Here is a 126,536-nt window from a genome sequence, read left to right on the forward strand (position 1 = left end):
CAGGCCGTGGCACTCACCAGAAGCAGCAGTAGAAGCTAAGTTCTATACTTATGGTCCTCTTCCTTAGTGCCCATGTCTCTCACACACACACCATACCAGTCATGCCCCCATGACCAGTTTCTGTCTCTCACACACCAATCATCTCCCAAACAGTCTTTGGCACACACACACACCAGTCACCTTCCTGAACAGTTTCTCTCATGCCATACACACATACACACAGGCTTCCCACTCCCGTGTTCTACTTACATATATGGGCTTCTCACTCTCATAATCACTTTCTCTGTCTCTCACACACACACTCACTCACCAGTCTCTCACTCCCATGCTTGTTCTCTCCACATGCACAGGCTTCTCATTCCCATAATCACTTTCTTTCTCTCTCTCTCACACACACACACACCAGTCACCTGATCTCACTCATGCATACACACACACAGGCTTCCCACTCCCAAGTTCTCTTTCAGATATACAGGCTTCTCCCTCCCATGCTGTGTCTCACACACACCCAGGTTTCTCACTCTCATGCTCACTCTCTTCACATCAGTGGTGTAGCCAGAATTTATTTTTTGGGTGGGCACAAGGTTAACATGGGTGGGCTGTAGGCATGCAGGTCTACTAGTTGTTTTTTTACTGATAAATAATGCCAAATTATGCAGCATAGCATTCACATCTACGCCTAAGTATGAGGTTTACTTAATGATACAAACATAATTCACGGTGATTTGTGGTACATTAGCCTTCTTATTATTACGATTTTATACACGGCTCCTACCTGTCCATAAATTTTGAGAGAGCGGTTGTGTTGCTTATATTTAAATTGCTAACATCTCAAAATATAGATATATATTTTTACCTTTGTTGTCTGATCTTTGTATTTTTCTAATCAGTTGGTCCTGGTCTCTTTTTCCCATTTTTTTCCCTTATAGCTCATTTCCTAATTCCTTTTCAGTGTCTTTCTTCTATTACTGTCTTCTTCCCTTCCACACACACACACACACACACACACACACACACACTTTCTCTCACAGACTCCCTCTCACACACTCAAGCTCTCACTCTCATATGCTCTCCCCCCCCCCCCCAAGCTCACATTCTCTGCAGAAATACATACAAGTTCTCACTTTCTCACCCCTCCCCAGGCTTATATTCTTATGCACACACAGACGCACATCCAGGCACCCATTCTCACCCACACACATAAACCCAGACTCCCATTCTCACCCACAAACCCATGCTCCCAGTCTCACCCACACATATTCAAGCTCCCATTCTCATCCATACATATACACATTTAAGGTCCTATTCTCACCCACACATACACACATTCAAGCACCCATTCTTATCCACATATTCAAGCTTCCATTCTCACCCACCCACACAAACCCAGGCTCTCATTCTCACCCACACATACACACATTCAAGCTCCCATTCACCCACATATTCAAGCTTCCATTCTCACCCACATACACACCCAGGCTCCAGTTTTCACCCACACACACGCCCATTCTCATCCACACATACACATTCAAGCACGTGCACAGCTTCCGCTTCCTCCCCCCAAAGCAGGAAGATCAGTTGCCTCTCCTGCTGCCACCGGCCTCCTGCTATCTTCGGGCGTCAGGCGGTATGGCCCGCCGAACTTCCTGTCGGGGGGGGGGGGGGGAGCGGAAGCACAGCGCACAACGTCCGCTTCCTCCCTCCCCCCCAAGCAGGAAGATCGGCGGCCATAGGGCCCGACGCCCGAAGATAGCAGGAGGCCGGTGGCAGCAGGAGAGGCAGCTGATCTTCCTGTTTTGGGGGAGAAAGCGGAAGCTGTGCGCGGCGCTTCCGCTCCCCACCCCCAAACAGGAAGTTCGGCGGGCCCGAAGATAGCAGGAGAACGGGTGGCAGCAGGAGAGGCAGCTGATCTTCCTGCATTGGGGGGAGGAAGCGGAAGCTGCACGCGGCGCTTCCGCTCCCCCTCCCCCCCCCCCCCACCGAACAGGAAGACTGGTTGGCTATACTGCCGCAGCAGCGTTTCCCCATGTGTGCCGTGATGGCGCGCAAGGCGTGGGTTCTCTTGTTCGCTGTCGCGGGGATGGGATCCCGTGACAGCCTTGCAGTTCCGGTGCCAGTTGGGTGGGCCTGGGTCTAAGTTGGGTGGGCACCTGCCCACCCAGGCCCACCCGTGGCTACGCCGTCTTCTAACACCACTGCCGTTACCACTGGGCTTGAACGTGCTGACAGCCCAGCGGGAGAGACCGGGAGCGCGCGCCGCGGACCGGTGGTTGGGGACCCCTGAAAAAAGACCACGAAAGGCGGAACTGTGACATATGTAGGAAAGAAACTCGAGCGAAGGCACGCTGTCCGATTGGCCGGTGCTGGGCAAGCCTTGCCCAGCACCGGCCAATCGGGCAGCGTGCCTTCTCTTGAGTCACTCCCTCCCCCCCACCGGACGCTGTAAAAAAAAAAACCAGTTCATTCTCCGCTCCCTCGCTCCCCGATTGGCCGGCCAATCGGGGAGCGAGGGAGCGGAGAATGAACTGCTGCCTTCCCTCTGCAAGGGAAGGCAGAGTGCCTCATTCCCCGTCTGCTCTCAGCAGTGGGCGGGCCGGTCACAGACCGTAGGCGGGCCGGATTCAGCCCGCGGGCCGCCCCTTGCCCAGGTCTGCACTAGGGGAAATTGTGTGCCCCTAGCACCTCCTCAGCAGCGGGCGCCTGGGAGAGGTGGCTGTCAGCAGGTTAGGAAAATGGACGCTCAATTTTAGATCATCCCTAACCTGTGACATTAAGTCAGAGGAAGTACAAAAAAGCAGTATTTTCTGCTTTTCTGTACACTTTTTTGGCTTCTCCAAAATTAACGCCTTTTATACTTTATATTTCCTCTTGTATATCCATGGTGGTGTAATCCTTTATCATAGCTTCAAAAACTTCCTTTGATTTTTCTTTTAATATATTCCTCTTCCCAACAAGAGACTCCTGTTTCACCAACTGGTTTCATCAGGGGATATAACAATCAATTCACACCGGATCACTTCACACCGAATCACTACTGCTGTTTCAGGGGATCACGCATTTCAAATGTTCACTTCTCTGAACAAAAGCTTTTACCGGCTTATCGCTAATTACCATCAACATTTAATCCGGAATTTTCATAGCAGCAACCCCAATATTTTTCTCAGCCTTTAACATTTCCACGGCAAACAATAACCTCCAAGAGTTTTTAACAGCTTCTTTCCATGTAATCAGCTCTCATCAGCCGCGGCGTCTTTGGTCTATTTGAATAACGTTGATGAGAACTGGTTACATAAAATAAATTTTAAAAAAAATTAATTAAATATAAATAATAATTAAAAAGAATTAAACCACTTTTCCACTCCCATGACTACAGAACAGTCTTGCAATCAATAATCTTCTCTAAGTTAGATTATTGCAACTCCATTCTATTAGGTCTCCCATCTTCTCACACTAAACCCCTCCAGATGGTTCAGAACACGGCGGCCAGAATATTGACAAACACAAGAAGAAGAGACCACATATCGCCTATCCTCAAAGACTTGCACTGGCTGCCAGTTCACTATAGAATCTTATATAAGTCCATTACCACCATCTACAAAGTTATCCATCAACTCTCTCCACTTAACCTTCAAATCCCATTTAAAAAACATACCTCCGCCAGACCGATCAGAGAGTCCTACAGAGATTCACTACAGGTTCCTCCGGCCAAAACCTTTCACCACATAACTCTCAGAGACAGGGCTTTCTCCACGGCAGGACCTACTCTATGGAACTCCATCCCACCAGAACTGAGACAGGAACCCTGCCTTCCAACATTTAGGAAAAGACTTAAAACCTGGTTATTTATGAAAGCCTTTCCAGACGCCAACTGAACCTTTATTCACCTTTAAACAACTCTGATCACCCAACAGGGTAATCAACAACTTTGCCAATTGGCAATTTTTTTCTCTTTGTTAAATTACTATCGCCTCTTCACCGATCCAAGTTGTATTTTGTCCCTGTTTTATTGTAACTGCTACTTTTCTTTCAGCACCTGTTAATGTTCTTATTATATTCCTTTTGTCACAACTTGTTAATTGTAAACCGGCATGATGCGATTCCCATCGCGAATGCCGGTATAGAAAAACTCAAAATAAATAAATAAAATAAAAATTTGATAAACATAATGGGCCAGATTTTCAAAAGCATTTACTCGAGCAAAACTGGTTTTTGCTCGAGTAAATACACTTTACTCAAGTAAGTGGGCTTTTCAAAATTGCTACAATATATGCCATTGAATTGTCCATAGGATTTACTCAAGTAAGTGCACTTTACTTGAGTAAATAGCTTTTGAAAATTGCTACGATAGTATGTCACATTTACATGCGTAACTCCTTTGAAAATGACCCCAATATACACGGGTTTTGTTTACGTATTGGGCCAGATTTTAAAAACTACGCATGGGCGTAAATTTGTGCACACAACCCGGTGCACACAAATCTATGCCTGATTTTATAACATGCGTGCGCAGCTGCGCGCATGTTATAAAATCCAGGGTTGGCGCGTACAAGGAGGTGCACAATTGTACAACTCGCGTGCGCCGAGCCACATAGCCTTCCTCCGTTCCACCCCCCCACCTTCCCCTACCTACCCGTGTAACCAGGTTTAGATAAAACTGGGAAAGCATGAGAAGGGAGGACAATGTATTTCACAGATTTGTAGAAGACCCGTTTGAAAAGGATCACACTTCTCATTCGAATGCTCGTGATTCCTATACTCATCCAGACATGTTCTTGGGGAATGTTAATTGGGTTTCAGGAATTAGTAACGCCACTGTAGGATCTATAACCTGGTCCGATCACGCTCCGTCAGTGATCGAGTGCTGTTTATACCCTACCTCCTGTGCTCAGAGGACTCTCGACTCCATGCTTCTTAGCGATTCAGAGATTGTGGATAACGTACAAGATTTGTTGGTATCTTTCCTTATTAAGGAAACTCCAGGGCTGTCTAGACATATTATATGGACACAATGAAGGCATTTATCAGAGGAACATTTATTTCTCTAAAACATCCACCTAAAAAAAGGTTTCGGGGGTAGAAATGTGCTTACCAGACAGTTTGAGGGAGGTGGAGAACTGGAATAGGCAGCATCTATCTTGCAAGCTCCTTCAACTTTGTGAGTAATTGTGTCATCCTGAAGAGAAAAAGGTCACTTCCAGCTTGGCACGAACTCGGCAAAGGTTTTACGCTGTGGGGAAGGAAGCTGAAAACTGATTGGCTCATAGCGTATTGGGCCTAGTTTGCAATAATGAGGGAATATGTGAATCATTTGCTACTTTTTATAACTCTCTTTACACATCGGAAATATTTTTCCCACAGCAGCTGGTTGAGGAGTTTTGCGAGGGGGCGCCTATGGGGATAGGAATAATCTCAAGAGCCAAAGGAAGCAATCAAAGTGCGTAGGACGGTTTCACGATGCCCTGTAATATGCTATACGTATCCATCACATCCTCCAAGCTGGCTGCTATATTTACTGCTCTGCTTTACCAAAATCTATGCAGTTGCCTAATATCAGAGCACTTCCGCTTTGTTCATCTTACAGACCTTTATCCTTATTGAATAATGCCATAAAGATACTGGCAAACAGAATCAAGGACATTGTGCCTTTGGTGATACGCCCAGGTCAAACGGGCTTTATATCAAATAGATAAGGGTTAGATGGTGAGGTGACGTGAAGGATACTTCCCAGACTTTAGATAGAGGTGTTTAAAATCATGAGAGGTCTAGAACGGGTAGATGTGAATCGGTTATTTACTCTTTCAGATAGTAGAAAGACTAGGGGACACTCCATGAAGTTAGCATGGGGCACATTTAAAACTAATCGGAGAAAGTTCTTTTTTACTCAACGCACAATTAAACTCTGGAATTTGTTGCCAGAGAATGTGGTTCGTGCAGTAAGTATAGCTGTGTTTAAAAAAGGATTGGATAAGTTCTTGGAGGAGAAGTCCATTACCTGCTATTAAGTTCACTTAGGGGTAGATTTTCAGAGCCCTGCTCGCCTAAATCCGCCCAAAACCGGGCGGATTTACGCGAGCAGGGCCCTGCGCGCCGGTGAGCCTATTTTACATAGGCTCACCGGCGCGCGCACAACCCCGGGACTCGCGTAAGTCCCGGGGTTTTCGGAGTGGGCGTGTCGGGAGGCGTGTCGGGGGGCGGGGCCGGATTGCGCGGCGTTTCGGGGGCGTGCCGGCAGCGTTTTGGGGGCGGGTACGGGGGCGTGGCTACGCCCCGGGGCGGTCCGGGGGCGTGGCCTCGCCCTCCGTACCCGCCCCCAGGTCGCGGCCCGGCGCGCAGGGGTCCCGCTCGCGCGCGGGGATTTACGCCTCCCTCTGGGAGGCGTAAATCCCCCGACAAAGGTAGGATCGGGGTTTAGACAGGGCCGGGCGGGTGGGTTAGGTAGGGGAAGGGAGGGGAAGGTGAGGGGAGGGCAAAGGAAAGTTCCCTTCTAGGCCGCTCCGATTTCGGAGCGGCCTAGGAGGGAACGGGGGTAGGCTGCGCGGCTCGGCGCGCGCAGGCTATACGAAATCGATAGCCTTGCGCGCGCCGATCCAGGATTTTAGCCGATACGCGCGACTATGCGCGTATCTACTAAAATCCAGCGTACTTTTGTTTGCGCCTGGAGCGCAAACAAAAGTAGGCTGTTCGCGCTCGTTTGAAAATCTACCCCTTAGAGAATAGCCACTGCCATTAGCAATGGTTACATGGAATAGACTTAGTTTTTGGGTACTTGCCAGGTTTTTATGGCCTGGATTGGCCACTGTTGGAAACAGGATGCTGGGCTTGATGGACCCTTGGTCTGACCCAGTATGGCATTTTCTTATGTTCTTATGTTCTTATGAAAAGCCTTTGATCATGTGGAACGGGTGAACCTGTCTTATATTTTAACTTAATTTTTGATTGGGGAATCATTTTATATCCTGGGATAAATGTTTGCATTTCCAGATGGAAGCACAAGTAAGGGTTAATGGCGGTTCCTCAAAACCCTTTTTCTTAGGCAGAGGAACTAAACAAGACTGTCCGCTCCCCCTTCTTCACTTTGTGCTTTCTCGAGAGCCCTTACCTGCTGAAATTAGCGCTAATGCTGCCATTAGGGGTTTTCTTTCCTGATAATGGATCTCGCTATTCATCGCCTGTTGAGCCCAGAATATACAGAAGAATCCAGCGGTAAATTGGACTTAACACTAAATCCTTAACATTTTTACCACAGGTATAGGCAATCAGCGAAGGGTTTGAAAAATAGGATAAGTTTTTAATACTTCCCAATGTTTAAAAACCAGAGCTGTAATCGCTGAAGGAATATGGGAATAACTTGTTGCACAGACTGGATTGGAATTGGAGTCTCTTCATTATCTAACCAAAGCCAAGAGTGGTCTCCATTAAAGGCCCTTTTGATGATAGAAAGAGAGTATCCTTTAGCTAGGAGCCAGGCACTTAACTCCTTAGCTTGTTGGACAGTCATGTTGTTGAGAACGTACGGGCCGATACAGTAAAAACGCAGGAGAGCGGGCGTGTCTTTTTTGACAGGAGCGGCAGCTGTCAGCGGGTTTGACAGCCGACGCTCAATTTTGCCGGCGTCGGTTCTCAAACCCGCTGACAGCCACAGGTTCGGAAACCGGATGCCGGCAAAATTGAGCATCCGGTTTTCGAGCCGTGGGCCTATTTCAAAAAATTTTTTCTATTTTTTTTTACTTTTTTTAACTTTGGGGACCTCCGACTTAATATCGCCATGATATTAAGTCAGAGGGTGTACAGAAAAGCAGTTTATACTGCTTTTCTGTGCACTTTCCCGGTGCCCGGAGAAATTAGCGCCTACCCGCTAATTTCTGAAAGTAAAATGTGCGGCTTGGCTGCACATTTTACTTTCTGTATTGCGTGGGAATACCTAATAGGGCCATCAACATGCATTTGCATGTTGCGGGCGCTATTAGGTTCTGGGGGTTGGACGCACGTTTTGGACGCGCTATTACCCCTTACTGAATAAGGGGTAAAGCTAGCACGTCCAAAACATGAGTCCAATCGCAGGGTAACAGTGCGATCCGCCGGAGCGCACTGTACTGTATCAGCCCGATAGCAGGCAAATCCAAAGGAACTGGCCCACTGGAATATTCTTCCTAAGATGATAGGAGTGAAAAGCTGAATGTTGCAAAGGTTGTTACGTTCAGAAGGTTTTCGATGAACAGATAACCCAATATTCTGCTGGTTTTTGAAACTTAAATATCCAAAAACAGTACAAAGGGTCCTATTGCATTGTGAACTGTAAATTTGACTCCACAGTATTTTTATACAGGTGATGAATATTTGTATATGTTGTAAAATACATTATCAATGTATTGAGTCCAAAACACAATGTAAATGTAAAAAGGAGATGTATAAAGATGCTCCCAGGGCTGTACCATGCTGAGTTTTATCAAGAAAAAGAAAATAATTATTACACAGTGCAAGTTCTGCAATGTGATGTGGTCATTTGCGGGTGTCCAATATTCGGTTCATAAAATCCAGGGCTGTCTGCTGAGAAATATTAGTATATAAAGCTTGAATAGCTAGACCCCTTGGGTCTTCCCACAAGTTTTCCTTTAAGAGATTCAGCATATATTTTGTATACTTTACAAATGACCGTGGCTTTGAAACTTCAGGTTTGAGAAAAGAATCCACAAGAACAAACAATGATTCCAAGACTGAGGATATGGAAGCAATAACACTGGGGAACACAATTTTCGTTGAGTTAGATCTGACGCTTGTTTTTGAATCCAGTTTTTCTCTATCACGTCAACTTTTTAAGGTACAGGATACCCTCCCTTTGTCCCAAAAATCATACAAAATGTACATACAAAGAAAATAAAAAAATTACCTGAATATACTTTTTTTTTGGAGTTATTTTATTCATACAAAGGCTATATAGTGTTACTGTAAGTCAAATTGTGTACAAGTAGTAAAATTCTGCTACCAAACATACACATTAAGTTAAAAATTTACGTTTATAACTTTTTCGGCAGTGTTTAATCTGTGGACAATCTCGCCTGATGCTCCAACACTAGTCAGCCATCATATGTACATCCCATCTACCCTGATCCCGTGCCTCCATGACCTTCAGATCCTGGTGGAATCGTTCACCTTGCTCATCACTCACTACACCAAGGATTTTCGGGAAGTCAGCAAGATGGCTATGCAGAAAATGCACCTTGAGGCTCGTGTTGCAACGAAGCATTTTGAAGCTCTCCAAGAATTTCTGGACAATTTCAGTGTAATTCTGTGCTCGTGTATTCCCAAGAAAGTCCTTGACAAGGTTTTTGAATGACAACCAAGCATTCTTTTGGAGTTGTCCCGATGAAATGTTCATCTTTAATGAGCTGCCGAATCTGTGGACCATCAAACACACCGGCCGTTATCTTTTCAAATGACAGGCTAGGAAATGCCAAATGAGATACTTGAAAGTCTCCTTCAGTTGGCAAAGCTTTAACAAATTGCTTTTTGAGATCCAGCCTAAGATAGGCTGTAGAGAAAAAACTTGATGTGATAGAAGAAAACTGCAGTTTTGAAATCAGCAGGCCTATTTAAGTCTAAAACAGCTGAAAAATCAAACTCAACAGGAGTTATGTTAAAAACTGTTCCCCAGTGTAATAGTCTCCCTGGAGGGTTGTCCGTATTTTTGTGGATTTTTGGTGTTGCATATAATACTGGAATTGTTGGAGAACCCGAAATAAAAAAACGGAGTTGTCTAGTCTAAAACCCTTGAAGTTCTGCCATTGTATATCATGTGGATTAATTCAGGAGTCTGATCAGCATCTAATCTTTTCATAAAAACCAGATAGTTTGATTGAAGATGGACATCTTGAATATATTGTTCCCGATTACAACTGCTCCATCCTTGTTTATTAACTTAGGATGGGGAATATTTGAACAAGTTTCCCCGCTTCCATAAGGAGGTGAGCGTGAACACAGACAGGATTACAGGGAACAGTATTGGATATTTAATTTAAATACTATTTCACCTCGAGGCCTAAATCTTGAAATCGATTGGTACTCTCTTAGGGGCGGATTTTCAGAGCCCTGCTCGCGTAAATCCGCCCAAAACCGGGCGGATTTACGCGAGCAGGGCCCTGCGCGCTGGGAAGCCTATTTTACATAGGCCTCCCGGCGCGCGCAGAGCCCCGGGACTCGCGTAAGTCCCGGGGTTCTCCGAGGGGGGCGTGTCGGGGGCGGGCCCGGTCGTCGCGGCGTTTCGGGGGCGTGTTGGCAGCGTTTTGGGGGCGGGTATGGGGGCGTGGCTACGGCCCGGGGCGGTCCGGGGGCATGGCCACGCCCTCCATACCCGCCCCCAGGTCGCGGCCCGGCGCGCAGGAGGCCCGCTCGCGCGCGGGGATTTACTTCTCCCTCCGGGAGGCGTAAATCCCCGGAGAAAGGTAAGAGGAGGGGAGGGGAAGGTGAGGGGAGGGCGTTAGAGGATTCCCTCCAAGGCCGCTCCGATTTCGGAGCGGCCTTGGAGGGAACGGGGGTAGGCTGCGCGGCTTGGCGCGCGCCGGCTATACAAAAATCGATAGCCTTGCGCGCGCCGATCCAGGTTTTTAGCAGATACGCACGGCTCCGCGCGTATCTACTAAAATCCAGCGTACTTTTGTTTGCGCCTGGAGCGCAAACAAAAGTAGGCTATTCGCGCGCCTTTTAAAATCCGCCCCAATTATTCTACATTGCACATGCTGGTCATTTTTTTTTATATATAAATGACACTTTCTTTATGTCCATTTCTGGTAAAGAATTTTGGCACCAAACGTTGACAAGAACACTGACAGAGAAAGCACAATTGGTAGAGTCTTGTTATGGGTGATTGACATTATCTCTGTAATATAACTTAATTTGACTGTAGATATTGTGAAAGAAAATGTATTGAATATCGAATCACGGACCCATGTCAGGGTTCCAACAAATTATACAGTAGGGTGTTCAGCATCAAGCACCTTAAAGATAAGTTGGATTTTCTTTGCAAAAACTTGAATAATTTATTACTAACCAATGATTATTTACATGGCTATAAAACCATTTTCAAACTGGTAGAGCCTATTATGAGGTCTTCAATAATTACATTTGGAGGTAATGTCAAGTATCTTTAAAAATGTAAAATATCTTTCTTGAGCTGAGGTTCTCTTACATTGGTTATCTGTCCCTTGGGTTTTGACATTTTCAAATCCCAACTGAAAAACAGTGGGTAACTTTAGAAGTAACTTGGTTTAGGAAACAGGGTCAATTACTATCTCCCTGGATATCCCCTAAAAGTCAGGGGTTATATAGAGGTGCCAGCCGGTGCCCTATTTTAGTGACTTGGCACTAATTAATAGCCAATACCAAAATGTCATCAGTTTTATCTCCATTATGAAGTAATCCATATTTCCCATTACAGTTTAATCTAAAAGAATTCCCTAAGTGGAAAAGCTTGGGATTTAAAAGGGTAGTTCAATAGTTTGATGGAAGGGACATGAAGACTCTTCTTGAACCGCAATGTATTATAAACTGTGAAAATATTCTGGTGAAGGGATTTTTCACCAAATTAAGAATTCTTACAGTGAAAAGCTCACCGCTTTTGAGCAATTGATGCTTTCTCCCTAAAATGATAGAGGTCTTATTTCAAAGCTTTATAGCTTGTTACTATCCAAAATGGGTGATGCATTAAAGAAAATTCAATCAAGCTGGGAAACCACTATTGTCTACACTATTTTTATTTTTTTATTTAAAAACTTTTCTATACCGTCGCTAAGTTATATACCATCGCAACGGTTTACAAATAGGCACATAGACTAAAGTTAGTAAATCTACGATATCGTACATTCTAATAGGTGCCAATAAAGTTCGGTTACAATTTCATAAATAAAATCATTATTTGAGTAATGTTGGTCAAGTGCAGGTATATTATTGAGTTACTATCTCTTTGAGATATTACTTCTTAAAAAAAAATAATCTTAAATAAATAAATAAATAAATAAATGTAGGATTGAGTAAATTCATTCTCATCTGCATTACCCTGTACTTTCATTCTCTACCCTCCACACTCTTTAGTGAAGGCTTTCCGAGGAGATATTTTTTGGTCGGTTAGCAAAGGGTAGGTCGACTTGTGGTACCGCTTAGTTCGATGTAAACCAAGTTGATTTGATTTGTATCAAGAAAGTCGGTATATAAAAGCCTTAAATAAATAAATACATACTAAGTAGGAGTCTGGGTACAAACTTCTATACCAATGGTGCTGTACCCCTTCTCCATTAAAATGGATGCGCGTTCGGGGAGATGACGCTTGTTGGTGAAACTGGAGGAGGGGGGGGGAGGGAAAGGAAAGGAACCTTTTTCCACATTTGGTGGGAATGTCCCGTAATACAGATTTCCCATGGATCTATCAGAACTGCCCTTGGACCCTTTCCTTATTCTTTTAGGTCTCCCACATGGGGATTTTCTTCCTGTTAGAAAGGGGGTACTAGCCTAACTAGTGACTTGTCAGAGATCTCGGTCAGCAAATCCTATGGTGGAGTGATTGCATCTTCTCTGGTGTGTACTCAATGGAGTTCATTACCTATCAGCTGTGTGACTTTTATTCTAATGCTCCTAAACTATGGGAACCTTTTCTTGCAGAAAGCAGACCCCTTATTTGATGCAGTGACATGATCTGTTCATCTGCCATCACAGACTCTTGAAATGCTCTGACCTATCTTGGCGTTTGGTGCCTGATGTGTATTATTTGCAATATTTAATGTTGCTGTTTGATTTGCCTGTGACACTATTATGCCTTGTTTGCTGCTCTATTCTGTGATGCGTGCTTTATAACCTGCTCTATCTGGAAGAGATGGCTTTATTCAATGTTAATTATACTGGCAGTTAGATGGAATTGTGTTGCATTGTATTGAAAACTTTTGTGTTGATAATGTGTAGGTCTTATCAGAGTTTGTAAATTGAAACATTTCAATTAAAAAAAAAATTACCTGAAGGTGTGCAGGAACTTTCTCAGGCGACCAGAAGTAATTATCACCACACCTAAGGCGTTGGGCTAATTGGGAGGTGGAGATCTTGGTGCTGGGATTGGCATTAGATAGATTGCGAGCAGCTTCCTGCAAAAACAGGGGTGGAATGCTCCACCTGGACCGCCCTACGATTCCTCCGTTGCTCATGGGGGCAGGTCAAGGTCAGATATGGCAGAAGGCGATCAGCACTGGTGGCAGGTGGCTCAACGGACCCTTGCTCTGACCCAGTACGGCAATTTCCTATATTCTTAACACAGGAACGAAGTAAGGTAATAAAGTAGATGACAGAAGAAAGACCAGCAGACCCCCATCCCATCTGTCCACACTGCCAAGGATCCATCCCAGCTGCCAGCCATTGAGCATGACCACCTGCAAGCTATCGTTCCTCAGTCAGGACAATCTTAGTCATCTTCTGCCACCCCCCTGGGAAGTAAGGCATAGCAGATCTCCCCTCCCTTCCCACATTCACAACCACAAGGTCGCACAGTAAGTCATACAGCCACCACCTCCACTGCGACTGTTACTTTTGACTTCACCTTTTGGTTTGCCCATGGGTGGAGGGCGACTCATACCATGAGCACTGACATGGGATCGTCAGGAGGATTATATAGCACAAAAAGAGGAAAACCTAATGCAAGCCCCCTGTACCTGTAAAGGCTGCAGTTTGTGCCCCTCAGCTCTCAACCCCCCCCCCCCCCCCTATAATTCTGCAGCTTTAAAGCAAGGCCTACCACAGCAGCACTGTAATTCCTGCATATTCAGGCACTGTAATTCCTACCACAGCAGCACTGTACTTCCTGTATATTCAGGCACTGTAATTCCTACCACAGCAGCACTGTAATTCCTGTATATTCAGGCAATGTAATTCCTGCATATTCAGGCACTGTAATTCCTACCACAGCAGCACTGTAATTCCTGCATATTCAGGCACTGTAATTCCTACCACAGCAGCACTGTAATTCCTGTATATTCAGGCAATGTAATTCCTGCATATTCAGGCACTGTAATTCCTACCACAGCAGCACTGTAATTCCTGTATATTCAGGCACTGTAATTCCTACCACAGCAGCACTGTAATTCCTGTATATTCAGGCAATGTAATTCCTGTATATTCAGGCACTGTAATTCCTACCACAGCAGCACTGTAATTCCTGTATATTCAGGCACTGTAATTCCTGCATATTCAGGCACTGTAATTCCTACCACAGCAGCACTGTAATTCCTGTATCTTCAGGCACTGTAATTCCTACCACAGCAGCACTGTAATTCCTGCATATTCAGGCACTGTAATTCCTACCACAGCAGCACTGTAATTCCTGTATATTCAGGCACTGCCAGCTGTAGCTCATTCTGCTCTTCCTGCTGAAGGGAGCAGAGCTCGCCAAAACCTCTCACCAGTGCATGGAGTTAGCCTCCCTCACTTTTGGCTCAGGTCCCATTTGAGTCTGTCCTTAAAGTTTCAGGAGTCTGAGGGTGCGGAGGCACTGCAATCGCTGCCAGTTGATGACGCGCTACGCCTTTAAGGAGGCTAACTCGAATTGTTAACCCCCTTGGGCTAGACATATAAACGTATGAGGCCATCCAAGCTTTTCTTTCTTTCGGACAAGTTACTATCCCTGCCCCCTCCTCTTAGTCTTTTCAGAGTTCAGAAGGGCCTGGGCTGGGTGGAAGTCTAAGGCAGCCTCAGAGGTGAACACTTATATAAAGCAGTGACCTTAATCACAGCGGGAGAGTGAAAACCAGCAGAGACCAAATGTCCCTATGGAGGGCCAATCCATCCTGGCGTGCTTACTCACATAATGGACTCTATCTAACCTGCACGGGATGGAAAGGGGGGGAAGGAAACTCAGATGCACCCAGGTTAATGGGGTTGATGCTATTTGTTTGTTGTTTGGTACCGTTACAGGATGCTGGTAGCTATTATTATTTGGGGCCTGTGGTACTGGCACTTTGTTTACTGCTATGTTCATTTGGTTATATGCAATAAAAACGTCAATTACAAACAAAAAAAACCCCCAAAACCAGCAGAAACAGGCCAGGGAGACACTGAAGAGGCAGGAGATACGAGGCTGCCTTGAACCCCCACAGCGCACTGGGGCTGACCACAGGGTCCACCCATGTTAACCTTGGGCTTCTCCAAAAATGCAATTCTGGCTGGGACTAACCCGGTGCCCACAGGGCTTTTTTAATGCAGGGACAGTAGCCGAGTGTAAACCTTGTCATTCCTCACTTTGGCTGCCAGATGGGGCTGTAACCTCAGGCATCCATTGGCAGGCACTTGGCCAGTCTCCCCAGCAGTCGGCCTTGATATAACCTCATGCCACGTCAGCACTGGCATCTCTAGCCATGCTGCACTTATAGAGTTAATGCCCTGCCACTTCTGGCTCTATTTAATGTCCCTCTGCCCTGAAGCAGTATTGCATGCTTAGCAGGGTATTGTGGAAGCTGTAATGGTTCGTTTATCTGGTTACAAGATCATTTTTGCCTGGGCTCTGGCAACAGGCTGGGTTAGGGTCACTGCTTGCCTGGACAGGATCAAGCTGCCCTGACAACACAGGGGGCCAGTTCATCACCCTGCTCTCACCTCAGTCCTGCCAGGAGGGTGCAGGATGCCCGTCCCACCGCAGGGCCCTCAGCCACTCACCTCCACCAGTGGAAGAAGCAATGCCACACTCTTCGGCACTAGTTTTGCTTGTTTGCGGGTTTCTCCCACTATTCGTAATTGCTGACTTTTGCAAACTCCTCAGACTCAACCAGGACCCCTCTGGGGCTATGAACCTAAAAGCTGGGGCCCCATCTCCTGGCCCTGAAAGAGTCTGCACCTGATAAGATAGGCCAAGAACAATTATTACTGCTGCAGGAGGAGGATGTGTTATCGTCTGCTGGAGCCAGGGGACTTTCAGAGCTAAGCGGTGATGAAGTTTGTGTGCCCTGTCCCCAGGTGCTGCTGCTGCTAGGAGAAATAACCCACTCGTCTGGACTGCTGGAGTAGGATGATAAGGAATATATATATATATTTTTACCTTTTACACTATCCACTTTATGCAGAATGCACTATGAAGGTGTTATGGGTGAGGAAAAGTGCCACGCTGCTGCTGTCTCCTCTTCTTGTCTTATAAAAGTGAGCAAACCTTTCTCGCTGCAGCCAGGTTATATCCTGACTAAACAAACACACGGAGTACCCTGGGGATTTGTGGCTTAGGGTCAAATTCTTTCGCCAACGACTCAGCTCTTGAAGCAATGACAAGCCTCCAAGCATACAGACACACTGCTACAGACAAACACCTCAGACACAGACACTCCATGGCCAGAAAGACAGACACAGACAGATACACTGCACTCAGAGACAGAGGTACAGCCACAAGACATCACAGCCTGATGTAGATAGACACACAGACACACACAGTGATACAGACAGAATCAGATACCTCACTCTCAGACAGTCAGGCACATTGTACTCAGAGACAGAGATACAAGACAGCACAGCCTGATGCAGACAGACACACAGTAACAGATACTTCACTCTTAGACAGACAGACAAATCTATTTCAATTAATTTGTAACCTATCATTAAAATCATCCATTGTACCTGAAGACTGGAGGGTGGCCAATGTAACCCAAATATTTAAAAAGGGCTCCAGGGGTGATCCCAGAAACTACAGACCAGTGAGCCTGATTTCAGGGCCAGGAAAAATAGTGGAAAGTGTTATAAAGAATAAAATAACAAAACATTTAGATAGACAAGCTTTAATGAGACACAGCCAGCATGGATTTACCCAAGGGAACTCTTGCCTCACAAATGACCTACATTTTTATGAAGGGATGAGTAAACGTGGATAAAGGTGAACTTGTACATGTGGTGTACCTGGATTTTCAGAAGGCGTCTGACAAAGTCCTGCATGAGAGGCGTCTAGGAAAAGTAAAAAGTCATGGGATAGGTGGCGATGTCCTTTCGTGGATTGCAAACTGGCTAAAAGACAGGAAACAGAGAGTAGGATTAAATGGTCAGTTTTCTCAGTGGAAGGGAGTGGGCAGTGGAGTGCCTCAGGGATCTGTATTGGGACCCTTACTGTTCAATATATTTATAAATGATCTGGAAAGAAATACGACGAGTGAGATAATCAAATTTGCAGATGATACAAAATTATTCAGAGTAGTTAAATCACAAGCAGATTGTGATAAATTGCAGGAGGACCTTGTGAGACTGGAAAATTGGGCATCCAAATGGCAGATGAAATTTAATGTGGATAAGTGCAAGGTGTTGCCTATAGGGAAAAATAACCCTTGCTATAGTTACACAATGTTAGGTTCTATATTAGGAGCTACAACCCAGGAAAAAGATCTAGGCATCATAGTGGATTATACTTTAAAATCGTCGGCTCAGTCAAAAAAGCAAACAGAATGTTGGGAATTATTAGGAAGGGAATGGTGAATAAAACAGAGAATGTCATAATGTCTCTGTATCGCTCCATGGTGAGACCGCACCTTGAATACTGTGTACAACTCTGGTTGCCGCATCTCAAAAAAGCTAGAGCTGTACTGGAGAAAGTCGCCATTCTCTGCACCAAAACAAGTGGCATGGAATAGCTCCCCTATGAAGTAAAGCAAAGGAAGTTAGAACTGTTCAGTTTGGAGAAGAGACGATTGAGGGGGGATATGATAGAGGTCCTTAAAATCATGAGAGGTCTTGAACAAGTTAATGTAAATCGGTTATTTACTCTCAGATAATAGAAGGACCAGGGGGCTCTCCATGAAGTTAGCAAGTAGCTCATTTAAAACAAATCAAAGAAAATGCTTTTTCACTTAGTGCATATTTAAGCTCTGGAATTCATTGCCAGAGGATGTGGTTTCAGCAGTTAGTGTAAGAGGGTTTAAAAAAGGGTTGGATAAGTTCCTAGAGGAAAAATCCATAAACTGCTATTAATTAATAAAGAATAGTAGCTTGAGATTTATTTCATGTTTGGGTACTTGCCAGGTTCTTATGGCCTGGATTGGCCTCTGTTGGAAACAGGATGCTGGGCTTGATGGACCCTTGGTCTCACAAGTTATCTGGCTCAATGCCAACTTGTTAAAATTGCCGGTACTTATCCGGCTAACTTTTCGATAAGTTATGGGTGGAGCGGGAGCTTTGTGGGGGCGGGGATCCATCTGGCTCACTCCGATATTCGGAATAAATTTATCGAGTAACTAAGCCTGCCCTGGAGCAGGCGTAAAGTTATCCGGGAACATGCTGCTGGATGACCTCAATTCACAAGAATAGAGCCAGATCGGTGGCGACGAGCACTAGAAATAATAAAAACGGAGTGAGGGTTTGGTGCTGCAGGAAGTGCCGCAATCCTGGCGGCAGATTCTCGTTGCGGGGGGGAAGGTTTGGGGGCACAGGAGGGCTCCTTAGCAGAAGGTTTCCTCAGCACCCAGAGGGGTCTGCTGCCGCCTCTCTAAAGCGGATTCCTATTCGCTACTTCCAGGATTTGGGGAGGGTGGGGGGCGTTGTTTTACTGCTCCTTGCCAGCTAACCAGCGTTAAAGCGAAGGCCATGCAGGGGAACCTTAAACCTAACCAGCGACATTCAGAGGACCAGGTGGATCTGCTGAAAAGTTATTTGGCTACAGGTCAGCAGATAACTTTACTCTGAGATATTCCTTGGGGTAACTTATCTAACTTTAACCAAAAAAGTTATGCGTTAGCTTTTTTACAGATTAGCCAGTCACACGTTTTAGGAGCTGGGAATAAGCTTATTCTACCTGCCCAACATTTACTTTCACTTTTTTTTTTCTTTATTTTTTTTTTTACCATTTTCACCACTTGTTCCCTTTTTCCTCTTTACTTTTCTATTTTTCCTTAGTTTCCTCATCTTTTTAATTTTGCCAGATATTTATTGCCTTCTTTAACTTTTTGCCTTTGGTCTCCCGCCCGGGCTGGGGTCCGAGGGTTGGGTGGAGGCAGCAGGATCTCCTCCCTCAGACCCCAGCCCAGGAGGAGATCCTGCTGCCTCCACCCAACCCTCAGACCCCAGCCCGGGAGGAGATCCTGCTGCCTCCATCCAACCCTCAGACCCCAGCCCGGGAGGAGATCCTGCTGCCTCCACCCAACCCTCAGACCCCAGCCCGGGAGGAGATCCTGCTGCCTCCACCCAACCCTCAGACCCCAGCCCAGGAGGAGATCCTGCTGCCTCCACCCAACCCTCAGACCCCAGCCCGGGAGGAGATCCTGCTGCCTCCATCAAACCCTCAGACCCCAGCCCGGGAGGAGATCCTGCTGCCTCCACCCAACCCTTGGACCCCAGCCCGGGAGGAGAACCTGCTGCCATCCGGGATCAGAGGGTTGGATCCTGCTGCCACCCGGGAGCAGGATCTCCTCCCGGGCTGGGGTCCGAGGGTTGGATGGTGGCAGCAGGATCTCCTCCCGGGCTGGGGTCCGAGCGTTGGATGGTGGCAGCAGGATCTCCTCCCGGGCTGGGGTCAGAGGGTTGGGCGGCAGCAGCAGGATCTCCTCCCGGGCTGGGGTCCGAGGGTTGAGTGGAGGCAGCAGGATCTCCTCGTGGGCTGGGGACAGAGGATTGGACAGTGGCAGCAGGATCTCCTCCCGGGCTGGGGTCCGAGGGTTGGGTAGAGGCAGCAGGATCTCCTCCCGGGCTGGGGTCCGAGGGTTGGATGGTGGCAGCAGGATCTCCTCCCGGGCTGGGGTCCGAGGGTTGGGTGGAGGCAGCAGGCTCTCCTCCCGGACTGGGCTCCGAGGGTTGGGTGGAGGCAGCAGGATTTCCTCCCGGGCTGGGGTCCGAGGGTTGGATGGTGGCAGCAGGATCTCCTCCCGGGCTGGGGTCCGAGGGTTGGGTTGAGACAGCAGGCTCTTCTCCCGGGCTGGGGTCCAAGGGTTGGGTGGAGGCAGCAGGGTCTCCTCCCGGGCTGGGGTCCGAGGGTTGGGTGGAGGCAGCAGGCTCTCCTCCCGGGCTGGGGTCCGAGGGTTGGGTGGAGGCAGCAGGCTCTCCTCCCGGGCTGGGGTCCGGGGGTTGGGTGGAGGCGCAGGCTCTCCTCCCGGGCTGGGGTGCGAGGGTTGGGTGGAGGCAGCAGGCTCTCCTCCCAGGCTGGGGTCCGAGGGTTGGGTGGAGGCAGCAGGCTCTCCTCCCGGGCTGGGGTACGAGGGTTGGGTGGAGGCAGCAGCAGGATCTCCTCCCGGGCTGGGGTCCGAGGGTTGGGTGGAGGCAGCAGGATCTCCTCCCGGGCTGGGGTCCGAGGGTTGGGTGGCGGAAGCAGGCTCTCCTCCCGGGCTGGGGTCCGAGGGTTGGGTGGCGGCAGCAGGCTCTCCTCCCGGGCTGGGGTCCGAGGGTTGGGTGGCGGCAGCAGGATCTCCTCCCTCAGACCCCAGCCCGGGAGGAGATCCTGCTGCCTCCACCCAACCCTCGGACCCCAGCCCGGGAGGAGAACCTGCTGCCACCCGGGATCCGAGGGTTGGATCCTGCTGCCACCCGGGAGCTGGATCTCCTCCCGGGCTGGGGTCCGAGGGTTGGATGGTGGCAGCAGGATCTCCTCCCAGGCTGGGGTCCGAGGGTTGGGCGGCAGCAGCAGGATCTCCTCCCGGGCTGGGGGTCCGAGGGTTGAGTGGAGGCAGCAGGATCTCCTCCCGGGCTGGGGTCAGAGGGTTGGACAGTGGCAGCAGGATCTCCTCCCGGGCTGGGGTCCGAGGGTTGGGTGGAGACAGCAGGATCTCCTCCCGGGCTGGGGTCCGAGGGTTGGGTGGAGGCAGCAGGCTCTCCTCCTGGGCTTGGGTCCGAGGGTTGGATGGAGGCAGCAGGCTCTCCTCCCGGGCTGGGGTCCGAGGGTTGGGTGGAGGCAGCAGGCTCTCCTCCCGGGCTGGGGTCCGAGGGTTGGATGGTGGCAGCAGGATCTCCTCCCGGGCTGGGGTCCGAGGGTTGGGTGGAGGCAGCAGGATCTCCTCCCGGGCTGGGGTCAGAGGGTTGGACAGTGGCAGCAGGATCTCCTCCTGGGCTGGGGTCCGAGGGTTGGGTGGAGGCAGCAGGCTCTCCTCCCGGGCTGGGGTCCGAGGGTTGGGTGGAGGCAGCAGGATCTCCTCCCGGGCTGGGGTCCGAGGGTTGGATGGTGGCAGCAGGATCTCCTCCCTCAGACCCCAGCCCGGGAGGAGATCCTGCTGCCTCCACCCAACCCTCGGACCCCAGCCCGGGAGGAGAACCTGCTGCCACCCGGGATCCGAGGGTTGGATCCTGCTGCCACCCGGGAGCTGGATCTCCTCCCCGGCTGGGGTCCGAGGGTTGGATGGTGGCAGCAGGATCTCCTCCCAGGCTGGGGTCCGAGGGTTGGGCGGCAGCAGCAGGATCTCCTCCCGGGCTGGGGGTCCGAGGGTTGAGTGGAGGCAGCAGGATCTCCTCCCGGGCTGGGGTCAGAGGGTTGGACAGTGGCAGCAGGATCTCCTCCCGGGCTGGGGTCCGAGGGTTGGGTGGAGGCAGCAGGATCTCCTCCCGGGCTGGGGTCCGAGGGTTGGGTGGAGGCAGCAGGATCTCCTCCCGGGCTGGGGTCCGAGGGTTGGGTGGAGGCAGCAGGCTCTCCTCCCGGGCTTGGGTCCGAGGGTTGGATGGAGGCAGCAGGCTCTCCTCCCGGGCTGGGGTCCGAGGGTTGGGTGGAGGCAGCAAGCTCTCCTCCCGGGCTGGGGTCCGAGGGTTGGATGGAGGCAGCAGGCTCTCCTCCCGGGCTGGGGTCCGAGGGTTGGATGATGGCAGCAGGATCTCCTCCCGGGCTGGGGTCCGAGGGTTGGGTGGAGGCAGCAGGATCTCCTCCCGGGCTGGGGTCAGAGGGTTGGACAGTGGCAGCAGGATCTCCTCCCGGGCTGGGGTCCGAGGGTTGGGTGGAGGCAGCAGGCTCTCCTCCCGGGCTGGGGTCCGAGGGTTGGGTGGAGGCAGCAGGATCTCCTCCCGGGCTGGGGTCCGAGGGTTGGATGGTGGCAGCAGGATCTCCTCCCGGGCTGGGGTCCGAGGGTTGGGTGGAGGCAGCAGGATCTCCTCCCGGGCTGGGGTCCGAGGGTTGGGTGGAGGCAGCAGGATCTCCTCCCGGGCTGGGGTCCGAGGGTTGGGTGGAGGCAGCAGGCTCTCCTCCCGGGCTGGGGTCCGAGGGTTGGATGGTGGCAGCAGGATCTCCTCCCGGGCTGGGGTCCGAGGGTTGGGTGGAGGCAGCAGGATCTCCTCCCGGGCTGGGGTCCGAGGGTTGGGTGGAGGCAGCAGGCTCTCCTCCCGGGCTGGGCTCCGAGGGTTGGATGGAGGCAGCAGGATCTCCTCCTGGGCTGGGGTCCGAGGGTTGGATGGAGGCAGCAGGATCTCCTCCCGGGCTGGGGTCCGAGGATTGGATGGAGGCAGCAGGATCTCCTCCCGGGCTGGGGTCTGAGGGTTGGATGGAGGAAGCAGGATCTCCTCCCGGGCTGGGGTCCGAGGGTTGGATGGTGGCAGCAGGATCTCCGCCCGGGCTGGGGTCCGAGGGTTGGGTAGAGGCAGCAGGATCTCCTCACAGGCTGTCTGAGGGTTGGATGGAGGCAGCAGGATCTCCTCCCGGGCTGGGGTCCGAGGGTTGGATGGTGGCAGCAGGATCTCCTCCCGGGCTGGGGTCCGAGGGTTGGGTGGAGGCAGCAGGATCTCCTCCCGGGCTGGGGTCCGAGGGTTGGGTGGAGGCAGCAGGATCTCCTCCCGGGCTGGGGTCCGAGGGTTGGATGGTGGCAGCAGGATCTCCTCCCGGGCTGGGGTCCGAGGGTTGGGTGGAGGCAGCAGGATCTCCTCCCGGGCTGGGGTCCGAGGGTTGGGTGGAGGCAGCAGGCTCTCCTCCCGGGCTGGGGTCCGGGGATTGGGTGGAGGCGCAGGCTCTCCTCCCGGGCTGGGGTCCGAGGGTTGGATGGTGGCAGCAGGCTCTCCTCCCGGGCTGGGGTGCGAGGGTTGGGTGGAGGCAGCAGGCTCTCCTCCCGGGCTGGGGTCCAAGGGTTGGGTGGAGGCAGCAGCAGGATCTCCTCTTGGGCTGGGGTCCGAGGGTTGGGTGGAGGCAGCAGGATCTCCTCCCGGGCTGGGGTCCGAGGGTTGGGTGGAGGCAGCAGGATCTCCTCCCGGGCTGGGGTCCGAGGGTTGGGTGGCGGCAGCAGGCTCTCCTCCCTGGCTGGGGTCCGAGGGTTGGATGGCGGCAGCAGGCTCTCCTCCCGGGCTGGGGTCCGAGGGTTGGGTGGCGGCAGCAGGCTCTCCTCCCGGGCTGGGGTCCGAGGGTTGGGTGGCGGCAGCAGGCTCTCCTCCCGGGGTTGGATGGAGGCAACAGGATCTCCTCCCGGGCTGGGGTCAGAGGGTTGGATGGTGGCAGCAGGATCTCCTCACAGGCTGTCTGAGGGTTGGATGGAGGCAGCAGGATCTCCTCCCAGGCTGGGGTCCGAGCGTTGGATGGAGGCAACAGGATCTCCTCCCAGGCTGGGGTCAGAGGGTTGGATGGTGGCAGCAGGATCTCCTCCCGGGCTGTCTGAGGGTTGGATGGAGGCAGCAGGATCTCCTCCCGGGCTGGGTTCTGAGGGTTGAGTGGAGGCAGCAGGATCTCCTCCCGGGCTGGGGTCCGAGGGTTGGGTGGCGGCAGCAGGCTCTCCTCCCGGGGTTGGATGGAGGCAGCAGGATCTCCTCCCGGGCTGGGGTCAGAGGGTTGGATGGTGGCAGCAGGATCTCCTCACAGGCTGTCTGAGGGTTGGATGGAGGCAGCAGGATCTCCTCCCGGGCTGGGGTCCGAGCGTTGGATGGTGGCAGCAGGATCTCCTCCCGGGCTGGGGTCAGAGGGTTGGGTGGAGGCAGCAGGATCTCCTCCCGGGCTGGGGTTTGAGGGTTGAGTGGAGGCAGCAGGATCTCCTCCCAGGCTGGGGTCCGAGGGTTGGGTGGAGGCAGCAGGATCTCCTCCCGGGCTGGGGTCCGAGGGTTGGATGGAGGCAGCAGGATCTCCTCCCGGGCTGGGGTCTGAGGGTTGGATGGTGGCAGCAGCAGAATCTCCTCACAGGCTGTCTGAGGGTTGGATGGTGGCAGCAGGATCTCCTCCTGGGCTGGGGTCTGAGGGTTGGATGGTGGCAGCAGGATCTCCTCCTGGGCTGGGGTCTGAGGGTTGGATGGTGGCAGCAGGATCTCCTCACAGGCTGTCTGAGGGTTGGATGGTGGCAGCAGGATCTCCTCCCGGGCTGGGGTCTGAGGGTTGGGTGGAGGCAGCAGGATCTCCTCCTGGGCTGGGGTCTGAGGGTTGGATGGTGGCAGCAGGATCTCCTCCTGGGCTGGGGTCTGAGGGTTGGGTGGTGGCAGCAGGATCTCCTCCTGGGCTGAGGTCCCAGGGTTGGATGGTGGCAGCAGGATCTCCTCCTGGGCTGTGGGTTGAGGGCGGCCGCTCTTCCTGGCTAGTGTGATGTTGCAGCATCCCCTTCCACCGTAGCAGGAGCGTACTTTTCTCCTGGGCCTGCTGAGAGAGCCTAAGTCATAGCATGCTTTCTCTCCCTTCCTGAGCATACAGTGACTCTGCTGCACCGAGATTGCATTATGCAATCTGTTTTCTTTTTGTTCCTTGATTAGCCAGCCTGCACGCTCCCCTTCAGGGAGGTCTGTCCCCTGGATTTGCACACCGTTGGTGTCTTAGATGGTCAGTTTCTATCTGTAAGGCCTCAGGCAGGTTATCTAGCTTGATAGTGGATGGGCTGCTGTAAATGGATCAGTAGCTCATTCTTTCCCCTGAGACAACCTGCATACGTAGGCTGGCTAGAAATGTTATAAATAAATATGGAAACTGCACTGGTTTTTCCAGCCACTACAATTGCGCTTGGAGTGGAGAAGTAGCCCAGTTACAGCAGCAGGCCCTGACAAACCCCCGTTCAAATTCCTCCCCAGCTCCTTGTGACCTTTATCGCCTCAGGTACAAATTTTGAATGTAAGCCCTGCGGAAAGGGAATGTAATCCACTTTGAAGTGCTTAAAAAAAGCAGAATAGAAATCAGATTAATAATAGTAGCTAAGATGGTCTATGCCTCCCACTCATTTATGGAGTGGAGCAGCAGCCTGGTAGTTAAGGCTACAAAGTAGGGAAGCCAGGGATCAAATCCTGCTGCTACCCTTTGTGACCTTGGGCAAGTCATTTTACCCTCCACTTCCTCAGGAACAAACTTACAAGCTAATGCAAAGCAGAGTTGCTTACCTGTAACAGGTGTTCTCCTAGGACAGCAGGACGATAGTCCTCCCAGATGGAGCCCGGCAAAGAAAACGTTGACTGGCACGCTGAGTATGCCCAGCGTGCCACTAGCCACACGTCCACGCAGGGTCCCTCCTCAGTCTCGTATTATAAAATTACGAAAAATTAAAATAAACAAGGAGAAAACCCAACTCCGCAGGGTGGTGGGCGGGTTTCGTGAGGACTAACATCCTGCTGTCCTAGGAGAACACCTGTTACAGGTAAGCAACTCTGCTTTCTCACAGGTCAAGCAGGACGGTAGTCCCGAAACAAGGAGACCAAAGGTCACCTAACCAGGTGCCAACGGGCACAATAACAGAGGTGCTGTTGATATCAGAGGGAGACAGCCTGAACCCGAGCAATGGGCCTGAGGGAGGAAGAGTTGGGTTTTACATCTCAAAGAGATTCCGGAGGACAGACTGCCCGAAACTGCCTTCACATCAGCCATCCCTGTCCAGACAGTAGTGCGAGGCAAAGGTGTGGAGGGAACTCCATGTCGCAGCCTTGCATGGGGCCCACTCACATGTGGGCCACCAAAGCTGCCATGGCTTGAACAGAGTGAGCCTTGCCATGGCCCCCCCTCCAAGCTGCAGTCCCCCCTGTGTATAGCAGAAAGAGATACAATCCGCCAGCTAGTTGGACAATGTCTGCTTGGCTACCACATCTCCCAATTGGTTTCTGTTAGAAGAGAGAGTGAGTTGCCTAGATTGCCTATGACCTGTCTTCTGCTCTAGTTAAAAGGCTAAGGCTCTCTTGCAATCCAGGCTATGGAGAGCCCTTTCACCCTGGTGCGAATGAGGCTTTAGAAAAAAGGTGGGTAAGACGATAGACTGGTTCAGGTGGAAATCCATTACCACCTTCGGCAAGAATTTAGGATGTCTATGCAGAACCACCCTATTGTGAAAGAACTTCGTGTAAGTTGGGTACGACCTCAAAGCTTGAAGTTCACTGACTCTGCGCGCTGAGGTGACCGGCGCTAGGAAGACGACCTTCCAGGTCAAGAAGTTTAGGTCACAGGAGCACAGAGGCTCAAAAGGAGCCTTTATAAGCTGAGCCACGACTAAGCTGAGGTCCCAGGAGATCCCAGGACACTGAGGGGGGCCTCAGGGGAGGCTTCAGTTGAATCAGACCCCGCATGAAGCACCTCACAACAGGGTGTACTGAGACGGGTGCACCATCCACCTCCTGGTGGTAATCCCCAATAGCACTAAGATGCACCCTGATTGAGTTGGTTTTTAGGCCAGACTCCAAGTGGTGTAGCAGATAATCCAGCAGTTTAGGGGTGGAGCAAGAGAACAGGTCTAAACCGTGACTCTCACACCAAGCAGAGAACCTCTTCCACTTTAGGCCGTAAAACTTCCTAGTAGACGGCCTCCTGGACTTCATCAAGACCCGGGACACCGCATCCTCTCGCACCTCTCTGTTAACTTCTATAATTTTAAGTTTAAGCTACATTAAGTTATAATGTTTAAGTTTAATTTCAACTAAGTTATCTTGTCTAAGTCCTCAAGCCACCAAGTTACCATGGCACTTTGTAAAAAATAATAGTTCCATGTTAAGGTTCTAAGTTACTCTGTAAAAATAAGCAGCTCATGCCTTATTTGCCCTATCAGTTTCATGTAAACCGATGTGATATCTCGATCGAATGTCAGTATATAAAAACAAACAAATAAATAAATAAAATAAATAAATCCAAGAAGTCCAAGGGCTGTAAAATCAGCCTTTCAACATCCACACCATAAGGGATAAGGCCCGTGGGTTGGGATGATGCAGCCTGACCCGATCCTGTGTGATAAGGTCTAGGGAGGCCCCCAGACTGATCGGCTCCCTCAGGGCGAGATCTTGCAGGAGTGGGAACCAGATCTGCCGCTGCCAATAAGGAGCGATGAGGATCATAGTCCCCTGGTCCTGCTGGAGCTTCAGGAGGGTCTTCGACACTAGTGGAAGCGGAGGATACGCATACAGGAGGCCCTTGTCCCAGTGGTGTGCGAAGGGATCCAATGCCGGCTTGCCATTCTCCCCGATCATGGCGAAGAACCAAACTACCTTCTTGTTGCAGGGGGAGGCGAACAGATCCACGGCTGGGGTTCCCCAAAGATGGAAGATCCGATCTGCAATCTCCTGCTTCATGGACCATTTGCGGGGGCAGAGTGAGCAATTCAGGCCATCCGCCATTGCATTCTCCCCTGGGAGGTACATGGCATGGAGCAGGATGCCTTGGGACAGAGCCCACGACCAGATCTGGACTGTCGCCTGGCATAGGAGGAATGATCTCGTGCCTCCCTGTTTGCTGAGGTACCACACTGCCACCTGGTTGTCGGTCCGGATGAGGACCACCTTGTTGGCTAGGTGATCCTGAAACATTCAAAGCACAAACTGGATCGCCCGGAGCTCCAGGAAGTTTATCTGATGTTGCGCTTCCTGAACGGACCACTGACCTTGGGTGTGAAGACCTTCTACATGGGCACCTCACCCGAGGTGGGAGGCATCTGTGGTGAGCACAACTGGAGTAGAGGAGGTCTGGAAGTGTACCCATCTCCTAGTTGGATAGGGTCTCACACCATGACAAGGAGACCTGGAGCGGTTGAGTAACCTGGATGCGCACTCGAAGGTCCTAGGTAGCCTGGTGCCACTGGGATTGGAGGGTCCACTGAGCCCTGCGTCTGTGCAGATTAGCGTAGGGCATAACATGCATGCTCGCCATGTGTCCCAACAGCCGCAGCATACGGTATGCTGAGACTTGGTGAATCCAAGAGATCGCTCCCGCCAAGGCCACTAAAGTAAGTGCAGTTTCGGGGTAAAAACGTCTAAGCCTGCACCATGTCGAACCTGGTCCCAGTGAAGTCCAACTGCGGGGATGGGACCAGTTGAGACTTCAGATAGTTGACCAGAAAACCCAAGGCCTCCAGTACCCAAATACTGGTGTGCAGAGACCACAGCGCTCCCTCCTGGATGGCACTCTTGATGAGCCAATTATCCAGGTAGGGAAAAACCTGCTCCCGCAGCCTCCTTAAATAAGTGCCCACCACCACTAGGCACTTGGTGAAAACGTGGGGCGCAGAAGCCAGACTGAATGACAACACTCGGTACTGGAAGTGGGTCCTGCCCACCACAAACCGCAGGTACTTCCTGTGGGTACAGGAAATTTCAATGTGGGCGTAGGCATCCTTTAGATCGAGGGAGCATAGCCAGTCCCCTCTCTGCAGGAGAGAGACCATTTTGAACTTTCCCATTTCAGGAATTTGTTCAAGGCCCGCAAATCCAGAATAGGACGGAGGTCTCCTATTCTCTTTGTAATCAGGAAATATCTGGAGTAGAAGTCGTTCCCTCATTGTCCTGGGGGGATGGGTTCGACTGCCCTGGCCATTACAAGGGCAAAGAGATCCTTCAAAAGTATTTCCTAATCCACCGAGAAGCCCCAAGTGGGGCACAGGGAGAGTCTGGCGGGACACCCTGGAAATTTAATCTGCACCCCTGACAAACGATGGATAGGACCCATTGATCAGAGGTGATGGATGGCCCCACGGTCTGCAAACAGTAGCCAACCTCTTACCAGAAGTCCCACCGTTGAGGGCACCAGTGGCTGGCTTACACTCCCTCGCAGCCAGTCAAAACCCCATGGCAGGGGCTTTGCTGGGGGCGCCAGCTGAGGCCTAGGAACTCGTGTTTGCTGAGGGCGAGCTCTAGGGCTTGCCTGTTGAGACCTCACTCTGACTACCAGAGGGTAGCACTTCCTCGGACAGTAAAAAGGGTGCCTAGGCCCTTGGTGTGAGGACTTCTTGCCTGAGTACTGTTGGTCCAAGGTGCTGGCTGAGAGATGCTGAAGAGTCTCATGATGATCTTTCAGCTGCGCTACTGCTTCCTTAATCTTGTCACCATAGAGGTTCTCTCCGGTACAGGGCAGATCCGCAAGCCGTTCCTGATCCTCTGGACGGAGGCAGAGGCACAGAGCCAAGCCATATGGCGGGCACCGAGACTGGTTGCCACCACCCTCACCGCCATCTCAAAGATGACATAAGTGGACCAGACCTCATGCTTGTCACACTCCAAACCCTACTGGACCACCTTCAGGAAGTCTTCCTGCAGTTGCTGAGGCAGGCACTCAACCAGATCCTGTACTTGCTTCCAGAGATTCCTGGAATATTGGCTCATATACAGCTTACAGCATGCAATACGAGCCGCCAGCATGGAGCCCTAGACGACTTTCCTCCCTAAGGCATCCAGGGTCCTGTGTTCTTGGCCTGGAGGAGCCGAGGCATATATTCAAGAATGCTTTGCTTTTTAGAGGGCAGACTTCACCACCACAGACTGGTGTGGGAGCTGACACCTCTCAAACCCCTTGGTGGGCTGAACCAGATACACCACATCGGTCTTTCTGTTCACCAGGGGTAGCAAGATGGGGTGTTCCCAGAACTGGATAAACAAGTCCTTAAAAATGTTATGAACTGGGGCAGTCACCACCTCTTTAGGCGTATCCACAAGCTAGAGGATCTCCAGCATCTTGTGCTAGGAACCCTCTTCCGTCAGGAGCTGAAACGGGATAGACTTTTTCATGGCCCGTACAAAGCCTGCAAATGTCAGGTCCTCGGGAGGGGGATAGACGCTTCTCCTCCAGAAAAGATGGCTCTGAGAGCAGGTCCTCTGAGTCCTCAGACGCATCATCTTCCCATGGGACTTATGGGGCGTCCTCCTCACTCAGGTCGCCCGGGGATACCAGTCGGGGAGCCTGGACTATGCCCTTGGGCCGAGGCACCGAGAGCCCTGGGGACTTCAAGGAACCCAGTAGGGGTTTAGGCAATGTTGGCCGCGGGGTCAGCTGTAAAAGCGGAGCCATCAGTCCTGATAGCCCACCCTTGTCCGAGGAATTGGCAATGGGAATGGACTCCGTAGAGGGCAGCATTAGTACTCCCCGGGGCATTGAGGGCACCTGGGGCACCGGCTGCATCAGTAGCACACCAAAGAGCAAGTCCAAGTGCTCCAGCAATGGTTCCAACATCAACAGAGTAGGGTTTGGCATCAGTGGCAGCCTCGATGCCTTGTAGGGCTCATCAGACTGCCAACCGCACTCTGCGCTTTAACTCCTCCTCAAATGCTGCTGAAGAAAGGAGAACCAGAGGAGCAGGAGAAGGCGTGACTGGACTCTCTCGGAGCCCCGAGTGAGACCAGTGTCTGACACTGAAATCGGTGGGGACCACGCCTCAGGCTTCGATGGAGGGCGATGCCTCCTTGGGCCGGGGCTGCTTCGGGGACATCTCGGTTGGTGCCAGTGCCTTCCCAAGCCTGGTCTCATGCGAGGACAGAGACCGATGTCGGTGCTTCCTCAATTTCCCATGCTGCTCGGCCCAGTCTTTCCCTGGCACCAAGGCAGGTGGAGATGACCTGGACCTCAAACGAAAAGAAATGGAAGTAGGCTGGTCTTCAGTGCCCAATTCAACCAGGGAACCCAGTGAAGAAGCACAGGGCTGGAAGCCACTGGTTCCCCTTTCCCCCGGGGCGTCGATGTCCCCGATGTTGATGCCGAGGGACCAGACATCCTGGGGCCAAACTTCTCCATTTTGTCAAAGCATCCGCGGCAACCCTTGGAGGGCACAAAAGTGACATCCCCTGACATCATGCAATGCCTCCAGGCACAAGATGAGGGTCTGTAATGGACATGGTCCAGGGGTACCGGCAAAACCCTGATGATGCCAGGAGGAGAGAGAAGGGATCCGGCGTTGGAAAAAAAATGGAGAAACTCTCCAACGTGATAGTTTTCTACAAAACCAGCGTGAGCTCCACATTCACAAGACGACAGCTCTGCGGAAAAGAAGAGACTGAAGAGGGACCTCACATGGACAGTGGCATGCTGTTTTCCGTGCCAGGCTCCATCTCATGATGTCACCCACTTGTGAGGACCACCATCCTGCTTGTCCCTAGGAGAAACACTCAAATGTGGTAGTGTTCCTACAAAACCAGCGCGAGCTCCACATCCGCGCGACATCTTTGCAGAGAAGAAGAGACCCCGCGTGGATGCATGAATAGTGCCCATGCTGGGCATGCTCAGTGTGCCAGTCAAAGTTTCTAGAAACTCTGACAAAACCTTTCTGTGCCGGGCTCCATCTGATGATGTCACCCACTTGTGAGGACCACCATCCTGCTTCCTAGGAGAATAAACGCACTTAATATGTGCGCCCCTTTTCCTAATGTGCATGCATCCGCATCCCCTGTGCGCCCGATGCAATATTTAAATGAAAAAGAAGGTGGAGTGGTGTACGAATGGGACGCGCTAAGGAGAAACGTGCGTTTTTGGCACTCAAAAGGTTATTGCATTGAGCACACGGACATATAAATTGTGCCTTCCTAAGAAAAGTGCATCGTTTGCCTGAAATGACAGAAATCTGTAATGCCTGTTTAGGAAAAGCAAAGCAGTCACCCTTGTTTCTTTAAGGTGTCCTTTAGCTAATCATCATGCTCCGCTCCACTACTCCCTATTTATGTCTTTAATTTTTGTTTTAACCCCAACTAACTAAATCTCCTCTCTCTAAACAACCCTAGCCTACAAGAATAGTTTTTATCTTTCTCATGAGGCCTTGACTTGCTCCACCTCCAGAGCTGGAGTTCAGTTTGTGGCATAAAAACTGTGCATGGGGCGCCCTGTCCTGCGTCGGGCATTGATATCTAATGTCTTCATTTAACTGCGATTGGCACGAATATCCTTGCTGCATCGGACACTGTTATTGTAGGCCCGAAACGTACACCCAACTGTGAGTAACCCACGCGCTAGGGTGGACGCCTGTCAGACTGAGCCCCCTGGGGACAGGAAAATACTTGCAATAGCTGAATGTAATCTGCTTTGAAGTGCCTGGAAAGTGAAATATACACCAAATAAACTGAATTTTCTGTCCCAGTGGATTACTGTAATTCACAACTACTTCATATTTCTATAGCACTACTCAACATATGCAGTGCTGCACAAACAAAAAGAGACAGTCCCTGCTCTATAGAGCTTACAATCTAATCAAGACATACAGGTCAACAGACAATTGTTAAAATTAGTTAATGAGGCTGAAGGCAGATTAGGCTTAAAATTTAAAAGCAGCCTCAAAAGGTGGTTCTTTAGATGGGATTTAAACAAGGTTAAGAGAGAGACATGACGCACCAGCTCAGGAAGTCTATTCCATGTACACGGCACAGCCAAGTGGAAACCATGGAGTCAGGAATTGTGGTAGAGAAGGGCACAGATAGGAGTGACTTGTCTGATGAGAGGAGTGCAGGAGGAGAGGGTTAGAAAGAGATAAGAGAGGAGAGGCAGTGAGGAGCTGCAGAGTGAAGGCTCTTATAGCAGGGAGTCAGGAATTGGTGGTAGTGGAGAAGGGCACATATAGGAGGGACTTGTCTGATGTGCGGAGTGCAGGAGGAGAGATAGAGAGAGATAAGAGAGGAGAGGTAGTGAGGAGCTGCAGAGTGAAGGCTCTTGTAGCAGGGAGTCAGGAATTGGTGGCAGATGAGGAGAAGGGCACAGATAGGAGTGACTTGTCTGATGAGGGAGTGCAGGAGGAGATGGTTAGAGAGAGATAAGAGAGGACAGGTAGTGAGGAGTTGCAGAGTGAAGGCTCTTGTAGCAGGGAGTCAGGAATTGGTGGTAGAGGAGAAGGGCACAGATAGGAGGGACTTGTCTGATGAGAGGAGTGCAGGAGGAGGGGGTTAGAGAGAGATAAGAGAGGAGAGGTAGTGAGGAGCTGCAGAGTGAAGGCTCTTGTAGAAGAGAAAGAGGAGCTTCAACTGTATGCAGGATGGGATAGGAAGCCAATGCAGTGACTTCAGAAGAGGGGTTATGTGAGTGTAGTGACTGGGGAAAGATAAGTCGTGCAGCTGAATTTAGGACAGATTGCAGGGAGAGAGATGGATCACTGGGAGACCTGTGAGGAGCAGGATGTAATAGTGTAAGCAGGAGGAGATGAGAGAGAGGAAAGGGTTCTGGTATGGGTGCAGTGACTTTGGTGAAAGATAAGTCATGCAGCTGAATTTAGGACAGATTGCAGGGAGAGAGATGGATCACTGGGAGACCTGTGAGGAGCAGGATGTAATAGTGTAAGGAGGAGATGAGAGAGAGGAAAGGGTTCTGGTATGGGTGCAGTGACTTTGGTGAAAGATAAGTCGTGCAGCTGAATTTAGGACAGATTGCAGGGAGAGAGATGGATCACTGGGAGACCTGTGAGGAGCAGGATGTAATAGTGTAAGAGGAGGAGATGAGAGAGAGGAAAGGGTTCTGGTATGGGTGCAGTGACTTTGGTGAAAGATAAGTCGTGCAGCTGAATTTAGGACAGATTGCAGGGAGAGAGATGGATCACTGGGAGACCTGTGAGGAGCAGGATGTAATAGTGTAAGCAGGAGGAGATGAGAGAGAGGAAAGGGTTCTGGTATGGGTGCAGTGACTTTGGTGAAAGATAAGTCGTGCTGCTGAATTTAGGACAGATTGCAGGGAGAGAGATGGATCACTGGGAGACCTGTGAGGAGCAGGATGTAATAGTGTAAGAGGAGGAGATGAGAGAGAGGAAAGGGTTCTGGTATGGGTGCAGTGACTTTGGTGAAAGATAAGTCATGCAGCTGAATTTAGGACAGATTGCAGGGAGAGAGATGGATCACTGGGAGACCTGTGAGGAGCAGGATGTAATAGTGTAAGAGGAGGAGATGAGAGAGAGGAAAGGGTTCTGGTATGGGTGCAGTGACTTTGGTGAAAGATAAGTCGTGCAGCTGAATTTAGGACAGATTGCAGGGAGAGAGATGGATCACTGGGAGACCTGTGAGGAGCAGGATGTAATAGTGTAAGCAGGAGGAGATGAGAGAGAGGAAAGGGTTCTGGTATGGGTGCAGTGACTTTGGTGAAAGATAAGTCGTGCAGCTGAATTTAGGACAGATTGCAGGGAGAGAGATGGATCATTGGGAGACCTGTGAGGAGCAGGATGTAATAGTGTAAGAGGAGGAGATGAGAGAGTGGAAAGGGTTCTGGTATGGGTGTAGTGACTTTGGTGAAAGATAAGTCGTGCAGCTGAATTTAGGACAGATTGCAGGGAGAGAGATGGATCACTGGGAGACCTGTGAGGAGCAGGATGTAATAGTGTAAGAGGAGGAGATGAGAGAGTGGAAAGGGTTCTGGTATGGGTGCAGTGACTTTGGTGAAAGATAAGTCGTGCAGCTGAATTTAGGACAGATTGCAGGGAGAGAGATGGATCACTGGGAGACCTGTGAGGAGCAGGGTGTAATAGTGTAAGCAGGAGGAGATGAGAGAGAGGAAAGGGTTCTGGTATGGGTGCAGTGACTTTGGTGAAAGATAAGTCGTGCAGCTGAATTTAGGACAGATTGCAGGGAGAGAGATGGATCACTGGGAGACCTGTGAGGAGCAGGATGTAATAGTGTAAGAGGAGGAGATGAGAGAGAGGAAAGGGTTCTGGTATGGGTGCAGTGACTTTGGTGAAAGATAAGTCATGCAGCTGAAGTTAGGACAGATTGCAGGGAGAGAGATGGATCACTGGGAGACCTGTGAGGAGCAGGATGTAATAGTGTAAGAGGAGGAGATGAGAGAGGAAAGGGTTCTGGTATGGGTGCAGTGACTTTGGTGAAAGATAAGTCGTGCAGCTGAATTTAGGACAGACTGCAGGGAGAGAGATGGATCACTGGGAGACCTGTGAGGAGCAGGATGTAATAGTGTAAGCAGGAGGAGATGAGAGAGTGGAAAGGGTTCTGGTATGGGAGCAGTGACTTTGGTGAAAGATAAGTCATGCAGCTGAATTTAGGACAGATTGCAGGGAGAGAGATGGATCACTGGGAGACCTGTGAGGAGCAGGATGTAATAGTGTAAGCAGGAGGAGATGAGAGAGTGGAAAGGGTTCTGGTATGGGTGCAGTGACTTTGGTGAAAGATAAGTCGTGCAGCTGAATTTAGGACAGATTGCAGGGAGAGAGATGGATCACTGGGAGACCTGTGAGGAGCAGGATGTAATAGTGTAAGCAGGAGGAGATGAGAGAGAGGAAAGGGTTCTGGTATGGGTGCAGTGACTTTGGTGGAAGATAAGTCGTGCAGCTGAATTTAGGACAGATTGCAGGGAGAGAGATGGATCACTGGGAGACCTGTGAGGAGCAGGATGTAATAGTGTAAGCAGGAGGAGATGAGAGAGAGGAAAGGGTTCTGGTATGGGTGCAGTGACTTTGGTGAAAGATAAGTCGTGCAGCTGAATTTAGGACAGATTGCAGGGAGAGAGATGGATCACTGGGAGACCTGTGAGGAGCAGGATGTAATAGTGTAAGCAGGAGGAGATGAGAGAGAGGAAAGGGTTCTGGTATGGGTGTAGTGACTTTGGTGAAAGATAAGTCGTGCAGCTGAATTTAGGACAGATTGCAGGGAGAGAGATGGATCACTGGGAGACCTGTGAGGAGCAGGGTGTAATAGTGTAAGCAGGAGGAGATGAGAGAGAGGAAAGGGTTCTGGTATGGGTGCAGTGACTTTGGTGAGAGATAAGTCGTGCAGCTGAATTTAGGACAGATTGCAGGGAGAGAGATGGATCACTGGGAGACCTGTGAGGAGCAGGGTGTAATAGTGTAAGAGGAGGAGATGAGAGAGAGGAAAGGGTTCTGGTATGGGTGCAGTGACTTTGGTGAAAGATAAGTCGTGCAGCTGAATTTAGGACAGATTGCAGGGAGAGAGATGGATCACTGGGAGACCTGTGAGGAGCAGGATGTAATAGTGTAAGAGGAGGAGATGAGAGAGTGGAAAGGGTTCTGGTATGGGTGCAGTGACTTTGGTGAAAGATAAGTCATGCAGCTGAATTTAGGACAGATTGCAGGGAGAGAGATGGATCACTGGGAGACCTGTGAGGAGCAGGATGTAATAGTGTAAGCAGGAGGAGATGAGAGAGAGGAAAGGGTTCTGGTATGGGTGCAGTGACTTTGGTGAGAGATAAGTCGTGCAGCTGAATTTAGGACAGATTGCAGGGAGAGAGATGGATCACTGGGAGACCTGTGAGGAGCAGGGTGTAATAGTGTAAGCGGGAGGAGATGAGAGAGAGGAAAGGGTTCTGGTATGGGTGCAGTGACTTTGGTGAAAGATAAGTCGTGCAGCTGAATTTAGGACAGATTGCAGGGAGAGAGATGGATCACTGGGAGACATGTGAGGAGCAGGATGTAATAGTGTAAGAGGAGGAGATGAGAGAGAGGAAAGGGTTCTGGTATGGGTGCAGTGACTTTGGTGAAAGATAAGTCGTGCAGCTGAATTTAGGACAGATTGCAGGGAGAGAGATGGATCACTGGGAGACCTGTGAGGAGCAGGATGTAATAGTGTAAGAGGAGGAGATGAGAGAGTGGAAAGGGTTCTGGTATGGGTGTAGTGACTTTGGTGAAAGATAAGTCATGCAGCTGAATTTAGGACAGATTGCAGGGAGAGAGATGGATCACTGGGAGACCTGTGAGGAGCAGGATGTAATAGTGTAAGAGGAGGAGATGAGAGAGAGGAAGGGTTCTGGTATGGGTGCAGTGACTTTGGTGAAAGATAAGTCGTGCAGCTGAATTTAGGACAGATTGCAGGGAGAGAGATGGATCACTGGGAGACCTGTGAGGAGCAGGGTGTAATAGTGTAAGAGGAGGAGATGAGAGAGAGGAAAGGGTTCTGGTATGGGTGCAGTGACTTTGGTGAAAGATAAGTCGTGCAGCTGAATTTAGGACAGATTGCAGGGAGAGAGATGGATCACTGGGAGACCTGTGAGGAGCAGGGATGTAATAGTGTAAGCAGGAGGAGATGAGAGAGTAGGAAAGGGATTCTGGTATGGGTGTCAGTGACTTTGGTGAAAGATAAGTCATGCAGCTGAATTTAGGACAGATTGCAGGGAGAGAGATGGATCACTGGGAGACCTGTGAGGAGCAGGATGTAATAGTGTAAGTAGGAGGAGATGAGAGAGAGGAAAGGGTTCTGGTATGGGTGCAGTGACTTTGGTGAAAGATAAGTCATGCAGCTGAATTTAGGACAGATTGCAGGGAGAGAGATGGATCACTGGGAGACCTGTGAGGAGCAGGATGTAATAGTGTAAGCAGGAGGAGATGAGAGAGTGGAAAGGGTTCTGGTATGGGTGCAGTGACTTTGGTGAAAGATAAGTCATGCAGCTGAATTTAGGACAGATTGCAGGGAGAGAGATGGATCACTGGGAGACCTGTGAGGAGCAGGGTGTAATAGTGTAAGCAGGAGGAGATGAGAGAGTAGAAAGGATTCTGGTATGGGTGTAGTGACTTTGGTGAAAGATAAGTCATGCAGCTGAATTTAGGACAGATTGCAGGGAGAGAGATGGATCACTGGGAGACCTGTGAGGAGCAGGATGTAATAGTGTAAGTAGGAGGAGATGAGAGAGAGGAAAGGGTTCTGGTATGGGTGCAGTGACTTTGGTGAAAGATAAGTCATGCAGCTGAATTTAGGACAGATTGCAGGGAGAGAGATGGATCACTGGGAGACCTGTGAGGAGCAGGATGTAATAGTGTAAGCAGGAGGAGATGAGAGAGAGGAAAGGGTTCTGGTAGTGGGTGCAGTGACTTTGGTGAAAGATAAGTCGTGCAGCTGAATTTAGGACAGATTGTAGGGAGAGAGATGGATCACTGGGAGACCTGTGAGGAGCAGGATGTAATAGTGTAAGAGGAGGAGATGAGAGAGAGGAAAGGGTTCTGGTATGGGTGCAGTGACTTTGGTGAAAGATAAGTCGTGCAGCTGAATTTAGGACAGATTGCAGGGAGAGAGATGGATCACTGGGAGACCTGTGAGGAGCAGGATGTAATAGTGTAAGAGGAGGAGATGAGAGAGAGGAAAGGGTTCTGGTGTGGGTGCAGTGACTTTGGTGAAAGATAAGTCGTGCAGCTGAATTTAGGACAGATTGCAGGGAGAGAGATGGATCACTGGGAGACCTGTGAGGAGCAGGATGTAATAGTGTAAGCGGGAGGAGATGAGAGAGAGGAAAGGGTTCTGGTATGGGTGTAGTGACTTTGGTGAAAGATAAGTCATGCAGCTGAATTTAGGACAGATTGCAGGGAGAGAGATGGATCACTGGGAGACCTGTGAGGAGCAGGGATGTAATAGTGTAAGCAGGAGGAGATGAGAGAGAGGAAAGGGTTCTGGTATGGGTGCAGTGACTTTGGTGAAAGATAAGTCCTGCAGCTGAATTTAGGACAGATTGCAGGGAGAGAGATGGATCACTGGGAGACCTGTGAGGAGCAGGATGTAATAGTGTAAGAGGAGGAGATGAGAGAGAGGAAAGGGTTCTGGTATGGGTGCAGTGACTTTGGTGAAAGATAAGTCATGCAGCTGAATTTAGGACAGATTGCAGGGAGAGAGATGGATCACTGGGAGACCTGTGAGGAGCAGGGATGTAATAGTGTAAGCAGGAGGAGATGAGAGAGAGGAAAGGGTTCTGGTATGGGTGCAGTGACTTTGGTGAAAGATAAGTCGTGCAGCTGAATTTAGGACAGATTGCAGGGGGGAGAGATGGATCACGGGAGACCTGTGAGGAGCAGGGATGTAATAGTGTAAGCAGGAGGAGATGAGAGAGAGGAAAGGGTTCTGGTATGGGTGCAGTGACTTTGGTGAAAGATAAGTCGTGCAGCTGAATTTAGGACAGATTGCAGGGAGAGAGATGGATCACTGGGAGACCTGTGAGGAGCAGGATGTAATAGTGTAAGCAGGAGGAGATGAGAGAGAGGAAAGGGTTCTGGTATGGGTGCAGTGACTTTGGTGAAAGATAAGTCGTGCAGCTGAATTTAGGACAGATTGCAGGGAGAGAGATGGATCACTGGGAGACCTGTGAGGAGCAGGATGTAATAGTGTAAGAGGAGGAGATGAGAGAGAGGAAAGGGTTCTGGTATGGGTGCAGTGACTTTGGTGAAAGATAAGTCAGTGCAGCTGAATTTAGGACAGATTGCAGGGAGAGAGATGGATCACTGGGAGACCTGTGAGGAGCAGGGTGTAATAGTGTAAGCAGGAGGAGATGAGAGAGAGGAAAGGGTTCTGGTATGGGTGCAGTGACTTTGGTGAAAGATAAGTCAGTGCAGCTGAATTTAGGACAGATTGCAGGGAGAGAGATGGATCACTGGGAGACCTGTGAGGAGCAGGATGTAATAGTGTAAGCAGGAGGAGATGAGAGAGAGGAAAGGGTTCTGGTATGGGTGCAGTGACTTTGGTGAAAGATAAGTCGTGCAGCTGAATTTAGGACAGATTGCAGGGAGAGAGATGGATCACTGGGAGACCTGTGAGGAGCAGGATGTAATAGTGTAAGAGGAGGAGATGAGAGAGAGGAAAGGGTTCTGGTATGGGTGCAGTGACTTTGGTGAAAGATAAGTCGTGCAGCTGAATTTAGGACAGATTGCAGGGAGAGAGATGGATCACTGGGAGACCTGTGAGGAGCAGGGATGTAATAGTGTAAGAGGAGGAGATGAGAGAGAGGAAAGGGTTCTGGTATGGGTGCAGTGACTTTGGTGAAAGATAAGTCATGCAGCTGAATTTAGGACAGATTGCAGGGAGAGAGATGGATCACTGGGAGACCTGTGAGGAGCAGGGATGTAATAGTGTAAGAGGAGGAGATGAGAGAGAGGAAAGGGTTCTGGTATGGGTGCAGTGACTTTGGTGAAAGATAAGTCATGCAGCTGAATTTAGGACAGATTGCAGGGAGAGAGATGGATCACTGGGAGACCTGTGAGGAGCAGGGTGTAATAGTGTAAGCAGGAGGAGATGAGAGAGAGGAAAGGGTTCTGGTATGGGTGCAGTGACTTTGGTGAAAGATAAGTCAGTGCAGCTGAATTTAGGACAGATTGCAGGGAGAGAGATGGATCACTGGGAGACCTGTGAGGAGCAGGATGTAATAGTGTAAGCAGGAGGAGATGAGAGAGAGGAAAGGGTTCTGGTATGGGTGCAGTGACTTTGGTGAAAGATAAGTCGTGCAGCTGAATTTAGGACAGATTGCAGGGAGAGAGATGGATCACTGGGAGACCTGTGAGGAGCAGGATGTAATAGTGTAAGCAGGGAGGAGATGAGAGAGAGGAAAGGGTTCTGGTATGGGTGCAGTGACTTTGGTGAAAGATAAGTCGTGCAGCTGAATTTAGGACAGATTGCAGGGAGAGAGATGGATCACTGGGAGACCTGTGAGGAGCAGGATGTAATAGTGTAAGCAGGAGGAGATGAGAGAGAGGAAAGGGTTCGGTATGGGTGCAGTGACTTTGGTGAAAGATAAGTCAGTGCAGCTGAATTTAGGACAGATTGCAGGGAGAGAGATGGATCACTGGGAGACCTGTGAGGAGCAGGATGTAATAGTGTAAGCAGGAGGAGATGAGAGAGAGGAAAGGGTTCTGGTATGGGTGCAGTGACTTTGGTGAAAGATAAGTCATGCAGCTGAATTTAGGACAGATTGCAGGGAGAGAGATGGATCACTGGGAGACCTGTGAGGAGCAGGATGTAATAGTGTAAGAGGAGGAGATGAGAGAGAGGAAAGGGTTCTGGTATGGGTGCAGTGACTTTGGTGAAAGATAAGTCATGCAGCTGAATTTAGGACAGATTGCAGGGAGAGAGATGGATCACTGGGAGACCTGTGAGGAGCAGGGATGTAATAGTGTAAGCAGGAGGAGATGAGAGAGAGGAAAGGGTTCTGGTATGGGTGCAGTGACTTTGGTGAAAGATAAGTCAGTGCAGCTGAATTTAGGACAGATTGCAGGGAGAGAGATGGATCACTGGGAGACCTGTGAGGAGCAGGGTGTAATAGTGTAAGCAGGAGGAGATGAGAGAGAGGAAAGGGTTCTGGTATGGGTGCAGTGACTTTGGTGAAAGATAAGTCGTGCAGCTGAATTTAGGACAGATTGCAGGGAGAGAGATGGATCACTGGGAGACCTGTGAGGAGCAGGATGTAATAGTGTAAGCAGGAGGAGATGAGAGAGAGGAAAGGGTTCTGGTATGGGTGCAGTGACTTTGGTGAAAGATAAGTCGTGCAGCTGAATTTAGGACAGATTGCAGGGAGAGAGATGGATCACTGGGAGACCTGTGAGGAGCAGGATGTAATAGTGTAAGAGGAGGAGATGAGAGAGAGGAAAGGGTTCTGGTATGGGTGCAGTGACTTTGGTGAAAGATAAGTCGTGCAGCTGAATTTAGGACAGATTGCAGGGAGAGAGATGGATCACTGGGAGACCTGTGAGGAGCAGGATGTAATAGTGTAAGCAGGAGGAGATGAGAGAGAGGAAAGGGTTCTGGTATGGGTGCAGTGACTTTGGTGAAAGATAAGTCGTGCAGCTGAATTTAGGACAGATTGCAGGGAGAGAGATGGATCACTGGGAGACCTGTGAGGAGCAGGATGTAATAGTGTAAGAGGAGGAGATGAGAGAGAGGAAAGGGTTCTGGTATGGGTGCAGTGACTTTGGTGAAAGATAAGTCGTGCAGCTGAATTTAGGACAGATTGCAGGGAGAGAGATGGATCACTGGGAGACCTGTGAGGAGCAGGATGTAATAGTGTAAGAGGAGGAGATGAGAGAGAGGAAAGGGTTCTGGTATGGGTTCAGTGACTTTGGTGAAAGATAAGTCGTGCAGCTGAATTTAGGACAGATTGCAGGGAGAGAGATGGATCACTGGGAGACCTGTGAGGAGCAGGATGTAATAGTGTAAGAGGAGGAGATGAGAGAGAGGAAAGGGTTCTGGTATGGGTGCAGTGACTTTGGTGAAAGATAAGTCGTGCAGCTGAATTTAGGACAGATTGCAGGGAGAGAGATGGATCACTGGGAGACCTGTGAGGAGCAGGATGTAATAGTGTAAGAGGAGGAGATGAGAGAGAGGAAAGGGTTCTGGTATGGGTGCAGTGACTTTGGTGAAAGATAAGTCGTGCAGCTGAATTTAGGACAGATTGCAGGGAGAGAGATGGATCACTGGGAGACCTGTGAGGAGCAGGATGTAATAGTGTAAGCAGGAGGAGATGAGAGAGAGGAAAGGGTTCTGGTATGGGTGCAGTGACTTTGGTGAAAGATAAGTCATGCAGCTGAATTTAGGACAGATTGCAGGGAGAGAGATGGATCACTGGGAGACCTGTGAGGAGCAGGATGTAATAGTGTAAGAGGAGGAGATGAGAGAGAGGAAAGGGTTCTGGTATGGGTGCAGTGACTTTGGTGAAAGATAAGTCAGTGCAGCTGAATTTAGGACAGATTGCAGGGAGAGAGATGGATCACTGGGAGACCTGTGAGGAGCAGGATGTAATAGTGTAAGAGGAGGAGATGAGAGAGAGGAAAGGGTTCTGGTATGGGTGTAGTGACTTTGGTGAAAGATAAGTCGTGCAGCTGAATTTAGGACAGATTGCAGGGAGAGAGATGGATCACTGGGAGACCTGTGAGGAGCAGGATGTAATAGTGTAAGAGGAGGAGATGAGAGAGAGGAAAGGGTTCTGGTATGGGTGCAGTGACTTTGGTGAAAGATAAGTCGTGCAGCTGAATTTAGGACAGATTGCAGGGAGAGAGATGGATCACTGGGAGACCTGTGAGGAGCAGGATGTAATAGTGTAAGAGGAGGAGATGAGAGAGAGGAAAGGGTTCTGGTATGGGTGCAGTGACTTTGGTGAAAGATAAGTCGTGCAGCTGAATTTAGGACAGATTGCAGGGAGAGAGATGGATCACTGGGAGACCTGTGAGGAGCAGGATGTAATAGTGTAAGCAGGAGGAGATGAGAGAGTGGAAAGGGTTCTGGCAGTCTGTTCAGAGAGAAAGGGATGGATTTTGGTGATGTTATAATGAAAGAAACGGCACATTTTAGCAGAGTTTTGGATATGCGTAGAGATGAATCAAAGAGGACTCCTAGGTTACGGACTGAGGGGACTGAGAGGATGACCGTGTTATCCACAAAAATAAAGGAGGAAAGATAAGGAGCTCTGTTATGGTCGTGAGTTTAAGGTTACAGTGGGACATCCGGGCAGCAAAGTCAGACAAGCAGGCTGAGATCTGGGACTGGATTCCTGATCAAAAAACAAACTTTGAAATGTTTGTATGCTAATGCCAGAAGTCTAAGAAGTAAGATGGGAGAATTAGAATGTATAGCAGTAAATGATGACATAGACTTAATTGGCATCTCAGAGACATGGTGGAAGGAGGATAACCAATGGGACAGTGCTATACCGAGGAACAAATTATATCGCAATGACAGAGAGGAGCAGTCGGGAGGAGGTGTGGCGCTTTATGTCCGGGATGGCATAGAGTCCAACAGGATAAACATCCTGCATGAGACTAAATACAAAATTGAATCTTTATGGGTAGAAATCCCTTGTGTATCAGGGAAGACTACAGTGATAGGGGTATACTACCGTCCACCTGGTCAAGATGGTGAGATGGACAGTGAAATGCTAAGAGAAATTAGGGAAGCTAACCAAATTGGTAGTGCAGTAATAATGGGAGACTTCAATTACCCCAATATAGACTGGGTAAATGTATCATCGGGTCACGCTAGAGAGATAACGTTCCTGGATGGAATAAATGATAGCTTTATGGAGCAATTGGTTCAGGAACCGACGAGAGAGGGAGCAATTTTAGATCTAATTCTCAGTGGAGCACAGGACTTGGTGAGAGAGGTAACGGTGGTGGGGCCACTTGGCAATAGTGATCATAATATGATCAAATTTGATTTAATGACTGGAAAAGGAACAGTGTGCAAATCCAAGGCTCTCGTGCTAAACTTTCAAAAGGGAAACTTTGATAAAATGAGAAAAATTGTTAGAAAAAAACTGAAAGGAGCAGCTACAAAAGTAAAAAATGTCCAAGAGGCGTGGTCATTGTTAAAAAATACCATTCTAGAAGCACAGTCCAGATGTATTCCACACATTAAGAAAGGTGGAAAGAAGGCAAAACGATTACCGGCATGGCTAAAAGGGGAGGTGAAAGAAGCTATTTTAGCCAAAAGATCTTCATTCAAAAATTGGAAGAAGGATCCAACAGAAGAAAATAGGATAAAGCATAAACATTGGCAAGTTAAATGTAAGACATTGATAAGACAGGCTAAGAGAGAATTTGAAAAGAAGTTGGCTGTAGAGGCAAAAACTCACAGTAAAAACATTTTTAAATATATCCGAAGCAGAAAGCCTGTGAGGGAGTCAGTTGGACCGTTAGATGATCGAGGGGTTAAAGGGGCACTTAGAGAAGATAAGGCCATCGCGGAAAGATTAAATGATTTCTTTGCTTCGGTGTTTACTGAAGAGGATGTTGGGGAGGTACCCGTAATGGAGAAGGTTTTCATGGGTAATGATTCAGATGGACTGAATCAAATCACGGTGAACCTAGAAGATGTGGTAGGCCTGATTGACAAACTGAAGAGTAGTAAATCACCTGGACCGGATGGTATACACCCCAGAGTTCTGAAGGAACTAAAAAATGAAATTTCAGACCTATTAGTAAAAATTTGTAACTTATCATTAAAATCATTCATTGTACCTGAAGACTGGAGGATAGCAAATGTAACCCCAATATTTAAAAAGGGCTCCAGGGGCGATCCGGGAAACTACAGACCGGTTAGCCTGACTTCAGTGCCAGGAAAAATAGTGGAAAGTGTTCTAAACCTCAAAATCACAGAACATATAGAAAGACATGGTTTAATGGAACAAAGTCAGCATGGCTTTACCCAGGGCAAGTCTTGCCTCACAAATCTGCTTCACTTTTTTGAAGGAGTTAATAAACATGTGGATAAAGGTGAACCGGTAGATATAGTATACTTGGATTTTCAGAAGGCGTTTGACAAAGTTCCTCATGAGAGGCTTCTAGGAAAAGTAAAAAGTCATGGGATAGGTGGCGATGTCCTTTCGTGGATTGCAAACTGGCTAAAAGACAGGAAACAGAGAGTAGGATTAAATGGGCAATTTTCTCAGTGGAAGGGAGTGGACAGTGGAGTGCCTCAGGGATCTGTATTGGGACCCTTACTGTTCAATATATTTATAAATGATCTGGAAAGAAATACAACGAGTGAGATAATCAAATTTGCAGATGACACAAAATTGTGCAGAGTAGTTAAATCACAAGCAGATTGTGATAAATTGCAGGAAGACCTTGTGAGACTGGAAAATTGGGCATCCAAATGGCAGATGAAATTTAATGTGGATAAGTGCAAGGTGATGCATATAGGGAAAAATAACCCATGCTATAATTACACGATGTTGGGTTCCATATTAGGTGCTACAACCCAAGAAAGATCTGGGTGTCATAGTGGATAACACATTGAAATCGTCGGTTCAGTGTGCTGCGGCAGTCAAAAAAGCAAACAGAATGTTGGGAATTATTAGAAAAGGAATGATGAATAAAACGGAAAATGTCATAATGCCTCTGTTTCGCTCCATGGTGAGACCGCACCTTGAATACTGTGTACAATTCTGGTCGCCGCATCTCAAAAAAGATATAATTGCGATGGAGAAGGTACAGAGAAGGGCTACCAAAATGATAAGGGGAATGGAACAACTCCCCTATGAGGAAAGACTAAAGAGGTTAGGACTTTTCAGCTTGGAGAAGAGACGACTGAGGGGGGATATGATAGAGGTGTTTAAAATCATGAGAGGTCTAGAACGGGTAGATGTGAATCGGTTATTTATTCTTTCGGATAGTAGAAGGACTAGGGGACACTCCATGAAGTTAGCATGGGGCACATTTAAAACTAATCGGAGAAAGTTCTTTTTTACTCAACGCACAATTAAACTCTGGAATTTGTTGCCAGAGAATGTGGTTCGTGCAGTTAGTATAGCTGTGTTTAAAAAAGGATTGGATAAGTTCTTGGAGGAGAAGTCCATTACCTGCTATTAAGTTCACTTAGAGAATAGCCACTGCCATTAGCAATGGTAACATGGAATAGACTTAGTTTTTGGGTACTTGCCAGGTTCTTATGGCCTGGATTGGCCACTGTTGGAAACAGGATGCTGGGCTTGATGGACCCTTGGTCTGACCCAGTATGGCATGTTCTTATGTTCTTATGAAATTTCTAGTGTAAAGAGGTAGATCCGGGAATCATGAACATAAAGATGGTATTGAAAGACATGAAAAGAAATCAGAGCACCAAGGGAATTAGTATACAGGGAGAAGAGAAGAGGGCCCAGGAAGAGCCCTGAGACGCACCAGCTGATAGTGGGATGCCAGGAGAGGAGGATCCACCAGAGGAAACACTAAAAGTGCGATGGGAGAGGTAAGAAGAGAACCAAGACAGGACAGAGACCCGAAATCCAAGAGAGGACAGAGTATCAAGGAGTAGGTGGTGATCAACAGTGTCAAAAGCCACAGATAGGTCAAGGAGGATAAGGACTGAGTAAAGGCCTTTGGCGTCAGCCATAAAAGGATAATTGGAGACTTTGGCAAGGGCTGTTTTGGTTGAATGTAGAGGGTGAAAACCAGACCGGAGTGGATCAAGAGTGGCTTGAGATGCAAGAAAGTCAAAATAGTGGCAGTGAACAGCACATTTGAACAATTTAGAGGCAAAAGGGAGGAAGGAGATGGGATGATAGTCGGTAGGACATGTAGGGTCCAGTGAGGGATTTTTGAGGATTGGTATGATCATAGCATGGTTGAAGGCAGCAGGAATAGTAGCAGTGGAGAGTGATAGATTGAGGATGTGACATGGGAATGTAAATCTCTCTTCTAATTCGATTTTAAATCTTCTTGTTGACCTTCAAAGCTCTAATCTGCAGTATCTGAAGAATCAATCAGAGATATCTCCAGAGCACTTAGGTGAAAAGATGAGACTTCTTTTTCCAGCTTCTGGTGTTAAAAAAGGTAAAACATCAAAGTTGCCGAAGTGTGCTTCTCTCTATATAATATCCCCCCCCCCCCCCCCCCCCCATAGACTCTGATTCCAAGATGCTCATGTCACCACTAACTTCATTTTAGGAACAAAATTAAGACACGGCTGGCTTGCTTGGCTTGTAATCTTAGTGAGTATCTGTATTTCAGGTTATTATTTGATGATATTTAGCTTCTCCACATCAGGCTAACATTTAGTGGATACAATATTAGATTAAATTATTTGAACCTGAGCTGCTATACATAGGACTTGTTTTAAGAAAATATAACTTGGTTTTGACTGTACTGCTTAGGATGGTTTATAATTGTCAGGTGTGGTGTCATAGTTCATTTATGAATCATGGATATTGTCTGTCTATTGCTCTTAACTCTGTAATTGGATTTTTATTGTTTGCATGTAAACTGCTTTGGTTTATAAATGATAAAATAGTATAAATGCAAATAAATACAGAAATAAATGTAAAAATTGGCTGCCAAGAAAGTTTCCTGAATCTGATATACTTTTGTGCTTTGCTCACCTTTTTTTTTTTTTTTTTTTAGCAGATTTTCTAAGATTTTTCTCTCCATCTTCAAATGGTCCCTGTGCTATGGCAGGAAAACATAGCTCAAAGATGGAGTAAGACGTCTACTGAATCAAAGAGAAAAAGTGAGAAAGAACAAGTGATGAAACAGACCCAAGAGAGACACTGGGAGCGGGACCACAGAGACGAAGACGGACAGGAGAGAAGACCAAAATGAAAGACCAGATGAAGAATGTAAGCGAGAAATAAGAGAGGGATCAAATCAATTTACCAAGAATGAAATAAGACATGAAACAGAAGGACCAAAAGAAGACACCAATAATGACACCGAGAGGACTAAAGTGAAAAAGATTTAGACACACACCGAGGGCCAAAGAGAAAAATGGGATGCACATCAGGAGAAGAGCCAAAGAGAGACATGAGATACACGCCAGATGAGAAGCCAAAGAGAGAAATGAGAGGCACGCCAGAAGAGAAGCCAAAGAGAGAAATGAGATGCACGCCAAGAGAAGAGCCAAAGAGAGAAGTGAGATACACGCCAAGAGAGAAGCCAAAGAGAGAAATGAGAGGCACCCCAGGAAAGAAGACGAAGAGAGAAATAAGAGGCATGCCAAGAGAGAAGCCAAAGAGAGAAATGAGAGGCACGCCAGGAGAGAAGCCAAAGAGAGAAATGAGATGCACGCCAAGAGAAGAGCCAAAGAGAGAAGTGAGATACACGCCAAGAGAGAAGCCAAAGAGAGAAATGAGAGGCACGCCAGGAAAGAAGACGAAGAGAGAAATGAGAGGCATACGAAGAGAGAAATGAGAGGCATGCCAAGAGAGAAGCCAAAGAGAGAAATGAGATGCAAGCCAGGAGAGAAGCCAAAGAGAGAAATGAGAGGCACGCCAGGAGAGAAGCCAAAGAGAGAAGTGAGATGCACGCCAAGAGAAGAGCCAAAGAGAGAAGTGAGATGTACGCCAGGAGAGAAGCCAAAGAGAGAAATGAGATGCACGCCAGAAGCCAAAGAGAGAAATGAGAGGCACGCCAGGAGAGAAGCCAAAGAGAGAAATGAGAGGCACGGCAGGAGAGAAGCCAAAAGAGAGAAATAAGATGCACGGCAGGAGAGAAGCCAAAGAGAGACATGAGATACACGCCAGATGAGAAGCCAAAGAGAGAAATGAGAGGCACGCCAGGAGAGAAGCCAAAGAAAGAAATGAGATGCACGCCAAGAGAAGAGCCAAAGAGAGAATTGAGATGCACGTGAAGAGAGAAGCCAAAGAGAGAAATGAGATGTACATCAGAAGAGGAGCCAAAGAGAGAAATAAGACGCATGCCAAGAGAGAAGCCAAAGAGAGAAATGAGATACACGCCAAGAGAGAAGCCAAAGAGAGAAATGAGAGGCACGCCAGGAGAGAAGCCAAAGAGAGAAATGAGAGGCACGCCAGGAGAGAAGCCAAAGAGGGAAATGAGAGGCACGCCAAGAGAGAAGCCAAAGAGAGAAATGAGAGGCACGCCAGGAGAGAAGCCAAAGAGAGAAATGAGAGGCACGCCAGGAGAGAAGCCAAAGAGAGAAATGAGAGGCACGCCAGGAGAGAAGTCAAAGAGAGAAATGAGATATGCACTGATGGTTACTTTTAAACAGGAATGCAGGTGAATGTGTTCATGACACTGTGATTTTTCAGATGTATGTATATGCGTGCATGCTATGAAATAGCCTGGCCATGCACACATGTATGTTAAATTTTAAATGGGTGAATGCCTGTGCGCACTAATCCCGTTTCTACCACATAAGTGGGAGTTTTATTTATTTTTTTTTTTTAAAAAGGATGCGTGCTGACACCATTGCCATTAAAACCAGTTTGTTCAGTTAAGGGACAGGTCTTCCAAATCTCCCTCTCCCTTCCCCCCGATAGCCCTGACCTTTAAAACCCCGCTGATCTGCCTAGATATTTTTGTTTTATCTCTTACACGTCATTCATAGCAGAAGTAAAGTTACGAGGCAGTATTTATGTGCAAATTTCAGGTTAAAATCCTGGAATGCCCCGCGCTGACTGACCACGCCCACATCCCGCCTCTTTTCATTTGAGTGCGCGTATCCGGGTGGCTTTTCAAACCCACCCGGCATGCACGAGCTCAACATATTCACGCATCCCCTAACTGATGCGCTCGTCAGGCTCTTAAAGTTCATCTGTAAGATTCGAAGAGAGAAACGAGATCCACGCTAAGAGAAAAAAAAAAAGATATACACGGAGAAAGGGACTGAGGAGGAAAAAAATCAAGCACACACCAAGAGAGAAATGAGCCCCAAAGAGAGAGAGAGGGGCAGTGAAGGTACAGAGGGCATCCTACACGGTCGTTAAGATCTTCACAGAGAGGACTGCCAGATAGTCCTCCCACAAGACTAGCCTGTCTTTTGGAAAGCAGAGACTGCACTTCTACATTCTCAACTCTGCTGCCTGAGGCAATGGTGCAATCAGATCGTTTCCAACATCCATCAGGCTTATTTCTAAGCCAATATCCGTCAGTCCTTATTAGGACAGACTTTGTTGGGCAGGATCTTTGTGTCAGGTGATGCAAGTGTGTCTTTGCAACGTTGTTTGTTATTTTAATTATGTTGGTTACATTTTGTACATTGCTTGGGGCCAGGCACGTAAGCAATTAATACATTTTAATACAGATAAAGACACCCTGGGAACTAGAGTTGAGGAAAGTTACATAGGAAGGTGCAGGAAAGAGGAAGTAGAGGGACCTGGGCAGGACAATATTTAGAGCTTTTTTTTGGGGGGGGGGGGGGGAACGGACGACCAGCAATGTCTTCTTACTCTTTTGGGGCCACCAACCACACCATGAGCCTTCGTTTCCAACTTCTCAGGATTTTTCCATTTTCTATCCCTCCCAACTCTTCAGTCCAGTCAGGGCCCTAAATCCACCAACCAGGCACCGCCGCGGCACAACGGCGGGGACTCCCTCCCTCCACATCCTCCCGAACAGAAAATCTGCCCCAGGAATCAGAACACCGAGCTACGCCAACAGGATGGGCCTGCACGTCATCGTTATTGCACGCGAGGTCCAAGATTCTGGGTGAGCTCACAAAGCACCCACCCTTCTGAGGAGGAGGTCTCTAAAAACGTGATGCACATTTCTGAGAGGGCTCTGCTATTACACCAGGATCAGGTATAGGCTTGTGCTACGTTTTCTAACCCAGGATCCATCAGAAGTTCCAGATTTTCGGCTCCTGAATCTCCGCTATAAACCAGTGACTGTGTAGGAGGGCTGAGTGTTCCTGCAGTGCTTCCGTGTTATCCTGTACCCCTAGTGACTGTGCAAGGGCCCAGCGCCCCTGTGGCCCTGGTGTTGAGTGCTGACCTGCTTTAAAGCCCAGCTGAACATAATGGTCCCACATCCCCGCCTAAAGAAACAGAAGCAAATGCAGAAAGGCTGCACATCCCTTTATTTAGATAAATCAAATAATCAGTAAAAGAAACAAAGGTCTCCAAAAGAGTGCAAATGGAGGAGGTGGTAGAGGTGAGAAGGCCGACGCGCGACGTCCGTGCGGTCACACACCACTTGCACTGCTGGGCTGTGCTGAAACATGGCAGGGAGAGAGGCCACGGGGAGACAGCCACTGTTATTTCTCTGCCGTGAGACTTCATCCAGCCTGTGCCCCTCTCTCCTGCGCATGCACCAGTGCTCCCACTGGCACAGCAAGCCAGGAAATAAGGCCAGAGGGCGGAGCTCACCTGAATTATGTAACAGACAAATAGGGGGAGCACTGCACTGCAAGAGACACACGGGAATGAACAGCTGTGCTTTTCTGAGCCATAAAAAAAAAAACCTCCCAGAAGGCTCCAGACAACACCACTAAGCTGTGGACACTGAGAAGTGTAGCGCAGAGAGTAAAAGAGAAATGGATTCTGTGCAGAGAGTCAACCTGCAAACTGCAATGTCCCCACAGCCAGCACCATTGCTTATAGCGCATCCTACTGGGAGAGGCTGCGACAGCAGATGCCATAACTTCCTCCACAGAGCATTTGTGCACCATTCCCTACAGCGCCTCCTGCTGGGAGAGGCTGGGACTGCAGGACCTGTGATCTCCCCCCACACCCAACAGTCCTGCACCATTCCCTACAGCACCTCCTGCTGGGAGAGGCTGGGACTGCAGGGCCTGTGAGCTCCCCACACCCAACAGTCCTGCACCATTCCCTACAGCACCTCCTGCTGGGAGAGGCTGGGACTACAGGACCTGTGATCTCCCCCCACACCCAACAGTCCTGCACCATTCCCTACAGGGCCTCCTGCTGGGAGAGGCTGGGACTGCAGGACCTATGAGCTCCCCCACACCCAACAGTCCTGCACCATTCCCTACAGCGCCTCCTGCTGGGAGAGGCTGGGACTGCAGGACCTGTGAGCTCCCTCACACCATTCCCTACAGCGCCTCCTGCTGGGAGAGGCTGGGACTGCAGGGCCTGTGAGCTCCCTCACACCATTCCCTACAGCGCCTCCTGCTGGGAGAGGCTGGGACTGCAGGACCTGTGAGCTCCCCCACACCCAACAGTCCTGCACCATTCCCTACAGCGCCTCCTGCTGGGAGAGGCTGAGACTGCAGGGCCTGTGAGCTCCCCACACCCAACAGTCCTGCACCATTCCCTACAGCGCCTCCTGCTGGGAGAGGCTGGGACTGCAGGACCTGTGAGCTCCCTCACACCATTCCCTACAGCGCCTCCTGCTGGGAGAGGCTGGGACTGCAGGGCCTGTGAGCTCCCTCACACCATTCCCTACAGCGCCTCCTGCTGGGAGAGGCTGGGACTGCAGGGCCTGTGAGCTCCCTCACACCATTCCCTACAGCGCCTCCTGCTGGGAGAGGATGGGACAGCAGATGCCATAACTTCCTCCACAGAGCATTTGTGCACCATTCTTTACAGTACCACCTGCTGGGAGAGGCTGGGACTGCAGGATCTGTGAGCTCCCCCACACCCCCAACAGTCCTGCACCATTCCCTATAGCGCCTCCTGCTGGGAGAGGCTGGGACTGCAGGACCTGTGAGCTCCCCACATCCAACAGTCCTGCACCATTCCCTACAGCACCTCCTGCTGGGAGAGGCTGGGACTGCAGGACCTGTGAGCTCCCCCACACCCAACAGTCCTGCACCATTCCCTACAGCTCCCCCTGCTGGGAGAGACTGGGACTGCAGGACCTGTGATCTCCCCCACACCCAACAGTCCTGTACCATTCCCTACAGCGCCTCCTGCTGGGAGAGGCTGGGACTGCAGGACCTGTGATCTCCCCCCACACCCAACAGTCCTGCACCATTCCCTACAGCTCCCCCTGCTGGTAGAGGCTGGGACTGCAGGACCTGTGAGCTCCCCCACACCCATGCCCTACAGCGCCTCCTGCTGGGAGAGGCTGGGACTGCAGGACCTGTGAGCTCCCCCACACCCAACAGTCCTGCACCATTCCCTACAGCGCCTCCTGCTGGGAAAGGCTGGGACTGCAGGACCTGTGATCTCCCCCACACCCAACAGTCCTGCACCATTCCCTACAGCGCCTCCTGCTGGGAAAGGCTGGGACTGTACAAGCTGTGTGATCCCCTCAGTCAGTTTATACAACACTTGCTCTTTAAAAATGTTTAAATAAATCTTTTTAAGTGAAAAGAGCTGACAAATGAGCACCAGAAGGCGTGAAGGCAGGCAATGCGTCTCATACACAGAGAGATGCTTTCCTTATAATTGGGGCAGATGTTCCTCCTGATCTATCCTTTATGACCCATTAAGGCAGAGCAAAACCCAATGCACCAAAACCTTCCCCTTCATATGTCCCCTTCCCCCTGATTTCACTAAAAGGTTTTTCTAAAAAATATTCTCTTTGAGTCAAGTAGAGTCCATATAAAAGGAGTTCGGGCCACGTTAGACCTTCTGCACCGTCACCTCGCTGAGCATTGCCTTCCTGCTGCGCTTCTTCACGCGGCTGCGAGCGTAAACGCGCAAGAAGAGCGCCAGGAAGACCACGGCCACGCCCAGCTCGCCCACCAGACTGACAGCGTGGCCATAGATGAGGCAGGAGAGGAGAATGGCGAAGGCCTGCCGCAGCGTCATGATGATGGTGAAGACTGCTGCGCCAAACTGGTTGATGGTGTAGAAGATGAAGAGCTGGCCAAAGGCAGAGCAAACCGAGAGCAGCGCGGCGTGGAGCGCGAACTCCGGGTGGCGGGCCATGAAATGTATCGACTCCAGCAGCGCTCCCTGCTCCAGCAGAGAGCCCATGGTGAAAAGGCAGGAGAAGAGGTTCACCCCGAACATCATCTGCACAGAAGACATCTTGTACTTGAAGAGCGAGTCCTGCCAGTTGGAGGTGAAGCTGTCGAAGACAATGTAGCCGGCCAAGATGACCACCCCGGAGAAGGTGGTAACGCTGGAAGGGTGCTTCTGAGTGCCGCTCGACAGCAAGAACATGCTGACTCCTACAGATATGAGCACGGCCGTCAGGTACTCCCAATACTCGTAGGTCTTGTGGGACACAAGCTTTCCCATAAGCATGACGGGGATGACCTTGGAAGCCTTGGCCAGCACTTGTGTGGGGAAGCTGATGTATTTGAGGGCCTCATACTGGCACCAGCTGCTGAGGATATTGGAGAGAGAGGCGAAGGAATACTTGTACATGGGGGCGCCGTGACGTGGCTGCTTGATCAGCGCACAGTAGAGTCCTGCCACCGTGAATGCCAAGATGCGGTTCATGAACACCAGGAACTGCGAGTCCTTGAACTTCTCGCCAGGGTTGGCGCCCATGGCGCCATACGTCCTTGTCATCACTCGCTCCTGAAGGACACCCCACGTCAGGTATGAGGCCTACCAAGCACAAGGGAGAGGCAACAGTAAGAGTCAATCTGCGATCAAGTATACAATGCTGGGACCACCACAGAGCTAGTATAGGTACCCAGATATCCCCCATCCCTCTGACTAGAATCGAAGGCGGCCCATCCTCTCTCAGATGGCCACAGCAAACATCAAACTCTGGTCTGACATCATCCGTGGACAACTTACTGTTTTTCACGCATCCCTCATGGATGGCAGATCACTATGTTGACAGTGCCTACGTGCGCCTTTGGCTACAGGCCAGCACTTCAGCAAATCCATATCCCTATGCAAGTTGTACAGCTCCTGCCCCACGCCTCGTTTTCCTACCTGTAAGCCAGCAGCACAGAAGAGCAACTTGAGGAGCTGCCTGGCTGTGGAAGAGTCTGTTGCCTCATTTCGGGAAGACGACGAGGCATCTTCAGTTTGCAGAGCCTTCAACTCACTGCCAAACACACAGGATTTCACCAAGGGGAAGCAGATCCCACGGCCTGCAGAGAGATACAGGAATGTAAAGACCAGCCTATCTCCCATCCAGTAAGGTCACCAGGAGTCAGGACCTCCCTTAGAATTGTGGGATACATAGTCCTGCCTTCTCAATGCCCAGTACAGAACTACAAATCCCACAATACTTGGAGAACAAGAACTAACCACCCAGGACTGGCTCACAGTATGGCTATGTAAAGGCTGGAGGAACAGGGAGAACCCTGTGACCTTCACAGTGACACCCCTCACCCTGGGAAAGAGTTAAACAGGATTCTTCTCACAAGCCTTCCCCATCCCTCCTAACAACACTCAGCCAAGCTGCCTGACACAGTACAGTTCCAGTCCCTCTGCCGGCCACCAGCTGCTAAGACTGTCCAGCCACGGGTCAGGAGGCCTTCCTAATAATCACACCTGCAACACAGATTATTCCGTCTTTATTATGAGCCATAAATCCAGCTTGAGGACGAGACAGCAGCACAGGACACCCATAGTGTGAATACAGCATGAACAGCTGAAAAATGCAGAGGAAAAGATGGCAGTTGTGTGAAGGTAACGTGAGGAGACCCTTCAGGGGAGGAAGCTGCTAGTGCTGTGCACAGCCTCGAGGGAGCCCCTGCTTTAATTTCCAGACCCAGCTTCGGGTGACTGGGCTGCCGGAGAGGCTAAGTTGGCAGGGTTCACAATCCCAGGAGAGAGGGAATCCCAGCAATTCCTCAACAATGACACTGTCAGACCAAACCTGGTGGTTTTACTGACGGTGACTCCAAAATGAGAACCATGCTGCGATGGCCAAGATCTAGAGAGAGAATGGCGAGAAAACAGAAACTGGGGAAAATCCACGAGTAGCTATAAATAAAAGCTCATGATTGGGAGAGAGAGGCTCTGATTAAACAGGAAGTAAAAGAGGAAGAACCTGCCAGGCAATAAAAAGAGATGATAAATACATGGTTACACACACTCTAATCATCATACACCCTTATCCTGTCATCCAACTCCAGTTCTACAGACCCTGCTCATCACCCATCCCCTGCTACTCACACCCTATCCTGTCACCCAACTCTACGTATACACATAGAGATCTCCAAATTCCAAATATACACACACAACCACGTCACTAAACTCCAGTTATACACACCCTGATCATCACCAAACTCCAGTTATACACACCCTGATCATCACCCATCCCCTGCTACTCACACCCTACCATGGCACCAAACTCCAATTATACACACCCTGATCATCACCCATCCCCTGCTACTCACACCCTACCACGTCACCAAACTCCAATTATACACACCCTGATCATCACCAAACTCCAGTTATACACACCCTGATCACCCATCCCCTGCTTCTCACACCCTACCACGTCACCAAACTCCAATTATACACACCCTGCTCATCACCCATCCCCTGCTACTCACACCCTACTACGTCACCAAACTCCAATTATACACACCCTGATCATCACCAAACTCCAGTTATACACACCCTGATCATCACCCATCCCCTGCTTCTCACACCCTACCACATCACCAAACTCCAGTTCTACACACCCTGCTCATCACCCATCCCCTGTACTCACACCCTATCCTGTCACCCAACTCTACGTATACACACAGAGATCTCCAAATTCTAAATATACACATGTCACCAAACTCCAGTTATACACACCCTGATCATCACCAAACTCCAGTTATACACACCCTGCTCATCACTCATCCCCTGCTACTCACACCCTATTCTGACACCCAACTCTATGTATACACACAGAGATCTCCAAATTCCATATATACACACTCTGATCATCATCAAACTCCGGTCATACACACCCTGCCCAGTCACCCAACTCCAGTTATAAACTCACTGAGCACCACCCATCCCCTGCTACTCACACCCTACCCCGTCACTCAGCTTTGGTTATACACACCCTGATCATCACCAAACTCCGGTTATAAACAAACTGATCATAACCCATCCCCTGCTACTCACACCGTGCACGGTCACCCAGCTTTGATTATACACATTCTGATCATCACCAAACTCTGGTTATATACACACCCTGCCCAGTCACCCAGCTCCAGTTATAAATACACTGATCACACACCCATCCCCTGCTACTCACACCCTGATCATCACCAAACTCTGGTTATTCACATCCTGCCACATCACCCAACTCCAATTATAAACACATTGATCACCACTCATCCCCTGCTACTCACACCCTTCCCTGTCACACAACTCCAGTTATATACACCCATCTCCCTAGCACTCACATCCTGTCACATCACCCAACCGGTTATATACACCCTGCACCGTCACCAAACTTCAGTTATACACATCCTGACCATCACTCTGTCACCCAGCATTGGTTATACATACCCTGATCATCACCAGACTCCGGTTATACACACCCTGGCCCTTCATGCAACTCCAGTTATAAACACACTGATCACAACCTATCCCCTGCTACTCACACCATGCCCTATTGTTAAATCCAGTTATATGCACCCTGATCATCACCAAACTCCAGTTATACACACCCTGCCCCGTCACCCAACTCTGGGTATACACACCCTGCCAGTCACTTAACTCCAGTAATACACACCCATCTCCTGACACTCACACCCTGCCACATCACCCAACCTATTATACAATACCCTGCACCGTCACCAAACTTTGATTATACACACTATCACCCATCTCCTGATACTCACATCCTGCCCTGACATCCAACTCTGTTTATACACACCCTGATCATCACCAAACTCCGGTTATAAACACACTGATCATAACCCATCCCCTGCTACTCACACCCTTTCCCGTCACCCAACTCCCGGTTATACCCATCCTGTCCCATCATCCAATTCTGGGTATACATACCCTGCCCCATCACCCAACCAGTTATAAACAAACAGGTCACAACCCACCCCCTGCTACTCACACCATGCACTGTCACCCAGCTTTGATTATACACATCCTGATCATCACCAAACTCTGGTTATACACCCTGCCCAGTCACCCAACTCCAATTATAAATATACTGATCACACCCATCCCCTGCTACTCACACCCTGCCCTGACACCCAACTCCGGTTATACACACCTTGATCATCACCAAACTCCGGTCATACACACCCTGCCCAGACACCCAACTCCAGTTATAAATACACTGATCACCACCCATCCCCTGCTACTCACACCCTGCCCTGTCACACAACTCCAATTATATCTACCCATCCCTTAGGACTCACACCCTACCACATCACCCAACCGGTTATACACACCCTGCACTGTCACCAAACATCAGTTATACACACTATCACACATCTCGTGATACTCACACCTTGCCCCGAGATCCAACTCCTGGTTATACCCAACCTGATCCATCATCCAATTCTGGCTATACACATCCTGCCCCATCACCCAATTCCAGTTATACACACCCTGATCATCACCCATCCCCTGGTACTCACACCTTGATCATCATCCATCCCCTGGTACTCACACCCTGACCATCACCCATCCCCTGGTACTCACACCCTGACTATCACCCATCCCCTGCTACTCACACTGTCCTGTCACCCAAATTCTGGTTATACCCATCCTGATCCTTCATCCAATTCCAGTTATACACACCCTGATCATCACCAAACTCCAGTTATAAACACACTGATCACCACCCATCCCCTGCTATTCAAACCCTGCCTAATTACCCAATCAGTTATACACAACCTTCACCATCACCAAATTTAGGTTATACACACCCTATCATTCATCCCCTGCTACTCACACCCTGCCCCGTCACCCTGTTTCGGTTATACCCAACTTTCCCCAACACCCAATTCCACTTATACACACCTTGATCATCACCCATCCCCTGCTACTCACATCCTGACTATCAACCATCCCCTGCTTCTCACACCCTATCAACCATCACCTGGTATTCATATCCTGCACTGTCACCCAACTCCAGTTATACACACTCTTCCCTATTACCCATCCCCTGGTACTCACACCCTGCCGTTTATGTATACCCTGCTCCATCACCGAATTCCAGTTATACACACCTGACCATAGTCCAATTCTTGCTATACACACCCTGCCTCATAGTTCAACTATGGCTATACACACCTGATTCAGAAACTGGCCCATCCACTGATATACAAACTTTGCCCTATTGCCCATCCCCTAGTACAAATAGCCTTCCCTATTGCCCAGAGGAAAATTGTTTCTTATCTGCTAATTTTCATTCCTGTAGTACCACGGATCAGTCCAGACCGCTGGGTTATGCCTTCCTTCCAGCAGATGGAGACAGAGAAAAACTTGAAAGGCACCCCCTCTTAGACTGATGTGCCACCTGCGATCCCTTCAGTATAATCAATACCATAGCAGAATGAAGTAAATTTAAGAACCAATGGCTAGACCAAAAACCAGCTCAACAGTAAACTTTGAAACTATGCACATGGAAGGAGTACTGTTTTGGATATCTCAGATATCATCTTTCTCTTCAATATACTCTGCAGAAAAAAAACATCTGTCAATGAAAAGGACAAAATATATATACTGAGCGGACTCTCCAGACCAAAAAACCCCGGGCGGGCATCTGGACTGATCCATGGTACTATAGGAACGAAAATTAGCAGGTAAGAACCAATTTTCCTTTCCCTGTACGTACCCGGATCAGTCCAGACCGCTGGGATATACCCAAGCTGCCTTACATGGGGTGGGACCTGGAGAATCACACTCGAAGAACACTGCTGCCAAAACAGTCGACATCCGGGGTCCGGATGTCCAAACAGTAATGCTTAGTAGAAGTGTGTAGAGACTTCCAAGTAGCCACTCTGCAAATCTCTTGCGGCGAGACAAACTCTCTGCCCAAGATGCTGCCTGAGATCTGATCGAATGAGCTTTTAGACCATCCAGCACTGCCCGTCCGTGACATATATATATATGCCGAAGCTATAGCTTCCTTCAACCATTGGGCAATGGTAACTTTGGATGCCTTATGTCCTTTCTTAGGACCGCTCCCATAAGACAAAAAGATGGTCAGAAAACCTAAAATCATTAGTCACCTGCAAATATCGAAGGAGAACCCGGACATCCAATTTCTGCAAGTCGCGAGCCTGAGGGGAATCACGATCCAAATCTGGAAAGGCTGGCAACTCCACTGACTGAAAACCCAACATGACCTTTGATAGAAAGGAGGGTACCTTTCTAAGGGACACCCTGGAATCGAAAATCCATAGAAAAGGTTCCCTAAAGCCACTAGGAAAACCGCCTTGAGCGTTAGGTCTTTTAAAGCGGCCCATTTGAGAGGCTCAAAGGGAAGGCCGCACAACCCTCGGAGAACCAGATTCAGACTCCAAGAAGGACACATTGGTCGAACTGGGGGTTCAAATGCTTAGCACCCTTCAGAAATCGCGCCACGTCAGGATGGGCTGAAAGGGATGCCCTGTCAATCTTTCCCCTTAAACAGCCCAGAGCCGCTACCTGAACCCGGAGAGAACTGTACGCCAACCCTTTTTTCAACCCTTCTTGTAAGAAGGCAAGAATATGAACAATGGTGGGGAAAACAATGGTGAGGAAACATCCAACTCGCTACACCATGAATCGAAAACCTTCCAGACCTGAACATATGTGAGCGAAGTTGATGTCTTTCGTGCCCGTAGGAGGGTGAAAATGACTGAATCAGGATAACCCTTCTTCCTCAATTGCTTCTTTTCATAAGCCAGGCCCCTAGACAAAAGTGAGCTGCCTGCTCGAAAAATACTGGACCTTGCCGAAGAAGATTTGGAAGATGATTGAGACGAAAGGGGCTGTCCACCGCCAAGTTGATCAGATCTGCGAACCATGGCCTCTGTGGCCATTCCGGGGCTATGAGTGTGACCGACCCCGGGTGGGTCTCTATTCTTCTTAAGACCTTGTCCACCAACGGCCAAGGAGGAAAAACGTAGAGCAGAATGTCGTGGGGCCACGGAAGAACCAGAGCATCCACTCCTTCTGCCCCGTAATCCCTTCTGCGACTGAAAAAACGAGCCGCCTTCAAGTTCCGCCGAGTCGCCATCAAGTTCAGGCAGGGCACGCCCCACCAACAAGTTAAGAGCTGCATCACTTCCTCGGATAGCTCCCACTCTCTGGGGTCTAACTGTTGTTGGCTGAGAAAATCTGCCTGAACGTTGTCTACCCTGGCTATATGTGAAGCCGCCAATCGGGAGAGATTGTGTTCCACACAGACCATCAGCTTGTCTGCCTCCCCAGCCACTGGACGACTTCTTGTTCCCCCTTGGTGATTGATGTATGCCAGTCGTTGCATTGTAGGACACAATTTGCACCGACTGTTGCCAGACAAGAGGGAGTAAGCTGCGCAGCGCCAGGCATACTGCTCTTGTTTCCAAGCAATTTATGGACCACTTCGCCTCCTGACGTGTCCATTGACCTTGCGCTGACCGCGATTGGCAAACTACGCCCCAACTGGAGAGGCTGGCATCCGTCGTTACAATTACCCACTGGGGCTCCTCCAGGTCCACCCCACGCCGTAAGTGCTTGGGGGCCCAACCACCACCTGAGACTGTTTCTGGCAGAATCCATGAGCAGTAAGGGTAACTGGAACTCTTCTGACTTGGGATCCCAGCGGGAAAACAACGCCCTCTGCAAAGGTCTCATATGAGCAAAGGCTCAGGGAACTAACTCCAGAGTAGACGCCATAAAACCAAGAACCTACAAGTAGCCCCATACCTTGGGCATCGGTAGGGCCAACAGCCGCTGAATCTGAGACATCAGCTTGTCTATCCGCTCCTGCAGGAGGAAAACTTTGCCGACAGCAGTGTCGAATTGGGCTTCCAAGAAATCCAGCACCTGGGATGGGACCAAATGGCTCTTGGAGAAATTGACGACCCATCCGAGAGAGTGAAGACGCTGCAAGACCGAGCGAACTTCTATCTTGCAAAGCTCCTCTAACTTCACCTGAATGAGCCAATCGTCCAAGTAAGAATGAACCAAGATCCCTTCCATTATGAGAGCCGCCACCACTACAACTATCACCTTGGAGAAGAAGCGGGGAGCTGTCGCCAATCTGAACGGAATTGATAATGCTCGCCCAAGACCATAAACCGCAGAAACCTCTGATGATGTTCGCAGATCCCTATGTGAAGATAAGCCTCATTCAGATCCAACGAGGCCAAAAATTCGCCTTTGCGGACGGCCGCAATGACTGACTGCAGAGTTTCCATGCGAAAGCGGGGCACCCGAAGCGCCCTGTTCATTTTCTTCAGGTGCAATATCGGGCGGAAGGAGACCTCCTTCTTGGGAACCACGAAATATATGGGAGTACCTGCCGGTCCTGCGCTCGGCCGGTGGAACTGGAACAATGGCTACCAGGGATTTCAATCGACACAGGGTTTGATTTACCACCTGTTGTTTTGCCCGGGACCCGCATGGAGACACCAAAAACAGGTCTTGCAACGGGCAAGCAAAATCTAAAGTGTAACCGTGTTCTATGATGCTTAGAACCCACTGATCCGAAGTAATCTTTGAAAAACAGAGAGAGACGGCCTCCTATTTCTGGAACGGAGGAGTAGGTCGGCGCACCTTTATTGGGAAGACTTGTTGCCGGAAAATCCTTGGGAGACCCCATCGTGGGGGACCTTTGGCCGCGAAAGGAATAAGCCCAAGCCTGGGACCTTGCCGACGGCTGCCAGGGAGCGAAGGAAGGGGCTCTGCCTGACGAAAATGGCGCTGCCCCTGAAAACGGGAATGAGATGAACCGAAGGTCCTAGAAGGCCTAGGCTTATTCTCCGGAAGCTTGTACACTTTATTGTCCCCTAGGGACTTGAGATGTTCTAGATCATCTCCAAATAAAAATTTTCCTTTGAACGGAAGAGCCCCCAACTGAGACTTGGAAGAGACGTCAGCGGACCAATTGCGGAGCCATAGAAGCCTCCTGGCTGACACCGCGGATACCATCATGCACGAGGAAGTACGGAGGAGATCATACAACGTGTCTGCGGTATATGCAACTGCCGCCTCCACACGCTCCGCCTTCGCCGGGGGAAGATCCTGAGCAGTGAGAAACTGTTGCACCCATCTCAGGGTTGCCCGCTGCATGAGACTACTGCAGACAGCTGCTCTGACGCCAAACGCCGACACCTCAAAAATCCACTTAAGAAGGACCTCAAGCTTCCTATCCTGGAGATCCTTAAGCTCAGCCGCTCCTGACACTGTAATTGTTGTGCGCTTGGTGATGGCCAAAACGGCTGCGTCCAACTTAGGGACTTTGAGAAGATCCAATGACTCCTCTGGTAGCGGATAAAGCTTCTCCATAGCTCGTCTGACCCGCAGACTGGCCTCCGGCATGTCCCAAATCCCAAATCCCAACTCTGGCTATACACATCCTGTCCGCTGCCTATCTACCAGTACCTATCCCATTACCCAACCTTGGTTTTACACACCTTGCCTGTCGCCCGTCTCTGGTTATATATACTCTGCCACACAACAACCCACTTACAACTTTGTAAACAACTCATATAACCCAAAAACAATGTACTGGTATATACCGTATTTTCCGGCGTATAAGACGAGTTTTTAACCCCTGAAAATCTTCTCAAAAGTCGGGGGTCATCTTATACGCCGGGGGTCGTCTTAGAGGGCGAATAATTACCGTATTTTTCGCTCCATAAGACGTACTTTTTTCCCCAAAAGTGGGGGGAAAAATGTCTGCGTCTTATGGAACGAATATAAAAAAAAAATAAAAATCTACCAAACCCCCCCACCCTCCTGACCCCCCAGACCTGCCAAATTAATTCATTACAACTCCCCACCCTCCTGACCCCCCCAAGACCTGCCAAAAGTCCCTGGTGGTCCAGCGGGGGTCTAGGAGCGGTCCGGGAGCGATCTCCTGGACTTGGGCCATCGGCTGCCAGTAGTCAAAATGGCGCCGACGGCCCTTTGCCCTTAGTATGTCACTGGGGTCGACCAATGGCAGCGGTAGCTCCTGTGACATAGTAAGGGCAAAGGGCCGTCGGCTGCCAGTAATCAAAATGGCGCCGAAGGCCCTTTGCCCTTACTATGTCACAGGGGCTACCGCTGCCATTGGTCGACCCCAGTGACATACTAAGGGCAAAGGGCCGTCGGCGCCATTTTGATTGCTGGCAGCCGACGGCCCAAGTCCAGGAGATCGCTCCTGGACCGCTCCTGGACCCCCGCTGGACCACCAGGGACTTTTGGCAGATCTTGTGGAGGGGTCAGGAGGGTGGGGGGTTGTATTTAATTAATTTGGCAGGTCTTGGAGGGGTCAGGAGGGTGGGGGTTGTATTTAATTAATTTGGCAGGTCTTGGGGGGGGTCAGGAGGGTGGGGGAAGCTGAGGGATTAGTTTTAAAGGGTCGGGTGGGTTTTTTGTTTATCGGCTCGGGCGCAGCCGATAAAAAAAAAAATCCGATCGGGCCGGACGAAAAAAAACACACGATGTGAATCGGAACCGGAATCAGAACCGATTCTGGTTCCGATTCACATCTCTATTACCGGTACCTGCTTCTCTGCCTCTCAGATCTCGCACATGCGCGTCTGCGCCGCTTCACTGCAGTCCTCAGGAGCGAGATCTGAGAGGCAGAGCAGGAGGTACCGGGAATAGGATACAAGGGTGGACCAGAGGGTTGCGTTACCGCTCCGATAGTCTTGGAGACAGGGAGGGCTGGGCAGGCAGGGAGAGCTGACCAATCCAAGCAGGATTTGTATACAACAACCAGCCAATCGCCGGTAAGGTGCATCGCTTGCCGTGATTGGCTGGTTGTTGTATACTGGGTACCACATACAGTATGGTTATTAGTGACACAGAAGGGTAGTCTTATACGGCGAGCATATTCCAAACTCTATATTTTAACTGGAAAAGTTGGGGGTCGTCTTATACGCCAGAAAATACGGTACTATAAAGCACCCTATCACCGACAAAACTTTTGTTGGACCCTCCAATCTCGAGTAAGCATTTATACATCCAACTCGATTGTGATAAGGGGTCTCATTACTTTAATTATAAACCACATATATCTTTTTGTTTAAATTTTTGAATTATGAATCTTTCTTAAAAACAGTCTCAACAAAATTGATGCGACAAATCTCTCAGTCGCAACAGAGTTGGATGTATAAATGCTTACTCGAGATTGGAGGGTCCAACAAAAGTTTTGTTGGTGATAGGGTGCTTTATAGTATATACCAGTACATTGGTTTTGGGTTATATATACTCTGCCCCACTGACAAATCTGGCTATATATTCCTGCCCTGACAACAACTCAGGAAATATAAACCCTGCCCCATTGCCCACCACCTGGTACACACACTCTGCCCCATCACCCAAGACTGGTTATACACTCCCTACATTTCACCTTCCCACACCCTGTTCTTACCCCATCTCTTGTGTAAACATGCCTTCTCATCACGTCCCCATTCCTATGTATACAGACCCTCCAGATTATAGCCCTATATATTGCCCTCCCCATCTTTGGACATACACACTCTACCTTGTCATGTCATCATACCTAGCTCTCTCCCATCTCTGCATATGCATACCCTGTCTCGTCACATATCCACCTACTGCTCTCATCTGTCTCTGGGTACATAAACCCTACCTCATCACATATCCACCTACTGCTCTCATCTGTCTCTGGGTACATAAACCCTACCTCATCACATATCCACACCCCCCTCTCTCCTGTTTCTGGATATATACACCCTGCCTGGTCACATATCCACACCTGCTCTCGCATGTTTCTGGATATATACACCCTGCCTGGTCACATATCCACACCTGCTCTCGCATGTTTCTGGATATATACACCCTGCCTGGTCACATATCCACACCTGCTCTCGCATGTTTCTGGATATATACACCCTGCCTGGTCACATATCCACCTACTGCTCTCATCTGTCTCTGGGTACATAAACCCTACCTCATCACATATCCACACCCCCCTCTCTCCTGTTTCTGGATATATACACCCTGCCTGGTAACATATCCACACCTGCTCTCGCATGTTTCTGGATGTATACACCCTGCCTGGTCACATATCCACAACTGCTCTCGCATGTTTCTGGATATATACACCCTGCCTGGTCACATATCCACACCTGCTCTCGCCTGTTTCTGGATATATACACCCTGCCTGGTCACATATCCACACCTGCTCTCGCATGTTTCTGGATGTATACACCCTGCCTGGTCACATATCCACACCTGCTCTCGCATGTTTCTGGATGTATACACCCTGCCTGGTCACATATCCACAACTGCTCTCGCATGTTTCTGGATATATACACCCTGCCTGGTCACATATCCACACCTGCTCTCGCCTGTTTCTGGATATACATAACCTGCCTGGTCACATTATCCACACCTGCTCTCGCCTGTTTCTGGATATATACACCCTGCCTGGTCACATATCCACACCTGCTCTCGCCTGTTTCTGGATATATATAACCTGCCTGGTCACATATCCACACCTGCTCTCGCATGTTTCTGGATATATACACCATACCTGGTCACATATCCACACCTGCTCTCGCCTGTTTCTGGATATATACACCCTGCCTGGTCACATATCCACACCTGCTCTCGCCTGTTTCTGGATATATACACCCTGCCTGGTCACATATCCACACCTGCTCTCATCTGTCTCTGTATATATACAGCCTGCTGGTACCACACCCACACCCTGCTCTTGCCTGTCTCTGGATATTACACCCTGCCTGGTCACATATCCACACCTGCTCTCATCTGTCTCTGGATATATCAACCATACTTGGTCAGTTACCCACACCCTGCTCTCACCTGCCTCTGGTTATATACACCCTGCTGGTCACATATCCACACCTGCTCTCGCCTGTTTCTGGATATATACTTCCTGCCTGGTCACATATCCACACCCTGCTCTCACCTGCCTCTGGATATATCCACCCTGCTGGTACCACACCCACACCCTGCTCTCGCCTGTCTCTGGATATATACACCCTGCCTGGTCACATATCCACACCTGCTCTCATCTGTCTCTGGATATATACAACCTGCCTGGTCACTTACCCACACCCTGCTCTCGCCTGTTTCTGGATATACACACCCTGCCTGGTCACTTACTCACACCATGCTCTCGCCTGTTTCTGGATATATACACCCTGCCTGGTCACATATCCACACCCTGCTCTCGCCTGTTTCTGGATATATACACCCTGCCTGGTCACATATCCACACCCTGCTCTCGCCTGTTTCTGGATATATACACCCTGCCTGGTCACATATACACCCTGCACTCGCCTGTTTCTGGATATATACACCCTGCCTGGTCACATATCCACACCCTGCTCTCGCCTGTTTCTGGATATATACACCCTGCCTGGTCACTTAACCATACCCAGCTCTCGCCTGTTTCTGGATATATACACCCTGCCTGGTCACATATACACCCTGCACTCGCCTGTTTCTGGATATATACACCCTGCACTCGCCTGTTTCTGGATATATACACCCTGCCTGGTCACATATACACCCTGCACTCGCCTGTTTCTAGATATATAAGCCCTGCCTGGTCACATATCCACACCCTGCTTTCATCTGTCTCTAGATATATTCACCCTACCTGATCACTTACCCACACCCTGCTCTCAATTGTTTCTAGATATATACACCCTACCTGGTCACTTACCATACCCAGCTCTCGTCTGTTTCTGGATATATACACCCTGCCTGGTCACATATCCACACCCTGCTCTAGCCTGTTTCTAGATATATACGCCCTACCTGGTCACATATTTACACCCTGCTCTCGCATGTTTCTAAATATATACGCCCTGCCTGGTCACATATCCACACCCTGTTCTCGCCTGTTTCTGGATATATACACCCTGCCTGGTCACATATCCACACCCTGTTCTCGCCTGTTTCTGGATATATACACCCTGCCTGGTCACATATCCACACCCTGCTCTCGCCTATTTCTAGATATATACATCCTACCTGGTCACATATCCACACCCTGCTCTTGCATGTTTCTAAATATATACGCCCTGCCTGGTCACATATCCACACCCTGCTCTCGCATGTTTTTAGATATATACACCCTGCCTGGTCATATATCCACACCCTGTTCTCGCCTGTTTCTGGATTTATACACCCTGCTCTCGCCTGTTTCTAGATATATACGCCCTGCCTGGTCACATATCCACACCCTGCTCTCGCATGTTTCTAGATATATACACCCTGCCTGGTCACATATCCACACCCTGCTCTCGCATGTTTCTGGATATATACACTCTACCTGGTCACATATCCACACCCTGCTCTTGCATGTTTCTAGATATATACACCCTGCTTCATCACCTTCACACCTTATGCTCTCTCTCATGTCTGGGTATCCACATCCTGCCTCACTGTTACTCACATCATGTTCTCCCGCACCTCGTCATCTCCCCATCTCCCCACATCAGGCTCCTGCCCATCTCTTTTCAATTCACTTTTCAATTCACTTCCTCTCTCCATCCTCACCTGATTCCAAGTAGTTTCTGCGTTTGAAGTACTGGATGAGCAGGAATCCAGGTATCACTATGGTGGCATAACCGGCAATGTTGAAAAGGAAGCGGACAAGCCAGAAGTCAGCCCAGGAGTCATGTAGCACGATAGGGAGTGCATCCTCACCAGAGACCGTCGGGACCATCAAGGCGAGGAGTAGGCAGAAGCTGCGGGAGGAGAAAGCACAGGATGAGCAGAGGCAATGCTTCTCTGCCTTCGTTCAGTGGTTAAGAAATAATGCACTTAGGGATCCAGGAGACAGGCTGAGAACTTTCCAATGCTCATTGCAGTGACCAGCAACAGCCCATCCGTCTGCCGTGTTACACCCGTGCCCAGGGGAGGAAAACATTCCTGAACCTTTGGATGCCAAACAAAATCCTTTGGCATCAAGAGAAACATTTTGCAGCTTGTTTTAGTTTTATCTTTTTTCCTTTCTTCACTCCACCCCCTCCCCTCTCTCCATCTTCTTTGGCTCTATCACTGGCATGCACTGGCACTAGCAGCAGCTCCTCTCAGGCACCAGTCTATATATTCTAGGTGCCCAGGAGGCAATGCACCTAGATGGGGGTAACAAGAAGGACTTCATCCCAGGAGACAGGTCGAGATTTATCGAAGCTCGTAACACCTACGAGGCCCAAGGCAGAAATCCAACCTCAAGGAGACTGACACAATATATCTCCATAAAACTTTAGGGCCATCCCACCCCCAAGGCAATAAATGCAGCCCAAGAAATGAGAGCCAGAGCCAGGAATGGAACCCAGACCTGCTAACCACGGAGGAGCAAAGAGAAAAGGGTGGGATTGGAGGCCACGTGCTCTAGTGAAATGTCCCACTCTGTCTCAAGGTGCGAGTTCCTTCTTATTGAGAGGAAGACGGGTCCTGTCTGGAAGGGTACAAGGTTAGAAAGGCAGAATAACGTAGAGGAGGAAAGCAAGCAGTCTGGCAGCTGCTCCCTATCCTGGATCCGGTAACAGCTCAGCCCCACACATCATACAGAGGAACTGCTCGCATCACTGGACAAGAACACTCTGTCTTCAGGACAGCCCAAGGGGACGTCATCAATGCTCTGTACGTTTTGGAAGGAACTGGGGAAGGGGGAGTCTCTTCCGAAGGGATGGGCTCCACCTTAACCAGGGTGGAACCAGACTGCTGGCGCTAACTTTCAAAAAGGAGATAGAGCAGCTTTTAAACTAGAGCAAAGGGGAAAGCCGACAGTCGCTCAGCAGCGCATTGTTCAAAGGGAGGTATCTTCAAAAGATACTAATGAAGCATTAGAATTAGGGAATCCCAACAGTGAGGTTCCAATAATTAGAAAAGTATTCCATGTGCCTATAAGTAAAAAATCACCGAAGCTAATGATTTCTGAATTATCCCTAACAACTGAAAAGCAGGTTGTTAATAGAAACAAAAACCACACTTTGAAATGTCTGTATGCCAATGCCAGAAGTCTAAGAAGTAAGATGGGAGAGTTAGAGTGTATAGCAGCAAATGATGAGATTGACATAATTGGCATCACAGAGAGCTGGTGGAAGGAGGGTAACCAATGGGACAGTGCTATATCAGGGTACAAATTATATCGCAATGATAGGGAGGATCAACTTGGTGGGGGTGTGGCACTTTATGCCCGGGAGGGTATAGAGTCCATCAGGATAAAGATCATACAAGAGAGTAAATGGTCACATGGGTAGAAATCCCAGGTGTGTTGGGTAAGAGTATAGTGATAGGAGTATACTACCATCCACCTGGACAAAATGGTCAGACACATGATGAAATGCTAAGAGAAATCAGGGAAGCTAACCAAACTGGCAGTGCAATAATAATGGGAGATTTCAATTACCAATATCCATGGAGTGAAAGTTATCCAAGTGGGGAGATAACCAATCAAACGAATGGGAACTATAATCAAATTATAATTATAGCCTAAATGAAGGTGTCATCATTTTTTGTTTAAAACTTATAGACCATAGTCCAGAAAATATTTTCCAAAATTGAACTTTGAAAAGCATTAAATAGCATGATCCAATTAAGGAGCGGACTGGGAGGGAACTTACTAGCCTCCCCCCCCCCCCCCCCCCCCATTTTTTAATTCACCTTTTGCTCCTGCGATAAATGGCCGTGGTATCGGGCACCTCTAGCCCTGCCCTACCCCCCTGGACCGCCCCCTTTTAAGGCCCCAGCACTTACATGCATCACAGGGTTTACGTGCGTGGCTGGGCCCATTTGAAAACAGGCCCGGCGCGCGTAAGGCCCATTATTTACACGCACCAGGGTTTTAAAATCCGGCCTTAAAGTTGTACCTGGGACCCGTTCCTGATTATAGTACCTGGCCTGAGACTCCCTATGAATAGCAGTCCCAGAGAAGTCACAGTCACCTGGTTGCAAGAAGGCCAGAGAAGGCTCACACAGCACTCCCAGAGCCCAATGTAAGATGATGCGAGTAAAGAACGTGCACTGAACTGGTGCACCCAAGCTATAAGAGTTAAATCCTGGCATGCTAATGCATCGGGAGATTTAAACAAAAAATGTGCACACAAAGACATTCTTAGACACAGAAAACATGAATCCAAAGTACAGGATCCTCAGTTCTACAGACTTCAGTTAGTCCCACCTCTGTCCAGGAGTTGCATTTCCAGGCCTGAGGAAACCCTCCGCACCTCCCTGCACTGGGGAGTACTAGTGAATGCCTTGATTTGCACGGAGGAGCACTAATTGTGCCCACGGTTTTTATGCACTAAACTCCTTGTTATACCGAGGTAAACTGTCTGCTAACATGTGCGCACAGTCGAGTGCACTTTGCTCCACTGGCCTTTCAGCCCACAGTGTTTCCTCCTTTCACCGTCCCCCTTGCTTTTCAGTCACTGTGATATTGTTTTTCACATAAAGAGCTGCTCCCCCCCCCCCCTGGTGTGGCCGTATCCCATTCAGGAGGCTCACTGAAGCATGTCTCTGTAATAGCAATGATTTCTGAGTCCGCCTCCACCTTCAGGGCCTGCAGATCTGGAACTTTGTACTCGTAGCTTTCCAGCTGCTCTCCCTTGGCATGGCAATTTCTTATGTTCTTATGTCTCCTTCCTGAGCTGATTTTTTGGATATTTTCTTCTCCCACTGGAGTGACATTCCAAGTCCATCCGCCACTCCCGTCCTCTAGTTTAACCCCGATGACACATGATCCAAAGGTCTCACTTAGGTTCCTTTTTCCTGTCACAGAAAGATGTAGGCCATCTTCATCGCATGTCTTTTTACTCTTCTCTACACATCCCCAACCCCCAGAATATCTGACAGCAGGTTTTAAGCCAGAGAGAACTGCAGACTCTGGGGAAGCAGCCTGAGCACACGGTGAAGAGCACAGCCTTTTCAGAGGAAAGGTAAGCCGTAAAGACCACGCCAAAACACGGCTCAAAAGCTGCTGTCAGGTGCATGGGAGGCTGGGGCCAGGTGCAGGAAGAAGGGTCCTAAGTGAAACATTCAGATCACGTGTCATCAAGCATTCAAATTAGCGCATGGGGGTGGCAGATGGAAACCAAACCACTAGGGGGAAAATAAAAGAAATCAGCTCAACAGTTCACTCTACCGCAAACGGAGAGAGACAGAATCCAGGGAGAGCGGCTGGAGAGCAATGAAGTGCCAGATCTGCAGGCCCTGATGCTGGAGGTAGACTTGGATGCTGTTGCTATTACAGAGATGTGATTCAGTGAGTTTCATGAAATGGATACGGCCGAACCGGCCTATAATCGGATGAGGAAGGATAGCAATGACTGAAAAGGGGGAAAACTAGCTGTTTATGTAAAAATAAATATCCAAACAACTGAAATGCAGGGAGATAGGGGGAAGGAGGAAGCGCTGACAGTTGTCTTAAAAAGAGACAACCATATTTCTGTTTACACTGGTGTGGTCTACACATAGAGGAACCGGAAATCTAAAATATCATCAAAAAAAATGAACCCAGCTAAGTACCCTATCGACAGCATACCCATACAGACGATCAAAGCCATCGAATCATCAATAACAAAAACGTTAACAGACATCATGAACCTATCCCTCACAGAAGGAAACTACCCCGACTGCCTAAAATCAGCAATTATCAAATCCATACTGAAAAAGACCAACCTTGATCCAGAAAACCCACTAAACTACCGACCCATATCAAACCTACCATTCATTGCCAAAATTATTGAAAAAATCGTCCACTCCCAACTCAGTGACCACTTGGAAAGGAACAACATCCTACACTCCCCACACAATTCGGCTTCAGGAAACAACTAAACACTGAATCACTACTCCTATCTTTAAACGACACCATGCTCAAAGGATTTGACTACGTCCACAGCTACCTTCTAGTCCTACTAGACCTATCAGCAGCCTTCGACATAGTAAACCATTCAATACTGATTGACCGTCTATCCAAAATTGGTGTAACCAAAAAACCCTTCAATGGTTCTCATCCTATCACAAAGGACCTACCAGGTGTCAATCAACGACACCCTCTCAAAGAAAATAAACCTTGTCAATGGAGTTCCCCAAGGCTCAGCACTATCGGCGACACTCTTCAACATCTATCTTCTCCCGATATGCCACTTCCTCTCAAACCTTAAACTGACTCACTTCATATATGCTGACAACATCCAAATACTTATCCCAATACACAACTTTCTGGAAAACACCTACAAAAAAACAGCCAATTACCTCACCAAAATAAGCAACTACTAACCAACATGAGACTTATCCTAAACATTGAAAAGACAGAAATAATCATGCTGGATAGAAAGAACAACCCTATGCACTTACCACCACTCAACATAATGAATCAAAAGACTGCAATCTCCCCTGTCACCCATGCCCGCAATCTAGGAGTCATAATCGACAAGGAACTATCCTTCAAAAACCACATCTCCGCTAAAATCAAAGACGGATATCACAAACTCCTAACCCTACGACATCTAAAACCTTTCCTTTCCCCCGACGACTTCAGAACAGTCCTCCAACTACTCATCTTCTCCAACTTGGATTACTGCAACTCCTTGCTATTCAACTTACCTCTCATCACCATCCGACCTCTCCAAATCCTTCAATATACAGCTGCCAGAATACTCACAGAAACGAAAAAAAAATACGATCACATTACTCCAACTCTCATTTCACTACACTGGCTCCCAATAAAATACAGGATAGACTACAAAATACTATCCATAATACACAAAATAATATATGAAGAACAAACAAACTGGCTAAGTGAATCCATAAAACTACACTCACCAAACCGAAATCTCCGTTCAGCTAACAAAGGTCTATTAAAAATTCCACCTACAAGCCACAAACAACTTACCTCAACTCGGAAGAGAGCCATTTCCCTAGGAAGCCCCGAACTCTGGAACACCCTCCCAACCGAACTGAGAACACAGCAAAACTTAAAAACCTTCAAAAAAGAACTAAAAACTTGGATGTTCACTAAAGCATACCAAAACACCCAATGACTCTATACTACATATAAACATGCAGAACCAATCCAATGCACGTAATTAACCTGTACAGTTTAACAAATGAACTATGCTTATAATGACTACGATAACAATGTTAACAAGCACGTGAATTTCTGTATACTCTGTTAAACATCGATACTTTGCAAACCGTTGTGATGACGAAACCGGACGGTATATAAAACGGGATAAATAAATAAATAAATAAAACCGAACGGAGATCTAGCCAGACATCCAAAAGTTGGAAAGGAAGGGAGAGATGTTGCTGGTTAGAGATTGGAGTCCCTGCTGCAGAATCTGTAAGAAGTAGAGAAGATTGTGAATGCCCTTCAAAGGATACTGGAGCTGGTACTCACAGAGACAGCATCTCTAATGCTCAAATAGGGGTCTCCCTGAGCACCAGGGATCAGCAGATGGCTAGTCTGATGTAATCGCTAAGGCAGAGAGTCGTCCCACTCAAAGTCCTGGATTTCAAAAATACTGACTTGGGGAAATACCTTGAAGAGGAGATGTAAGGCTAGAAGAAGATAGGTGAAGTGGACCAACAAATCGCAAAAAGAGGAAAAGAGGGAAGAATATTTGGTGAAACTGAAAGAGATGAGGAAGGAAATCAACATGGTAAAAGCTCAAGTAGAAGAAAGGATTAATAAAGAGGTAAAGCAAGGTGACAAATTCTTCAGATAACTCAGAGAAAGGAGGAAACCCAGAGGCTTAACTGTAAGACTGAACGGTGACAAAAAGCAATGTGTGGAGAGAGACAAGGAAAAGCAGAAATATTAGATAAATGTTTCAGTTCAGTGTTCACTAAAGACGACCCTGGAAGAGAACTGCTGCTGGCTAGCAAGATAATGGATCGGTGGGGTGTAGCTACCACCCGATTTACAGAAGAGAGTGTTTGGGTGGAATTAAATAAACTGAACGTGGACAAGGCCCTGAGGGTCAGGTGAGATACATCCAAGATACTAAGGGAGCTCAGATAGGTGCCGGTGGGTCTACTGAAGGACCTGTTCAATAGACCCTTGGAGATGGGAGAGGTACCACAAAATTGGAAAAGAGAAACCATGGTCCCTCTTTACAAATGTGATACTGGAGAGGAGTTTGGAAACTACAAGCCAATTACCATTACCTCAGTAGTGGGACAATGAATGGGTGTCTCAGCTGAAGGAAAGGATAGTGAACTATTTACAATCTAGTGGGTGGAAGGATCCAAGGCAACATGGTTTTACCAGAGGAAAGTTGCCTCAAACAAATCTGATTGATTGGATGACTAGAGAATTAGATCAAATACAAGCACTTGTTGCGGTTTACTGGATTTCAGCAAAGCTTTTGATACGGTATTGCATAGGAGGTTCATGAATAAAATGAGCAGCTTGGGTGGTGGTGGACTGGATTAGAAATTGGTTGACTGACAGACAACAGAAGTAGTGATAAATTGAACTCACTTTGAGTGCCTGAGGGATCAGGTCTATGGCTAAGCGATATTGTGAAGGGGTTAGAAAAATATGCTGCAATAAATCCGTTGTGCCACCAGTCTAGTCGTTATTGTTGCTCTAGACAAACACAGACCCCTACACTCTGAAAGTCTTCATAAGAGGGAATGCACTCCCTCCTGACCTCCGACAAGATCCATGTCCTCTATCATTTAACAAAAAACTCAAAACATGGCTCTTCAAACTTGCATTCCCAGAATAAGGACTTCTGCTCATTTTCACAGAATTGATGACTTCCGCTCATACCTTGACCATTCTGACCCTCATACCTTGACCATTCTGACCCTCATTTTCGGGGTCCTTTGATCCAATCTAATGCTCGAACTTTTATCTCCTATAGATCATGATGCACCCCTGTAGCTAGACTCCATATCCTGACTAATTCCGCCTTAAGATGCATACCTTCTTATCTAAAATCTTGTTAATCACATTCATTAAGTATTTATCCTAATTAGAAACTTGTTAATTTCAGATTTATTAAGTACTTATTTCCCGTTCGAAAGTATTTATTAGCTATGTTGAATATTGCCTTTTGTTATTGTTTGCACCGGGCAAGTTCTTAGCCTTGGTTTGGTTTGGCACCTGCCAAGTTCTTAGCCTTGGTTTCTTAAGCAGTTTCTTGCCTCTCACATTGTTCCATGTAACGCTCTTATGCAAAGTTTTGTTCTCTGTAAACCGGTGTGATTTGTAGTTTTGTACAGGAATATCGGTATATAAAAGTAAAAAATAAATAAATAAGAACCAGTCATCATGGGTCAAGTCCACTGGTCCAGTGGACCCAGCATCCTGTCTTGGACAGTGGCCAATCTAAGTCACAAGTACTGGGCAGATCCCAATAGAAACATCCATTCCATATTGCTCATTCTCAGACACAGGAGGATTGGCCACTGTTGGAAACAGGATGCTGGGCTTGATGGACCTTTGGTCTGACCCAGTATGGCATGTTCTTATCCACAAGTTACCTGGCTAACAGTTGTTAATGGACCTGCTTCCAGGAAATTGTCTAAATCTATTTTTAAACCCAGCTACACTATTAACCTTGACTATGCTGTCTGGCAACAAATTACACAGCTTCATTGTGTGTCAACTGAAAAAATGCTTTCAGAAATACATTTTGCTCTGTACTGTGCAAAATGCAAAGATATCAGAGATGCACATTTCCTAAAGCTGACAGAGAAAATCAAAGACTTCCCACAAAAGAATGAGCAAGACAAACTGTGTGATCCTGGGGGAAAGAGGAAAAACAGTAGCTATAGTAGCAAAATAGTATGTAGACTTCTGCCACCAGGCCAGAAATGTAATCTGACCAGGGACAATATGGACCAGCACCTGAATCTGGGAACTGTCATAAGAACATAAGAAGTGCCATGCTGGGTGAGACCACTTCTGCTCTCGGCGGATTAATAAGACATAGTTACCTCCTCTGGATTGCATTACAGGCTTGTCCAAAACTGCAAAAAGTAAATGGTCAAAAGAATGTCCGTGCAGGTGTCGTTCAGTGTGTGCACAAAGTTTTCAAGGAGAGGTTGTGCCCTCTATGGACACTCGGCTAAAACAGTTGACCACATGCAAGCTAGAGTGGGTGGTGTACCTTATGTGCTGTACTTGTAGGCTAATATAGATTGGAAAAACAAGAAGGGCATTAAAAGCCTGAATACTTGAACACAGAAGTGCAATCACTTTTCAAAACATTGAGGCACAGTTAGTTGGATACGGTGTCAAGATGAAACATTCTTTTGACCATTTTACTTTTGCGGTTTTGGACAAGCCTGTTCTAGGATCCAGAGGAGGTAACTATGACTTGTTATTAATCCGCTGAAAGCAGTTTAAACCCAATCCATTCTAATGGTTTTAATAGGGAAGTGGAATGGGCAGCATGCCAGCAAGGAAGATGCTCATTGTTTAAGAACAAAAGTCTTTGTAAGTGGTGAGGCAGATGGATTGTAGCTGTAGAATGCGACTGGTTGAGTCTATACGGTGACGTCATGCATATTACATAGTTATATATTTAGTAATGAATGAGTCTTGGTGGGCTAGCTGCCATTTTTCAATCATTTAGAAGCAGTAACATCAAAGTGGGTGGTAAGCTTATGGTGCTGTCTGTAGCAAAGTGTTTGTTTATAGCTTTAATGCATTTATAATAAGAGCTTAGAGAAAAGTAATAAGAACACTTGTTTCTTTTGATTTTAGTTTGCTTGTGACCCCTAAAGAAGGTGGAGGAGTCTGCCGAAACATAGTCGGGTTATTTGTAATTAGATATTATAAGTATTTTTTGAGCGGATCCAGATATTTAGTGGGACTTTTTAAGTACATAATTAAGTGTTTTTCAATAAAGTTTGTTTTAAATTAATAGTATAGTACAAACAGACAGATATACAGTATGGTATGAAAATGTGCAATTTACATTGAAGATACTTGCAGCCCATTACAAGAATAGAGGCATTAAGATTGCACTAAAACGTTTGATATCATATTTAAGTAATAAGTATTTGGAATATTAATCACTCTTTTTTTGCTATTAATTATGTTGTAATAGACGTGTCTGCTGTTCTTTTTAGTGTTCACTTTGCACTTATCCTTATTAAATTTCACCTGCCATTTCTATGCCCAGTTCTCGAGCCATGCAAGCTATTTCTTTATATGTCATCTGCAAATCTGATAATCTCACTCATTGCTCCCTTTTCCAGATCATTAACAAAAACGTTAAACAGCATTGGCCCTACTACTGATCCCTGAGGTACTCCACTATTGACCCCTTCCCATTGGGAAAACGAGCCATCTAGTCTTACTCTCCTGTTTCTTATATTTTAACCAGTTACCTAGCCACTGTAACCCCATGACTTTTTAGCTTCCTGAGGAGACTCTCATGAGGGACTCTCTCAAATGCCTTCTGAAAGTACACTGTGCCAACTGGCTCACCATTATCCACAAGTTTATTTATTTATACCTTCAAAGAAATCTAATAAAATAGTAAGGCATCCCCATGTAGACCATGCTTATCCATACTTTGTAATGATGAGGTCCTATTCAAAAGCATTGAGCCAGCTAACTCAGAAGTTAGCCACTTAAATGAATATTTGGACACTTATCGGGCTAAATTCTAGCTGGGGATGTAACTGGGAGGAGTTGAGTTAGCCGGCTAACGGGCCGATACAGTAAAAAACGCGGGAGAGCAGGCCTATTACACATTTTTTTTTTTTTTACACTTTTTTTGTAACTTTCGGGACCTCCGACTTAATATCGTCATGACAGTAAGTCGGAGGGTGCACAAAAAAGCAGTTTTTACTGCTTTTCTGTGCACTTTCCCGGAGCCGGCAGAAATGTGCGACTTGGCTGCACATTTTGCTTTCTGTATCGCGCGGGAATACCTAATAGTGCCCGCAACATGCATTTGCATGTTGCGGGCACTATTAGGTTCGGGGGGGTTGGACGCGCGTTTTGGACGCGCTATCACCCCTTACTGAATAAGGGGTAAAGCTAGCGCGTCGAAAACATGCGTCCAAATGCCGGCTAACAGTGCACTCTGTCGGAGCGCACTGTACCGTATCGGCCTGTAAGTTAGCCGGCTAACTTTAAGATATCCTCCTAATTCAGTAGTGCGGCTGAATTATTGGATATCCCTCCAAAGTTAGCTGGGCAAGTTTATCTGGCTAACTTTGCTAGCAGGACTGTGTCTGAATATGGACCTCTTTGTTCTTAGAAATAGCTTAGAGAGGAGCCCTGCTGTCACAAGGACATGCAGGGACAGAGAGAGACACACAAGTCCTGCTCTCACAGTGACACCCATGATGGAGAGAGAGAGAGAGAGAGATGTTATGCTCCCACAGTGACACCCACTGGGTGCTGAAGGTAGTAAAGTACAGGAAAGAGTTTGTTATATACACACCAGAGCTCTAAAGTTTCAAGAAGTGCAATCAGAGATTAGAAGATACAGAAACTGTCCCAATAATCTCCAAAAGAACTGCTCATGATTTCAGTCTTCTGTCTGTACATAGAAAGGATAATTTGGGTAAACTTATTCATGTGCGTCACGTTCACGTGAAAGTTTATCAGAACTGAGTGGAGATGCCCCCGGGGGCTAGAGACCGGGTGGGGCTTGCACTCTTGAATTTTAAAATGTATGCGCCGAAACTTTCAGCAGATGTTTTAGCAGGTGGAACTTGTTTGGGTAGACTTGGCGAGTTCATTTTTAAGTGGAAATTTGCGCACAAGTCTGCTTCGGAAACTGATGCAATTTATGCATCAGGTTAAGAAGCATTGCTTACCTGTAACAGGTGTTCTCCAAGGACAGCAGGATGTCAGTCCTCACACATGGGTGACATCATTTGATGGACAAGGGGAGAGGGGAAGGGGGGTGGTGGAAATTAACGAAGATGGTTAACGAATCTTTAACTGTTATATATTGATTTAATGATGTACATTGCTGTTTTGTATACAATGTTCATGCTAAAAGAGGCAATAGAAAATACATTTAAAAAAAAGTTTTTAGCACTCTGACTGAGCCTCTCTGAGCACGCTCACCATGCATCCATGCAGGGTCCCCTTAGTCTTATAACATAGAATTGAGGATTAAAATAATAAGATAAGAACAAAACACATGAAGGGAAAACCCAGCTCCGCAGTGGTGGGCAGGTTTTGTGAGGACGGATATCCTGCTGTCGTCGAACACCTGTTACAGGTAAGCAACTCTGCTTTCTCCGAGGACAAGTAGGGTGGCAGTCCTCACACATGGGCGAATCCCTAGATACAGGCAGTCCCCCAACAAAATGGGGATCAACAAAACAACTGCCAATGGGCACAACACGAACAACGTTTTGTTGGTAAGAGGAGGAGGACAGCTTGACAGAAATAACGGGCTCCAGAAGGGAACAGAGTTGGGGTCTACATCTCAAGCAAGTTCCGAAGGACAGACTGGCCAAACCTGCTGTCGCGTCGGGCATCCCTATCCAGACACTAACGTGAGGTTGGAACTCCATGTTTCAGCTCTGCAGATCTCCTCCAAGTGGGCCACCGACGCTGCCATGGCTCAAACAGAGCGAGCCTTGACATGACCCCCAAGATGCACTCCCGCCGGACATAACAAAAGGAGATGCATCTGCTTGGCAACAATGATCCCCAACTAGTTCTGATCAAAAGAAACAAAAGTTGGGTGGACTATCTATGGGCTTCTGTCTGCTCCAGACAGAAGGCTAAGGCTCTTTTGCAGTCCAAACTGAGCAGGGCTCATTCTTCTTGGTGTGAATGGTGCCTGGGAAAAATGTTGGCAGGTCGATGGACTGATTACGATGGAAGTCCGATACCACCTTAGGCAGAAAGTTAGGATGCATGCACAAGACCACTCTATCATGAAAATACTTAGTGTAAGGTGGATAAGTCACTATGCCTTGGAACTCACTGACGCTGTGTCCTGAAGTGACCACCACAAAAAACTTGATCTTCCAGGTCAGGTACTTCAGGTCACAGGAGCACATTGGCTCCAAAGAACTTTCATCAGTTGAGCTAAAACCATGCTGAGGTCCCAGGATACAGAGAGAGGCTTTAAACTAAAGCAGACCTCGCATGAACTGTACAACTATAAGCTGTGCAGAGATGGGCTTACTCTCTACACTGAGGTGATATGCGCCAGTCGCACTCAGGTGAACCTTAAATGAGTTGGTATTTAGACCAGCTTCTGAAAGGTGTATAAGGTAGTCAAGCAGTTTTTGTGGAGAGCAAGAAAAGGATCTAAGGCCTTTTGCTCATACCTCATAGAAAACCTCATCCACTTTAGTGCATAGGACTTTCTAGAGGAAGGATCAACCTCTCAACATCCAGGCTGTGAGTGATAGGACCTGGAGGTTGGGATGTTGCAACCTGCCCCAATCCTGGGTGATGAGATCTGGGGAATTCCCCAGTCTGATCAGTTTCCTAATGGACATCTCCTGAAAGAGTGGAAACCAGACTTGTCTCAGCCAATGAGGGGCTATGAGAATTATCGTCCCCTTGTCCTTGCAAAGCTTCAACATATTCTTTGCCACCAGTGGAGTTGGAGGATACACGTCCTGGAGACCTATGCCCCAATGGCAGGTGAAGGCGTCTGAGGCTGGTCTGCCATGTATCCTATACAGGCAGCAGAACTGAGGAACTTTCTTGTTCCAAGGTGCAGTGAACAGATTCACCTTCAGGTTTCCCCACAGGCTGAATATCCGATTCTCCACCCCTTGGTTCAGAGACCATTCGTGGGGTCAGAAGGAGCAACTCAGTCTTGTCTGCAATCGCATTCTCTGTTCCATCCAGCTACACAGGCCTGAGCACCACACTATGGGAGTGGGCCCATGACATATCTGGACTGCTTCCTAACACAGGAAGTACGAACCTGTATCTCCCTGCTTGTTGACATATCACATTGCCTCTTGGTTGTTCGCCTGTATCAGTATAATTTTGTTGGACAGCCGATTTCTGAAAGCCCACAGAGTGTACCTGATTGCCCAGAGCTCCAGGAAATCGATTTGATACAGTTGTTCCTGGGCAGGCCATAGACCCTGGGTAAGGAGCCCATCTACATGAGCATCCATCATTGGCAAAATCTGGACCAGAGGACTTTGGAAAGATACTCCCCCAATCCAGATTGGAATTTACCCACCATCAGGACAAAGAGTCCTGGAGGGGCGGAGTGACTTGGTATGCAGTCCCGCAGCTCCTGCATGGCTTGTCGCCACTAGGATCTTAGGATCCATTGGGCTCTCCACATGTGCAAACATGTCCAGAGAGTGACATGTACTGTTGTAGCCACGTGGCCCAACATGTGCCATGCTGAAAATTGCTGGCTCGCTTGTATCTCTGCTGTGATGGTCATCAAATTGATGACCCTTTGCTGGGGCAAGAAGACCTTGGCCTGAGTTGTGTCTAGGGCTCCAATGAAGTCCAACTGCAGTGATGGGATGAGATTGGACTTGGGGTAATTGATGATGAACCCTAGTGACTCCAGCACCTTTAGGGTCGAACACATGGATTCTATGGTCCCTGCCCGAGAGGTGCTCTTGAACAGCCAATTGTCCAGCTAGAGAAAAAAATGGACTGACAGCTTGTGAAGTGCGCTGCCCCTATGGGTAAGCATTTTGTGAAGACATGCGAGGCTGACACTAGCCCAAACGGCAAAACACGTTACTGGAAGTGCTGTTTCCCCACCAAGAATCAAAGATACTTCCGGTGACTGGGAAAGATCTTGATGCGAGTAAATGCGTCCTCTAGATAGAGGGAGCGTAGCCAGTCCCCTTTTTGCAAGAAGGGGATCAAGTGCCCAGGGAAACCATCTTGAACTTTTCTTTTCTTAAAAACTTGATCAAAGCCCTCAGGTCTAGCATGGGACGGAGTCCCCTGTTTTCTTTGGAATCAGGAAGTACCGGAGTAAAATCTCTGCTCTCTGCAATGATGAAATAGGCTTGACTGCCCTAGCTGATAAGAGGGAGGAGAGTTCCACGAGAAGTACCTCCTGATGTGCTACCAGTCCCCAAAAGGGACTCGGGGGGGGGGGGGGGGGATTTGGTGGGGCACTCAAAAGACTTCATCTGATTCCACTGCAGACGATAGCTAGAACCCACTGTCTGAGGTTAGTCTGGGCCTCTGGCTTGCGTAGAACCATAGCCTTCCCCTGACCATAGGGTCCATCGTGCCGGGTACAGCAGACGTGGCTATGTTCCTTGTGAAACAGTCAAACACCCTGTCCTTGGAGTTGACGGAAACGCCAGCTATGGCTATGGGGTCCTCTAATGTTTGGGATGGCTACAAGGGGCCTGTTGTTGCTGATGGGTTGAGGAGGTGGAGGATATCATCTCCTCAGGCAGAAGAAAGACTTCCTGTGGCCAGACCTCGAGGACCTACTAGCAGAGGAGGACTAGTTCTGGGTGCCAGCAGACAGCTGCTGGAGTGTTACATGGCGATCCTGCATTTGGGCCATTGCATCTTTCACTTTATCTCTGAAGAGATTCTCTCCAGTGCACGGTATGTCAGAAAGTCGCTCCTGCACTTACTGATGGAGAACTGAGGCCCATAGCCATGTGAGTCTACGGGCACTGATCCCTGCAGCAGAGACCCTCGATACCATCTCAAAAACATCTTGGGTCCATGGACCCTGTGCTTTTTGCACTCCAGGCCCTTATGCACCAGCAATTGGAGGATGTCCTGCTGCTGTTGAGGCAGCTGTTCAACCACCTCCTGCACCTGCTTCAGGATGTCCCACATATACTGGCCCATGTAGAGCTGCTGGCTGCTGTGCAGGTGATGAGCTTAGGATCCTGAAACACTTTACTCCTAAGAGCATCCATGGCCCTCTGATCCTTACCCGGGGGCGATGAGCAATGGATACGAGTGCATTTGGCCTTTTTGAGGGCAGATTAGACTACCACCAATTGGGGTGACGGCTGATGCTTGTTGAATCCGAGTGCCTTCTGAACAAAATTAATTGCGTCCGCCTTCCTATTAAGGAGAGGAACTGAGAGGGAATGTTCCCACATACCACAAGGATCTAGTGAACTGGGGCTGCAATAATCTCCTTGGGAGGCTTCATGCAGTGGAGAATATCTACCATCTTGTGCCAGGTATCCATCTCTGTCTGTAATTGGAACAGGATGGCCTCTACCATTACCCTGACAAAACCCGTGAAGGAGAGATCTTCCAGGGAGACTTCCTTCTATCGTTGGAAGGAGACAGTTCTGAGGGGAGAACATCCGACGCATCGTTGGAAACATAGGAGTCGTCATCCCCCCAGGGATCTTAATGGCCTTCGTCCTTGCTGTCATGTGCAGGGGACGCGGCTCAAAGTGCTTGGCCTCTGGCCAGCGGTATAGGAATTGACTCAACTCGTCGTGAGGGCTCGGGCCCCGGTGTTGCCCCCGTCTCCAGGGGATTTTCCTCCTCCACGGAACTGAGGTTAAGCACCAGAGCAGCCCGGATACCGACCGATGCTCTGGGAACCGAAATTGGCTGTGTCAGTAACTCACTGATGAGTATTTGTAGAGATTCTAGCAGCAGCTCGAGAAGGGATGGTGCCCCAATGCTGAGGCTCCGCATAGCCTTCTCCACGGCCAGTAGCACAACCTATCCAGCTCCTCCTCAAAGAGCGTTGATGCCAAGACTGGCTGGAACCAAAGAGATGTGACCAGATCCTCTTTGGACATGAGAGGATCAGTGGTGGGCATCTGGACCAATGGAGACCTTGGCAAACCCCTGGAATCAATGGAGGACTAGTGCTCCTCACCACGGGGATGCTTTGAGGGTATCACAGCTGAAGTCCAACTGCAGCATGGGGACCGATGCCAATGCTTCTTCGGCTTCCCTCGTTGCTCGGATTCATCCTTCCCTGGTGCCAAGGCCAAAGACAATGAACCTGATGTCTTCGACCTGAGGGAGGCAGACGATGGCCTGTCTCCGGCATCCCCGGCAGCTGTCAACACCGACGGCACCGACGGCTCGGTGTCCATCAGTGCAGCTACGAGATCCCTCGATGCCAATGCCTCCAATGCCCATGTCAATGGATCGGTCTTAACTGGTCTGAAGTGTTGTTCCATTTTGTCAAGCCAGATTTTACGTCCTTTTGGGGTCATCTAGGTACACTTGCTGCAACCCCAGATGTTATGCAATGCCCCCAGGCAGAGGACACATCTATCATGGGGTCCATGATAGACATGATCCTCATGTACTGCTTAAACCTTGATGTGGAAATATTGTCTCAAAGTAAAAGGGATGTGATGTCGAAATTGACAGTGGTGGCTCTCGACGGCCAGTAGACACCATCGACAGTGAAATAAAACTTACCCCAAAACATAGAGAAACCTAGCTAGCAACAATAAGGGGAGAACCTGTGTCAACCATTCGATTCCGCAAACAAAATACAAGAAAACCAGCAAGGAAAAAGTAGACTTCTTTAAGAAGTTCAGAAAGAATAAGTTTGCTGCGAGAAATGAGGCTCCTAGGAAAAGAAGAGACTGAGGGGACCCCGCATGGATGCGGGGCATAATGCATTCTCGAGCATGCTCAGAGAGGCTCGGACAAAGTTCTAGAAACTCTGACATGTTTTCTCTGCCGGGTCCATTAGATGATATCATACATGTGTGAGGACTGCCATCCTGCTTGTCCTCAGAGAACAAAATTACCCCATAACTACCATGGGGCTCAGAGACTCCTGGCATATCCATTCCTGACTGGTACTGATCCAGCACCGTGAGCATTTCTAAATCTGGAGGCCAGCTGTGGGATGATCCCGCATTGTGGAGGAAGCACTCCCATGACAGCAGGTGGAATTTTTAAATTGCAGAGTAGAGGGGGACCCCCATTTCTTCTCCTACGCCAACCCCTACTTATGTATGCTCTTTCACTCAATGCAAGCATTATGAAGCACACTAGGAGGATATTTGAGGGTATACCTGCCACACCCTGCTCAACAACATATTGGTTCACTTCTTTTCCAGTATGTGCAAAACAAACACATTTGAGGACATAAACCTAAGACAAATAACCTGAGAAATTAAAATAAACAAAAAGAAAGGTGACTAAAGGTTTCATAAAGTTGCTGAACTGATGCCATCTTGGCCTGTTGGAGATGCTCCCTGCCACAGGATCACAGAGTCTGCATTGAGCTCTCAGACAGACACAGTCCCTCTCTGAGCTTAAATGAGAAACTGAGGCCTGATCTGTGGAGACCTCTTCTTCCCTAACAGAAACCTTCCTGTGGGCCAAGTCCAACACCAAAGATACCCAAAACCAGGGATCCACAACCTTCTCCAAGGGAAAGGGGTCTTCATGTCCACCATCTGAGAGACCCATACAAGGGATCCACTCTGCACTCCAAAATGAAAGCTATCTTCCTGTCTGCCATTTAAGAAACCTGCACCAGGGATCTGCTCCCAACTCCTAGGAGATAGAGGTCCTCACATTTAAAACTAGAGAGATCCATACCAGGATTTCACTTCCCAGGGAAAGAGGCCCTCATGTCCGCCATCTGAGAGATCCGTAACCAGGGATTCACTTCCCAGGGAAAGAGGCCCTCACATCCGCCATCTGAGAAATCCATAACAGGGATTCACTCCTCAGAGAAAGAGGCCCTCACATCCATCTGAGAAATCCATACCAGGGATTCACTCCTCAGAGAAAGAGGCCCTCACATCCATCTGTGATCCATATCAGGGATTCACTCCCCAGGGAAAGAGGCCCTCACGTCCACCATCTTGAGAGATCCATATCAGGGATTCACTCCCCAGCTAAAGACGTCCTCATATCCACCATCTTGAGAGATCCATATCAGGGATTCACTCCTCAGAGAAAGAAACCCTCATGTCTATCTGAGAGATCCATACCAGGGATTCACTCCCCAGGGAAAGAGGCCTCATGTCTATCTGAGAGATCCATACCAGGGATTCACTCCTCAGGGAAAGAAACCCTCATGTCTATCTGAGAGATCCATATCAGGGATTCACTTCCCAGGGAAAGGGGCCCTCACGTCCACCATCTAAGAAATCCATACCAGGAATTCATTCCCAGGGGAAAGAGGCCCTCACGCCCGCCATCTGAGAGATCAGTAACCAGGTGATTCACTTCCCAGGGAAAGAGGCCTCATGTCTGCCATCTCAGAAATCCGTACCAGGGATTCACTCCTCAGGGAAAGAAACCCTCATGTAGGACACTTGAGAAACTTGTACCACAGACCCACCCCCCATTTAATCATATCTTGAGGAAAGATTCCTCTGGTCTAGCCCTTCTCAGAGACCTGTACCTAGCTTGTCGCTCTATCTATCCTCAGCAGTAACCATCTTCCAGATTCCTCTCCCATGGTAAGGGAGATATGGTGCAGAGAAATCTCTTATATAAGAGACATCTATTCCACTGAATGCTCACTGTCTTAGTCATATAATAAATACAAAAATCATTTCAACTCTACTTAGTTACACCACTTAGTTTCTCAGCTATATTTTGAGCACTATTTAGCTTTTATTAAATGTACTTGCATTTTTAAGAATAATTTGTCCGATCACCCGGACAAATTATTCTTAAAAATGCAAGTACATTATGTCTGATCTACATGTATTCTGTATATACGCACTTACACATCATGCCTGCATGGGACTCTGATGAAGATCTGCTCTTCAGCTGTCTGTGCTGTATTCATGCTTTAAGTGTATCAGTGTGACGCCTGCATGGGACTCTGATGAAGATCTGCTCTTCAGCTGTCTGTGCTGTATTCATGCTTTATGTGTATCAGTGTGACACCTACATGGGGCTGTGATGAAGATTTGCTCTTCAGCTGTCTGTGCTGTATTCATGCTTTACGTGTATCAGTGTGACGCCCGCATGGGGTTCTGATGAAGATCTGCTCTTCAGCTGTCTGTGCTGTATTCATGCTTTATATGTATCAGTGTGACGCCCGCATGGGGTTCTGATGAAGATCTGCTCTTCAGCTCTCTGTGCTGTATTCATGCTTTATATGTATCAGTGTGACGCCCGCATGGGGTTCTGATGAAGATCTGCTCTTCAGCTGACTGTGCTGAATTCATGCTTTACATGTTTCAGCGTGACACCTACATGGGGTTGTGATGAAGATCTGCTTTTCAACATCTGTGCTGTATTCATGCTTTACGTGTATCAATGTGACATCTGCATGGGGCTCTGATGTAGATCTGCTCTTCAGCTGTTCATGCTGTATTCATGCTTTACATATAATCAGTTTCATGCTTGCATGGTGCTCTGATCGAGATCCACTCTTTAGCTGTCTGTGCTGTATTCATGCTTTACAGGGATCTGTATGAAGCCTGCCTGGGGCTTTGATGAATATCCTCACTTCAGTTGTCTGTGCTGTATTCATGCTTTACATGTATCACGCTACACCAAAATGTTTACTTAGAGAAAGCCGCATAGATACAGATATATAATGGCTTCAAAAAGTTTAAACGACCCTCATAACCCCACATAGACACTTCATTAATGAACTCAGACTGATCTCAACAAGCGTCTGAGGTGTTTTCATAGGTCATTTTTTTTTTATCACTAATCTTTAAATGTAATGTCTTGCAATTAAATGTAGATGATACCACAAAAATATATTTTTTTGAGGTTTTGGTAGGAATGCTCGACACCCTCATCTGAAACAGTGCTTTGCTGGTAACTGACTCAACGGATGAAAAGTGCCCTGTATTAAGGACTGTCAGGTTCCATGATGTCATATGGAGGTGATGCAGAATCCAGGGGACTCCCCGAAATCCAACGTCGCAAGGTTTGGAGAGTATTACCTCCCTCTGTTCAGGGATTAGACAAGCGTCCGAGAGAAAACCATCCTCATCTACAGTCCACCAATGAACTAAAATTATTGTACACGCAGTGAAAACACTAAGAAGAGCAAGGCTTGGATGCTGGGGGGGCAAGATGGCCGCCGCATAGCCGGACGTAGGCTGTGAAGCTCCTGGGAAGCCTATACTTAGAACTTTACCTTTGCTTATTGCCTCTGCTAAAATGCCGCCTACGAAGCGGCAAGGCAACTCAGGATCGAAGACGCCTTTGGAAGATCCATGCTGCCGTTACCGGAGGGAGGGGCCGCTGGAGATCCTGGCGAGGAGCAGCCGCGAGACTCCGGGCCAGCTGAAACATCCCCTCAGCCCCGGACAACCAACAAAGCCGGTTCCCCCATCAGGGCCCTTCGGAGAACGGAGGGGTGAACAACAGATAACAACGCTGAAGGAGCAGCTAACTCCGAGGACACCGATCATCATGAGAAGTGCAGCCAGTGAGCCCAGGCCTACAGGGCTCCGGTGATCGGTATGAGGAGGGACAGCGTTTGATTGGGGAAAGACGCGCTCCTGAGAAAGGAAAGGTGGAACCTAAATTGGAAGTACTCCTGCCGACATATCTTGAAACACCTGAGAAGGTGACTTTAGAAATAATATGGAAAGCTATTGTGACCTTAAATAAAGCTATTGCTGACTTGACAAAAACTGTTAAGGAAAATCTAATGAATGTCCAGAGTCAAGAAAAAAAGATTTCTCAAATGGAATTGAAAATAACAGAAATTGGGGTCGAAGTAAAAAAAGTTAAAGAAGTTCAAGCAGAATTGATAAAATCGGACTTCGCTATGGGGAAGAAAGTGGAATATTTAGAGAATGAGCTGAGGAGGCCCAATTTAAGGTTCCTCAATTTTCCTAGAACAAAATGGATTCCCCATAAGGAACTGTTGAAAAGTTATTTCTTAAATATATTGGGTTTCACGGAAACTTCGTTACCCCAAATCTCAAAGATATTGTACTTACCATCGAAAAGAGGAGAAATCAGAAGATAATTTGTCAGATATAACTGAAAAGTCATTTGAGACAGTGATAGAGAAAAGAGCCACGCTCCTGGTGACTTTTTCATGGCTCTCAGATAGAGACAGAATATTGCAAGTATATTTTTGTAAGCAGAAACATTTATTTTACAGGAAACAGATGAGAATTTTTCCTGACATCACTAGAGCAATGCAGCAGAAAAGGAAATTGTTCCTACAGATGAGAAATAAAGTTATTTCTAGAGAAGCAAAACGTTACCTAAGGTTTCCGTGCCCTTGTATAATTGGTTATCAAGGTAATAGATATATATTTAATGAAGGTGAGCAGTTGAGACAATATTTAGATTCCCATTCCTAATGTATTCTCAGGAGAATGCTGGTAAAAATGTAAACGGAGCACACGCTATGCTTTTTCATTTTTCTTATAATTAGATACTTAGATGTACTCTGCTTAAAAATTATCTTGCCTCCTAGATTACTCATAAACTTTGATCAGACTTTGTTACTGGCTTAGGACTGAATGTAAAGCAAAATTGCTTACCTTGTAATAGGTGTTATCCCAGGACAGCAGGATGTAGTCCTCACATATGGGTGACGTCACTGACGGAGCCCTATCGCGGGAAAAACTTGTCAAAGTTTCCAGAAACTTTTGACTGGCACTGTGAGGCCACTGAGCATGCCCAGCATGCCATGATATTCTCTGCCACAGGGGTCTCCCTTCAGTCTCGTATGTAGCAATAAGCTTTAGCAAAAATAAAATAATAAAAGGTATGAGACCCAACTATGCGGAGTGGCGGGCGGGTTTCGTGAGGACTACATCCTGCTGTCCTGGGATAACACCTATTACAAGGTAAGCAATTTTGCTTTATCCCAGGACAAGCAGGATGCTAGTCCTCACATATGGGTGAATAGCAAGCTAGAGGCTGAGTCATTTTGTAGTGAAGCAACAGTGAAGTATTGTTGTTGAATGAATCAGCCGAAGATCACAGCAGGTTGGATGTAGAAGGAGTTGGGATTATACTGGAAACAAGTTCTTTAAGACAGATTGTCCATAGGTTGAATCCTGTCGTCCTTGTTTGTCCAAACAGTAATGAGCTGCAAAGGTGTGAAGTGAACTCCAAGTTGCTGCTTTACATATGTCAAGGATTGGAACTGAACGATAGTGTGCTACTGAGGTTGACATTGCTCTTACTGAATGCGCCTTTACTCGCCCTTGGAGAGGAAGGCCTGCTTGTTCATAGTAGAACTTTATGCAATCTGCTAGCCAATTGGATAGAGTATGTTTACCCACTGCTTTACCCGGTTTGTTTGGATCATAGGAAACAAAAAGTTGACTGGGTTTTCTGTGGGCTGCAGTGCGGTTTAAGTAAAACGACAGTGCATGCTTACAGTCCAAGGTATGTAAAGCCCGTTCTCCTTGGTGAGAATGAGGCCTTGGGAAGAATGTGGGTAAAACTATTGATTGGTTCAAGTGGAATTCCGTAACTACCTTGGGAAGGAATTTTGGATGTGTACGGAGAACCACTCTGTCATGTAGGAATTTTGTATAGGGTGAGTACGTGACAAGTGGTTGTAACTCACTAACCCTTCTAGCCAATGTAATGGCTATGAGGAAGATAGTCTTCCATGTGAGAAATTTAAGATCACAGGAATCTATAGGTTCGAAAGGAGAACGCATGAGTCTTGTTAAAACCTGATTCAGGTCCCATTCTGTGACTGGCGGCCGAATTGGTGGTTTAAGTTGAGTTAAACCTCTCATAAACCTGCTGACAAGAGGTTGTGTGGAGACTGGTGCATCCCCCATCTTGTTATGGTAAGCAGAGATTGCACTTAAATGTACTCTTACAGATGAAGTCTGGAGACCAGATTCTGAAAGATGGTATAAGTAGTCTAGTAGAGAAGTAGTGGGGCAAGTGAAAGAATCAATATTCTTTTGCCTGCACCACAAAGTAAATCTCTTCCATTTGGAAGAATAATTCTTTCGTGTGGAAGGTTTACATGAAGCTATAAGCACTTGGGATACATTAGTGGAAAGATTGAGTGGTTGTAAAATCAAGCTTTCAACATCCATGCTGTCAGGGATAGGGATTGAAGGTTGGGATGGTGCAACCGACCCTGATCCTGAGTTATGAGAGTGGGAGCTACTCCCAGGCAAATGGGATCCCTGACTGAGAGGTCTAGAAGTGTGGGAAACCATACTTGTCGAGGCCAATATGGGGCTATGAGTATCATGGACCCTTGTCCTGTTGTAGCTTCACGAGAGTTTTGGTTATGAGCGGTATCGGAGGATACCGCTCATATCTCAGATCCAACGTCAGATCCAGGGACCACTCGTGTGGTCCCTGGATCTGACGTTGGATCTGGGTTGGAACTGACGACTGAGTCGATCCGTCACTACATTGTAAATGCCTGCCAGATAAGTGGCCCGGAGAAACATTGAGTGGTTCAGGGCCCAACCCCAAATCTGTGCAGCTTCTTGACAAAGGAGATACGAACCCGTATCTCCTTGTTTGTTGATATACCACATGGCTACTGTGTTGTCCGTTTGAATGAGAAGAGTTTTGCGTGAAAGGCAGTCCTTGAACACATGCAGCGCATAACGTATAGCTCGAAGTTCCAGGAAATTGATTGAAAAGTAACTTTGAGTTTTGTCCAAGTACCCTGGGTTTGGAGATTGTCTATGTGGGCTCCCCAACCCAAGGTGGATGCATCTGTAGTTAATGTTATCTGTGGGACTGGTTGTTGGAAGGGTAGGCCCTTGCGCAAGTTGTCCTTGTTTACCCACCAAAGTAGAGATGAACGTAGCTGGTGGGTTACTTGGATTGGAGAGGACAGTGGTTGAATGGCTTGGATCCATTGTGATCTTAAAGTCCATTAAGGTACCCTCATGGCTAGCCTTGCCATAGGAGTGACATGAACTGTGGAGGCCATATGGCCTAGTAAGGTTAGAAACTGATGAGCTGTTGCTTGATTCCTTGAGTGAATCGAGTTTGCCAATAAGGACAGTGTTTCTGCTTGATCCTCGGGTAGAAAGGCCTTTGCAAGGACGGTGTTCAGTTCTGCTCCTATGAATTGGAGCAATTGAGATGGAGTAAGATGGGACTTTTGGTAATTGATGAGAAAGCCCGTGGAGCGGAGTACCGTAATTGTGTGATTGAGAGAAGACAGAGCTCCTTCTTGAGATTGACTTCTGATGAGCCAGTCGTCTAGATATGGGAAGACATGGACACCTTGCTTGTGCAAGTGTGCTGCTATTACTGCCAGACATTTGGTGAATACTCTGGGAGCAGAGGCAAGTCCGAATGGCAGTACTCTGTATTGGAAATGTTGATGACCCACCATGAAGTGCAGATACTTGCGATGAGGAGGGAATATTGGAATGTGAGCGTAAGCACCTTGAAGATCCAGAGAACAAAGCCAATCTCCTTTTGAAGAAGCGGAAGCATGGTGCCTAGAGAAACCATTCTGAACTTTTCCTTTTTCAGAAATTTGTTGAGATTTCTGAGGTCTAGAATGGGACGAAGGCCTCCGGTTTTCTTTGGAATGAGGAAATACCGGGAATAGAATCCTGTGCCCTGCTGAGACTGGGGCACTGGCTCTATAGCCCTGGCTTTCAGAAGGGTGGGTAATTCTACCTGTAACTGAAGCATGTGATTTTCATTGATATGAATTTGAGTCGGTGGAAAATCTGTGGGAATTGAGAGGAAATTGAGTTGGTATCCTTGAGATATTATGGATAGAACCCATTGGTCTGATGTTATTGGTATCCAATTGTTGTAAAATTTGGATAACCTGCCACCTACTGGGAGTTCTGGTCGAGGATTTGAGGATAGGCTGAGTTCTCTGGGTGAATTTTCAAAAGCCTGCAGCGGAACCGGTTTGTGGAGCAGGTTGGGGCCTAGCTGCTTTCTGCTGACGTGGCTGCGGTCTTTGCTGGGTTCTGGAGGGCCTGGGTCTAGACGCAGGAGGGTAATATCTCCTCTGACGATAGAAAGGCCGTCTTGTGTCTTTTCGTGGAGGCCTATGGGTAGTATGCGTAGGGGGGTCCTGTGGGAGGGAGCATAGTGTCTCAATGTTTCTGTGTGCTCCTTTAACTGAGACACAGCTTCTTGCACTTTGGATCCGAATAAATTGTCTCCTATGCAGGGGAGGTCAACTAATTTATCCTGGACATCTGGCCTAAGGTCTGAGGCCTTGAGCCAAGCCCACCTTCTGGCACTGATGCCTGACACAGCCACCCTTGAAGCCGTCTCGAAGCCATTGTAGGCAGCTCTGACTTCGTGTTTTCTGGCTTCTAAGCCTTTATTGATGATGGTTTGTGCAGCCTCCTTATATTCATTTGGAAGAGATGGAATACATTCTTTAATTTGTTTCCATAAGTTTCTTTGGTATTGGGTGATGAAGAGTTGATAGGATGAAATCCTAGAATTCAACATTGCACCTTGAAAGACCTTACGACCCAGGGAATCTAAAAACCTGTGTTCCTTTCCTGGAGGATTTGAAGAGTGGACTCTTGTCCTTTTAGACCTTTTCTGTGCTGATTCAACAACTACTGAATGGTGGGGTAGTTGTGATTTTTGATATCCAGGAGTGGATTGCACCAAGTAAGTGGTGTCCATCCTTTTATTTACTGGAGGAACAGAACAGGGATGTTCCCAAAGGCGATGCTGTAGCTGTAGGAGAACATCATGTATGGGAATTGCCACCACTTGCTTTGGAGGGTCAACAAATTGCAGTACCTCCAAGGTCTGTTGTCTAGAATCCTGCTCTGATTCCAATTTAAAGGGGATAGAGTCAGCCATCTCCTGCACAAATTTGGTAAAAGTAAGATCTTCTGGAGGAGATTGTTTTCTAGGATGTGGTGGTGATGGATCAGACATAAAGGCTTCTGATGAAGTGTCTGAGGCAGTGTCACTCCATGTATCATATTCTGGAGTTTTTTGTTGTGGTACTGCGGGTTTAGGTGGAGGAATAAGACCAGAAGGTCCTGGCAAATGGTCTTCAGGAGAAGAGTCCTCTTCTCGTGGATTAGTTGTCAAAGAGTCCAATAAATCCTGGTATCTCTTTTGTAAGAGAGAATATAGTGCTGCTTCTGAGGATCCTGGAGCCCCAGGAGGAAGGGGCACCGTTGATGAAGTCTTTGGTATCGAGGGTATCGGTGTCTTCGATGTTTGTTTAGTGGGTATCGTTGATGTTCCACTTTTCTTTTGTGACAGTGCAGAAGTAACAATAGGCACCAAGATTGGAACCGATGACGTCATATGCATCAATGTAAACTCCAAAAAAAGAGGCGGCATCGACATCGATGGTGTAGTTGTGAGTGGCAACGATACCAGCGGCATTGGGGATTCCCCCGGCATCGGGAATATACCCGGCATCGGCGTTGTCGCCGGTTCTAAAGTTGTCATCGGTATCAGTTGTACCGGCATCGGTGATGTCCCTGGTAGAGAAGACGTCACCGGCATCGGCGGTATCGCCGGCATCAGTCGCCGGCAGATGTTCTTTTATTGCCTGCAGTACCGCTTCTTTAATGAATGCCGTCAAGTCTTGTGGTACTGGGGGAACGCTCGGCACTGGTGTAGGCGGAGAGAGTATTACCTGCGATGATGCAGGTTCCACCGAGGGAGGCCTAAGTGACAGCGAGGTGTCTTTGTGTTTCGGCTGTTTCCCACTCGGTTCCTCATGGGAGGGAACTGATGGCGATGTCGAGGCATGACGATGCCGATGTTTATGTTTAGGCCTTACCTCGGTCTCCGATCGCACCGATACCGTCGACGGTGTTGGCGAGGTTTTGTCCCCAGAACCGTCCGGTCAACGTTTTTTCAACAGGATTTTCTTGGTAATTCCTGCCGGTGAAGATTTTGATGAAGTAGATGGTGAAGAAATCAGTTGCAGATGAAAAAGTTGTTCAATTTTTTCTTGCCGAAGTTTTCTTCCTTTTGGTGTCATTTCCTGACATTGCTGACAGGAAGAAATATCGTGGTTTTCACCTAAACAGACAACACATTCAAGGTGCGGGTCTGTGACCGACATGGTCCAATTACAGGCCGGGCATTTTTTGAAACCCGCGGCCATGGTGTTATCGACAGCCGTCGATGAATGACAGAAAAAATTATCAGCATTTTGAATTATAAACGCTGAAAATATCTCACCAGCCGGTGAGATAGAGAAAGAGTGAGATCCCATGAGGGAGAGAAAATTTTCAAATAATGACTTTTCAGTCAGAACTGAGTATAAATCTCAGAGGGCTCCGATGTCCGCGATGCTTACAGCAGCGCGGAAAAACGAAGACTAGAGTGAGACCCCTGTGGCAGAGAATATCATGGCATGCTGGGCATGCTCAGTAGCCTTACAGTGCCAGTCAAAAGTTTCTGGAAACTTTGACAGAAGTTTTTCCCGCGATAGGGCTCCGTCAGTGACGTCACCCATATGTGAGGACTAGTATCCTGCTTGTCCTGGGATAAAAGTGTTTTTCTTATATTAGCTTTATTTTTCCGTGCGTAACAGTGCATTATGTAATTTGAAAATTCAATAATAAATAAATAAATAAGAATAGCAGCAAGGCTTGACAGAGGAGCTATTGGGGCTTCTCCCTTAAGCTTCGTTCTTGGTGGACTGTAGATGAGGATGGTTTTCTCTCGGACGCTTGCATAATCCCTGAACAGAGGGAGGTAATACTCTCCAATCGTTGCGACGTTGGATTTCGGGGAGTCCCCTGGATTCTGCATCACCTCCATATGACATCATGAAACCTGATGGTCTTTAATACAGGGCACTTTTCATCCGTTCAGTTAGTTATCACCAAAGCGCTGTTTCAGATGAGTGTGTCGAGCATTCCTACCAGGGCATTTTTTACGTACATTCTAAAACCTCAAAAAAATATATTTTTGTGGTATCATCTACATTTAATTGCAGGACATTACATTTAAGGAGATATATATATATATATTTTTTTTTTTTACCACTAATGACCTATGTTGACACCTCATATGCTTGTTGAGAAATCAGTCTTTGAGTTCATTAATGCAGGTCCTTTGCATGGTTATGATGGTCATTTAAACATTTTGCAGTCATTTCATATTTGCATGTGTGGCTTTCTGTGAGTAAAATTTGTGGTTTACATGGTTATATTGTATTTTACTCGTGGGTTTGTTGTTGCTGTAATATTACATGTATCACTGACACACCTGCATGGGGCTCAGAGGAAGATCCGCTCATCAACTGTCCGAGCTGTATTCATGCTTTACCTGCATGGGGCTCTGATGATCTACACTTCAGCTGTCTGTGCTGTATTCATGCTTTATCTGCATTGGTGTGACACCTGCATGGGGCTCTAATGAAGATCTGCTCTTCAGCTGTCTGTGCTGTATTCATGCTTTATGTATATTATAGTGCGACACCTGCATAGGGTTCTAATGAAGATCTGCTCTTCAGCTGTCTGTGCTGTATTCATGCTTTATCTGCATTGGTGTGACACCTGCATGGGGCTCTAATGAAGATCTGCTCTTCAGCTGTCTGTGCTGTATTCATGCTTTATGTATATTATAGTGCGACACCTGCATAGGGTTCTAATGAAGATCTGCTCTTCAGCTGTCTGTGCTGTATTCATGCTTTATGTATATTATAGTGCGACACCTGCATAGGGTTCTAATGAAGATCTGCTCTTCAGCTGTCTGTGCTGTATTCATGCTTTATGTATATTATAGTGCGACACCTGCATAGGGTTCTAATGAAGATCTGCTCTTCAGCTGTCTGTGCTGTATTCATGCTTTATGAATATTATAGTGCGACACCTGCATAGGGTTCTAATGAAGATCTGCTCTTCAGCTGTCTGTGCTGTATTCATGCTTTACGTGTAACAGTCATATGAAAATAACCTCAAACAGGAATGAATGTATCAAATGCATTAATAAATCAATCACTCCCAAAATACAAAATTATTCTGTGCCAACAGTATGAAAATCTAAAAATGTAAGGGAGGTAAATTTCTTACATTGATACCTCTACACAACAATATGGACAGGGTGCTTTAGCTTAATCACCACCAACATCTCACCCTTCCAATGTTCAGACATTTGTTTCAAAATTTGTTTTAAATATTTGCATCCAAAATACTTAAGGCCTATAGTAATATTTGAACTCTTAGGTGTGTCGACAGCCGTGCTTGTTTAGTTAAGTATTTTAGATGCAAATGTTTAAAAACATTTTTGAAAAAAATGATGGAACTATTTGGGAGGATAAGGTGGTGGTGGTGGTTAAATTAAGGCAGCCTGTACATATTGTTGAGTAGAGGTATCAATGTAGGAAATTTACGAGTAACGGTGAGACACCTGCATGCAGAAAGGGCTCTGAAGATCATCAGCAGGGCAGCGCCTGATTTACTTGGATTCATGATTGGCTTTTGAAATCTTCACTCATCAATACTTAGTCAGGCATGTCAAAAAAAAAAATGAAGTGAAAGAGGATGTTTGATCTTGGTTTAACTGCTAAAGGAGTTCCCTAAAAGCTGTGTTTTTCTAGGGCTGCTGCTCTTGGTCCTTTAGTGGTTTTCAGATGTCATCTTACCTGCAAAGTAAACAAACACACCAATCCGTGTGGCACCAAAGAGTGCTGCTTTGCTTTGTGCTGGAAGCGGGACAGCGTCTGGGGATCCCTGCAGCTGCTGCATGCCTTAGATAGCAACTAGGGATCGACTGGTGAAGCCGGGGCCGAGGGAGGTGATCCCCCAGGAGTCGGGGACCTGCTTCCTGCATGTGGCTGCACACAGAGCACGGAGGACTGGCGCGGAAGCCATCAGCATCCTCGGTTTCTACCGCACTGTTCCAGAGGAGAACAAGAACACGCACTGCACACAATCCAGAATAAGGCAGTGCTTAAAAGCAGAGATCTTTCAGGGTTGGATCAAGAGGGGGAGTGTTGTGCAGAGAGACACGAGTGGTGCAGACACACTGCAAATATAGACACAGAAAGGAGCTGAAATAGCACAAGTGCGAAACTTGCAAGCAGTAGCACCAATCGACTACTGTCCCTTTGTACATCTTTTACATACATTCAGAATTCAGTCATCTTTAAAAAATATATATATATATACATATAAACCAAAAAATCCATTAAAAGCAAGAGGACATCTGACCTTTACTCACCTAATGCTTCGATCAGGAATGGCTTTAAATGTCAGATGTGCTTCTCCCACATCCACCTGCATCTGTTCCAACTCCATAACAGTTTGCAGCCTGAGTGCCCAGCCATTTCCATCTAAACACGAGGTTAAGTAAATGCAAGACCCTCCCCACTTTGGATACATTTTTTCCATCTAAACACAAGGTTAAGTACATGCGAGACCCTCCCCACTTTGGATAGACTTTTTCCATCTAAACATGAGGTGAGTATATGCGAGACCCTCCCCAAGTTGGATAGATTTTTTCCATCTAAACACGAGGTAAGTACATGCGAGACCCTCCCCACTTTGGATAGATTTTTTCCATCTAAAGAAGGCAAAGAGGCCAGTCTTTTTGGTCCCGGCATCAAAGAGCTCCGATGCCAATAGTCACATGAAGGCCAAGAAGCATCGGCATTGTTCTACAGTGAGCAATGCTAGGAGTGGAGACATTCTGTCCCTGAAATCTACTAAGTATTCCTGTGGAGAGGAGAGCTCACCCTCTATGCATTCCCAGGAATCAGTGTCTCCAGTGGTCCAAGTGTCTGCCATTGCTCGGGTTTCTTAGGAAGATGTTTCCATCCCTTCTGCCTTCCAGCTGGTGCTAGCATAGGAGGAGCTGGACAGGAAGATATTGCAGAGCTTTGAGAGCATTGTTGTCAATGTAGACTGATGCCCAACCAGTGCTGGAATCCCTATAGCTGCCTGGCAGCTTGGTACCAATGTTGGTTCCTGGATAAGAGCGGACATTGATGTCTGCTGCACTGATGATGATTTGCAGCCCATCAGGGGAAGGAGGAAGATTCCCCGATAGGCAGGGGCTCTTCAGGTCCAAGTCCCCTCTCTTAGGCCTTATTGGCCAGTGAGATCTGGGTCCTTAACCCCAGTGTCAGGCTCGGAGTCAGTGTTCTTGGGAGTATGGCTATAAATCTGGGGATTTCTCTGAAGAGGAGGAATCAACAGGTCTCCTCTCTGAACCCCCTTTTCTGCAGGAAAGGAGAAAGTGTCTGCCTGAGAATCCCTCCTTTGCCGAATTATTTCAGAGAAGCCATTCCATTTAGTTTGCAAAATCCAGGAATAAGATGCTGGACCTCCTCAAGTTTGTGGAGCCTCCTAAGGAGATTGTGGTAATCCCACAGTTCATGAGATCCTTCAGAAGATGCACATAAAGATGTGGAAGAACCCTCTCTCTGTGGCTCCTGTGAACAAGAAGGTGGATGCAATCCATCTCATCCAGAAGGCTCCTGGCTTTGAAAAGAGTCAGCTGTTACACCAATTTGTGGTGGTCGAATCTGCTCTTAAGACCAGAACCCATTCCTCTGTGCCCACAGGGTTTCCAGACCCTTAGATTCTCTTCGGGGAAGGTTTTTCTAAGGAGCTCTGCTTGATGCCCATATAGCCTCTTATCAGTTCTTCATGGGCCAGTACATGTGGGACATTCTGAAGCAGCTACAGGAAGTGGCAGAGCAGTTTTCTCAGAAGCAACATGATGAATTCCAGTCACTAGTGGGCAAGGGTGTGGGGGATTAGCATCCGCAGACTTGCCTGGCTGCGGGCCTCAGATCTCCAAGCTAAAATCCAATAGACTCGCTGGCATGCCTTGTACTGGAGAGAATCTCTTTGGAGACAAGCTTAAGGAAGCAGTGGCTCAGGATCAGAACACACTGTGCAACAAAAGTACTTCAACAACTCTCCACAGCTACCCTTCTCAGCTAGAAGGGCCAAGGCAACACTTCTATCAGTCAAAAAGACATTTTCATTCCTTGGTCCCATCAACAATAGGCCTCTCGTGCCCACCCAAGGCAGCAGAGGGTCTATGCCACAGCTAGCACCCCAGTCAAAACCTGCCATGGGGTTTTCAATTGATCGTGGAAAGCGTAGCCTAGATCCCAGTACCCGTGCCAAAGGACCTTCCTGTTGGGAGCAGGCTGAGATTTTATGTAAATTGTCGGCACAGTGTAACTTCAGACACATGGGTCCTCAGCATAATAAGAAAGGGTACAGATTACACCTGTTGGAGAGTTCCTCCAAATCATCCACCAGATACTGCTTTGAGAAGCTGCAATAAGAGCTTTCCTCCCTCTCCCTCTTGGAGACCAATTCAATCAAGTCAGTTCCACCAAGGGAAAGACAGCAGGAATTCTACTCCAAATATTTACATATTCCAAAGCTCTAAGGGCCTTAAACAAACTCCCAAAATGAGAAAAAGCTCAATATGGTTTCCCTGGGTACCTTGATTCCCTTTCTTGAAAAAGGGGACTGTCTCTGATCTCTCAATCTGAAGGATGTATACACCCACACAGAGGTATTTCCAGGTCACAGAAAACCTTTCAAATTCGAGGGAAGAGTTCTTCGCCTCTAGTATCAAATGTTGCCTTTTGGCCTAGCATCAGCCTCACGTATCTTCACAAAATCTCTTTCCATGATGGTGGTGCACCTTCACAAACTACCCCTACCTGGAAGACTGGGTGGTCAAGAGCACATCTTAGGTAGGTGCCAGAGAATCAATGCACAGAACCATTTGGGTTTGGGAGTTGCTAGAATTTGTTATCAACGACATCATGTCCCATTTGAGCCCATCATCTCAGCAGTTTAAAGAAGTACTGCTAGACATGACTCAGGCAAAACTTTCTTCCCATAGCAGAGGAAGTGCCCTAGCCCTGATGGAGTGCCCAACTTTTGGCTCAAATATTTAACCTCTTTCTACCTACAAAAATTAATTGTTCAGACAGCCAGAATTAATTCCACAATGGCTAACAACAGGAAGAACACTCCTCCTTCCAAAGGGAGAGCTAATTAACTCCCCCAAAAACTACTGACCAATAACTTGCTTGCCTACAATTTACAAGCTGTTCACCGCAACAGATGAAGATAGAATATATGATGTTAACTCTAAAAACGTCTTGGCAATAGAAAGTACGAGCTTAAGCATCCTTGAGATCTAGAGCACACATCCACTCTACTTTCTGGATGAAGAGAAGAATGGTATGGAGAGAGTGCATGTTGAATTTTTCCCCAGAGTATATCCTTGCTCAGGCTTCTTAAGTCCAGGATCGGTCTCAATCCCCTGGATGTTTGGGGGTAATAGGAATAGAACCCCTGGCCATAATGATGTGATGGAACAGATTCTATCGCCTGTTGTATGAGGAGCAACTCCACTTGCAGGCAGAGTTGCATCAACTGAGAAAGATCCAGATTGAAGGATGAGCAATCAGGCAACATTGGAAGCCAGGAGAAACTCAAGCGGTATCCAAAGACCTTAGTGATTTTGAGCCATTCCTCCAAGTTGCAGAAGGATGTTGCTCTGGTCCTGTTGACAGGACTGGACTACCACCTGTTGCTCCTTTACTTGAGGAACTGTTTCTCTGACCTTTTCAACAAATATGCAAGCACTTTGGCATGGGATGACTGCTAACTTGTCGTGGACATCATCGTAGAGGCTACTAGCTCTCAACCAAGCCATACATTATACTCCAATGGACGCTGTCAAGGTATGTACTGTGGTGTCAAATGCCTTGTAAATCGAGAAAGTAAAATGGCATATACATTCTTCAGCATCTAGGAGTGGCTGGGAATATGCAGCCAAGCTTTCACCAGGTGGGAGGAAAGGTTTCAGTTTTTGAATACAGTCATGTAAGTATTGAGTACCTTCTTGTTTTCTTTGCTCTTTTAAGAGCCGATTCTACAACGGATTGATGAGGTAACTGCACTGTCAAATCCCGGGGATTTTTTCTCTCTATATTTGAGGTCCAATTTCTTTGCAACTGGAAGTAGAATTTTCCCAAACCCTTGACTATATGATACATTTAAATACCTCCAAAGTTTCCATGCAAAGGAGGTAGGCCTCTTTCAACAGAAATGAGGTTCTAGAACAAGGGCTTATGAAATGACAGTGAAAGAGAGTAGATTCAAGAGTAATCTTAGGAAATATATATATATTTTTTTTTTTACAGAGAGAGTAGTGTGGATGCATGGAACACCTTCAATAGAGATGGTGGAGACAAAAACAGTATCAGAATTCAAGAAAGCATGGGATATATACAGGGTATTTCTGAGGGAGTGATGGCTATTTTAAAGCTGAATTAGTTGAATGGGTGAGCAGATTAGATAGGCCACATAGTCTTTTTCTGTCACGTTTCTATGTTTCTAACTTAATTAATCTGGGTTTGCCAACCAGCTTCTCAACCACAGCACATGTCTGGCTATCATGACTGTCGCCACTTGCTTAGCTGACATTCTAATTAGATCACAAAGTTATCGGCTTAAACTGCTGCCCGACTCCAGGCAGGCTGTCTCCTTGTTAGCTGTTTCAACGGATCCTTCTCCATCTCTGACCAAGATTGTAGGATGCAGCAAATCATTACTCGGGCCACACAGCCTCCACATACTGCCCCCTGAAGCGAGAGATTGGCTAGCTCAAATGACTTCATGAGCAGGGACTCCACCTGTCTGACCTGAGAGTCTTTCAACTCCGTGCCTCCCTCAAGCAGAATAGTAGACTTTCCCTTGACCGCTGCTACTGAGGCGTCCGTTTTTAGTATTCTAAATAAGTGTTCCTTCTCATTCTAGTGGAGCAGATATAAAGCTTCCATGGGCTTTTTAAACCTTAGTCTGAGTCTGGGTTGTCTCAGCCAGTCCCAGTCATATCCTGGATAACCAGCTGATTGGGAAATGCCCTGGTAGACTTCTTTATTCTTGCCAAAATAGGATCCCCTTTAAGTGCCACATCTTCCCCTATGAGGAAAGACTAAAGAGGTTAGGACTTTTCAGCTTGGAGAAGAGACGGCTGAGGGGGGATATGATAGAGGTCTTTAAGATCATGAGAGGTCTTGAACGAGTAGATGTGAATTGGTTATTTACTCTTTCCGATAATAGGACTAGGGGGCACTCCATGAAGTTAGCATGGGGCACATTTAAGACTAATCAGAGAAAGCTCTTTTTCACTCAATGCACAATTGCCAGATGAAATTTAATGTGGACAAGTGCAAGGTGTTGCATATAAGGAAAAATAACCCATGCTATAGTTACACAATGTTGGGTTCCATATTAGGTGCTACAACCCAAGAAAGAGATCTAGGTGTCATAGTGGATAACACATTGAAATAGTCGGTTCAGTGTGCTGCGGCAGTCAAAAAAGCAAACAGAATGTTGGGAATTATTAGGAAGGGAATGGTTAATAAAACGGAAAATGTCATAATGCCTCTGTATCGCTTCATGGTGAGACCGCACCTTGAATGCTGTGTACAATTCTGGGCACCGCATCTCAAAAAAGATATAATTGTGATGGAGAAGGTACAGAGAAGGGCAACCAAAATGATAAAGGGGATGGAACAGCTCCCCTATGAGGAAAGACTAAAGAGGTTAGGGCTGTTCAGCTTGGAGAAGAGACGGCTGAGGGGGGATATGATATAGGTCTTTAAGATCATGAGAGGTCTTGAACGAGTAGATGTGAATTGGTTATTTAGACTTTCCAATAATAGGACTGGGGGCATTCCATGAAGTTAGCAAGTAGCACATTTAAGACTAATTGGAGAAAATTCTTTTTCACTCAATGCACAATAAAGCTCTGGAATTTGTTGCCAGGGAATGTGGTTAGTGCAGTTAGTTTAGCTGGGTTCAAAAAAGGTTTGGATAAGTTCTTGGAGGAGAAGTCCATTAAAGGCTATTGATCAAGTTTACTTAGGGAATAGCCACTGCTATTAATTGCATCAGTAGCATGGGATCTTCTTACTGTTTGGGTAATTGCCAGGTTCTTGTGGCCTGGATTGGCCTCTGTTGGAAACAGGATGCTGGGCTTGATGGACCCTTGGTCTGACCCAGCATGGCAATTTCTTATGTTCTTAATCACCCCTCCCATGCATAAACTTTTTTTTTTTTTTTAAACCAACTGTCTCTGCCCCTGCTCTTATTCTCATCTCTCATATTTCCTTCATAAAGTACAACTCCTGAGCAGGTAGGATCAAAATCTTATCCAGTCCTGTATCAATGCCCGAGGGTGGAATAAACGAAGCTAGAGAAAAGTGCCTGCCATGATAAGCCTCACGCTGTGTTCCAGTATTATCTAACATCTGAACAGGGCTGGTGCCATGGCTGGGTCAGACCAATGGTCCAGCAAGCCCAGCATCCTATCTCCGACAGCAAATGTGCCCTCTGCACCCGCTTTTTTGTGTGGGCGGTCCAGGCGTGTAAACAGAGACCTATTTTTCAAAATGACACACACACACACGCATGCTGTTTGCCTCCCCGAGGGAACACCTCCTTGCAATCCAGCTAAAAATCTGTGTGTGCTGGGAGCCCATGGGTATTGTACCCGGACTGAGGACAGCACTGTTCAGACATGAGGGTGCCCTCCCCCTGCGGAGCAAGGTTCACAGCCTGTGCTGACAGGATGCCCCAAGGTTATACAGGAGCAGGCTCACCACCCGAACCAACGGTTGGGAGGTTTCCTATGCAGCCCAGAGAACGAGTAAGATACCTCGCCGGACGCACACGCATATTATAGAGTACTTTTCTCCTCTCTCGTTCCAAGCCAGCTCTCATCAGGGGCTCTTTCACACACCTCCCAGGGATGCAGTGCTTTTCTATGGAGGATACCGGTCGCACCTCAAATCAAGAGCCAGCAACTATTCTGCTCCTCAGCTGGACTACAGATGTCACTGTAGAAGCAACAGCCAACTAATTCCACACCTTGCTACTCAGGAGCCAGGGTGAGGAATGGAATCCAAGTCTACGCAATCTCCACAGCACTCCCAGCCGCAAAAAAAAAAAAACAAAAACCCGACTCGCGGTCCCTGAGCAGCAGGACCCAGAACCTGCCAGCGATCACAGGTTTCCTTTAAGACAGCAGGGAGCCTGGCTGTCCTCGCATCACTCCATGTGCGCCCGGTCATCTGCTGGCAGACGTTGAATGCAGGAAACCTGCCTAGCATGATACCAGATTTATCAAAGCGTGTGCGATATTATCTGGGGTGAGGAAGGCGCTGCAGACAGCAAAATGAAGAAGCTAGCCGATCTCTCACCTCCGTCACACACGCAGACCTTCACCAAACTAGAAAATAAAGACGCAGACAAAAACTGAACTGGTCAGACCGTGTGTACGCAACGTGGCACCGGGGGAAAAAAGAGAGATGCAGGTCCTCCTGTGCAAAGTACAGAGACCAGAGACGCAGAGAAAATGCAAGACTTCCCCCAAAAGAAGGAGCAGGAAAGAGTCTGCCTGATCCCGGGGGAAAGAGGAGAAGCAGCAGGAAAGCCTGTGGGATCCTGGCCCCCGGGCCAGAAACGGAGCATGACCCAGGACAATACGGGCCAGCACCAGAACCTGAGACTTTCCCCATGCTGTACTTTCTGTAACCTGTACCTTTACAAGATAAGACCCACAGTAAAGTTAAGGTTCCTCTTCTCGTCCCCTTTTTATTTGAATCACTCTGCATATTACTTTGTCATGCCAAGAGGGCGTAACCTCCACCTAAGCCAGAAGCTCCACAAACTCCCTGCGGCCAAGAACACCGGGGTCATTTCACGCCCCTTTTTTGTGGGCTTTGATGAACAGTTCACGGAAAAACATTTTCAGGCCCCATGCAACTCCGTGCGCTGCAGCCTGCGCAGGGCTCAGCACGCGACTGGATGCGCGCCCGTGATCCCCGAGGCGAAACGGCGGCTAGCGCGTAGCCAATAGCGCTCACACGTGTAAAGTGCATGCGGATGAGGCTGTCGGCTAATCCCCCCGCCGTGCAAAAAACTTCCCGGGCGGCCAACGCGGCAAACTTTACAACGGCCCGGGGCTGGCGGGAGGGTCTGCCGCACTCAAGGGCTCATTGTAAAACAAAAATAAAACACAAAATCCCTGCTTTCTGCGATCCCTCCTACTGTCGTCGTGATCCTAAGTGGGGAGGGACCACCGAAAGCCAATGATTTAAAAAAATAAAAATAAAATAAAATTTCTGGGCGTCCAATCTACACCCGCAACGTGCCCGGCGCAGGCCGTATCGAGCGTCCGTTTCCCAAACCGCTGACAGCCACCTTTCCTGATGCCGAGGCAGCTCGTCTTAACATAACTCCGGGCGCCCAGGACGGGTGGCTCGGCGCGCTCGCGTTAGGAGAGCGCCCCGATACTGCTTCGGCCTGTTCGTCTGCGCTTATTTTACTGAATTGTGGGATTTTAGGTGCATTATACCGCTGCCACACCGCGTGCAGAGAAGGGCGAGGAAAAGGGGGAATAAGTAGATGAACAGCAACTGGGAAAAGGAAACCTTCCTTCTACTGAAGTGATTTAAAGAAAAGCAGAAGATTTTGTGGAAGGGGGGAAGAGGAGAGAGAAGGAAACCAAGGAAAGAATGCAGCGGATTACAAGGTTGGAAAGAGCAGTAGGGCGGCAGCTTCTCAGCATTTGAGGCAGCGCTAGAACAGGGTGGGGGGAGAAGATGGGGTGGAAGGAAACCGCAGAGCACTCTGGGAAGAGACAGCAGTCGGTCAGCGAAGGGAGACTGCAGGGCAGCACATAAACACATGGGCAGAGGAGCCCCTGCCAATATCGGCCATCAAATCAGTAAATACGGAGGAACCAAACCAAAAAGAGCATGGAAAGATGAGGAGGAGCGTTTCAGGGAAAACGAACAGGAAGTGCCCATGTGCAAGAAGGTGGGAGATGAAGCCCCGGGCACCTCCTGTTACACGTCAGGCACCGGGAAGGAAACGTAAAGAACCGCCGCATGCTCAAAGGGGAAAAAGATTTTTAAAAGCACAAACAATTATGTACTCCTCTTTTTTATTAAAGAAATCTTTCTAAATTGTTCAGTCTACCTTCTCTCCCCTTTTCCTCACCCTTCTGTCCTGTGTTTTTGCAGAAATTAAATCTTTCTAAATTGTTCAGCCTGGCTTCTCTCCCCCCACTCGCCCCATCCCCTCACCCTTCTGTCCTGTGTTTTTGCACAAGCAAAATCTTTCTAAATTGTTCAGCCTGGCTTCTCTCCCCCCACTCGCCCATCCCCTCACCCTTCTGTCCTGTGTTTTGCACAAGCAAAATCTTTCTAAATTGTTCAGCCTGGCTTCTCTCCCCCCGTCTCCCCTTTTCCTCACCCTTCTGTCCTGTGTTTTTTGCACAAGCAAAATCTTTCTAAATTGTTCAGCCTGGCTTCTCTCCCCCGTCTCCCCTTTTCCTCACCCTTCTGTCCTGTGTTTTTGCACAAGCAAAATCTTTCTAAATTGTTCAGCCTGGCTTCTCTCCCCCCCGTCTCCCCTTTTCCTCACCCTTCTGTCCTGTGTTTTTGCACAAGCAAATCTTTCTAAATTGTTCAGCCTGGCTTCTCTCCCCCCACTCGCCCCATCCCCTCACCCTTCTGTCCTGTGTTTTTGCACAAGCAAAATCTTTCTAAATTGTTCAGCCTGGCTTCTCTCCCCCCGTCTCCCCTTTTCCTCACCCTTCTGTCCTGTGTTTTTGCACAAGCAAAATCTTTCTAAATTGTTCAGCCTGGCTTCTCTCCCCCCACTCGCCCCTTCCCCTCACCGTTCTGTCCTGTGTTTTTGCACAAGCAAAATCTTTCTAAATTGTTCAGCCTGGCTTCTCTCCCCCCGTCTCCCCTTTTCCTCACCCTTCTGTCCTGTGTTTTTGCACAAGCAAAATCTTTCTAAATTGTTCAGCCTGGCTTCTCTCCCCCCGTCTCCCCTTTTCCTCACCCTTCTGTCCTGTGTTTTTGCAGAAATTAAATCTTTCTAAATTGTTCAGCCTGGCTTCTCTCCCCCCCCACTCGCCCCATCCCCTCACCCTTCTGTCCTGTGTTTTTGCACAAGCAAAATCTTTCTAAATTGTTCAGCCTGGCTTCTCTCCCCCCACTCGCCCCATCCCCTCACCCTTCTGTCCTGTGTTTTTGCACAAGCAAATCTTTCTAAATTGTTCAGCCTGGCTTCTCTCCCCCCGTCTCCCCTTTTCCTCACCCTTCTGTCCTGTGTTTTTGCACAAGCAAAATCTTTCTAAATTGTTCAGCCTGGCTTCTCTCCCCCCGTCTCCCCTTTTCCTCACCCTTCTGTCCTGTGTTTTTGCACAAGCAAAATCTTTCTAAATTGTTCAGCCTGGCTTCTCTCCCCCCGTCTCCCCTTTTCCTCACCCTTCTGTCCTGTGTTTTTGCACAAGCAAAATCTTTCTAAATTGTTCAGCCTGGCTTCTCTCCCCCCACTCGCCCCATCCCCTCACCCTTCTGTCCTGTGTTTTTGCACAAGCAAAATCTTTCTAAATTGTTCAGCCTGGCTTCTCTCCCCCCGTCTCCCCTTTTCCTCACCCTTCTGTCCTGTGTTTTTGCACAAGCAAAATCTTTCTAAATTGTTCAGCCTGGCTTCTCTCCCCCCACTCGCCCCTTCCCCTCACCGTTCTGTCCTGTGTTTTTGCACAAGCAAAATCTTTCTAAATTGTTCAGCCTGGCTTCTCTCCCCCCGTCTCCCCTTTTCCTCACCCTTCTGTCCTGTGTTTTTGCACAAGCAAAATCTTTCTAAATTGTTCAGCCTGGCTTCTCTCCCCCCCCGTCTCCCCTTCCCCTCACCGTTCTGTCCTGTGTTTTTGCACAAGCAAAATCTTTCTAAATTGTTCAGCCTGGCTTCTCTCCCCCATTCTCCCCTTTCCTCACCCTTCTGTCCTGTGTTTTTGCACAAGCAAAATCTTTCTAAATTGTTCAGCCTGGCTTCTCTCCCCCCGTCTCCCCTTTTCCTCACCCTTCTGTCCTGTGTTTTTGCACAAGCGAAATCTTTCTAAATTGTTCAGCCTGGCTTCTCTCCCCCCGTCTCCCCTTTTCCTCACCCTTCTGTCCTGTGTTTTTGCACAAGCGAAATCTTTCTAAATTGTTCAGCCTGGCTTCTCTACCCCATCTCCCCTTTTCCTCACCCTTCTGTCCTGTGTTTTTGCACAAGCGAAATCTTTCTAAATTGTTCAGCCTGGCTTCTCGACCCCCGTCTCCCCTTTTCCGCACCCTTCTGTCCTGTGTTTTTGCACAAGCGAAATCTTTCTAAATTGTTCACTCTAGCTTCTCTCCCCCCTCTAGCAGCCCTTATTTGCCTGAACGTTATTTTACTCTCTCTTCAGTACATATTTCTGGTTCTGAGTGTTCGCCTCCTTGTGCTACATATTATTTGATTAATAAGATCTCCGTGCTAGCTCACTGTTCCATACTCAACATTTTTTGTGTTCTAGACGATAAGGCACCATTGGTCCCCCTGACGCAGCTCGGGTGCGAAACACGGCTGTATCAGTAGCTCCTAATAGTCAGTAGCTCCTTGTTTAATGGTCTTCCCACGCCCCAGTTTCATGATCAGTTCCTCTGTAAAGCCTCTGTGGCTGCATTTCTGTTTAATGGTAACCAATGTGATGTTATTAACGAATGTCGGGATATAAAAACGTTGAACAAATAAATAAAAAAATCAGGGTCCCTTCTTCAAGAAGTGAATTGTTACCTAAAAATCTCCTTTCTTGTTTATAACTAAATAAAACAGTTATTCATGTACTGAACAATGCCTTTATTAATTTTGGAAAATTCCATAAACCATTATTAAGGCAGAGTTGCAGAAATCCCCTGCTTATTCCTTGGACTCTATCTGCCCCCTGGGATCCTGCCAGGTTCTTATGGCCTGGATTGGCCACTGTTGGAGACAGGATGCTGGGCTGGATGGACCCTTGGTCTGACCCAGTATGGCATTTTCTTATGTTCGACAGCGAGGTCAGATAAAAGACATGGGGGAGGAAGGTTTTGCTGCTGGAATTTATGCATTTACTTTTCCATTTATAATCTGCCTTAGCTGGAGAGACTGCAGGAGCCATTTTGCTCCTTTACTATGTCACTATGGCGCAGCTAGCCTCTCAGTTTCATCCCTGCTGAAATGTCAGAGACCTCAGTTGATTTTGGCATTTCCCTCACAATCACCCTTCCATTTTTTTCCAGTGCCAGTGTCAGGCTCACTGGTCTGCACTGCCTCTGAAGCACTTCCTAAAAATTGGAGGTTTGTGTTGCTTCAGAAGTCTAGGCAGAATATCGTCAGGTCCTGGCGATTTGCTACTCTTCAGTTTGTTGCTTTGCTCTACCAGATTCACAATGGCTTGTTTTAATTCCTCTACGTCCTCACCTACAAAGAACAATTTTGGCACAGGTGTCTCCCCCAATATCCTCTGCAGTGAAGACTAAATAAAGAATTCATTTTCTTTATCTATGGCCCTATCCTCCTGCAGTGCCCCTTTTACCCCCATCATCTAATAGTCCAACTCACTCCCTTACATGTCATATACTTGAACAAAATGTTTATTGTCACTTATTGCCTCCACATATTCTCCCTTTGACCTGAGTTATTAGAGGTAGATATTGAGAAAAATCCAGCTGACTTAGCCGGATAAGACTTATCTGACTAACTCAACCAAGATATTCAGCGGAACAGCTATACCACTGATTATATCCAGAAACAAGAACATAAGATTGCTGTACTGGGTCCATCAAGCTCAGTATCCTGTGTCCAGCAGCGGCCAATTCAGGTCACAAGTACCTGACAGGATCCTAAGGGGTAGATAGAGTCAAAGCTGCTTATCCCAGGGATAAGCAGGGGATTTCCCCAACTCCACCTTAATAATGGTTAATGGACTTTTCCTCCAGGAACTTGTCCAGACCATTTTTAAATGCAGCTACACCAACAGCTTTCACCACATCCTCTGGCAACGAAACCCAGAGCTTAATTATGCCTGGAGTATAAAAATATTTTCTCTTATTAGTTTTAAATGTATCACCCAGTAATTTCATCGTGTGTCCCCTGGTCTTTGTACTTTTCAAAAGAGTAAACAACTGATTAACATTTACTTGTTCCATTCCACTCATTATTTTATAGATCTCTATCATATCTCCCCTCAGCTGCCTCTTCTCCAAGCTGAAGATCCCTAACCTCTTCAGCCTTTCCTCATAGGGGAATTGCTCCATCCCCTTTATCATCTTGGTTGCCCTTCTCTGTACCTTTTCTAATTCTGCTATATCTTTCTTGAGATGCAGTGACCAGAACTGCACTCAGTGCTCAGGATGAGGTCGCACCACGGAGTGATACAGAGGCATTATGATATTCTCTGTTTTATTCTCCATTCTTGTCCTAATAATCCCCAGCTTTCTATTTGCTTTCCTGGCTGCTGCACTGAGCAGAAGGTGTCAATGTATTATCAATGATGACCCCTAGATCCTTTTCCTGAGTGGAGACTCCTAATGTGGAGCCTTGCATTGTGCAGCTATAATTTGGGTTTCTCTTCCCTAAGTGCATCACTTTGCACTTGTCCACATTAAATTTCATTTGCATGCCTAATCTACCAATATTGCAATGACCTCTTGCAATTTCTCACAGTCCTCTTGTGATTTAAGAATTTTGTGATATTGGAAAATTTGTTCCCATTGCCAGGGTCGTTTATAAATATATTAAAAAGCATCGGTCGCAGAACAGATCCCTGGGTCACTCCACTATTCACCTTTCTCCATTGGGAAAATTTACCATTTAGCCCTGCTCTCTGTTTTCTACCTTTTAACCAGTCAGCAATCCTCAATAGGACACTGCCCCCTATCCCAGGACTTTCTAATTTCCTAAAAAGTCTCATGAGGGACTTTGGCAAATGCTTTCTGGAAATCCAGATACTCTGTATCAACTGGCTCACCTTTATCCACAGGTTTATTTACGCTCTCAATAAAATGTAGCAGATTGGTGAGGCAAGACTTCCCTGGGTAAATCCATGCTGGCTTTGTCCCATTAAACTATGCTTATCTATATATTCAGCAATTTTGTTCTTTATGATAGTTTCTACCATTTTGCCTAGCATAGACATCAGACTCATTGGTCTGTAATTTCCAGGATCACCCCTTGATCCATTTTTTAAAATTGGTGTTAGATTGCCAATCTTCCAGTCTTCAGGTACCATATATAGTAGTTTACAAGCTTCCAATAGTAGGTTCACAATTTCATTTCTCAGTCCTTTCAGCACTCTAGGATGTATACCATCTGGTCCAGGTGATTTGCTACTCTTTAGTTTGCCCTAGTACATCTTCCAAGTTCACTGAGATTTATTTCAGTTCCTCTGAATCATCACCTTTGAATATCATTTCTGGCATGGGTATATCTCTCAGTCATAGTACAGAGCAACACCTCTCTAAAATTACCAAAAACAAAATTGAGAGGGAAAACCAAAATCTTCCAAAAAAAAAAAAGGAACTTATTTTATAAGAAATTTTACTTCTATTAACTTATGAAGGGACTGATGATATCAGAAATAATCGTGCAACAATTATAATTTGTCTCTCGCCCGCAATGGGCCTCAGGCAGTATCAGCGTTTCTTGCACTCTAGATTTAAATCATTTACCGTCAACCTCCAGGCAAGCCAGTTGGTTCCAGTATACTAAATGTTATTACTTCCAGAATCCACCCAAGTGGTACCATAAAGTCAATCCACAAAATACTTAGCTGTACAGGCATTCATGGCCACTCGCAAAATCCACCCAACATGGAGCTCGTTTTGGTGATTACTGCCTTCCTCAGGGGTATGTATGCATGCTCACTGTTTGCAGAGACGCCTAATACAGAATAAGCAAAGCATGCTGTTATTTGCTAGAACGCACAATGTATTATAGATTATAATGTTTGGACTTTATGGTACCACTTGGGTGGATTCTGGAAGTAATAACATTTAGTATACTGGAACAACTGGCTTGCTGGAGGTTGACAGTAAATGATTTAAATCTAGAGTGCAAGAAACGCTGATACTGCCTGAGGCCCATTGCAGGCGAGAGACAGCAGATTATAATTGTTGCACGATTATTTCTGACACCGTCAGTCCCATCATAAGTTAACAGAAGTTTATCACGTAAAATTTCTTATAAAACAAGTTCATTCTTTGGAAGATTATGGGTATCGCTCTTACATCTTCCTCAGTGAATACTGAAGCAAAGAATTCATTTAGGGACCCGATTTTAAATTTTGCGTGTGCAGGGTACATTTGTGCGCACTTGTTCATGGCCCTATTAGTTATTCCTGCGCGATTCAGTAAGTAAAATGTGCAGCCAAAGGCAGGCGTTAATTTCTGCTGGCGCTAGGGACGTGCACAGAAAAGCAGTAAAACTGCTTTTCTGTACACCCTCCGACTTAATATCATGGCAATATTAAGTCGGAGGTCCCAAAAGTTAAAAATAATTAAAAATTTAAAAAAATGTAAAATGGGCACGTGGGTTGAAAAACCGGATGCTCAATTTTGCCGGCGTCCATTTTCAGAACCCGTGGCTATCAGCGGGTTTGAGAACCGACGCTGGCAAAATTGAGCGTCAGCTGTCAAAACTCGCTGACAGCCGCGGCGGGCCCTAATTTGAATATTTTTATTTTTACTGAATCGCGTACACAGGAGAGTGGCCTGTGCACGCGCCGGGAGAGCGGGCGCTTGCCTGCTCTCCCGCGACTTTTACTGTATCAGCCCGACAGTAAGGATAGGGGGTATATGCAAAGCTGCAGTCCTAAGACAGTACACACATACACACACACTCTTACATAGATATGCACACGGTAAGGATAAGGAGTATATGCAAAGCTGCAGCCCTAGGAAAGTACACACACACAGATATGCACACAGTAAGGATAAGGAGTATTCGCAGACCTGCAGCCCTGGGACAGTACACATACACACACTTACATAGATATGCACATGGTAAGGATAAGGGGTATACGCAGACCTGCAGCCCTGGGACAGTACACACACACACTCTTACATAGATATGCACACAGTAAGGATAAGGGGTATACGCAGACCTGGGACAGTACACATACACACACTTACATAGATATGCACACAGTAAGGATAAGGAGTATATGCAAAGCTGCAGCCCTGGGATAGTACACATACACACACTTACATAGATATGCACACAGTAAGGATAAGGGGTATACGCAGACCTGGGACAGTACACATACACACACTTATATAGATATGCACACAGTAAGGATAAGGAGTATATGCAAAGATGCAGCCCTGGGATAGTACACATACACACACTTACAGAGATATGCACACAGTAAGGATAAGGGGTATACGCAGCCCTGCAGCCCTGGGACAGTACACATACACACACAGTAAGGATAAGGAGTATATGCAAAGCTGCAGCCCTGGGACAGTACACATACACACACTTACAGAGATATGCACACAGTAAGGATAAGGGGTATACGCATACCTGCAGCCCTGGGACAGTACACATACACACACTTACATAGATATGCACACAGTAAGAATAAGGCTTATACACAGATCTGCAGCCCTGGGACAGTACACATACACACACTTACAGAGATATGCACACAGTAAGGATAAGGGGTATACGCAGCCCTGCAGCCCTGGGACAGTACACATACACACACAGTAAGGATAAGGAGTATATGCAAAGCTGCAGCCCTGGGACAGTACACACACACTCTTACATAGATATGCACATGGTAAGGATAAAGGGTATTCGCAGACCTGCAGCCCTGGGACAGTACACGCATACACACACTTACATAGATATGCACACGGTAAGGATAAGAGGAATACGCAGACCTGCAGCCCTGGGACAGTACACACACACTCTTACATAGATATGCACACGGTAAGGATAAGGGGTATATGCAAAGCTGCAGCCCTGGGACAGTACACACACACTCTTACATAGATATGCACACGGTAAGGATAAGGAGTATATGCAAAGCTGCAGTCCTGGGACAGTACACACATACACACTCTTACATAGATATGCACACGGTAAGGATAAGGAGTATATGGAAAGCTGCAGCCCTAGGACAGTACACACATACACACACACTCTTACATAGATATGCACACAGTAAGGATAAGGGGTATATGAAAAGCTGCAGCCCTGGGACAGTACACACACACACACACACACTCTTACATAGATATGCACACAGTAAGGATAAGGGGTATATGAAAAGCTGCAGCCCTGGGACAGTACACACACACACACACACACACACTCTTACATAGATATGCACACAGTAAGGATAAGGAGTGTATGCAAAGCTGCAGCCCTGGGTACACACACGGGCACATACATAATGCATGACTGTGAAGAGCAAGCACATTTTAGTACAAACTTGGATTGTGAGCCCTCTGGGAACAAGGCAGTGCCCACAGTGCCTCCCTTTGAAGTGCCAGAAAGCGGAATAGAAATGAAACGCGCGGCCCATGGCAATGCCAGCCCAGCCCTTGTGTACAGGGGGGAGGGCAGGCGACAGCTCTCAGAGCAGCAACTTTCCCTCGCAGAGGCCACGTCTGAACACCCTCTCCCTTCCCCTTCCTTACACCATCCTGCCCCCACCCCCTCCACAACACTGCGTCCTTCATCATCCAGTCCCGGGTATTCCCAGGACCTCTCCCCACCCCCTAACACTCCCACACTGTCCTCCAAAGCCCTGCGCAGCCTTTTCATTCCTCTCTCCTCCCCAAGCCCCTGCTCTTCCCCTAAAAAAAAAGCTTCAAACCTGCCCCTGCCCTCCCCCCCACCGAGCCTGGGACCTGCTACATCCTCACTCCCCCCTCCCCACCCCCGGGAGTGAGCGGAGACTCGGGGCAGCTCTGCTATGGAAAAGAAACATCTACCCACCTGCACCCCCGCTGCTCCATGCTGCTCTCCTCAGGGACTCATCGGCCGGGGGAGAGAGCCCGAGAGCCGACACCGGCAGCGCCGAACCGGAGCAGAGACAGAGGAAGAGGCCGCTCCGCCATAGACCCGCCGCGAGCCGCGCGCGACACCTAGCGGCGCGGGGGACGCACTGCAGGCCAGGCTCCGGCTCCCCCGCGCGCGTACACACTCACTGCACAGCCCCGGATCACCCCCCTAACACACACACACTCACTCTCACTATGCACACCTCCGGATTACACACACACACACTCTGCACAGCCCCGGATCACCCCCCTAACACACACACACTCTGCCCAGCTCCGGATCACCCCCCCCCACACACACACACACACACTCACTCTCACTATGCACACCTCCGGATTACACACTCACACACTCTGCACAGCCCCGGATCACCCCCCCTAACACACACACACTCTGCCCAGCTCCGGATCACCCCCCCCCCACACACACACACACACTCACTCTCACTATGCACACCTCCGGATTACACACTCTGCACAGCCCCGGATCACCCCCCTAACACACACACACTCACTCTCACTATGCACACCTCCGGATTACACACACACACACTCTGCACAGCCCCGGATCACCCCCCTAACACACACACACTCTGCCCCAGCTCCGGATCACCCCCCCCCCCACACACACACACACACACACACACTCACTCTCACTATGCACACCTCCGGATTACACACTCTGCACAGCCCCGGATCACCCCCCTAACACACACACACTCACTCTCACTATGCACACCTCCGGATTACACACACACACACTCTGCACAACCCCGGATCACCCCCCTAACACACACACACTCTGCCCAGCTCCGGATCACCCCCCCCCCACACACACACACACACACTCTCTCTCTCTCTCACTATGCACACCTCCGGATTACCCCCCCCCCCACACACACACACACACACACTCTCTCTCTCACTATGCACACCTCCGGATTACCCCCCCCACACACACACACACCTACACTCTCTGCCCAGCTCCGGATCCCCCACGCACGCACACACTGCACAGCCCCGGATCACCCCTCCTAATACACACACACACACAGTCTCTCTCACTATGCCCACCTCCGGATTACCCCCCCCCCACACACACACACACACTCTCTCTCTCTCTCTGCACATCTTCGGATCGCACGCACACACACACACACTCTCTCTTTCTCACTGCGCGCACGCACACACACACTGCACACCTCCGGATTACCCCCCCCCCCCACACACACACACACACTCTCTCTCTCTGCACATCTTCGGATCGCACGCACACACACACACACACACTCTCTCTTTCTCACTGCGCGCACGCACACACACACTGCACACCTCCGGATTACCCCCCCACACACACTCTCTCTCACTGCGCGCACGCGCACGCACACACACACTGCACACCTCCGGATTACCCCCCCCCCCACACACACACACACACACACACTCTCTCTCTGCACATCTTCGGATCGCACGCACACACACACACTCTCTCTTTCTCACTGCGCGCGCACAGACACACACACACAATGCACACCTCCGGATTACCCCCCCCCCCCCCCCCCACTCTCTGCACAGCTCCGGATCCCCTGCGCGCGCACGCACACTCTCTCTCTCACTATGCACAGCTCCGGATCACCCCCCCCACACACACGCACACACACACTCTCTCTCTCTCTCTGCACAGCTCCGGATCACACACACACACCCCCCACCACACCCCCCGCACAGCTCCCACTGGATGTTTTCAGAAGGCCTTTGAGAAAGCTTTTCTTTAAGAGACGCCAGATAAAATTAACCAGAGCAAGTTAAGTATTCTAATAACCTTGGGTCAAGCCCCCCCCCCCCCCCCAATGCATTTCTCATGGGAAAAATGGCAACTTTGAGAGGGGAAAAAGGAGACCCTCACTAAAGTCTGAAGTCTCTCCCCCCCCCCCCCCCAACAAGGACCGACCTCCAAGTTTGGCAAACTTAGGTCCAGCCTTTTAAAAAGTGTAAAGGGAACAAACACACAGGCACCCCTAAAGCGTCATGGGATCGACTGGTAACTGGTTAAGAAGCAGGGAGGACCGAATGGTCAGTGTTTCCAATGGACAAATGTAAATAAGAGGAGTGCCCTAGGGATCTGCACTGAAAGCATAATAACCTGAAAAAGGGAGTGATCCACTTTGCAGATGACACAAAATTACTGACATAAACAGACTAAGAAACTGCAGGAAGACTTTGTGAGACTAGGAAACTGGACATCTAAATGGCACCCCTTCTTTATTTTCCTACTCCAAGTTAAGGCTTCCTTGTTATAATGTAACTGTATGCTCTGTATCTCTTGTTGATTGGTTAATTGTATATTCTACTTAGTTCATTGTAAACCGAATTGATTTGATTTGTATCAAGAAATTCGGTATATAAAAGCCTTAATAAATAAATAAAAAATAAATAATGCAGAAAAGTGCAAAGCAATGCACCTAGGGGAAAAATGCAGGTACACAATGCCCAGTTCTGAATCAGCACTCACCCCCCTGGAGTCATTGTGGACAGTACATTGAAATCCTCAGCCCGGGGTGTGGCAGTGGTCAAAAAAGCAAATAGAGAAGAATGGAGGGAATGGAGAATAAAACAACAAATGTCATAATGTCTCTGTAGCGCTCCATGGGGAGACCACATCTCGAGTAGTGTTCCCTACCAGCCAATAGAGGGGCCTGCTTTGCACAGAGAACCCCTCCCTGTCCTCCAGAGGCAGGGCAGCTGAAGCTCCCCCAGTATTCCCCACAGTGCTTCAGGTGGTCCTGGCACACTCAGTCAGAGCTGCTAGAGGGAAGCACTCCCCTCTGATACAACATCCCACCCTCCGGTTTCACAGATTCAGAAATTCAACAAAGAATCTCAGAGTAGCCACTGATTTGTTTTTGGCCTCTGGTGGTCTTATTCTTAGGTCTCCTTTCAGTTTAGATACATATCTCAAGTACAGATGAGATGCTCCTTCCTGGGTTCACTGTTGCAGTGAACCTCATAGACACTCCCCTTGCTCCCTATAGTCAGTCTGTCACTCAAGCTCTCAATTTACGGGCAATATTTTCTGATTCACTAACACAAAGGCTTTTCCCCATTCCGATCTGACTACAGGCCTCCAGCCCTTCTTCCTAAGACCCAGGTGCCAGGGGATAATCCTTTCACACCTCCTTAACAACACATTTGGCAGGGTCTATCCTAATCCTGTTATCAGAACTGACTTTGCAAGGACTGGGAAGGCAGGAGAAGGCCTTCCTTCCTGTATCAGAGGTCCCTGTTCTGAATGCACACTGAATTAACCCTACAGTGATGCAGATGTGGCAGGGGAATGCATGGGACACCCGCAATCTGTGAGCTCTACCTTCCTTACAGGTCGATCTGTAAGACCGCGGGAGAGCGGACGAACGCCCGCTCTCCCGGCGCGCGCACCGGCCCCTCGCCGGCGCGCGCACCAGCCCCTCGGCGGTGCGGGCGATTCAGTATTTAAATGAGGTGACGCGGGAAAAACGGGGAAAAGGAGGCACTAGGGACACTAGCGCGTCCCTAGCGCCTCCTTTTTGTCAGGAGCAGCGGCTGTCAGCGGGTTTGACAGCCGACGCTCAATTTTGCCGGCGTCGGTTCTCGAGCCCGCTGACAGCCACGGGCTCGGAAACCGGACGCCGGCAAAATTGAGCGTCCGGTTTTCGGCCCGACAGCCGCGGGCCGAATTCAAATTTTTTTATTTTTATTTTTTTTACTTTTGGGGACCTCCGACTTAATATCGCCATGATATTAAGTCGGAGGGTGCACAGAAAAGCAGTTTTTACTGCTTTCCTGTGCACTTTCCTGGCGCCGGAAGAAATTAGCGCCGACCCAAAGGTCGGCGCTAATTTCTTAGAGTAAAATGTGCGGCTTGGCTGCACATTTTACTTACTGGATCCCGCGCGCATACCTAATAGGGCCATCAACATGCATTTGCATGTTGAGGGCGCTATTAGGTGCCGCGGGTGGGCCGCGTGTTTTCCTCCCCTTACTGAATAAGGGGTAAGGGAAAACACACGTCCAGAGCAGGCTGACAGTGTGCTCCGACGGAGCACACTGTACTGTATCGACCTGTTAAGCAGGGAAAAAAAATTGAAAAGGGTCACCTCTACTCAAATTCCTTCCGTCTGGCTCTTATAGCGACTCTCTCTTATCCAGCAATGTAAATGCTGCTGACGCCCTCTTATCATATAAGAGCAGCACCGGGAGCACATTTGACAAGGTTCTGGCAGTCAGACTTGCATGTAAGGGGGCTCTTGCATAATAAAAGACATATTAAACTTCCTAGCAAGCACCTAGGCAATGGTCATTTGTAGGTGTTTTTAAATGTATGTATTTCTTTAATGCAAGACATGAACATAAGAACTGACATACTGGATCAGACCGGGGATCCATCAAGCCCAGTTTCTGACGGTGGCCAATCCAAGTCACAAGTATCTGGCAGGATCCCAAACACTAAATACATTCCATATTGCTTATGCTGACTGATAAGAGTGGCTTTTCCCACCTCTATCTGGTTAATAACAGTTTATGGATTTCTCCAGGAACTTGGCCAAACCTTTTTTAAACCCAGCTACACTAATTGCCTTCATCACATCCTCAGGCAATGAATCTCTGATCTTAATTGTGTTGGTGAGAAAATTTTCTCTGATTTGTTTTAAACGTGTCCCCTAGGCTTTGTGTTTTTTTTTAGAGTAAATAACCAATTCAAATTTACCCATTTTCTTCTGCTCATGATGTTATAGACCTGGATCATATCCCACCTCAGCCTTCTCTTCTCCAAGCTGAACAGTCCTAATCGCTGTAGCCTTTCCTCATAAGGAAACGGTTCCAACCCCTTTATCATTCTGGTCGCCCTTCTCTGTACCTTTTTGAGTTGAGCTATATGTTGAGATGGGGGCGACCAGAATTGCACACAGAACTCCACAGAGCAATGCAGAAGCATCATGACTTTCTCTGTTGCATTCTCCGTTGCCTTTCTAATAGTGGAAAAGGTTGTAAACCCCCAGCTGCCAGGCTGACTGTATAGATGCCAAGGCGGAGGGGAGGGAGTGCCAGCTGAACATCCCCTGCTTCCTCACAAACGATACCTTTTCAGTAGGTTTCTGAGGAAGTGGGATGCAGCCGTAAAAATACAGCAACAGCAAAGACAGGGGGGCCCGAGCTGCAAGAAAGCGCAAGCTGGCAGAACGTTTCCCACTGCCACTTATTTAAATGCAAAAAAAAAAGTCCTTACAAGCCGGGTGCAAATGTCAGCTGGGTGCTTTGTGAGTGCCGGCGCCGTTACAGCTGCTCGGCTCATGAAGCAATACGTCAGGGCCGATTGCGGGTCTGGGAGCCGGGGAGAAGCGCCCCCTCTGCTGGCAAAAGCCCAGCCCTGCAGCCTGCGCGCAGCCCCGCGGTTTGCACTGGAGGCGGACACCGCTTTCTGTTGCAATCTTTATTTACACAAGTCGGGGGCTCAGGGGGAACCTGCCAGCGGCAGAGAGGCAGGGAGCAGCGAGCGACGCCGGCGTGAAAAGCCCTCAGGGCCCCCTTGCACCGCCTCTGCCCTCGCAGCAGCAGACGAGGTCCAGTCCCAGTCCGTGTGCTGGCAGAGGTCCCGGGCATGCAGCAGCCAGTCTCTTGGTCAGGGGCGGGAGGCCTTTAGCCCTCCTTTCCTCTCTTGGAGTTGTACGGACGCCTGCGGGGTCCCTCCCCGCACACCACCGGCTTCCCCGAAATCTTCAGGTCATCAAAGGGTAGAAGGGCAAGAAGCTGAGAGAGGAGAGAGAGAGAGAGAATTCAGGGGCTGGGAGCACATGCATGAACGTACAGCAGATGCCCTGCTCGACCTGCACACGTCCATCCTACCAAGGCTAAAGAGGCATCGCCTACAGCGCCGCCTGCTGGGAGAGCCCGAGCCTGCAGCACGCAGCCAGCTCTCCCACTCAGTACCTCCTGCACCATTTACGGCAGGAAGACATCTAAAGAGCACAGGGGTCCCCTAAGTGGATAAAGAGTGAGTGTGTGTGTGGTGGGGGGTTACAGGCCTCCCCTTCAGGAGTCGCCTTCAGTCTCAGCACAGCCACCCCCTAATGTTTTCATTACAAGAATTATGACAAAGGACTTGTGCTTCCTGCACCCAAAGCAGGAGAGGAGAAAAAACACAAGTCAGGTCTTCTCCTACAGCGGGGGTTGCTTAGCCAGGGGCTAAAAATATACTGGTGACGGTGGGGGTAGATGCTAAGCCTTTTAAGGGGCCCCGGGGCTTGCATCAGCCTTTGTGGCTCCATAGCCAGCAACCCAGTGGATTTGGTTTATTTACAGAACTGGGGAGGGGCAGGGTGGGACGCGGCTGAAACCAATGTTCATGTTCTGGCAGCTGTTTGGTGCCAGGGGTGGTGAAGAGCTGGAAAATGCAGCAGTCTATGCCCACATCTGGAAGTGGCAGCAATGTGCAGTGCTATGGGGCCCAGCCTGAAGCCACTCAGAATAAGGGCAGGTGAAAATGACCCACTTGTGACTCTGGGCGACTGGGCGGGATCTGCTTCCTGTGTGGCCACAGAGGATGGCTGCAATGTCTGACACTCCACCCAGCAGCAAAAACTCTGTGCAGGGATGCTGCCAGTCCACAGAGCAGTGACTGAGAAACTCTGCCCTAAGGCACCTCCTGCTGGGAGAGGCTGGGACTGCAGGACCTGGGAGCTCCCCCACACCCAACAGTTCTGCACCATTCCCTACAGCGCCTCCTGCTGTGAGAGGCTGGGACTGCAGGACCTGTGAGCTCCCCCACACCCAACAGTCCTGCACCATTCCCTACAGCGCCTCCTGCTGGGAGAGGCTAGGACTGCAGGACCTGTGATCTCCCCCCACACCCAACAGTCCTGTACCATTCCCTACAGCGCCTCCTGCTGGGAGAGGCTGGGACTGCAGGACCTGTGATCTCCCCCCACACCCAACAGTTCTGCACCATTCCCTACAGCGCCTCCTGCTGGGAGAGGCTGGGACTGCAGGATGGGGGAGCTCCTTCTCACCATTCCCTACAGCGCCTCCTGCTGGGAGAGGCTGGGACTGCAGGACCTGTGATCTCCCCCCACACCCAACAGTCCTGTACCATTCCCTACAGCGCCTCCTGCTGGGAGAGGCTGGGACTACAGGACCTGTGATCTCCCCCCACACCCAACAGTCCTGCACCATTCCCTACAGCTCCCCCTGCTGGTAGAGGCTGGGACTGCAGGACCTGTGAGCTCCCCCACACCCATGCCCTACAGCGCCTCCTGCTGGGAGAGGCTGGGACTGCAGGGCCTGTGAGCTCCCCATACCCAACAGTCCTGCACCATTCCCTACGGCGTCTCCTGCTGGGAGAGGCTGGGACTGCAGGACCTGTGAGCTCCCTCACACCCAACAGTCCTGCACCATTCCCTACGGCGCCTCCTGCTGGGAGAGGCTGGGACTGCAGGGCCTGCGAGCTCCCGCACACCCAACAGTCCTGCACCATTCCCTACAGCACCTCCTGCTGGGAGAGGCTGGGACTGCAGAACCTGTGAGCTCCCCCACACCCCCAACAGTCCTGCACCATTCCCTACGGCGCCTCCTGCTGGGAGAGGCTGGGACTGCAGGACCTGTGAGCTCCCTCACACCCAACAGTCCTGCACCATTCCCTACGGCGCCTCCTGCTGGGAGAGGCTGGGACCAGGGCTGCAGGGCCTGCGGCTCCCCCCACACCCAACAGTCCTGCAGCATTCCCTACAGCGCCTCCTGCTGGGAGAGGCTGGGACTGCAGGACCTGTGATGACTTCCCCACACCCAACAGTCCTGCAGCATTCCCTACAGCGCCTCCTGCTGGGAGAGGCTGGGACTGCAGGACCTGTGATGACTTCCCCAGCTTCCTGCCCTGCGCATGGGTACAGCTGCCCTTTTCACTACTGATAGTCATAGCTAATGCAGGTCAGAAGAGGGCATGCCTTACCAACTCCAGTTTCCAGCATGGGCAGGTTTTCTTTCCTGGCAAGGCAGTTCCATCTCGTTAAGAAGCAGGAGCTTTCTTTGGGAACCACCCCAGGATTCTTCCCCCTGCTTTATAGCTCCTGTGACACACCCAGTCTGCTCAGTGCAGCGTCAGGACTCAGACCCAGAGACCTTCCACATGGCAGTGTGGCCCCTGACCCTCAGGGCTGGCCCCCCCTCCCCTCCCCACAGCCAGTTCGTTTTTTTAACCCCGATTCCTATTGCAGTAAGAAGAAAGAGAACAGGAAGGGGAAATCTCTTACGTCCTCGTTGCCGTCTGCCAGGTCCTGTGCGGTCTCGTCCTCCACGTTCCTCAGCAGGGTGTCGGCTCCTGAATGGCACAAGAGGCCGGCCATGCCAGCGTCCCTCCTGCCCACAGCCAGGTGCAGCGGCGTGCAGCCGTTAAACATCAGCGCGTCCACCAGCGCGCCCTTCCTCAGCAGGTATCCCGCCACGCTGCGGTCGTGCGTCTCCACCGCCAGGTGCAGGGGGGTCTTCCCGCTTGGTTCCCTCCTGGAAGGGAAGCGGGAGGCAGGAGGGATCAGGGACCACACGGAGGTGACGGCAGGGGCTCACAGCGGGCACTGCCCTCTCACGTTGGGATACAGCGCCCTCGCTGGTGGGCAAAACCGCAGCAGGCAGCTGCCCGTCCTTTATCAGGAACCCACACGGGGCCATCGTCCCGGCTGCTCGGTCAGGGGAGGGAATGACATGGGGCAAAATGTAAGAGACCGTGCACCGAGCTCCAGGACGCACGAGGGCAGAAAGGGAAGGCTGGAGAATCTGGCCCCGTGAGAGCAGGCGCCCGGTGCGTGCCGTAGCCTCACCTGAATGAGTCCTGAAAATGGAGGAGGGGCAGCACTCGGGGAAGACTGAGTCAGTGTTAATGGAGGCCAAGGGACTGCAGAGCCCAAAAGATGAAGGCAGCGTTAGTAGCTCAGATGACAGAAAAGGCAGTGGCATCGGCCGGGATGGAATGAGCGAGCTGTGGAGGGAAGCATAGAAAGACAGAGAACGTGTGGGGAAGCCTAATAGAGAGATAACGGGGAGGGAAACGGAGAGAGAAAACTAGGACTGGGGACAGAGAGACAGAAATTAAAAGAAATTGTGGAGAGAATTTAGGGTGGGACGGACGTATACACAGAGAGAGAATGAACTTCAGGAGGCCCAGAGAGAGAACGGAGGCCTGGGATGAAGCGGAGAGCGAGAGAGAGAATGCTGAGGGAGGGGTAAGGATCTTGCTAGGGGTGAGGGAGAGATAAAAGAAAGTTGGTGCAGAGAGAGACATTTTTTTTGGGGGGGGGGGGGGAAGAGTGAGAAAAAGAGCAAAAGCTGGATAGTGTGGGGAGGGGGGCCAGAGAGATGAAAGGGTGCCTGAGGAGGGGATACAGGCAAGGCAAGGCATGGAGAAAGATGTGTGAGAATTCTGGCTGCTGTGTGGTCCTCCTGCCTGCAGGGGCCCTCAGTGGGCCAAAGACCAAGCTGCACAGGCCTGTTTGGAAGGCACATGAGGCAGTGCTGCCACGCCTTGAAGCCTCATTCACAGCCCACTGCCTCCTCATCCAATCTTCCTTACTCCCTGCTGTGACCACCCCTGCACTTTTCTGTGCTTGTCTAAGTTTCTGTTTCTTTCCCTGTCTCCAATATGAACTCCCAGCAGCCCTCCCGCCTGCTCCTTCTCCCCGCTTCCTGTGGGGCCTTCCATCGGCCCTCTCCCACCTGTTCCTTCTCCCCGCTTCCTGTGGGGCCTTCCAGGGGCCCTCTCGTGCCTGCTCCTTCTCCCCGCTTCCTGTGGGGCCTTCCAGCGGCCCTCTCCCTCCTGCTCCTTCTCCCCGCTTCCTGTGGGGCCTTCCAGCGGCCCTCTCCCTCCTGCTCCTTCTCCCCGCTTCCTGTGGGGCCTTCCAGGGCCCTCTCCTGCCTGCTCTTCTCCCCGCTTCCTGTGGGGCCTTCCAGGGGCCCTCTCGTGCCTGCTCCTTCTCCCCGCTTCCTGTGGGGCCTTCCAGCAGCTCTCT

At 48.5% G+C, this 126,536-nt stretch overlaps 2 protein-coding genes across 4 annotated transcripts; both read right to left on the reverse strand.

The window, feature by feature from the left end:
* Positions 1-19,256: 19,256 nt before the first annotated feature.
* Positions 19,257-24,537, reverse strand: LOC115088470 (nascent polypeptide-associated complex subunit alpha, muscle-specific form-like). Its single transcript, XM_029596742.1, has 4 exons — positions 23,727-24,537; positions 23,328-23,607; positions 21,195-23,221; positions 19,257-21,109 (listed from the first exon to the last, which is right to left on the reverse strand). The coding sequence occupies exons 1-4, from the start codon at positions 24,535-24,537 to the stop codon at positions 19,257-19,259; spliced, it is 4,971 nt and encodes a 1,656-aa protein (XP_029452602.1).
* Positions 24,538-52,265: 27,728 nt separating this feature from the next.
* Positions 52,266-116,596, reverse strand: SLC35B2 (solute carrier family 35 member B2). 3 transcript variants are annotated; one of them, XR_003855306.1, is made up of 5 exons: positions 116,444-116,596; positions 68,387-68,577; positions 54,707-54,867; positions 52,882-54,370; positions 52,266-52,643 (listed from the first exon to the last, which is right to left on the reverse strand). XR_003855306.1 is itself a non-coding variant. In XM_029592880.1 (4 exons), the coding sequence occupies exons 1-4, from the start codon at positions 116,461-116,463 to the stop codon at positions 53,432-53,434; spliced, it is 1,311 nt and encodes a 436-aa protein (XP_029448740.1). In that variant the 5' UTR covers positions 116,464-116,596; the 3' UTR covers positions 52,266-53,431. The 3 variants fall into 3 exon arrangements, 2 of the variants coding, with proteins under 2 accessions (XP_029448740.1, XP_029448741.1); XM_029592880.1 differs by having other exon boundaries at positions 52,266-54,370; XM_029592881.1 differs by lacking the exon at positions 116,444-116,596 and adding an exon at positions 69,174-69,326 and having other exon boundaries at positions 52,266-54,370.
* Positions 116,597-126,536: the final 9,940 nt, after the last annotated feature.

This window comes from Rhinatrema bivittatum, chromosome 3 (genome assembly GCF_901001135.1).
Source record: "Rhinatrema bivittatum chromosome 3, aRhiBiv1.1, whole genome shotgun sequence".
In the NCBI taxonomy this organism is placed as follows: domain Eukaryota; kingdom Metazoa; phylum Chordata; class Amphibia; order Gymnophiona; family Rhinatrematidae; genus Rhinatrema; species Rhinatrema bivittatum.

What these genes read in the sequence shown, in the direction of transcription:
- SLC35B2 (XM_029592880.1), bottom strand. Translation starts at nt 116,463, where the DNA reads ATGGAGCAGCGGGGGTGCAG. An exon ending in CAGAAACTACTTGGAATCAG is followed by an intron (nt 54,868 to 68,386) that starts GTGAGGATGGAG and finishes ATCTCTCTGCAG; the next exon opens with GCCGTGGGATCTGCTTCCCC. An exon ending in TCTGTGCTGCTGGCTTACAG is followed by an intron (nt 54,371 to 54,706) that starts GTAGGAAAACGA and finishes TGTGCTTGGTAG; the next exon opens with GCCTCATACCTGACGTGGGG.
- LOC115088470 (XM_029596742.1), bottom strand. Translation starts at nt 24,537, where the DNA reads ATGCTCAGGAAGGGAGAGAAAGCATGCTATGACTTAGGCTCTCTCAGC. An exon ending in ATCCAACCCTCAGACAGCCT is followed by an intron (nt 23,608 to 23,726) that starts GTGAGGAGATCC and finishes CTCGGACCCCAG; the next exon opens with CCCGGGAGGAGATCCTGCTG. An exon ending in TCCCGGGCTGGGGTCCGAGG is followed by an intron (nt 21,110 to 21,194) that starts GTTGGGTGGAGG and finishes CTCGGACCCCAG; the next exon opens with CCCGGGAGGAGATCCTGCTG.